Raw genomic sequence first — 113,981 nt, 5'->3', positions numbered from 1 at the left:
TGTTCTAACACAGTTTAGGGAAAAGTGGGTTTTCCACATTCTAGCAGATCAAATTAAAGCATCTCCAATGGCAAGATTCAAAGACCTTTAGTTATGTTAATCAGAATTGTAAGCCGTGTGTGAAACAAAGAGATAAAATAGAGATACTGGGGTTTTCCTGCTTTGCTTTCTGGTTTCTTAGACTCTGGAGTGCCTTTTTTATTTAACGTACTTAGCTTGCCTCCATTGTCAATCAAAAATGACCCAAATACATTTTCAAAAGTGAGGGTGAGAGCTGAATTTCTGATTCTAGCAGATGAGATTGTCAGAGAGGGGTAAGTTTCACAAAACCTCTGGTAAAAGCAGCGCAGCTAGCTGCGACCTTGGATGACAGGTGAGTGAGAGAGACAAAAGCAGCATCTGGGCTCAGGGGTGCTGCTCGTGCAGCCAGCGACGCACGTGCCCTTAGGGGATCACACAGAGTGAAATCCAGGTGGATAACTCCATCCTCCATCGGGACACGGGTTAGGCTTGTGTAAGGACGGTGCCCGTGCTCACTCTGCCCTCCCAGCCAGCGGATTCCCTGCCCAGCAGGAGACAGGGGGCTTCTCGGTTGTGCTGCCCTGGGGCTTCGTGCTCCCCGACTTCAGAGATGTGTGAGCTGCCTCCTGTCGCAGCCCCTCGCTGCCCTGGAAGGTCCCTCTTCAGCATCGCTCCCTGTGTGTCATTTGGTTGTGTTTATCAGGTTCTTCAGACAGACGATGCTGAAGCCAAAACCTCCAGCCTGGTCTCAGGAGGGGACTCGATCCTGGGATTAACCTACAGACTCAGGAATGAGTTACGAACCCCATCCCACGGATGGATTCTGCTTTGTAAGGTTTAGGCTTAAACCTAGAGCCAGGGCTAGCTGTCAGCTCCCCCCTGTGTTGCAGGCTGTCAGCTTGAGAGGACATCAGCATGGATTATTTTTATTGTTACTCGTCCCTTCTCTAGCTGTGCAGATTGCTTAAGAGAGTGGCACTCCGTGGAGTTTGACCCATGAGCGCTGATAGTGAAAATAATACACTTCCCACCAGAGCCACGGGAGACTGAAAGAGTAACTTCAGGCAATTAGTTTAACTTTGACTATAAATATTCCTTCTCATTCCTTGTGACACTGTTAACAGCTCCGCTGGCAAATCCCGATTCTCTGGCAATATTTAAGCTGCCTGTCAGTTGGCAGAGGCTCGGTGGTGCCCGGCGCAGGGGACAGAATGAGACCCGGCTGAGCGCAGTAAGTTCTCTTTCAGCTTCTACCTCGAGCCGGGAGCTCTGGCTGGGGCGTGGGTTGGGGCTGCATTTCGGCCCCGGCAAGCGGTGGTGTCTTTAGGAGGTGGAGGGACCTGGGGATGCTTTTAAAAAACCTGTTGAGGAGGCATTTAGAGCGATGTAGTCCGATGGGTTACTCGAGACCCACGTGGGCTGCATCTCTCCCAGCACCATTGATAAAGGGCTGGCTTCAGCGGCTTCATTTCAATGCCATGGATGTTCCTTCCTCACAATCTCTGGCGAGGAAAGTGCTGCCACCCGTGCCAGGAACCGAGGGAGACCGGGCTGTGAGCTGAATGCACAAAAGGGGCAAAATTTCCACTGGGCTGTGGCAGAGTTAGGATCTGAAATCTGAGCAACTGAATCTCCTGCATTTTTCCTAGTGCCCAGCCTCCCCGCCTGCTCAGGGAGTTGCAAGAGGAGCTTTAACCTGTGGTCACGTGTATTCAGCTCTGGGAATTTCCCCTGGAGTGTATCCCGTGTTTCCTTTTTTACTGATGGGCACGAGAAATGCCTGCGGAGCTCTGCCCCAGATCCGCGTGCGTTTTGGAGGGAGGGACACACGGTTCCCTCACACGTGTGGCTGCGTCCTGAGCGAGACCGAACGTAGGGAACTTATAGCCCTGGCTGTGCCGCCGCTGCTCACCACCCACCGCGGGCCCCGAGCTGGGAAATGTCTCGGGATGAAAAGAAACAGCAATATCGGAGCTGCGAGAGAGAAAGCAGGAGGTGTTTGAGCGGGTTTAGCAACTTCCCAAGGCTGGCATACCAAACCTTCTTTTTCTTTTCCTAGTTAGAGGTTAAGCATGCCAGTACAAACTTGGCAACGGCCAAGACATGTTGCCTCTTAAAAAGGTAAGATAGCACTGATCTTCTGATCACCAGTGCCTGCACCCTCACAAAGCAGAGGCTCCCAAGGAATTCAGTGGGATCCGGGGCTTGATAAAGCACGGAAAAGGCTCTGCCAAGGTGCTGCAAGTCTCTGCTCCCAGCCTGGTGCTGCCACTGCTGCCACTCAGCCAGGGCATGGCTCTGTACCATCTTTGGCTCTTGTCCTGGAGGCTGCTGGTGCCTCGGGATACACCCCCCAGCTGTGGAAGGCGGGTGATGGGTTGGTATCTGCCAGTGGAAAACTCCTTATTTATTGCCTGACCTTTTTGTAAATGCACGAGCCCAGCAGCCCCACTCCGGGCAGAGCTGCAGGACCGGGTGTAGCGGGGACACAAAGCAGGGCTCGCCCTCCTGAATCCCACCTGGCAGGAGAAACTGCTGCATCTCCACCACCACTGCACTTGCGGCTCCATTCCCTCCCTGCTTTGTTCACGCCCTGGGCATCAGGTGCCCGGCGATGCCACCGGTGCGGAGCAGCCGGCGGCACTTCAGGCCAGCCTTCGGGCCGTGGTGAGTTACGGTCAGGTTCCAGCCACAGTGCAACGCAGGGGCGAAGGGGCAAAGCTGGCAGGTTGTGAAACACGACCGAGGGACGGGGCGGCTGGTTTAGTCTGTGCTTTGCCGCACGCTGGGTGTTCAGAGGAAGAACTTGTTCGACTACTTGTTGTCTGACCATCCATGCCGGGAGCCCCGGGCTGGTGCAGGCCACCCTTCGCCCCACCTTCTTCAGCTTTTTGGCAGGGGGGGGCACTTATAAGTGTCGCCTTACAAGTACAAGAGAGGCCAAGGGACCTGGCCAGCCACATAGGCAGGAGGAAGACAAGGACCACAGACACCCGGTCCAGCCGTCCCAGCGACGCCGGGGCTGGGGCTGGAGCTGAGCCGGCTGCGAGGTGGCACCAAGGCTGGGGACTCCAGCTCTGCCCCTCGCCAGGGAGCCGTCTCCTGAGCTGTGTAGGGTAAGAGAAATAATCCCAAACTTGCTCTGTGGCTGGAGCGTGGCAGTGAGGTGCTGGGCCCAGGGGTCCCTGGTGATGGACTGCGGCCACTGCCGAGCCGGGGGCTGCCCAAGGTGAGCCTTGCCCCTGCCTTGGCCGCAGCAGGGCTGCCACTCGCCTCCTGCCTCGATCCCAGAGCGGAGCCAAGCCTGGGCGAGAGGAGGAAACGAGGAGGCACTGCATTAACACAAATACCCAACCAGCCTCCTGACGTGGACTTTATCCTGCCCCTCCTGCCAAAGGGCAGAAGCCCGGCACCACTCTGGAGGTGCTCTGGAGGGCTTCGGAGAGCCTTTTCAGGAGTCCCACAGTGGTGCCACATCTCCTCACCTGGCATTTCTGGAGAAGAAAAGGAGGTTTTATTCCTGTGGGAAGCACATCAAATGCCTCTGTGGGGCTGGAGTGCAGGAGAGAGCCCCGGCTCCAGCACCAGCTCTTCTGCTGCTTGGTGCTGGTCCCACGCTGCTGCAATCGCTACCGGCAGTGCTTGTGCCCATCCCTGCTGCCCCGGCATGCTCTGGCGTGGCAGAGGGTACACCCATCCCTGAGCTGGGAGACACGCTGCCAGCCTCCGCTCCCGGTAAGGGAGAGGGCTGTGCCTGCTCGCCGTGAGCTCAGCCTCACTCAGGAGGGGGCCCAAGCACCCTGCGCCCCGGCTCCAGCTCTTGCCGTGGCGAAGGAGGAAGGTGCCACGGCAGCTGGAGCCATTCACATGTCTTCACACCCCGCAGCTCGCCGCGGGCACATTTCTGGCAGCAACTTGTCATCAAGGCCAGTCCAGCAGTGCTGCTGCACTGGGACCAGCAGGCTGTCATCACCGGCAGTGCAGCGTCCCGGTCCTGTCCTCCGGCTATTTCAGCTCTTCACACCTTCTCTCTAATGTGCCCGTTTCTCTACCAGTTAGAAAATTACCCACTGCATAAGAAATCCAACCAAGCCGCGGCAGGCCTGCCTGCTGCCAGCATCTTCACATCACAGAAAGGGAGTCATGGATGAAGGAAAATGCCAGAGACAAGAGCCTTCTCCACAGCTCCACATGAGCAGCACCGCAACCAGAGCCACCCCTGAATTATTCAGGAAACAGTCAACACCAGCACGGTGCTGCCACATCCTCTCCCATCCATGTAATCCATTTTTTGACAGATATATGCATCAAGACAAAGAAGCACTCAGCCTGCATAAGGAACCATGGAGACCACGAGCAGCACGCCGTCCTCTGTCACCCCCCCGTGGGATGTGTTTCCCCAAAAGACGCTGGACGCCATAGACATCGCTGTTCTTGTGCTGTACTTCATCTTTGTCCTCATCGTTGGGCTATGGGTAAGCAGATGTGATTAAAAGCTTTTGTATGTGCCCTGTTACACTGAAAAATGTGGCTGATTTGGCCTCAGATTATTTTACTTTGGCTTGAATCGGGCTGCACTTCACTGGATTCAACTGAACAAGTGGGAAGATAAAGTTTACAGGTCCTTTTCCTCACTTCAGCCTGGGGAAGTGTCCTCACTGCTCCAGAGGAGAGCTCTTCAGCTCTAGTGTTTGCTAAGGTTTTGAGAACCCTAGTAAGGAAGAGGTCGTTTAAGTACAAAGTATTGCTAATAATAATGTTTTGTTCATCCAGGAAGGAACTGCTGTCCTATAAATCACCTGTGCTTGTCCGCAGTGGTCTCAACAGCAGATTCCATAAATTAAAAATACTGTTTATATATAATTAAGACAGAAGGACATCCTTTTGGCATAGCTTCTGTAATAGCAAAAGCACAATCGGGCTGTCATAAGGCAGAGATAAATAGTTGCTCTCTTCAAATGTGGTGCGTAACTCCCATGGCATTGCATGAAACTCTCCAAAATCTCTGAGGAACAGGAGTCAATGGGTAAATACATGCACTGCTAGCATTTCTCCTGGCTGCACCCAGTAGCTAGGGATGTCCACAGTTCTTGTCCAAAATTGCTTGCCTTCCTCGCTGATCTGGAAGGATTTAGTTTGCTTACCATAGAAAACATTTAATCAGGATGCAGAGATGATGATAGAGAAATTCGCGCGTGGCTTGTGGCACTGGCCAGTCCCCTCCCTCGTCTGCTGCTCTCCTGTCCCCCAGAATTTCCCAGCTGCAACTGCAGGTCCTTCAGGAAGCCCTTCGCTTTCATCTGATGACAGTACAGAATCTCCCACCGGGGAGATCGCTTGGCGATGCTCTGAGCAGCAGCTGAAATGATTGCTGAAATGGGTGTTCTGCTTTTCTGCTTTCCCAGTCCATGTGGAAGACGCAGCGCAGCACTGTCAAAGGCTACTTTCTAGCTGGAGGACAGATGGTTTGGTGGCCTGTAAGTATCTTTATTATTATGATGCTTGTGCCTCTAGGCTACAGCGAGACTGAAAAGCATTTCTGTCCAAGCAGAACTTATTTCTGCAAACAGGAAAAAAAATAATAAGATTACTTCCATGTTTTGCAAAGACCCAGTTACAATACTGGCTCTTTTTCCCACATTCGAGGCTGGGGAAGTGGAGCTGCTGCAGGGCTTCCACCACAACCCTGTGTCCCATGGGAGCCAGCCCACCAGCTTGCAAAGCCTGTCCAGCTCTGCGTGCCTTGATCTAGAGATGTCCAGAATTACCTGGGTGGTCCCCATCGCAGCCGCAGCCTTATATCGAGCCAGTCTGCTGGTGGGGTGTTCATTTGGGCTGGGCTGGTGGGTCAGCATGTGCTAACATAAGAACCTGATGACCTGATGTTTCTACTTGTTACCTCCACCTTCTGCCCTGCTTCCCCACAAGAAATTGGACACTGTTTTGGAAGCAGGATGGTCCTAAACATGCTCACAAATGAGCTATAGGCAGTGCATGATGAAAGAAGCTGGAGAGGAGTGCCAGAGCCACTGAACACACAGGCAAAAGAAGGTGGCAGAGAGTGATAAGGATTTCACATCCTCCGTAGTCATGAGTGGGAAAGAGCATCACTGTGTTCTCACTGCTGAGAACAGTGCCTGGTGCCAGGGCCAGGTCTGATTTTCTGTCTTTCTCCAGGTGGGCGCATCCCTGTTTGCCAGCAACGTTGGAAGTGGCCACTTCATCGGCCTGGCTGGGTCAGGAGCTGCCTCGGGAATTGCCGCAACAGCCTATGAGTGGAATGTGAGTGTGGCGTGGTGGCACTGTGGCTGTCTCTGTGCTGTACAGGGCAACTCCAACACCAAGGAGTCGCCACACAAGGGTACAGGTCTGGCAGCTGCAGAGGCACAGAGTCCTGCTGTGTGAGCTAGAAGACACCCCCAGCTGCTGGGGGCTTGAGCCTCTGAGTGCTGCCCCACCCCGTGTCCCCATTGATGCACCTGAGGGCAGCCTGGACCTGCATCTCTGACCTTCCTTCCCATTTGCTTTGCAGGGCATGTTTTGTGTTTTGGTGCTGGCCTGGCTATTCCTTCCAATTTACATAGCAGCAGGAGTAAGTAGAGGGGATGCTGCGTTGGTCAGTTATTTGCTGGTATCTAAATCACCTGTTCGGCTCATGGGCTTAACTGCCTCCTGCTGTGCTTGCGCTGCTCCCGGGAGGTGAGCCACGGTGTGTTCAGCTGCCCCAGCAGCCTGGGCTGAAGGGGGAGAGCTGCTGTTTGGGAACGGTGCTGAGGGCTGGGATGTGGGGGTAAGGCAGCTCTGCTACCCCTGGCAATGGAGGAGAGCTGCCCCATCTCCTGAGAAGATGGGCGGACACTCTCATGTCCCAGTTTATAGGGAGCCTTGTGCCAGACTTTACAGCAAAGTCGGTGCTTGCTAAGCTGTTGTGCTGGCCTCAGTAGGCAGCTGAGCCAAACAACAGCACAGCACAACTAGCAGGACCCTGCGGGTCTTCTGCTGGTGCAAACTGCCCACCCCGGTCCCATGGGCCGCGATTCACGGGAGCGACGGCACACCACTTTCTCTGACGGCGCGTCTCTCACGTAGGTTACAACCATGCCAGAGTACTTGCGGAAGCGTTTTGGAGGCAAAAGAATTCAGATGTTCCTGGCAATTCTCTACTTGTTCATCTATATCTTCACCAAAATATCAGTAAGTAGAAAAAAAGGGAAATGGACTGAGTTCGGTGCACTTTGGAAACATGTGCTTCTCAGCGAGGCTGAGAAATGCAGCTGCTGGCCCTTCCCTCTCTTAGCAGAAGAGGGTGTATTATCGAGTGCCTGAGGAAGAGAGACCATGGTAGTTCTGGGAACTGATGCAAAAAGAACAACTTTTTTTCCCATTAAGCATCTAAATGCTTGCTACAGTAGGAGGGAAAGCTAGGTATCCATGTCCTGAGCGATAGCTCGTGGAAAAGTTGTGTTGTGAGTGCATTTGTTAGATTTTGTACATCTAGCAGCTTACCCAGTTTCTTCCCTTTGCATATTTATTGCCTGCGCAGACACCAAACGCTGTTATGTGCAGGATGAATAAGAACGTAGGAGTTGGTACGTGTTTAGGAGAAAAGAGTTAGTGATTTATTGCACCTGTTTGATGTAGTGCCTTGAATAAATAACTGAATCAACCCTTGCGCAACAACTCACGAGCTGTTTATTAACCGTGCAGCAGCGCGTGGATCTGTGAGATCAGACAAGTCCCTGCTGGTGTTTTTCCTGTATGCGCAGGGCCAGAGTGGGACACACTGACACGTGCGTGCCTGCGGCCCCACTGGAACAGGTGCTCGTCACGGGGCTCGGGTGGCACCCAGGAGCTAGGCTCAGGTCCTCCTCTAGAAAAAACTAACCCCTTGATGGAAATCTCTGATAATGTGATTCCCGTGTTCAGGATGCTTTTCTATGTCTGTCATTCTGTGGTCTGCAGTTTGCCTATCCTAAAGCTCTCGTAAAACAGCATTTTCACGTAGCTGCGGAGCTGGCTGGTCAGGGCTGGGTCCCACCCCGAGGACACTCTTCCCTGTTGTCTGTCACCTTGTCAGCAGGAGGAATTTGCATTATGGCGAAGGGGTGCTGGGGCTGGCGGCAGGAGCACCTGGGGAGGTTTGCACCAGTACTCGCTCCTGGCCAGCAAGGTTCTCCCCAGCCAGCTCCCTGCTGCTCGGGGGAAGCGATAAGCTCACCCCACCCAAATGCCTTTTTCACAGAGGGCTGTGCATGCTCGCCCTCTCTCAGGACAGCTCCATCATCGCCCTCCCCGCCACCCCCGTGACCAATTATGAATAAAGTGAATACTGAATTGAGCCTGGTCCTAACGCACAGCAGGCAGGAGCTGGGGCTGCCGAGGGATGTGCTGTGTGGGAAAGGCGCTGCGGGGAGCCGGGGGGCACGAGCAGTTGCAAACCAGGCTGGTCCCACTAAAGGAGACAGCCTGGCCAGCTCTGTGGTCGTGCTCCCTGGCACCATCAGCTTCGAGCGGCTCGGTAATACCATCATCGCAACTGCGGTAACTCTCCTTTCTCTCTAGGTCGATATGTATGCTGGGGCCCTCTTCATTCAGCAAGCCTTACACTGGGACCTCTACATCGCTGTGGTAGGCTTGCTGGCCATCACAGCCGTTTACACCGTTGCAGGTATGTGGCTGAGTCGCAGATCACACCATGGATTGGGCACAGTGAGCTGAGCACGTTTGTGCCACGCACCATCCATCCTCGTGCGTGTGATAGGGGTCCTGCAGTTCCCACACAATCTGGTTTTGATATGACTGTGGATAATGGGGGGGGGGAGGACAGGGGATGGGGGACAGGGACAACTGACAGCCCACCTATTGAGAGAAAATTGCCAGGTAAGAGTAAATGAATACCCCTTACAAGGTCCTGCCAGATATGGATGCAGGTCAGTTCTGCTTTAAGGAGAAGCTATGCTCAGGGCATTTGCACAACGCATTTTTCCTCTGGGCTTTTTGGAGGTATGAGTGATTTACATAACAATGAGCCATGTAATGCGGAAAGCATTGTCAATCTTGGATGCCCTTTCAGGGCTTACCAGTGGCCAAATGGAAAAAAGCCATGCACAGAGTAAGCAGCAAATCCCAGACAAATAAAGGTTGCTTCTTTCCCAGTGCTAACCCCTAATGATGTTGCTCATAAAGATCCCCCCCTCTCTTCTTTTTTTTTTATTTCTTCTCCTTATTCAGCTTGGGCTTTGTTTTGGAGTTTTTCCATGTATTTCCCGTAGAAGTACTTATACTGGGCTTTGGCTTTTTAGTACCAAAATGATGACTCATTATGATTCAAAATGTGACATTTTAGCCCAAGTGACATGCACAGGAATTGGCCAAAGTGCCTCCCCCCCCGCCCCCCGATGTGGTCAGAACCCGCCAGCCTGCCGGGCACGGGGTTCAGCTTACACTGCTTGTCAAAAACATCTGCAAAGTGTGAGATGCTTTAAAAAAAAAAACGCAGTTTCCCACAGTCTGTTGCTTCTCTGCTCTCTTAGGTGGCCTGGCAGCTGTGATATACACAGACGCTCTGCAAACCCTCATCATGCTGATAGGGGCTGTGACTCTCATGGTCTTCAGTGAGTGTTTCCCTGGGGTTTTATTGCTGAAACTACGATAGAAGCTTTACCAAGCACTACAAACAAGCTGGATTGCCACAACTGATTACTTAATGGATGTTCTGGCAACTGCCTTCTAGATATTCTCCTGTTGGAATATACGCTTGTACAAATGATCTTACAGTAGTTCTTTGTGCGGTAAAAATGCTTGAGTGCTCCCTGAAAAATCTCTAGAGAAATACATTCTGAAGCAGTATTATGGGTGAACAAGCACCTTTGCTAGCCAGCAGGTTTAGTGTTATGCTATTGCCCAGCCCGATGTTAGTCAATAGCTGCTGATCTGTAAAGAATACTTGTGAAGCATCATGTGTAGCAAACTAGGGAGACTGAAAATCAGGGTACCAGCTCGGGAAGATGTGTGTGATAACTGCTTCTTGTGGTCTGTTTTAGGCTTTGTTGAAGTTGGTGGTCTTGAAGGTTTGCAGACAAAATACTTTGATGCCATTCCCAGCACCCGCAAGGAGAACAGCAGCTGTGGCTTGCCAAGAGAAGATGCTTTTCACATTTTCCGAGACCCTGTTAACTCTGACCTTCCCTGGCCAGGAGTTTTGGTGGGAATGACCATCCCATCCCTGTGGTACTGGTGTACAGATCAGGTGGGTTACTGCTCATCCCTTTGGTCGGTTTCAATAACATGCTATTGATTGTTTGAACCTGATTACATCCTAGCGTCTGCGACAGAGCCTGGGCTGGTTTAATGGCTGATGGGAATTTAGTAAAATCTGATTGTTTCAATCCTAAAGATCCAAAACTTGATATGCACAACAAAATTTTTGGGAACCATTTCAATGTAAAAAGGGGTAAGAATGTGTTTGAGAGTTAATCCCAGTCTATAAATGGGGTTTTTGTTTGTTTGTTTGAACTCAAGCCTTTCCCTTCTTGTGCACTACCTGTGAATTCACTCTTTCAGCTTCCCAGGGCTCTGCCTGCCCTTCCCACTAGTGACAACATCAGGACCAGCACGAATGAAGCCCTAAGCAACCTCCCGGTGTTCCTGTAGTGCTCGTTTATTTAACTCACTTTGCTCTTTTCAGACTCTGTCCTGCTTTGATAGGAGGGCTGCTGACCTGGCCAGGCTTAGCCATCAGGCCAGGGAAGCCTCCAACAAAAGAAGAAAAGAAAATCCTGAGCCTGAGTAGGATTAGTTAAGGAACAGATTATGCAGCACGGTATAGTGCAGAAGCAAGGCTCAGGTTTGATGTCACAAGGAGTGCCTTTCGGGTCTACATTTCTGTAAGGTATTCAGGATCTGAAACAAGAATTGTAAAGCCCCAGACAAGCTGTGTTCACCCTAAGATTTCAATAGTTTAGAGGAGAACAAAGTATACAGATGAATGCAATTGGTATCACAGCTGCACAGCTAGCTCCCCTCTGCTGACAGCGGACCAAACGTATTTCTTAATTTCTAGGTCATCGTTCAGAGGTCCCTTGCTGCTAAAAACCTCTCTCATGCCAAAGGAGGCTCCTTGATGACCTCCTACTTGAAAATTTTGCCCCTCTTTATGATGGTAATGCCAGGCATGATCAGCCGAATTCTCTTCCCGGGTAAGTGCTGAAGGAGAGATCTGTTCCCTCTGTCACTCCTGGTTGTGCCTACCCTATGGAGCTGGAACAGCCTTTACTGAATAAGTTCAGGTCACAGTGCATCAAATGCCTGAAGTATGAAGAGATTTTCTTCCAGTTATACGCTGGAGGATGCACATCCTCCTACAGCAGTCCCCAGCCACATATCGCACACAGCGCACTGCTCCGCGTGCTGGAGCCACTGCCTGTCGTCCTTTCTCGCTGCAGTTGTGCTGATCTGCTCTGAGCTTGCTGCCTGCAGCCACTCTGCATTTTGACCATGCCCTTGGGCCCCTCCTACACCCAGTGTCGCTCCTGCTGCAATTTGTTTGAAACATGCGGAGAAATCCTCATATGCCACCCTGAATCTCATGAATCTCATGCTGGCTGCGGGGGATGTGCTTGTCCGTGAGGAGCTGTGCCAGAGGGGCTGGGTAGTCGTAGTCCTCAAGTGAGCAACATTCCTAGAGAAGAATTAGACATGCAAGGGAGGTCAGCTACCTGCACTGATTCTGTCTTTTGCATGGAAGAAAAAACCAGAGAAAATGGGGAAGCCCAACGCTGCCCTTTCTCGCTGTGAGAGAGTCCTCTGTCATTTGCTGGAAGCTTTCCAGCATTTCGCTTAGAAAGCAGCTCACCGCATTCAGTAGGCTAACTTGTTTAGATACGTGGGTTTATTGTGGCTGCGGAGTACTGCCTCTCACTCCCCCTTGCTTTTTTTTTTAGATCTGGTGGCTTGTGCAGATGCGGAAATTTGCCGAAAAATCTGTGGCAATCCCTCTGGCTGTTCTGATATTGCTTACCCTAAGCTGGTCATAGAACTTCTGCCTGTAGGTAAGGAGCTTGGCAATGGTGCTGGCACTGATGGGTACGGTACACACCAGCCAAAAGGTGTCCATGAGAGAAGTTCAGAGAGGAAAATACCCTGCAGCTGTAATTGCAGTGGGGTTTATGTTTGGCTTGGTGAGACAGTGGCAAGGGACAGCATGCAACAGGAGAGATGGGTGATGATCCAGTGTCCAGATGTCTACTTCAAATTTGGATAAAAGCTAAAGTGCAGATGTTTAACAATGAGAATCAACTGTCAACACCTCTCCGTCACTGCCATTTTAAAACTGGGGCTAAAAACATTTTTAAAAGCCTCTTCTAGTTCAAAGAAGAATTTGAGGATATCCTACAGTGGGGTTATTGGGGATTCCTCAGGGCGGCTGTACTTCTCCCTCTGTTTCCAGGACTCAGGGGCCTGATGATGTCGGTGATGATAGCAGCTCTCATGTCCTCCCTGACTTCCATCTTCAACAGTGCCAGCACCATTTTCACCATGGACCTCTGGAAGCATTTCCGTCCTCGTTGCTCCGAGTGGGAACTCATGATCGTTGGCAGGTATGGAGGACTAGGACATGCATATTATATCAGAGCCTGAGCATTAGGGACTCATCTTGGCATGCCTCAGCCTGCTGCCCTTGTACAGGTGTAGCATCTTCATATTGTGCAGTTTGGTGGAGGACTACAGCAGAGGCCTTGTGGTTATGAGAGATCTCAAAGTCTTGCAGGATGAGCAATTGGAAAAGCATGGCCTGAGCTAGCAGTAATGGCACCTTTTTCTTGCACAGGGTGTTTGTGCTGCTGCTCACTGTGGTCTCCATCCTTTGGATCCCACTGGTACAGGCTGGCCAGGGAGGACAGCTCTTTATTTACATCCAGTCGATCAGCTCCTACCTGCAGCCCCCTGTGGCAATGGTGTTTATACTGGGTTGCTTCTGGAAAAGAGCAAATGAAAAGGTAACAAGCATGCTGTGCTCAGCACAGTTGCCTCTGCAGCCTCACTGCCCCGACAAGAGTCCTGTAGTTCAAGCCAGGGCCCAGGCTGCAGTTCTGCCGCCTCTTGTAGTGTTTGGGGGAACAAATGCACCGAGACCTCTGCACAAGACGAGCAACCATCAGCAATACAGGAGGGAGCAATTCCTGCTGGTTTCCAAAGACTGCTGGCATTTCAGCAGGACTGTGACGGCTGCATTGCTCCGTTGCAGGGTGTCCTTCACAAATCTTGAAGCCTGTTAGGGGCTTGTTGGCCATCAGCTTGTTTATTACACGAACTTGTGTTACCTGCATCAGGGGGCTACAGAAGGGACAGCAAGCCCAGACAGTGAAGGAGCCAGACCAAAAGTGTCAGGAGCCCTAAACCTCCAGTTTCTCCACAGAGACTGGTGCTAGGTAAAGGGTAAAATCTCCCCAAATGGGGCTTCAGTTAGGTGGAGAGCAGCTCTCAGCCCCGCAGGGTTAAGGCAACCATTAGGATACAAATGCCGCTCTTCAAAATATTCTGGCATAAGATGTTATCCTTCCCCTCCATACCAAAATTCATGACCCTCTTGCTCCCACAGAGGCAAGGTGCCAGGCTACTGTAACAGCACTGGCAGACTAGATAGGAAGAGCAGAAAAGGGAGGAACAGGAGCCTGCCAAAAAAACAGCAAGGAGAAAGCCTGGCCAGCTTGTAGCCTGTAAATGTATAGCCCTGGATCCTGGATACCCTTCTTGCTCCCATACCCTTCCTTGTCCAGGGCGCATTCTGGGGCTTGGTGATCGGGCTGCTGCTGGGCGTCATTCGGCTGGTGCTGGACTTCATCTACCCAGAGCCCCAGTGCGGCGAGACGGACCGCCGCCCAGGCGTGGTGAAGTACATGCACTATCTCTACTTCTCCATGGTCCTGGCCGCGATCTCCACGTTCACGGTGCTGGTCGTCAGCATGCTCACAGAACCCCCCTCGGAAGAAATGGTGCGTCACCCCTTCAGATTTCTTTTGTTATTTGTAAATGGTTTCCAGGATGCCCCACGCTACATCCGTGGAAATAATGTGGGGATACATAATCTGGAAATGGAATTTTCCATTCATTCTTTATTTATGATCACACTTGCAATAACCTGTAACAGCAGTCCCTCCTCTGCTCCAGCACCCTGCTGCCATGTAATATTTGGGTCCCATAAATCCAAAGTCCCACCCTGGAAACTGGTCAACATTAGATGCTACAAAAAGCTGTTATTAAGTTCAAACATGTGTGTTTAATCCATGACAAATTAGCTTTTTCCCTCTATTTTCCAAGAAATTCCAGCTTCTGGGTCATCTTTATCAACTCTCTTACTAATTTAGTGAGGAACCATTTTTACTCGCAGAAAAGAGAAATCAAGGGCAGAGAGCACACTTCCTCTGGAACAGGTTTGTGCCAGTTTGACTATTTTCAATAGATATACTGAGGCTACAGAAAAATGTTAATAGCAGAAAGGAGGGCCAGAGGGACCTTCAGAAATCACACAGCCAACGCATCCTCTTCCTTCAAGACAGGACTAACCCGACACATTTCTGAAAGACCTGGTGAACTTATTCTTAGAAATCCCCAGAGAAGGAGAATGCCCAGGGAGGTGTGCCGTCAATTCGAGAGCTCACCTGCCCTCCCAGTAGCAATTTTTCATCTCCAGCCTGAATCTTTCCAGCTTCATGTTGTGCTCATCCCTTTCTGTCCGCCCTATCGCTGATATTGAGAACAACCCTCTTTAATCAGTCTTTTACATATGTGAAGAAAATTATCATGTCTCCCACCTGTCTTCTCTCAACAATTCCAGTTCTCTGAATCATTCCTCCCTGGCCACAATTTCCATTCCTTTTGCTCCCTTCACTGACCCGCTCTCAGCCTGCATCCAGTGATGATCCTGTGCAGAAATGCCTCCTCCTCAGTAAAAGAGAATGAAGAACGCCATGCTTCAGAGAGCGTAGCTGTACAAACAGCTTAACTCAGCGCGCCGATGGTAGCCATCGCTTCTGTTGTTACCAGCTGAGCACTTGGCTGTTCACCTGCTCTAACAGAGCAGGAGAACAGATTTCGGCCCTTCTAAGTATTCTCTCTGCAGGCTGCTCTGCTGCTGAGGTAGTCCTTTGAACAACCACGAAAGCAGTTTTCTTTAACACCACTCTTCATGCCATCAGATAAGTCGGCTTACCTGGTTCACACGTGGGGATCTACCAGTCAAGCAAGACCTAGCAGTCAGCACTTCCCCTGATGCTGCAAAAGGAGTGTGTGAAGCTGAGCATCCCGCTCTCCAGATTGATATAAGCATTGCTTCTGAAAATAGTTCAAATGATAATAAATGTAAGTGCTCCAACATCGTATTCAGTAGTACCTACACCTAGGCATAACAACAGTAATAACAACACTAGGCATTATGTAAAGGCTTTGAAGACAAGAAACGTTAAAACTACTTCCTCTGGATTTCTGTAACTTCAGGGCATGCTAAAAGGTTTTTACCTGGCAGTTTTACCTTAAGCAGAAGCTTGGTGTCTTTTCCATCTCTTGATGGCATTACATATGCTTGAAATCAAGAAGGAGCTGGACGGGATACAGAGAGCCATGCCCATTATCCTGCACTAGCCACTGGTGCTGCTTGCACCTGCGGCAAGGAGAACTGGTTGAAAAAGGGGAGGGTGGAGGAAAACCACAATTATTTTCATGAAATTCCATTTCTGTTTTTCAGTGATGTTTTCTGATCGACTCTAGCAGCAGGGAGAACCCAGAGCCCTGGGCGGAGTTCTTGACAGATCAGTGAAGGAGGATTTACATTTTTTAAAACTTGTACTTGTCGGTATTAGGTACAAACATGCATAGCAACTCATTCTGCGTTTTCCAGCGATGATTATCATCACTTGTTTTTGCCAGGCTTGGGACACTGTTTATGTAACTTTGCAGCCTTTGCTGTGTATTCCTTTGATCTATAAACAGCTGTTGAAAAGATCTGTAAGCTAATGAGTTACGGTGCAGAGCTCCCAGCTGCTGGGAAGTCTCATGTTTGTTGGGCACAAGCACTGTCTTCCCAGCATTTAGTCACGTATGCCCGAACCCACACCAGAGCTGGGAAAATTCAATTCACACGTGTGTGGCATGGAATAACCCTAAATGGACTAGAGCATGCACGTGCAAGCTGAAGGGTAACGAGTAGCTACAGCTCAGCTTTTAGGTTTGGTCTACTGTTGCCGTTCCCTAAACCATTGGGAACAGCAGAACTCAGAGCTCCAGGGAAGAATGAAATCAGTACTGCAGCCCCAAAGGTGCTAATTGAAGGGCTTCCTACACCTCAGCGTAGCTAGTGTATTTGTTTAAAGAACACTGGTGCATTTTTTTGCATCAAAACCCTTTGCACAGGACCACACTGATACATTCCTGGGATTCGGTGGGATTTGTACCTCACTATTGACTGTCTTTTTAGGTACGGCTAAGACCAAAGGGAACTCAAGGCTGCTGACCGCCCTTCTGTGGCTCTGCGGGATGGAGCGCAAACAGGAAAACGCTGAGAATGCGGCACCGACTAAACCTGAGCTGCCTCCCGTGGCGTCCCTGGAGGAGAAACCGCTGGTGAAACACGTCCTGAACATCAACTTGCTCTTGTGTGTATGTGCTGGGCTCTTCCTCTGGGCCTACTTCGCGTAGCCGCTGGCTATTTGATTCCAGATGACATCAACTAACTCTTAATTGGTGTAAATAATAATAATTAGCAGAGGGTTAATGTAACTCTTAGTGCTTTCTAAATGTTATTTCTTTATTTAAGACAACAGACCTTCCTCCCCAATCCTTTCCTTATGTCTAAGGGGGGCCTGGCCGTGACAGGGGCTGAGTCCTCTGCACCGGCACCGTCAGACCCCAACTGTCAGCGAAATGATAAATGTAAAGAGCCAAGGAAGGTAGCTAGGCAGGAGAGCTTTGTTTGGTTAATTTAAATGTTTAGTTATGCTCTTCAGGGTTGGAGCACTGCCTGGAATTCAGGAAGTCTGGATTCTCTTCCTATTTGTGCCTCTACAACCAGCTACAACCCCTTGGTTCCCCTTTGCTTCGGCTCCTCTACCCTCGAGGCCGAGCGAACACCCCCCGTGCCCGGCGGAGGGCCAGGGCCTGCCGTCCATGCTGTTGGGTGGCGCGCCATGCCTCGCCAGCTCAGCCTCGCCGGCTCAGCTCCCTCCTCAGTGCAGGGGGGAGCGCGGCCAGTGCGGCCCCCGCACCCCAGCCTCTCAGTGCTGCCACGGTGGGGCCAGCCCGCCAGCTAATGCCAACCCACTGCCACCAGCACCCAGCGTGGAAAAAACGCCCCCAAACCTGTCATCAAGGCCAAGGCACTAAACCAGCCCAACCCCACCAGCACCCCTTCGGCTGGGACCACGGGCTGCCTTTCACCTCAGGCGCTGTTCCCAGGGCAGCCCGGGCGGGCTGGCGGTGGGGTCAGCCTGCCACCCCCCAGCTTTCCGTAGCTGCAGATACACTGGTTACAGAACGAGAGCTGCTCCGTGGGGGGGGCTGGGCTGGGGGCTGCCCCAGCGCGGCTGCTCACTGGCCCCACCAGCCATGGCGGAGGTGGCCCAGCGCCTCGGGGCTCCCTGGCAAGGCCAGGCGGTGCGAGCAGCCTCTCCTCGGGGCCAGTGCCCGCTCTGCAGTGGCGGCGGCCCTGCTGGGTGAGCGGAGGGCGGCAGAGGCGGCAGCCCCTTTACAAAGCCGTATCAGTGGCAAATCCCCCCGGCGAGGCCAGGGCTGCAGCTGCTTCCATGTATGACTGTGAAGAACCCCAGTGTCCACTTACCTGCCCGCTGGGGATCTGGGAACGCCGCCTTCCCTGCTCATACCTTGTGCTCACCTGTCACAAAATTTCTTAGAATATGTTAAATATTGCATGGGTGTAGCAAGTAGCACCTACAAAAGCTTATGGCGCTGCACATGCATAACGTAAAGGGTGGTGTAGAGCGGTGATACGTACAAGCCTTGTAGCAGCCCATAAAATAAGAAAATACTGTTTTGTTACACCATATAAGAAGAATTGTCATTTGGGAATCCTTCCTAAGCAAAGGAAACACAACTGTTAGAAACCCTGTGGGAAAGAGAGACTTTATTTATAAAGTCTTACATTGTTTTTGCAACTAACTTTATGTATGACTCCCAGGCAATTACTGTATACCAAATGTTTTGACGAGATACGTTAAGACAATTTTTTTTTAAACACCTGCCTAGTGCCAATGTCGAGCAGAGGAAAGGATTCCACTTCATATGCCAGACTTCCGAAGTGCTCTGCATCTGGGCCCTTCAGGTGATCTATCTACAGCATCAGCGATGTAACGATGTAACCGCATCTTTAGAGTAAACAAATGCTAATGGGAACATTAGACTTCAGCTACTGCAATATTGCAAGTTTTGGTGCAGTTTTAGGAGGTAACGTGAACCGCACCGATGCATATGTCAAGAAGAGCTTCCCACAGCAGCAATGCTTTCGTGTTTCTTCTGGATAATAAAAGCTCGATCTGCAAATCTGTTGTCTGTGGCAGCAGAGAGCACACACAACAGACCACACAACAGTAACTTGCTGGAGCTGTCGCTATAAACTCTTTTGACAAACTGCTGGTTTTTCTTTTGAAACAAGTTTATCACAGTGGATTGTGTGAAAACGCATTAGAAGATCACTCGAGAACAAGTCCCAGGTCTCCTACTTCTCTCTTCCAGCTGTATTTTTCATGTAGTAGAGACAAGTTACATAAATTCCTAGTGGGATCAAGTAACCTTGACCCATCTTTGCACAGATTTGGCTTCCAAGATCCAGCTAACTATAAATGTATAACTATCTCTTACTGCATACAGAGGTTTAAAGACCTGAATAAAGCTGTGGTGGGTTCAGTAGCTTACCTCTGGGATTTTCTCCACCCAATGCTTCAGGTAACTGCCCCAGAACAGTATTCTGACAGAATTGGATGACGTGCTCTGTCAGACATAATAGGAACAACACGAGTTGTCTTCAGTGCCCATGATTCAAAGGAGAAGCCATGTAGGGCAGCTGATGAATTATTTTTATGTTCACAAATTAGTTTGTAATATGTAATTCTGTAAAAATTCAACCCTTTGCTCTGCAGCCTTGCAGCAGCACAATCCATTTCAACACCCAAGATTTAGCTTCTCCTCAAACCCATGGTCATTGGCAAATGTTTCATACTACCTCAGGTGAACAAAACTTTAACAGCGGTGCTAGAATACTTCCTTAGGGTTAAACTGAGCATTAGCTATGATTACATCAAGCTTTTACTCTCCCACTGAATACCTGTTGACCACAGAGGAGCTGACATTTTCCAGTTACCGTGACCCATCTTTTCTGGACGCAGTCAGCAGCTGAGCAGCTGCCAGCAGGCCCTTGCCCAGCCCTCCACATCAGAACCCATCTTCCAAACACCAAGACTTCATCTGTCAATAGCCTCCACAGGCTTTGGAAAATAGGAAAACTCCCTCCTTACGAATCGGCTGTATGATTTCTGTACCCTGCTTTGTAAAGGTTTGCAGATGTAGGTACTGCTGTTCCAGAAATTATCTTCAGAGTATTAGTCACTGCCTTCCAGCCTGCTGTCTGCCCTCTCAGCACTACGAAAGCAGTCCCACAGAGTTCAGCCAACTACTGCCTTTAGCCTAACCTGAGTGTTTCTCTAGGGCCCCTTATTAAATCACTGAAATCCAGGTTCAGGAAAGCCGCAGTTTTCTTCACTGCGAATGGAATTCCTATCAAAGCAAGCCCCCATCACACTCTTGCATTTGTTTATTAAATTCCTACTGCTCGTTTCTTAGCCTCCATCTGACCAGTCCACTCGATACACTTATGCAGTACCTTAGAGTACAGTTACAAAAGGTTTCCACTGGCTGGGGTGGGAGGGGTGCACCATGCTGTACGCATGCAATCCTCTACCATAGCTCTGGGAATGCAAAAAATAACGCACTCAGTTTATGAAACCTGACCCTCTGATAAGAGCTCCTTGCTGTACTTTAGGATGGAATTCACTGTCTTTCCACACAGTGCTTTACTCAAGGAAATTAAAAGTTTTAGCCACAGCACATAATAACCCCACCAGACTGCTCCCAGAGTGGTGTGCAGCAATAGAGACATCTCCCATGACACATCCACAAAACTCAGCGCAATCACAGTCTACAGCAGAGGTGGCTGCAGAGTGCCCTACCGTCCCACTCAAACTGGCAGCCTGTATTCAAAGTTTTGAGGTAAACTTCAAGTAACTGGGCTGTAAGAAATTTACCTAGTGTACCCCCAAAAAAATTCCCCTAAACCACACAAGCAAGCAGCTGTGCTTGTCTTTCAGCCAGCCTTTGCAAGCACATACACCCGAGCAGATTCTCAAAGCAGTGCTAAAAGCATTACAAAACCTCATTATTGTATTCCAAGTTTCTTTTTAGACCTCTGTAGGGTTATTTTGTGCAGCCATTTGATTAACTAATCAATTGCAACAACATAGCTTAAAGCCACGAGAGTCACTCAAGAAGCTGATACCCCACATTGCCTCCCACCCCTGCCCAATTTTGGGGTGCATTCCTATGAACAGGGGATACAGTTGTGCTTGGTAAATAAGGGAGTAACTCCAGCCCTGGTGTTAAGAGATGTCTGAACAGGAAAAACTGGGCAGCCACTGGGATTTCAAACCAGGGCATGGAAAAGACAGCAACTACGATGTATGTGCAATGAGTCTTGTCAAGGCCGTAATGAAATGCAGTTTTCTCTTGTAGTTAAGCCTAGGGTCTAGTTTAAGAACATCAATAAAATGTATTATGGAGTATTAAGGAGTTTAAATGTTAAGTAAATCAATTCAACTAGTTATATGAATGTTACCTCAATTGACTAGTTTCCCTCTTTCTCATTCACAGAAACAGTGTGGCCTCTTCCCTCTCATTTCTTTGCATGATACAGGTTGTATCCAGCGTTCCTCTTTGCAGCTGAACTCCTTTGTGTTTAACTTGAATCTACGCCTTAAAGAACAGATGCACATTCATTCACAGTAGGCTTCCGCTGCAGCCTTTGAAAGAACAAACTGAGCAGCTGGCGGACTCACGAGCTACAAAGCCCCGGGAGTGACTCTGTAACCTTCAGTGCCCACTGGGAGCAATGTTACTCACAAACTCGAATAAAGATGCCTTAAGTTGACAAAAGACAATCTTTAATTTTATAAATGTTCACCCAACTGACGAATCCAAACAGCTGTTTCAAAGTTCTTTCAAAATTCAACCGTTTTCACTGAAAGCACAAAAAACACTTCCACAGTTTCATCCTGAAACAGTTGCCAGTTTCACATAAACAAAAGCAGGCTTGGTTAATACAAATAACTATGAAATAAGTATTAAGTACTGATCATTAAGTAGCAATGAAATGATTAAAGATGCAGTAAGTTTCCTTCTACAGTATGACAGTCCTTCAAGGCACTAGAATACATCCACAGTTTTGACAAGGTGACTGATAACCAGCAGTCACCACCAGCACTCTGGCATTTTTTGGTTCATGTTTTAAAAAGAATCTGCAGCAAATCAGTGAGGGAATGTCTCTTGCAAGGCATCTCCTTGTAATGTCTAAGAACTAGAAATAAAAGTCTAACCGTGACATTAAAAAGATTATTTCCGTTATACATGCACTTTAAATAACTAATGTTCTGCTTCTTATTCTTTTGGAATTTCTGCTAATACCATCCGTATTAGCAGCAATTATGCTTCCTATGCAAGCTTCTGCAGTAATTAATTCCTTCCATCCAAGATTCTGAAAACCATCGTTGAGACACAGATCATTAAACTTCTTCTGAATGGCTAAATCACTTTCTCCGTGATGCACAAGTCACAACTCTACACAGTTTTGCCATATCGTCAAAAGAAGCTTTTCACTGTTAGGTCTGTTAGTTTTCCTACCAGGAAAGGAACAGTAAAAAGTTTTGAGTTTTTCCATTACAGAGCAGTGCTTTCTGTATCATTGTCAATATCAAGCATGAGGTGGTTGTGCAGTTCTTTGCTTGCTGTCTCTGCAAGAAGCTCTGAAGAAGGGTTCTGAAGTGGTTCTGGAATACTGGAATCTGCACAAAAAACGCAATAGCCAGTTTAGAGTCTGGACAGTGACATCCCATTCGCTAGCGTATTTCTGGTGCATTTCCTTAGAAAGAAAAGGGAAAGGAAAGGTAAACAAAGGCTTTTCAAACAGAGGGCTGCCACATATGTGAATGTGCACGCATGAACACAAAAAGGCTAAGCCATACTGAAATGCTTATGAGTTGCTTCTCCAACATACCTTTTCTCAGTCTTCTACATGATAAAAGGAAACGTTTCTTTCTGAAGAATGGAGGACAGCAAGTAACGATTTAGTATTGGATTCCTCAATGCCCCTTAAGACTGGCATGTTACTGCAGACTTTCACGTCAAAACACAACGGTCACTCAGCAAAAAAAAAAACCCAACAAAAAGGCACCTAAATCATCAGCCAGGTAACCACCACCTATGACTTTTAGAAGCAGTAGGAACATGTATGGTGTCAAAAGGAGGCCCTGTCACAGGAAGAGGAAGAAATTACTTAAAGCAAATTCAGATTAACCCTCTTCCTTTGTATAACAGAACATTGTGTCCTTTGCCTCTTCTGAAAGGAGGAGAATTTTGTTCAAGCCCAGGTGCCCAAGGAGGACCTCAAAATGTTGCGTTTCTGGTGACTGACTGCCCTGGTAGGGAGAAGATCAGAAAAATCCTAACAGTTAAAAAAAAAAAAAAAAAAAGTGACTGGAAATATTAAGTCAGTATTTTGGAAAACTAATTTATAATATGCCACGACATCTCCTGCTGCAATCCAGCAGCTGTTCTAAATAGAAAGTAATTTAGACTGCTTAAATCAAATAAAGACTTCACATAAGCATCTGGCTTTTAAACATCGGTGGCATTGACAGGCATCCTCTAAAGACTGACTCCTATCTGAAATTGTAATTTCTGGGCTAAATTTAATTTATAAATGTTCACATTGAAAGTTTCTGAGCTAAATGACATGGAAGAGGTGAAAGCAGACACAGAACTGAAGTCTGAGCGCAGTCTCCCCTGCTTCTCTCTCAGACCGTTACTAGAGTGCCAGCCAGCCTTTCACAATGTGCAGTGATTTTGGACTCAGTGATACAGTTAATACAGCAGCTGGAACTCCATCATATTATGGCCTGACACAATTATGGTTAAGCGGTTAAGTGTTTGCAATGCAAATTGCTGCAATTTTCCCAAAAACATGATCCCAGGATTAATATTTTCTTGTGAGGTGTGAACTGTACATTTTCTCCCACCGTCTTGTATCAGAGTCTTGGGGAGTACCATGTTCTGCTAAGATGAAATCATCCAGAAGGCACAGAACAAGCCATCCATACTGTTACGACTTGTTAAACACCATCATCTGGGGGAAGCTGTTAAACAGCTCTCTCCTCAGCCCTCCATTCTCATCTTGATAGTCAGTGTCCAGGTTACTGAGCTATACCCAGAACAGTGCCTTGTGGCACCTACAAGACTATCACTGTTCAACAGATGTTTGGTAGCAATGAAGAAATAATTACTGGGGCTAGTTTAAAACCAAACCTTTTCACTTAGCCTCACATTCATGCGTTTACCAGGTCCCCGAAACAAGAAACCAAGTTTCATAACATCAGCAGCTCTCCTTCACCCCAACTCTACTCTGTAACTTGCTTCTACAATGAATGAAAAAGCACTTTTAAAGTCAGTTAATTTAAACTTTAGGGTTTTTTTAGTAATTTTTCCTACTGCTAACAGAAGCAGTACTACATAGAAGAATAAACAAACTGCAATCCTGTGAGTTCCCGAATTCTTCCTGCATCCTTCCCTTACTCAAAACATTCCACACTGAGCTCGACCTGACGAGACAAGCACAGAACCAAGTAGCAGAGGCACTGCGTTCTCCCCAGTACCTAATGCTACCCGCTGTTACCTCCGCACTGCCATTTAAAGTATGGTTCAAAAGGCGTACTTTGACTTTAGATGCAGGCACAGAAGTTTTCCCTACCATGACTGCATATTGAAGGATGAATTGGAAAAGGACGTAGCTGACAGTGTGAGGTGACACAGGAAAGAAGTATTTGTGACAAACGATGCTACAGCTACATCAAATACAGAATGAACCCCTGTATAAAACACATGGATTTCTAGATAGAATTTTCTGTACATAGGAAAAGTACAACATGAAACTGGCCAGTCAAAACATGAACAACTTTACATTCTAGTCTTCAATACTTTTAGTACGTTAATGTAAGAGCGAGCATCAAACAGCCATTCTTTTTGCATGCCACACTAACGATAATGCAAGCAAGCAGTGTTATTTGTGACAGGTTAGTAGTGGGCATTAGCACACACATGATTATGAATTAGCGACATTTTTGGCCAATCATATGCCTTTTCCTTACCATTGAACTTTCCAATACAGTTCCTACTGAATGCAGGTCAAACATCTAGATTATTTAATAAAATTTTTGATTAGAATATTCTTTTCTAGGGCTTATTGATTTAATACCATAAACAGAATTCGAGGCATTGCTAAAGTCCAGTACATGGACAAAGGAATTCAACAGTATCCTGAAAACAATTCAGAACTCCTGTTCTGATATTATGAAATTCACTGGAAACTTAATTTTGGCTTCCATTATTCCCATCTGTCTTCCCTTGCTCCACTAGTTAAGGTTAAAATTAAAACCAGCCATTTCACATTATGAAATTAGGTAAGTCAGTCTATAATAAGTGTTTATATGTGCACGTGTAAATGTTAGAGCAGATACTCTCATGTAATATGCAGTGGTGTTAATTCACAAAATATATTAATCCTTTAAAAAAAGACTGATCTGGAAAAAGTGGATGATCCTGTACTAAGTGTACTGCTGCAGGCAAGCCTGAGTATCACTTCAAGTATTCCCCAACGATGTTTTATTCCCCACCCCTCCCGAAACATACTAGATTGTCTATGTTCCTTTATTCCTTTATGGGTTTTGCTAGAGAATCTTTCATCATCAGCCCTCCTTTACTGGTTTTCCTGCATGACAGCTTTCATACTCTCATTTACTGTACACAACTTACATGGCCAATTTGCTATGGTTTGTGCTTGAAAGGAATGATATGAAGTCTCTCCAGTTTTAACACTGTTTCATTTCAACACTGTTGATTTCAATTTGTTTATTATTTATCCAGACTACAGGACAGCTGTGTACCTCTGTTCTGCCTCTAACTTAGCTGAAAAGGAGTCAGCACGAAGTTATAATTTGCTGTCCCTGTACAGCCTCAGCTGTGCCAATCACTCCCCTACAGCAGATGCTTGCCTTGTGTAACTTAAACTCCTCCACTAATACAGCAGGCCCCTGCGCACCAGCTGGATATTATTTAGAAGTCAAGTATTTCTCCAGTTACACTGGGGTGTAACAAGCCCTGCTTGTCTGCCATCATCAAAGCAATTTCCTCAGAAATAAAAAAATCCCAAAATGAGAACAAATATGGTCAACCTATCAAACACAACTTAAAAATTAAGGGTAAGTCTTTCCTTGAAGCTTGACTCATCAGCACAGTTCCCATTCTTATTTGTAAATGTTGTAAAGATCCAGACCTCAGCCTTATTTATGAATTCAGTCTGGAAATTTCACCCTTGTAATTTAAAGATACTGACAAAAAGAACAGAAGTACAATCAGGAAAAGTCTGTTATTTTAAAAAGCAAAGCTACTTTTTAGTTGCTTAAGCAGCTCATTTACTTCTCCGATTTTAAAAAAAAACAAACTACTTCCAACTTGACTTCTCAATCCATTACTAATTTCAGTTTTTTCCTCTAAGCAGTCAAATCTTGAGATGATTCAGGAATGCAGCCTCAACATTTTCAGCCTGTCATGCAGTTGTTACCTTAAGAAGGTAGCACCTCCAACCCATTACATACAAATAGTAAGATTATTAATGTGTCGTTTGGCAGCTGCGATTGAACAGACTAGTACTATTAGTGAGGCTGGAGCTGACAGAATGCAAATGCAAACATGCCAGAGTGCAGATGCTCCTGGGTGCTTTTCTGAAAAGCGGTTTAGTCACATGAACATGTATTTTGCCAAATAAATTCCAAGAAGTTAAAAATAACTGAAAATCTAAAGTGAAAGCTACATTAAAATGTAACCATAAAACACTCAATTGTAGGAAAACACATGAGCTTCAATATTGGCTGCACTGGTAAGAACAAACCTGTTTTAAATGGGTCACTGCTTCACACTTGACTTGTGGACTAGTAGTTCTGGTGACCGTGGTGAAGTGTTACTCACTTCATTGTAGATATTTTTACAATTTCTTTGAAGAAATAATGTAATGTTCACAGGACTATTAAAACTAAGCAGCATAGGTCTTAAAATCTCTTACAAACAGAATGATATGTAGTAATGAGGTAACACAGAGTCGACAGAGAGCACATATTCCAAAGCGCATATACAAAATAAAGCTACAAATAAAATATTGCTGTGCAGGAGCATTTTAGCTTATATTGCATGTTTCTGGTAAGTACAAACCTTATTCGCAGTAACCATCCCCACCTGTGAAGGCATCATGGGGTAAAGCTGTTAGGCAACAGAATTTATACTTTGCATTCCAATACATTAGTCTTACCCTAGAGAAGCTGCAGTGTCATTGGAAAGTTTTAACCATTATTAAATATAAGTAGATTTAAAAGTATTAGTCTCCTATATCCATTATGCTTTCCTTTAGAACTGCCTAAAATAAGCAGAGACGCAGCAGAACATTTCAAGATCTGCTAGTTTTGACTGTCCTCAGCAGTTACATTCCCCCCCCCCCCCCAAAATGTAAATTAACATTATCGTTATCAAACTAGTAACTACATGCTTCATGAAGCTCCTGTGAGAAGACAGGAAGCTTCTCTTTACTTCATGAATGTCTCAAAACAGAAGGTGGCTGCTGCATTTAAAATATGAAGAACTATCTAGAAACTGACCTAAGATATAGTTTAGTGTATGTGGGTCTTCAGTCTCTGGTTGTCCAACTTAAAAGCACATCAGAAGACTTTGTTCTCATAAGGCAGAACATTCACTGCGTTAGTACCTTGTCTATTAGAACATGTATCAGTGACCAGTTTTGCCATTTTCTTATCTTTCATATATGCCGAAATACACTATCCTTGGCTACATCTTCTCCCTCCTCCAAATATTTGCTTTTGGCAACAGATGTATAAGCATAACTGAGAATGCCATGACACTTGAGCCTGGAGAAAGCCCTAGAGAGCTGGTTGCTAAAATAGTGTTCAGCTTCCAAAACAGGGAAAAAAAATAAAGCAAGCTAATCTAAGTTCCCCCCAAACCCTTCTGCCTCAGGAATGAAAATCTTCACTGAGGAAGTGCCCCAAATCCTCGTGCACAGAAGAGGCAGGTGGGCGTTTTAACCAGATAAGAGCAATTTAGTATTTTAACTGTTACCTGCACTTTTCACTCCCTCTCCCCCCAAATTCATTTACAGCTACAGGTGTTTTTTTCTTCATTTCTGCTCCCTGAGGAGACACTGAATATGAAAGAATCCACTCACCTGTGACTATTTTGGAAGCTGTTTGCGTGGGATTTGCAATAACACCATCTCCAGCCAGCTGAGAAGGAGGATGAGGCGGAGGGGGAACACTAGGTCTGTTTCTGGGTTTTGGTACTGGCCGTGGCCGCGGCAGTGTACCACTCTGAGGTAGAGAGTGAGACTGGGAGGTTTCTTGAGCAGATGGCTGTGGCGATGGGGAGCTAGTATTATGTTTTCCTAGAGGGGGTGTATCAGGTGGTGTTGGAGTCTGCGGAGGAGTGTAACAGGGCTGCTCTGGTCCGTGCTCACTGCTGGGTGCAGCAGGAGGAGATGCTTGACTGTTTGATTTGGGCTGCGGTGGAGGAGTAGCCTGTGTTGGGGGCTGTGGTGGTGGGTGGCTGGGAGCTTGTATTGGGGAAAGGCTGCTGGAATATCTCCGAGGTGCAGAAACCTGGGAAGTGGAGGGCTGGGCTGCTCCTTGGTTTGCATGTTGAGCAGGAGGAGAAGAGCTTCTAGCAGGTGGTTTTGGAGAGACAGACGGTGGCTGAGCAGCTGGGGCAGAGCTTTGGCTCGCCGGCTGCCCCGGCGGTGGGTTGGCTGGCTTGGGAGGGGCTGGCGCAGGCTTTTTAACAGCTGTTAAGAGAAGAGGTGAGATTTCATGGTTGTGTACTGTGAAACCAAACTTCTGAAAGAAAGAAATTAGCAGCACAAAAGCATGCTCAGCTACGTTATCCAAGTAAAATAGCATGCTATCAAAAGCAATACCAATAGGAAGCTACAGAATTGTGTACACAGGTTTACTGATCAATAGCCTTTGAGTGATTTTGCTAAACAGCACTGCTACACATTACTGCCAGCATTCACGACAGAGTTCAAAAGTCAAAGATGCATTTATAACTAGGCCTTAGTGAAATGCAAGCGATTAAACCATTGTCTGTAATAAAGGAAGAGATACCAATAATAATAAAGAAAGAGATACCGTAAAGTTATTTTATTAAGCATTTTTGCAGTACATAAAGAATTGGAACTTAGTAGCTTGAAAACCAAATGACAAAACACACACCTCTCCTCATTGAATGGGGACTGGGACCTGCCGCATTCTGTGGCTGATTAACAGAAAGCTGATTAGTGCTACTTGTTGACTGGTTCTGGACAGTGCCCGCGTGCCCACCATTTCTCACGGGTGGAGGAGTAGCTGAAGATGTGTTGTCCTTTGATTTTGAGGTACTGAAAATTAAAAATCCTAAATTAGAAGGTGATTGTAAAATACCGTGCCCAGATCAGCTGCACCTGTTCAAGTTTACATTACAAATTGTGCTACAGTTCTGACCCTCAAATGCTTCAGAAAAACTTCTGCACTGGCTGCTGTTTACTCACAGACTGAATGCTGCTGCAGCTCTTCAAATAAGTGGCAAATAGGCTTTAGGCAAGCCTGTACAAAACATCAATTACCAAAATTGAATCCGGAATCCAAGTAGTTCTGCAGGGTCACAGTACCTGTCTGAATGCAATACTGATACATAGGAGTACAGTCTCCATGCTAATGAACCCTCAGTGCACTTGCAGATCCTTTAAAAACAGACCTTCTCAGATTTCCTCATGCAAATATACCTATCACCCCTATAACTGTTAGCCTTTTCAAAATATTCTGTCACAGCATCGCATCCAAATTGCTTGCAGTTATCTGGTAGACCTAGCTACTAAGCACTAAGTGATGGCACCGTGAAGTTCTGCCAGAAAAACCAAACTGCAAAGGACATGAGCCAACTTGCTAAGTATAGCATACAGGCGAGGCAGATTTAGCCCTCGTCGCTGAAGTCCCTGGAGCTTTTGGAAGCCCTCATGAGGGCCCAGGGATGGCAAAAGCTGGGTGTGGAGAGAGCAGTGGTCCTTTTCTCATCACTGGCTGGCTGAAGCCTTCTCTCTGCCCTACCTGGAATGAAGGTTTTACCTTGGTGGGACACCAAAACTTATCTTAAGGGAGCAATCCCTGTAAAACCTTTGTGATTCAGATGAGGAAACTCAGCTCTTCCTGACCTCTGGCTATGAAGACAACAGAATTGGAGGGAAATACAGCACTCTATTATGAACCAGCTGAGTTGGTCCAAGGCAGCATCCCCAGCCCCGCTTGCTGTGCACTTGCAGTCTTCACTTGTTTCTCTCTTTATAATTTCTTGCAGCATTTTACTGATCTCAAAAGGATTAACTTTCAAACACTTTTTCCAGCACACTGCAATCCTAATTTCTCCAAATGCTGTTAATAAATCGCAAGTACTTGAACACAGAGTCCGTGCAGATTTTAAATGCAGCTTTTAGACAGTATTCTCAAGGTTTTGTTTTAGCTGCCTCTGCCACAAAAAGATACCTGTGGAGGAAATACTAGTCTGCAGGGGATTTCCAAATGAGCTGTTTTTCTAAAAACATCAGCTGAGAACAAAAGCTATATGTAAGAGTCAGTGCTGCACCAAACTCCACGGTGGTGTTTTACTGCAAGATGCTGTGCAAGAGGTCAGTGTTTGGAGAGTGCTACAAGCCTTTACATGTGGTTTGTTCTCTCTCTCAGACCACAGACATACGGAATGCAAAGTGCTGCTTTCACCATACAGGACAGGAAGAGTCAAGGCTACTGCAATTAGTCTTGCAGCCCATGTAGACTAATACTGAGGACATGATTACAGTTTCCATAATAATTAAGTAGCAAAAAAGCCTGTATACATGCTTGTCCTAAAGAAACCAATACCAAAATACGATGTATCAACTTCCAATTTTCTAGCAAGCCAGTGTGGTCATCACTAACACTTGCTACAGACATTAAAAAAAAAAAAAAAAAAAAAAAAAAAAAGGGAGAGAGACACACACACAAGACATATCCAGATGACATGTACAAGAAATAACAAACCACCAACAGGTTTCTAGTACCGCCACTGGTAGGTTTTGTTCTTTCAGCAGCAGACTGATAGTTGTACTGCGTGGACACCTCTAGAGTATAACTTGGAAAGGTCAACATGGGTAAAGTACAGTATTTTTTAGTATTTTTTTATCATCATTTTTTTCCCTAAGAATTCTCTTATTTTAGAAGATCAATTCTGCAATATACAGAACAACGTATGTTATTTTAGAAGCTCAATTCTGAAAAAATACACATGACAAGAGAGCTCCTGCACAGTCCTTCTGCCCATGCCTGAACAGGCTTTACAGCTGACAACATGCATTCCTGTTAGAAGAGGTGCCTTGTGAAGCAGATACAGTCGACACATCAGTTTGCTGCTGAAGGAGCCTGCTAAGCCACTGCCAACAGAAGCCATGCCTCTTACCTGACATCGTCATTTCCTTGACTTTGTAACTGTTCTGCTGTGCCAGCAGAGAGAGCAAAACCAGCACCCACTGGGCTTGTTTCAGCCACAGAAGCTTGTGAGTGCTGCTCCGCTCCAGACTGAGCCAGCACGCCAGCCTCCGTGGGTGGAAGTGGTGGCTGGAAAGCTGGGGATGTGTGCTTTCTATTTATAGTGCCACATCTCCGAGGATTCGCTTGGAAGTCCATAACCTTGACACCAAAGCTACAGAAAGAAGAAAGAGTAAACACACCACGCCAGCCAACACCAGGTAACTAAAGCAACAGGACAACTGCATGTTATAACCCACAAAGACAAACGCAACCCCTGTTGCTTAGCATGCAAAGCAGCAACAAGGAAAGCTTCAACTTTCTGCGTATAACACCATTTATGTTAAGACATGCAACAGTATGTGGCTTATCCACACAGAGGGGTAAGCTAAACAGAAGTAGAACAAACTACTCAATTACATTTGAAGACAGACATTGATGACAATGAGGCCAAACAACTCTAATTTTACATGTAAATACATACATTTCCTTAGGTACCAGTGTATCTCCTCACTGAATATATTTTGCCACATAAATTTTGATTCTATTACATATGAAGTTAGAATACAGATTTTTAAGACAGTCAAAAAAAGCCACTGGATATACACTACAATTTGTCTTTAAATGAGAATTATGGATAAACAGACTAAAATTCTAACAGATTTTAGAATGTATATAGCACATTCGTTCTACAATTTAACTTTATTCTTGTTGTGTTAAAGACAGTGAATCTTGAACTGATTTTCTTCTTCCTCTGCCAGTGCTGATCTATTTGCATGTGGCTAGCTGTAGGTAACAGAGGTAACAATTTAACATTTGCATAAACAGCTGAAAACAAAACAGCATATCACTTGAATATTCATGATATGAGTGATAATAAATGAACGTTACACTACATGTTATATGGGAAAACAGCACGTTTTATTTTTATTTTTTAGCATTCTACTGCTTGCTGTGGTATACTGTACCATCATCAACTCAGAAGTCTTATCATGAAGGCACCAGGTAACACCACCTCAGCTTATGGGCTTTGAAAAAGAAGCCATGGAATATCAGAAGTTAGAAGTGTATATAGTAGCATCTATCAGTATCTGTTTCAGTGGATTTTAGACCCCCCCCAAATCTGTAATAGGAAAATGGTAACTGGAAGCAGTAATTATCTGCTTGGTTTTTTATCATGCATAGAGTATAACTGGAAGCAAATACCAATACGTTACCTTTGAACCTTCCTCAGGCTGCAACAACATGGGGGGGAAATAAATCACTATTGTTACCTATGGTATTTCCAGGAAATTCTCCTGAGACCAATAAAAGCGTGTCCAATTACAGCCTCCTCAGCAGTCCAGTTCTAAGAAATGGGCTAAGAATTGAAAACTAACTCGAGAATGAAACATACCTTTCCTTCTTCAACAAATCTCCTTCCATTACAGTCATACTAACAGGCCTCTTCCGTTCCAGTGTCCCAGATTCATACTCATTCCCAGTGTGTGACAAGTGATTTGAATTAACAGCAGGAATTGCAACAAATGCCCCAGATACATTGAAATCTTGATCTGAAAGAGAGACAGGCAGAACACATCTTAAGACATACATATACAAAATGGGGCCTCACTGCAAAAAGCTATTAGAGTTTTACCTGTCTAGGGTTATCAAATACAAAATTCTTGTAACTATGGCAAGAATTTACCTCCAGGGAAGAACCAGTCTGCATGCTGAATAATTGGCTCAATAACTGCTACCACATGGACCGAAGTTGCTGCTGCCATTTCAGCAAGGGATCTGCAGAACAAATTTGTAGAACACTTTACACAGAGTTCTATTGATTAAAAAAAAAAAATATCGTATTACCTAAATGACAAATTATGCTGACCATGATGTACTAAGACTCCTAAGTACCATATAAAAAGCAACTTCAAACTCTGATGAAGTCTAGACTATTCAGTAACATTCATAGCGTTTGAAAACACTCCTAAAAATTGCATGCCTAAAAGGACCTGGAGGCATAGGTTGAAAGAACATTTGAAATATTTATTAGGCAAATAGCCTATTGCTGTAAATAGTCTACATGATTTAAAACAAGCTGGTAAGAAATTTTACAGCTTCATGGAAGTTCTGTTTCCTAAAACAACTTACCCTTCATTCTTCGCCCATAACAAGTTGGGGCCCAAGACTATTGCAACATTGCTGGGCGTCATTTTGTTAACATCACTGTTTTGTGCAAGCTTTGCTAAAAATTTGATTAAATACCTACAAAAAGGAAAGAAATAATTAAACAGCAGAACTAAGAGCATGTCTTCTTGAAAGCAAGTAAGTTAAAGTTCAAGAACTCATAAACACAGCTTACAACAAAATGGAAATAAGACAAACAGCCTTCTTGCTGAGTAGCTGGCTACTAAGTTTCTACTCATGAATCACAGAAGTTGAACTAAGTAGAAAAGAAATTATCTCCCACTTAACAAAGTGGAACTACAGAACTATTACCTTTTCAGAAAAAACGTTTAGATTGCAAATGCCTACTCAACAGCTATTTTCATATCTTGTAATGGAATTTGCACACTTCAAAGAGTCACGAGAGCTGGTTTTGTTTCAATTCATTCCCAAAAGACAAAACCACAAGGAAAAATTACACATATAAGATACATTCAGGTGATTTCTAAGACTGCAAAAATACAATGAAGAGCATAGCTGGTAAAAAGTTAGGTACTATTACCAACAGCATGGCTCTTAAGTACAAGGGTTCTATGCATCGCTAATTACAGTCCACAGTAACTAACTTGACTGAAGAAGTCTACCACCACCAATGCACACCAACTACTTGATAAAACAGGATATCCTTTTATAAACCTAACTCAATTTGGTAAAAAAAAAAAAAAAAAAAGAAAGAAAAAGAACCTGAATTAAGAGTTTTGGTTAACCAGCTTTGAAATGTGGTACTCTAGCATGAAAGTGGCTGTGCTGCAGGTCAACAGATGTTCATACATACCTGAAATTAGCATGATAATGCTTAGGTAATCGGTTACAAATTCTCCATAACTCTTGTAGCTTTTTGTCCTGGTCCTGAATACTGGAAGGAAAATAATATTCCATTACATCTTACATTCAGATCAGAAAATTGTTGCTGCTGCAGTGAACAAAGAGATGACTGGATAACCTTCCATTTATGCCAGATAAATGCACTGTTTTGTATTCTATAACCTGCTAGTCAAATCCCTGAATTACCTCTACCTGCAACAAAAAAACCCTGCTTAAGCATCAATACTATGCAGCTAGTAGTCTGAAGCACCCCTTAGTTTAAATAGAAAATAGGTATTTCACCACAGTTCTGTGCAATTAGTATGAAGCTAAACCACAAAATTTAAAATAATTTGTTACACAAAATATTTACCTGTTAGAGCAAAACCAGAAAGTAACCTGTGTAAGCTTGGTCTTTCCTTTGAATTCATGTATGAAAAAACATGATTTGATAAAAGTATGTAGAATGTTTTCCTATACAACTATTTTTAGTACACTTACTTTGCAGCTTGTGTCCATTCTTCATATAGACTGTAGGTCATTAAAGGTTCTGGCAATTCTCGCAAATAGGATTTCAAGGCACCTGCAATGCAAAATAGAAACAGGCTAGCTTCTTAGCTAATGCTTTCAGCCTTCATCTAAAATTCTGTCCTCAGCTTTGTCATTTTATCTATGCAATAGGACCCAAGTTCCAGTGAAATAGCAAAAAAATCTGACACTACCACAGTATATCTGCTCAACACTTCACACTAAAGGGCTTCAGTAATCCCTGTAATTTGACAGAAACATGTACTATAAAACTATGAATCATCTCTTCAGAACAAAGACCTTAAAGGTCTACATATGGCTCTGATCTCCCTTGACCATATTAACACTTTTGTCATGAGAGGAAATTACTATGATCACCTGAATTTTAAACACTGCTCTTGTCATGCAGACATGAATACATCAAGTGGGAAGAGCATGTGCACCCTCTACTTATCTATGTTGTCATGCAATTAAGCGATCTTTCAATTTTAATTTAGTTTGCAGAGATCAACACCTTACACCGCAGCAAGTCAACAGTTAAATGTACAGTATAAACTTGCGTTGTATCAGTTTATACCTGGCTTTGATTCAGAACATTCACAATACCTGCAACAGCATGGGGATCGGAATAAAATTCATCAAGCTGGGAAGTTGAACAGTCCAAGGCAGCTTTTAGCTTTTTTAACTTGGAGGCTCCAGCAGCAATTCTGAATAAGCCCTGCATAATAAAAATAGTATATTTGACTGGTAACAACATGTTAATACAAGCATGAGACAGTACAAGTTTTATGACAGCCTCTTTCAGAACAGTTTCGAGTTTGGTGTCATCACCTTGCAGTGTTACAACCTGGCTGGCTCTCAATGTGTCACTGCCATCTGGCAATGTTTTAATTGCCCCTCACCCCTGGCCAATTCCTCATTTTTCATTCTAGGTGCATTCATCTCGAAGATACTTCACACAATGATGAAGGCTATTCTTTTGCAAAAGATTTATCATCTACATTAACAAATAAAATTACTTCAGCAACTTGTTAAAAAGTACAGACACCAGTCCAAGAGTTTGAGCTCTTTTTTTCTGTCCTTCATAGCACATGATATGTTATTACCTACCTCCTCTCTCATTCCCGTTTCCAAAAGCATCATTACACAGGCTTCAATAGGGACTGCAATTTCACGACCACTGCGCTTGAGATGCTCTTCTAATGGAGTTCCAAAAGCTGGTTTTTCAGTCCATTTGTCTAGTTGGAGAGTATCAAAACACTGAGCAAAATATCTAACACTTAAATTATGTCCCAGACAAGAAAAGAAAGCCTCCAGTACAGCAAAGACATTTTCAAGAGTACAGTAGGAGTTTTACAGCCCTTGATTGGTAAAGTCCCTTATATCATGAGTAAAGAGAAAGAGAAAATGAGCCTGCTGCTGTTCAAAAAAAAAAAAAAAATACTTCTGCATCTTTCTGGATGGAGTATCACAATCCTTTGTATAGCTGGAAGTGCATGTCCCACTAGGCCTCAACACAAATGCCACCACATGGTTGTAAGTCACATTAATTCCAATTTGCCAAGACACAAAGGCTTAAATTTGCAAGAATCTTTGAGAAAAAAATCTTGTCCAGATTGCATGACCAGGGCTGATCTTAGTTGTAACTATATTTAAGGTGCATAAAACCTGAGCTGTTAACACAAAATTTATTGCTGATTCTGATTTAAGGGATCAGCAACTTCAGATGGATGCTAACAGCCCCAGTGTCTTACATTAGACTAACCATGTCAACAGCCCGTCACTGTAACACTTGCTCAGATTTTCAATTCCATTTCTTGACTGTTGCTTAACTCTGAAAGTCGAAATTGGCACAAGTTTTTCCAAATTGAATGTGAATTTCTTGTTTCCTACAGTTTACTTTTTCCACCCATTTCTGCTGTCTTAATTGAAAAAATGCAGATATAAAAGGTTATTGTTAGTACAGATGCGTTTTCTTTTATGTGGAAAAGTTGTCAAGAGAGACAAAGACTTTGAAAGAGTCCTCTGAAGAGACAATATGTTTCTGCAAAGGATTTAATTTACCACATCAACTACATCCCTCATAAAGCTTTAGTTCCTCTCATTCATTAATACCCCACGAGAAGCACACGTTATTTTCCCCAGTTTTGCAAGCTACAGCAAACATTAGGAAGAGAAAACTTAGTAATTGTTCAAAGTCACACTAATTTACTGTGCTAATTTACACTACAGCTAGAAACACAACTGAAGTAATGCCCTACACTTAAGGTTTTAGACACTGGACCACTGGGACACCATGCCTCCCAGCCCACCTTCTAGGAAAGCTAATCTGTTCTGAAGCATTTGTCATAAGAAATGTTTTTACAAAGCAGCTAAGCAACAACAACATTTAAAGCAGTCACATCTGTAAACAGATAACCTTCCATACAGCCATAATGCAGCCTGGACACTGCGTAAGCAGCATTTGTTCGCATTATCTTGTCTCCCATCAGATCGACAGAATACAGATAGAATAGCTCATCTTTCAGCAAGATCCGCGTATTTATTTATATATTTAAATGGTTCATCTTTTACAACTTGCATATGGTCCACAACTGCTCAGCTCAGATTATAATTTTCCCAGACTTTGTTCAGCCTACTTAATCTTCTAATTGCTTCGAAGAAGACGAGACAGTATAGTCTGTATTTAGGATAGCAATTTCAACACACAGTGCGTCCTCATACCAAACCATTAGCAATACACCTTAACTCCCACTGACAATGGAAAGCTTAGGAGCATGGGGAAGAAATGAAGCTGTATACCTCTCTTTTCTTAATTGCTGACACTTAACACAATAATCTGAACACTCCATTAGCCAGCTGCAGTGCAGTGTGCACACTGAGAAAAAAGATTGCATAAAAGGAGGAAAAAAAAATCGAGCTCCTTCGAATAAGGGGAGTTTTTCTGATAATCACCTAGTAAACGGTCAAGCAGCAAGGACCCTAAGAATTTCCTAAACCACAACAAAACTTTCACTGGCCTAATAAGCCAGGTATGAATTAGTAAAAGGTCATGATATCACGGAAGAAGTGCAAGCAAATAGAAAAATCCTTCCTTTAGCCTCTTGGGTATCAGACCAAACCTGATTATTTTATTAGTGTGTTAAAATATGGCTGGAGAACTCCAGGAAACACAAAGATGGAATTATGCTTGGGAATGTAGAATTGTTAAGTAGATCAAAATGGCCTTATTAAATAAGTCTGCATGCAAGAGAATCAAGATAAAGGAGGAGAATATTGTGCATAGGTGGCATAGGCAAGGAGAAGCATCAGCCAGAGCACAGGTTACTTTACCTTGATGGGCTTGAATTTCGGGTAGGACCTTTTCTATGACTGCTAATGCTTTTCTATGGTAATCTGCTTGTGCTTCTAATAACTGAGAACAGAAGCCACATTTTAAAAACAAAAAGAGCATTAGCTTCTGATGATCACATAATATAAGACTAGAAGGTTTAGCACACAAAATGTTATCTTTGAGAACTGAGTGTCTATGCACATACGTGCTGCAATCTAAGTCGTACTGAAAAACATACTCACCATAACAAAACATCTGGCATATTCCCCTTCTTTAGACACAAAATTATACATGTCTGCTGCTAGTTGATCCTTTGAAAAAGAAAATAATGCAAAATAGCACGTCAAGTTTACAAGGGCATCTCAACTTATACAGAAAGGCAGAAGGACATGTTTATTTTGCTTGTGGTAAGTCTGAACCATTGATTCGGGCAGTACAGGAAGTCAGTAATCCATCTACTCTGCTACATGTATTCTTCCAAGCAAAATTCATTCAAAATGCCTCATGTTTTTTATATAGCACAGGTTTTATATAGCAAAGCGGTTGCCCACTTAAGTCAACAACTGGCATTACATTATTTACAGCCAGTCTGTGCATACAAAGACAAGCACCACTAAAAGGTTTTTGGTGCTCAGCTCTACTGTGGCGTAATGTAGTATTTGACAACTGAGAAGTGAAACTGAACGTAAACTCTCAGAGCCGTAATAGTCAGAATGTTCCTTCTATGTCAGCAGCTGGAATTTCAACCAGGTAGCTCACACTGCATGGCTACTCAGTGGCTTGAAGCCCAGATGCCCCGAACATTTCAGTAAAGACTAAGACACCGTTCCTTCTCATAACTTTCTCAGACTGAAACAGAAAATAATGTAAAATATCCATCTTAAAACAACAAAAAAGCTCCTCGTTAAATTAAAGCAATTAAGACAGCAATCAGCTAGCATTAACAAGCCTTTAAGACATACGGTTTGTTAACAGCCACATACAGCTGCAGTAATCTGACAGCCAGTTCCACATGCAAGGCCTACAGAAGCAGCCACATTCTGATTGCTATTGATGCTAATGAGAGGTATGTAAAGAAAAGAGACTCATCTTGTCATACCTTGCACTGTTCTACTTTATTTCCAGCTTCATCCATCTCTTCCTTAAGAGATTCTATTTTTGAAGGATGCACTTGAAAATTTGTTCCTGAAGTCTTGTGGGCTTGGTTATATCTATGGAAGAAAAGCGTCAGTTGTTTGGTGAAAATGAATATTGAACAAGAATCTCCATTTATGGCATCCTTTAAATTGGCTTCTTTTGACAGGAAACAAATCCAACAGTTTCAGACGTTTTGCAACAGAACTAAGGAAGGTGTTCAAAACACACCATTTATGACACACTGGCATAATTCACAAACAGCTGAACAACTACAAAAACCTACAAGAAATCCCACATTCTCCACAGTCTGTAACATGGATGTATAATATGTTAGAACTACCAATTCCAGCAAATGCTATATAAATTATCACCACAGTTTAAGACCATTTAAAGGGACTTATGGGTAAACTGAACAACGTAGGACCCTACCAATGAGATGGATCAATATAATACTACAATATCAATATAATGCTGTAAAAGCGCTTGGACAGTTACAAGCTGAGACTCCTATTCCTTAGTATTTACGTTGTCTTCTTAAGTGAACTGGAAGGAAGATGAGTTTTCAGCATTTTTCCAATTATATATAGGCACGTAAGAGCTCCAAAATCTTGATTCTGTTTGGATCTAGTAGTCATGAGTCCTTTTTTGAGTAACCTACATTTCAGTTTGGTATTTTCAGCAAAGTATTAACACGCATGCAGTAGCATTTCAGAAGCAAGAACCAGCATCAGATCGGATGTCAACAAGAAGTTAACATGAATAGGAAAGGATCTAGTAATAAAAAAAATTTCTTACCTTCCTCTTGCAGAATCCCAGTCCAACACCAGCTTTGCAAGCTGTTTCCTCTGCTTCTGAATGTTTGGGATCTCTGTCTAGAATGAGAATTCAAGACTTATATTTATTTTTAAATTGTTTATTGTAACAAACTTCATTTTGCAGATTTCATATCCGCTTTCCACCACTAACACATGACTCATTAGAACAGTTTATTAGCAATGAGATGAACCTTTTTTGTCCTGTTTATTCATAAATCTGGATTTATTTCTTCAGTCAGGCCAAAGTGACTTACCTCTGTTAGTAGACACAATGGATCTAAAACTTCTCTTTCAATCTGCACTTCATGCTGAGAGAGCTCCATTGCCAGTTTGTTCTCTGCATCGCCACATGTATCTAGCATTTTCCTTTAAGAATTATAGAAATGTGAGTTACTACTGACTAAAGAAGAAAAATACAAAACAAAACAGTGGTGGCCCTTTATAGTCTGCTACCTTTCGGAAAGCTCTGGGCTGTGTAACACAGGGCATAATGGCATAAACCCAAGATGCTCTACACCATTGTGGGCAAAGTTGGTATAGGCAAGGAGTGTTATTAAACCTTTGTCTTCTAAAATTCCTTAGCCATTACAACATTTTTGGAGGCTTTAAGTCATCTAGGTGACTTATACTGGCCCTAAGGGCAGAGAAGTCAGTATTTATTTCAAAGCCCATCCTTCCATCTCACCAGATGCAGAAAACATTGCTCAATGCAGTATTTAATTTTCTCCTGAGCCCCTTTAATATGAAAAGGTCTTAACACCACAATACTAAGCAATCACATATGCAGCAATCTCAGGTTCCAAAACCATGATTTGACCTTTGTTTTAAGCTTGTTTTAAGAAAAACCTTATTTTCTCTAAGATTTTTATCCATGTTTAAATCTCCTGCGACAGCTCACAAAAGTGCACACCAAGGTTTTTAAGGTCATTCTACACTGTTTCCATCAGAATTCCCATCAGCAATGAGGAAACACGTTTGCTCTAGGAATTCAGCATACTGACATTCATTTGTTTCAGCCACTTTCCTGTAAGTTGCAAATCATGCACTTCACCAGGATAAGGAAATTATTTTAAACTAGAACCCATTAACGCAAACTGCCATTATTTTAAGTCGTTAATGCAAACCTGCAGAATGCAAGTATTTACACTAAATTCTAAACTTTAAATGGAGGTAATAATTCTACTAATTCCAAAGGATAAGAGCCATTTTCAGAAGCTTTTAAGATAGCAGAGAACCAGAACCTTCTGGAATGCAATTCAGAGCAAGCCTAAAACTTGCTCCCAGAATCACTCAAGAAGAAATGCTTGCTCACTACTTCTCCCTTTGGATTAGAGACGGAATCTAGAAATAATTAGTTTCATTAGATTGAAAACAGCCTTTGTGTACCCAAAGCCTCTAATAAGAGCCCTGCAGGCAATAAAATGACAGACTGCAACTTATAAAGAAAACCACTCACCCCAACAGAGTTTCATCACTTAGCTGGACAGATCCTTCTTGCATATTTTGAGCAAGAGCTGTTAGAGGAAGTTTTTTCTATGGAACAGAAGAAACAGTGCTTAGCTTAGTCATCCTTTCCAGCTTTCCCAGTACATCCCCTCTAAGATTCTTCTCTTCTTCCATATGGTTTCTATTATACACATATGCAGCTCATTCTCTGACTTTAAGAAAATGCCAAGTCACAAAAAGTTTCAAGCCTCAAGACTCCCGTTCCCAAACACTTTGAAGAGCACTTTTTTCTCAGTCTTAGTTGGAAATGACTGGCCCAAAACATATCTCGAGTACTGTCAAAGACAAGTAAACAGCTTTAACTTGAGATCTAAGCAACCAGCTCGTCATCCGTCTCTGCAGGGGTTTGTTCTGTGTGCCCCTGTTTTCAGGAGCTCTCTGTTAGTCAATAAAAGGAGAAAACTTGAATATTAATTATTTCTAGTTCTAACACTTTAAAGAAAACCTACCTGTGGCTTTGCTAGAGAGGGGCTGAAATCAAATGGGCACAGAAAAACATTTAAAGTTAACTGGAGATGTCAGTGCACAAAGGTAATTCTAAATATGAGGAGCTTGATCAGAGTTGTAGAGTACCTTTTCTTAGTCAGGTCTCGTGAAAGCCGTAAGTACTCAACATACTGCAGCAAAAAGTGAGTGTTCTGACACTACTAAGGTACTCCAAAATTGTGTTGTTATATTTGGATGGGGAATTACAGGCAGTATTTTACCAAATAATGTCAACACATGAGATGATTTTACAGAGTTCTTCCTCCCTTGGACAATTTGAGGCATAGCAGCGGATTAGTATTTAGAAGGCTAGACCATATTCATACTAGTCTCAGTAGATAAGCCAAAGGGCAATCATACTTACATGTCTCTTATCGGGATCTGTACCATGCTGGCCCTGAAAACATGCAATTAATCGCTTCTGTGCAATGTGGCAAACAGATCTCACAGTGTCAAGACGTCTCTCAATCTAGTTGGCAGGAGGGGGAGAGAGGAGGAAGAGAAAACAAAAGAAAAAACAGAAGTTATTTCCCCGGCCTCAGCAGAAAATCTTCCCCCTGTACCACACTTAGTTCTGGGTTGCATATTTCCTCAACTTCTACAGCTTACAAGAAGTTCAGATGCTTAGCAGAAGTGCCTGACAGCAAAAATGCTTGGAAAGAGATTTAAATTGCTTTCCCCCCACCCCTGATTCAGTGGCACAGCAATTCAGTCAGAGTTTGCAATGCTCACAAGACTTGGAGTGGAAAAGGGAGAAAAAAAAATTGCTCCTATTTTTCATCTCAGCAAAAGATTCAGGTTGATACTTGCCATCTGAGATGAATGGCATGTGCAGATATCCAAGACACTAATTTAGTGACAAAACTGGGAAAACACTCACACTTTTTCATTGTGACCTTGTAAAGTAGAAGACTAAAGACATATCTGACTGCTCCTTTACACTGGGCCAAACCTAGGCACTGCAAGCATTCTGTTGCGTTTCCTTCTCTGACCCTTAAATACAAGGACAAAGTTCCTATATGCTAAGCAAAACACTATTTTCAGGGAGAGATTAATGGGATTCAAGAGAGATGTGGAATGAAAAAACAGGCATCAATACACAAACAAGCGTTCTGTTTATCATAGTATATTTGAAACATGGCTTAACACATGGACTGTGAATATGAAAAAGATACACATTAATAAACTGTTCTTTTAAGGGATTTTAAGTAAGGAATTTGGATTATTTTATTTCAGAAAACACCAAAAGCAAACAAAGTGATGAGTGCTGGGACAGAACTGCTTATGGCATTGAGCTCTCTATACACAGCACCAAAAGAATGTGGTTTATCTGCATTTTGATGACTCACCAAGAATAAAAGGAGGCCCTTTGGAATGGCTTCTATTTAAAAAGCAAGAAAAAACCCCAGCAGATTTCATCTGTAGAAATAATCTGAAGAGATGCCAGGTTTTGATACAGCTCTGAAAATCACTCATTACATTTTCAGGAGGGCACTGATTCTCCCCAGCTTTCCTATCAATCATAAATACAGATTAGCTCACAGAGTAGTAATTTCAGTGCTAAGCGATTATGCCCCATGTTAGCTCCATACCTGGATTTAAAGCAGGAGATATACCATTGTATTTTTCCAGAGAAGGCTGCTGTTGGAGGTGGGAGCCCTGTCCTGAACACAGGAGCAACCATGGGGCTGGCTTCCCAGTTTCCTTTCAGACAAGGGGAGCAGCAGCTCTGCGAAGCTGCCGGGGGGAGCACCCAAAGCTGGACTGTGCCACCCAGCAGCAGCCTTTGCATGTCCAAAGGGAAGGTGAAAAAGAACCAGTGTAGTAGGGCTGGCAAGTGAAGGCCCAGTGTAGACAGAAGTTTCACTGGCTACATAAGGTACTAAATGGACTAAAAGCTCTTGACAGCCACAAGATGAAGTGCTCAAAAAGCTTCAAGTCTGTTACGGTAGAGTAAGGTGCAGAGAAACTGCCCAAGGACTGCCCTGAAAGCACAAGGCATTGCTTTTTATTTACAGAGCATATATTATCGAGCTCAAAATTAAATCCACTTCAAAAAAGTCCATATAAAGATATATGAACAAGAAGGTACGGTTTGTGGTCTCCTGTTGCAGCTCAGACTATTCATTTCTGTTGTATTATCTTCAAAATTAAATACCACAAACACATTTTAAACTATCCATTGTGAAAGCGTTTATTTTTGCTTGGTCACATAATCAACACTTCTAAAAATACTGACTGCAGTTGTTTTGTTCCACACCTGAAACATGGTGACATCCTGTAACTGAAGCACCTTACAGATCCCAGCAGACGAACGCAGCCCCCACCAGCCATGCATCATGGTTACGTTTCTTAGGAAGACTCAGAGCACGTGTGGCCCCAATAGCCTCTTCCCAGGCAGTCTGAATGCCAGACTCAAAGGGCAGAAGACTGACAGGAGGAACATGACCCCAGAACTCCATGATAATATACTCTCCTCTCTAATCTGCTTTTTAGTTCAAAGATGTCAGGAAAGCCATGAAGGACATTTATCTGCCTTAAGTTACCTTTGAACTGAAAATGTGACCTACAGGCCACGCTGTCTGTACCCACAGGGCATCCTCGGTGTACAAAACATCACACAATTGCTTTATTATATGCTACAAGGGCATGCCAGAAAGTGGGTCTATTGTAGAAGTCTTTGCAGTACTGAATTATATTCCTTGTCTTTCAGACAGGAACACATTTCACAGAGATACTTGAAATGGAGTATTACGCTTCAGAAAACATAAAAAAGCTACAGCAGTCCTATGGCAAAGCTTGAGCTAAATATAAAAAAGAACTCTGTGAAACATGTTTATAAAGTGAACAGTACCACGCTTTTAAGCTCTTTAGTTAGATAAGAGCCCTCCCTCTCCCTCCACAAGCCCCCGAGAGCAAACAAACAAGTGAGTAAATTCTTCCACTTGGGTGTAGCCAGTCGCTCTGTGCATGGGAAAGCCTTGCTTGCAAAATTTTTTTTGGCAACAAGCAGCAGTACTTTTGGCTTTCACTTCTTGTTACTATGCTGCAGCTAACCAAGAAAACAGATGGGCCCTCGAAGGCTATCAAGGTGTTTTAACATCCTTACGCCATTTAAATTGTACACATTTCTTCAAACTTAAAAACAGCATTGTCAAACTGTTAAGACATTATGGTTCAAATAAAGCAGTCCCCTGAAAAGCAGGGTAAAATGTTTCAGTTCAGCTCATTTCACCATTACTTGAGATGATTTCACGTATTTGTGCTGAACTCAAGTTTTAAGGCTGATACAGTCTCTCATCTTCTACTTGAATCTGAACAGCTGGAGATCTGAAATAAAAGTGGCTTGCATCATGTGTTTGGCTTCCATGTTTCATATACAGGTCCTGAACTTAAGCACACTAAGATACTTTGTAATCGATTTGAAATAACCACTTCACTTGAGGTCCCATGGAGCAGCTAGCCTGACTTCCCTAGGCAATTTACTTTCTGCCTTTTTAAAAAAAAAGTCTTTCACAAAGTAGCCACTGGAGGAGAAATATGTAGAACAAGTCCGCAGTCAATTGTTCCGTGTAATCAGCGAACCTTGTTAATCTAACAGCTGTGACTAAAATTCCACCATGAAAGTAACATCTGATTAGATGGTATACTTTCAAAACGATGACAAGTCTGCAAACAAATCAAATGTCAATGTGACAAATTTGAGAACAAATATCACAAGCTAAACAACAAGTATTTGCACACTTATTTAGAGCAATTCCAGACTTTCCGAAAAAATTGACATTATCTATTAGCAAGTAATTGGCATATTTTTTGCCTCTTAAGGCCCAAGTTGACCTCTTCAAGAGAAAGAGAAATTAAGACAGAAACCAGCTGTGCCTAGTCATAGTTTCTTCCCAGCTCATGGTTCTCCATCAGATTGGCAAGTCATTAGCACTAATGGTTCATAAGCTTAACAAGATAGTTCATCTAATTAAAATGCTTCCTCCTTCACTTCATCAAGCCATATGATGAGATTCAGAAACAGAAGTACCCGAGTTTTTCCACTCAAAATTGTATCATATTTTTTCACATGCTGAGAAGCCAGACAGACATCCTCATTTTCATCTCTGTCACTTGCACTATTTTTTCCCCCCACACCTAGGTAATCCACAAAACTCATAAGGCTCAAATGTCACAAAGACCATTTAAAAAAACATGTATTAACTGTGTTACAATACCTGCAACAGGTCTTCACTGAGTACCTCTGTCTTCTCAGCCCTAAGGGAGGAAAAACACAGTTGTCAGACTAATAAGCATGTTCAGGGTCAAAAAATGCTACAGTGCTTTCCACAGAACCCATTCGGTTTCAAGCTATAATCCCATTACGACCATTGCTGCAAACACCACTGTGTTCACAGTCATACGTAGCACTGGCTGCCGGCCCCTGCCCAGTGAACACTGATGACTTGCCCAGCACAGGTTGCTTGGGAAAGCCTGACATTCCAGGAATCCTCAGCCCACAGCACAAATCCACTGCACCAAGCTCTAAATGATATTTCAGACTGCACATGGATTAACATAAAGCAAACTGGAATCCTGAGTAACTTCACTTGAATGCAAACATTTATTGAAGCAACTTGAATTTCACTCCACGTTGTTAAACCAGTAATGTTATCAATGCACCTGAAGGTAAAGGAATATAAAGACGTGAGAAAAGTAGGCCAGCCAACTTCATCTTTTTATGTGTTACCACTGCAGAGCTTTATCAATCAGCCATCAGTGGAAATGCTAGCCTGAATACTTTCCCTTAACCTTACACGCAGACAACCTTCACCAGAAATCTCCCATTACCTCATTTTGCTCACTTCCATAATACTAAAAGAAAAGATTTATTACTTAAAAAGATCATCAGAAGTTAATAGTCTTCCCAGTAATGGTCTATGCTCAACAGACAAATATCTGAATAATTACACATACTTCCAGTCAAAATATTAACAGTTGTTACAAACATACTCAAACCTTTACACATACAGTTCCACACCTTTTTCCAATCCCAGTTTATACATAAACTTTTAATTGTTTGATGTTGACACAGATTTGTTTTGTGTTGACTCACTTGCTATAACACTGCTTTATCCTATCTTTGCTAGGTCTATAAAATAAAGATAAATATAGTTCACCCGTGATCTCTTCTACTTGACTGCTCACCATTACTACACGTCTATTACTACAGAGGACTTGGAGGTACTCTAGTACTCCATTTTCCTGTTTTGGGTTTCCCCTGCTGCTGTCAAGAGTTCCTCATTTACTACACCAACTTCCTTCTGATCCTGCAATCTGTTTAATAACCTACTGCAAAACATGCACAGAAAGCTCATTTTCTTGATCAGGCTTTATCAGCTCAACGTGCAAAGTGCCTCCAGAGACAATATTCACCTGCTTTAAGTCTGGGGGGTGTGGGGGAGTGTTGTTTGTTTTTAAGGCATTTGACTTCAATTTCACAGCACATTATCTGCTTGAACTATTTGTGAACCATAAGGTGATTAATAATTAAATATCAGAATGCAGTAATGCTCAAAACCTCAACAAGACTAAGACAAAAGCTACTTAAATAACTTTTGACAGCAAAATAAACTGCAAGCACTGTAATATTTGTTTAGGAAGGCGCACACAAGACTAATAAACTTTTCTTCCACACAAATAGAAATACTGCATTTGATCGAAATTACATCCTGAGAGCTATTATTTGATTAGAATTTTAATTTTACTTTTAGTCTTGCAAAATCCCACCAGAAACTACATGGAAGAACTACAGTGTAAGAATACTCCAGTTATAACAGCACCTTCTTAAACAAATTTTATTCTAATCTTAAGTGGCAATTATTACACACATCAGCTGATTTGACAGAAGAATACAGAGCTACTATATATTTCTACAGAAGCATAGTGCTGTGCATGATAATGGTTTAACACAAAATTCTTGAGCAGTTTTCTGTCCTTCGACTGACTGCGTAAGAGATGAGCCACTTCTATTTCTAAACCCAAATTTCATAGTGTATGCGCCTTTCATGAGGAAGAAGCTGTATTTACCATGGCTAACATGGCTTTTGGTTTCAAACACCATTTTCTTCTCAGTCCTGTTTTCCACAGGTGAGCAGATGCTTTTCACCAACAGCTTTCACAAAGTTAAATTTTACTCACCTTTACAAAAGGCTGTATGGCACAGAGTCTATACAATGCTACCAAACTCATCGCCTTCGCTTTGTGCCTCACCTAGACACTTCTTAACAAACAGCTCACCTTAAATACCGAGTCAGCCTAAGCAATGCATATAAAGAGGCACCAATTCAAATACCTGTTGTGCAAAATCCCATCCTGACAGCACACTGCACACTAGGACCAACATAGCGAAGATGAAGGGGTGCAGCCCCGAGGAGGAAGCATGCTGAGCAGACTGTGTTTACCTGCCATAAGCTCGCTAAACAACACAGCTCTTCTGCAAAAACACAGACTTCTTTCAACAAGAGATGTAGTCATTTATAAATAAAATGGCCTGTTGGAAACGATTTAACTTTGATATTTAAGAATTGCTACTTGCAGTTCCAAGCATATTAAAATTTTCTAGTCAAAGCAATCAGCACTTAACAAAGATTAGTATGGCAGCTTACTAGAGCTCCAGCAGCTGGCCTGCTATGGGCTCAATCTTTCCAGGGTAACTTGGAAAAGCAGCAAGACAGCAGCAGTGCCACACACATGGTGTAGAGGGATTAATGTATAACAAGGGTACGGCAAAAATAATGGGCAAGCAGCTGCCTTCTCCATCTTCATGTATATCCAGGTCTCAGTTTCCTTCTTTTGCCTAGAAATCTGCTTAAGAAAAAAACACAACTGGCTTCTACATCTACATTACGCAACTGACTCCCCTGTATCTCTCTACAGTCCCTAATTTGGCTCAGTGTAAGAGAAAGTTAGATTAGACTAAGGCATTTCAGCAGTTCATTCACCCTGGATGCTGACACACTTACATACTGATGTGATATGAAACAGACACCACAGGAGCAAAGCTATGACATGCCAGAAGAGAACACACAACTTTAAACTAACTGGCAGTTTTAGGAAATAAAACAGCCACCTCAGGTGGCATAATACAAAACGACTAAGAACGTTTAGAGTACTTTTAACTGGATATGTACACATCATTAAAACCACTGAACTGCTGATAATCACCAGAATAGTGACTGACTGAGAATTCACAGAATTTTTCCCACCCATGCAGCAATAATCAAATTACTACAAGATTTCTTAAGCTCACTTTTAGCTTCTGGGAATCACAAAGTGCATTTTATAGAAATTATCTTTAGAGGAAACAACATCCCTTCCAACATTATCCTGTATTTGTGTTCAACAGAACCTTTCATTATACTACTATAAAGTTACTGGGTGCTTTTGAATGGCTGTTGCTACAAAATTAACTTAAAGCCACCAAAATAGTAGAATACAGCTTCCATACAACTCTAGACTGATTAAAAGTTTAATTTCTCCTTCCCTTCCTTCTTCCTAGGAAATTATATCTGTTGGAGTGAAAAGCAAAGATGACTCAGTAATAATGTTAGCAGAAGTTTGTTTCCATTTTAAATATGGTTACCCACAGATTATGTATCATTACGTGAAGTGCAAAACAATTTTCAAATATTTATCTTAAGCACTCTTTGTACACCTAACTGGTTTATCAAGGATTTAAAGTCACAGCTTGAAAATCCAGATCTCCTCCTGTGAAGCCAGGGATGTTTTCCCCAGCTGTCAGTGGCAGCAGGACAGCGTCACCAGGCCAGTGCTGATTTAGAAAAGCCACTGATGATGATGTCAGGTTCGGAAATGCAGAGAGGGAAGACCTCACCCTTCCTGCAGGCCCACATTCCACCTTTAATAAGCCAAGAAAGAGCCACTAAATGCTACCATTTTTCAGCAACCACAACCATGAAACAGAAAATGCAAGCTTGTGATAGCAGCACAGCCTACCTCCTTCTGGAGCAGGGAGAAAGCCACCAACCATCAAAGGTACCTCTGTCTCCCTCTGAATAACAGGTACTACTAGTTTAAAGTTTTAATCTAACTGCAGCTTTGTGGGACACTAATTTCTTCTGCCGGCTAATTAGACACTTAGCAAACTTACAAAAAATAACAGAACTTCTTTTTCACTGCTACTTAAAAGTTCCTGTCCTTGTTAGGTCTTGTTTGTATCTTATCTACTTGGTAGCACGAAGCAATGAAGAAATCCTTCTGGAATCACAAACTGATTAAGAATTGGAAGATTTAGTTGCAGAGAGGGTTCCCAAGGGCTTTATCAAGCCAGCAGCGTTGGAAGCTGTCCTCCAGCTTGGTGACCCTCCACTGCCAGCTTCCCCCACGAGACATCATGAACACAGCCTGTCCCAAACCGGGATCATGAAGCCCAGGCTACAGCAACTACGGCTGTTTACGTTCCCAGCAGCTAAACTCGACACAGTCCAGTTAACGCTCAGTTGCAAAATGAGGTCCCTCCAAGCCATTACTAATGGGGAAGGCATGCCCTGCCCTCCGAGCTCCTCCCGCATGCCGGGGGCCCCAAAAGTGCCGTTTGTGACCAAGCAGTTTGTGCAGGAGCCATCTCCGTGCTTCCAGATGGCAGGATCTGCAGGCATGCAGCAGGGAAACAGGAACGTGCCCAGCCCCGAGCCTCCCAACACCTCCGGTGACAGAGGTGACGTGAGGGGGGGAAGAGCACGGCACCGGCAGCATCCTGAGGGACACCGGGCTCTGTGCACAGGGCTTGGCATCACAGCCCACCGCAGCAGCCGTGTTCAGCTGCCTGAATAGAAAGCAGCTGCTAGTCCACTGGAAGCAGACACAGAGCTGGTTCCCCGGGAAAGGAAGCTTTCTGAGAACTGAAAATGAAGTTTTTCCTGCTATAACACTAAGCAGGCTACCTGTTAATGCCAGAACCTTTGCATGAATCAACTGGTACAAAGTTCTCCAATTAAAATTCAGAATGCATTTTAAAAGACTGATTTTGAAAAGAAAATTGATCATTTGTTACAGTTATAATCACCCCCTTAAAGAATAAAGTGGATAAAACCACCGAATTCCGTAAGAACAGTACTTTCACACAACGTCCTGCCCACTGCACAGGGCTCCGTGGGCTGCCCTCGGTGGGAACCAAAAGCAGCTCTTCGTTTCTTCCCTGCCCCTCTCCTGTACTGATTCAACAACTGGCTCAGCTGGGGTGCAAGCCAGGTCAGGCAGCCAAGCTGACTGAAAATAAGCTGAGCAAAACAGTTCCTTTTCGGCCAAATCAGCTCCCCAAATTCACCCTTCAGACAAATAACCTTGCTGATGCAGCTCCGGGGTGGGAACAGGCAGCAAAGAACAGGTCAAGCTCAAAGTAGAGCTCAGTAGGTGCTCCAAGACAGACAAAAAACCTGAGCAGAGCTAACTTCTCATTTTCTGATACCATAACACTGAGAAACTGTAATTCTCAACAAAATTTCTGTTGCCAAATTGATTTTTTGAACACTTTTTATTTTCTATTTAAGACAGAAGATAGTGCACTTAACATGAAATATGTCACGCCACATAAACGCTGGTGTCGCTTTCTATCTGGGGATGGCATGGCCAGAACTAACTGCCTTCACTCACTCCACGCAAAAAATCCAGGAGGTCTGAGAGTGAAAAGGCTGTATTTTTTATTCTAGACACGTTAATTACCTTAGCTTGCTGTAACACTTTAAAAATTTATTGCATGTGCCCCCAATTGGCCTCCTCTCTAAGTGTTTTATAGTATCATTCATTTTATTTCTTTCCTTCTTTCCAGAAAGGCCCAGCCCAGCCCACAGCATAGCTCAGGGTGCAGGGCTCTGCTGCAGCTTGCTGCCTGGCTCAGCTGTGAGCAGGATAAGCAGAACAGCTCTCACCCCACAGGCTTAAAACTGGTCCCTTCACTTTTTATTTTACAACTCCTTCACATTTTCAGGCCAGAAGTCTTCTCTGTGTATCTGGAAATGGCACATGAGAATTCCTGAGATAAAAGTGTATCTTCCATGGGGAAAGAATTTTCATTTCCATGCATAAAATGAAATGGCTCTATTAAGAGATTTAAAAAAAAAAAAAAAAGAAAGAAATAGCTTCCTTAACCAGTATTTGAGATCTCACTGGCTTCACAGCAGTGTCCTGCCTATGACCACATCAGTTCCAACCCAGGGGATGGTCTCCAGAGCAGGTCAAAGCTACAAAACCAGTAGAAATTTATACTCCTGAACAGCCAACAAGGATGCAACAAGAGCAAACTTGACACGAAGAGCCATAAAAACTTGGACATTCACAACAGAACAAGTGACTCAGTTGAAGTGTCGAAGTGGAAACAGAAACCTTGACTCACGCATGGCAGATGGGAGGTGGAGCTGGCAGGAGGTGATGCCACTGGAGGGCAGTTTGCTTCATGGAGAAACAACAAATCCGCGTTCCTAACTCCGGAAAGATTTCAGCAGAAGCAAGGAGACATCCACCCGAAACATGAGTCAAAATTAAAGCTAGCCTTCCCTGCTGTTTGATTTTCCTTAAACAAAGCATTTGTTTGTTACCACCAATAACCGAATGAGCTCTGATGGTGAGCGAATGCTTCAGAGCACCTTTGCCGGTGCTGTGCTGGCAGCACATCCTGCCCGCTCTGCACATACAATAGGCAGGATTTGCTGCCAGGAAAAATGAAAGAATCAGCAGCTCTGTTCCAAAACAAGGAATCCAGAATTAGATTGCAATTTCCCTTCTAAAAGCTTTGCTTTTTTAACGTTCACTAAGACAAACTTCATAGAAAATGTAACTTAAAGGTGTTTCAGGACTATCAGCTTGCTTCTCCCCATTTGACATTGTGGTAAATTTCTGGGAACGGGCTTCCCTTTTAAGCTGGGAGAACCTTTCTGCATTTTATAATCCACATCAAAGGAACCTAATTATTAAACACATAAAATAATTTTAAAACTAAATGAAAATTTCAATCTGGGCAAGAGATGAAACAGCTGAACATAACAGAGACAAACTCCGTGCTACCTTTTCAAGGACGCAGAAGCGACTGCTGGTATCAATTACCGTGCACTTAAAGCGACTGCTGCAGTCAGTACCCAAACGTGAGATAAATCATTGTCTAGGGCAGATTCTTCCTTAATTTTTACTTGGTTTTGACTTCAAGAAATCAAGGTGATGCAGGGAACCTCTTGTTTTCCAGCTCAGAAAAACATGACAAGGTTTGCCCGGCCCCTTCCTCCTCCCAGGCAGCCAGGCTCACACCAGCACTCCTTACCTGAAATAGAATTTAAAATACAGGTTGTAATACACCTATTTCTCACTCCCCAGATTCTGCATTTCTGTATGTTTTTCAGCAGTTGAGATCTTTAACACACTAAAGGATCTTTCTGCGCAACCGGAAAGCAAAAATCCTACAATTGTGGTCTTCATAAACATAATAAATTAAAGGTCACTTTTCAAAACCCCTTTATTACAAAGAATTTATTTTGCTTCCTTTGGCAGCCTGCAGCATATACTCAGCTTTGTGGATATACTGTAAGAGTTTGGTTTCACCTGTACAGCATTTTGAAGATGAGCCACAGCAGAAATGTTTGGCCAAGTACACCTCCCACCACAGAAACCAAGTTCATTAAGTCACACAAGCCCCAAATTAATCTCTTTTTGACTCTCTGCCATTAAAAAAAAAACCAAACAACAAAACCAGCATTCATACTGAAAGGTGACAAATTGTGATCATCAATGAGGTTGATTTTTTTCCAGAGAAACTAGCATAACCCCAGGTATCAATATTGCCCACATTCTTCTTAAACATTCTAAAATCACTGCAGAATGACTGTCAGATGACAGTCACCATTTTCAATATTACTTAGTATTTAGGCAACACCACTCACCACCAGTCACCAGTTACTTTGAGTTTGCCTAGTATCTGCATTTTTCACCCAAATTAACAGTAGAAACTTCTGCACAAGTATTACTTTCATCATAAATCTGGTGACTGCCAATGCTTTAGTGGCAGTAGCAGAAATCACACCAAAGGCTGCTGTTTCGGACAAGATAACCCTCCAGCTCACTTCCTACGGAAAGTCCTCAGTGCAGAAACAGTTCTCATACTAAAACTGGTGACACTCGAGTCACCAGTTTTAAGCCATCTAGTTACTGAAGCTTCTGCACTTCTAATCCTTTAGAAGTGCTTGGAAGAAAGGTGCATCACCACCAAGAAACTAAAATATTTAATTAATCATGTTCTGTATCTTTAGAAAGCCAAAACTACAATTCAGGCCTCACTAAACTGATAAAGATTTCTGCTCCTTTGTCTTCCTTCTTCATTTTCTCCGCTGAGTTCCTCCACCAAACGTTGCTTGGTCGCTCAATCTAAAAGCTGCAACTTTGATCTCTTCTATAATCTCAGCCATCCGATGCTGAAGGATGGAGCCTGCCTGCTCTAATTAAAGGCAGACCAGGCTTTAGGGAGATTATCATCTTGGAAAAAAAGCAGACTGTTCCTTTGCAGTTGCAGGGAAACCCACAACAGACTGTTCACATTAGGGGATCTGAAATTCCTTCGTAAGTGAAATGGATCCAAGGCTCCTCTCCCAAGTGAGGCAGTAAATTTAGCTATTTAGAACAACCACGGCTCAAGCCAAATCCTATTTTAGGGACACCCTTGGAGGTACTGTCGCTGCAGTGAGGCCCCGCACTGCCCTTCAGAACTCCAGTCCTTCCTTGTCAAAATATACATTTGGTTTTAATACTAGATATTGAGAATTAAACCAAATATGGTGCAGTGTGAAAAAACCCAAATGGTCAGTTAAGTCTATGCAACAAAGCTAGGTAGATAATTTTGAGCTACATGCACTGCAAATTGGAGATTAATGCAACCTGAGCTTTTGATATAGCAAAAATACAGTTGTGGTTCAAATGCAGAACCAGATTTAAAGCACTTTTCTTTGATGAAGTGATGTTTCAAATGAGCTTTGATGAATTGAGTCTGATAGCTTTTAAACTTCTGGACACAAACAAAAATTTACATTTAAGTGCTTCCAGTTGACTACTGTCCCAGCAAATCAAATACTTATTGCTAACCTACTATTTCATACCACAAACAGAAATTTAGCTAAAGCTCTCCTTGTATGCTTTTTAACTTCCAAAAAAACCCAAGCCTCCACTCACACTGTATGTTAGGCCAATATAAAAACACGTGGCTTGTTTTGAAAAAGTGCATTTGATTTGTGAAAGTACTAATACCTTCAGAAGGAAAAAGCAAAGTGCTGCTGAAGGGGCTTAAAATTCTAAATACTTAAATCCAGTCACGACGAAACTAGCGGTGGTCATATGTTTCTTTCCAAAGTAAGCACTCTTGTGTCAAGCTGTCACAAATTAGCGTGCAAAAAACCCCCAAGGAATCTGAGGCAAAGCTAAGCTACATAAGAAACTTTCTAAGCTTATCCTAAAGGGGAAAAAGCAAGGCATAAAAAAATAGTTGAGTATTATAATGTATATTTCTCATGCTAAGTACGCTCTACATGTACGCTCTACATAACATGTACTACAGAACCTGAACTTTCCAAACATGTCAGTTTATTAATATGATTTATTTTTAAAACAGTATACAAACACCCTTACATGATGTCTTGGTAAAAAACCTGGTTTTAGTATTTAACTTCCCGGTATTTATTTACGTTAAAAAGTTTATTTTCACACAAGGGCTTTCCCTCCTCCAAGCAAGAAAATCTTTTTGTTGAAATAACTTCATCTAGAATTAGCTGGGTACAATTTTGATATGAGACAGCAGCACAGAAAGCAACCTAAATCATTATTGAATTTGTTATTCCTTAATCTCAGGTATAATTTTACATTCCCTGTATGCCAACACAAATGTAGCCGCTGCCAAAATGGGAGCTCTCGCTGCTGCCTTTGTGCTCCAGCGGCACTCACAACCCAGCTGCAGCAGAGCCCCGAGTCTCGCTGAAAACGAACCTGGCTGAAGTCAGCCATGAACCAGCCTGCAGCCACCTCCTGCTCCGGGCTGGCCCTCCAGAGCTGCCCACCTCGGCCCCCCACAGCAGCTTGAACTTGCACCACCTTGAGCCATCACCAAATCAAACGCACGACAAGGAGCAAACGCTGGATTCCTCCATTGCACGATTACCTACAACTTTTCTCCTTTTAAGAGTCCTGTCTGAAGCATCCTCCCTCCCCTGAACTTCAGGTACCGCTCCTTAACATCCCTCCCCTGCATCAGCAGCAGTCAAAGGCAGCTCAGACTGGAATTACATCCAATAAACTACTGGTTTCCAGTTGTCTTGGCCCCCTCCCTAAGCCACCCCATGGCTGCAACACTCCCTGCCCCTGGGCAGGGGAGCTGGCACCAGTGCAAGCTGGGCAGGGAGAGGGGAAATCTGTCCCTTTTAGCAACAGCAGCTACTTAACATCAGCTTAAACTGCACCCTGAGGCCAACATTTCATGAACAGGGAGGTGACATCAGCTGGCAGAGCTGCTGAAAAAAGCTGTTGTGTCCTCCCTCCTACCATCCTCAGCTGCTTGCACAAGCATCTCCACTACTCAGCAGCTCAAAGGACTGACCTGGCTGATCAACTAACCTGGCTGGAAGAAAACCCATTTTCAGTCAGATTAACTTCACTGTGGAGATCAAAATGCACGCACAAAGAAAGGGTGGGAATAAATGGAAGGGCAGTGGGGAGTCAGGGCATGGCAGCAAGGGCACGGCTGCAAAGCAACATGCAGTTGTACACCCTGACCACATTTAAGGCAGCAGCTGATGTTTCTGGGTAAGAGAATGGCTCATGAATTTCCTACACGTGGGTTTGGCAGCTTTTAGTTTTAGACAAGGACCAGTCCCCTCGCCAAACCACCTGCTGACATGAGAACTCCCTCACGTTTAGAAGGGGAAAAAAACCCCAAAACCTCAACCAACAAACCACCAAAACCCCCTCAGACATATCCTGAACTTTCAAACAAGACATGGCTTTCCATTCTAGCCACAAAACAGGTGGATCGCCCACTAACTCAGGACACTTTTAAATTTTATTATTTCTTTTACCCGAAGTCCTGCATTCTCCAATCACTGGAAAAGACTCCAAGAGGCAGTAGTGCCTTTTGCAAAGACAAACTTTTTGCAGTGCAGGTACGTTTGAATAGGAAAAATACACAATACGGGAATGAGCAAAATACACCAAACTGCTAGAAAAATCCTGGGCATTTTTGGCATATTTATTTGCTTTTTTGCACTTTGGCAGGACATTTCAGCTACACATTACCTTGCGTAAGTGTCAAAAAATTCCAATCCAGAATGAACATTTCACCAAAGGTAAAGATGTTTTTAATTTTATATACTGTCCAGACAGGTCTATTTAAGTTCGGGAACTCACAAAACTGGCAAGAGAAAGCCTTAGAAAAGGAACTAAACCGAATCAACACAAGAAGTAAAACAAGGAAACATAGAAAAGGCAGAACAATGAAGTAGGAATAGAAAGTAAGAATGCAAAAAGGAATTGGAAGCTTTGAATCGACAGTAAAAAAAGTGTAAGGGAATCCAGGGACTTAAAGTTACACAAAATTGACTGAGGGTAGTAACAACACAGGGCTTACTCTTTATGCCTACTATTTCACAGTGAAGCCTTTGCACTGATTTTCTGATCAGTAGCCATGATTAACAATGAATGGTGAACCCTTTATTATGTTTCACCAACAGGAAAGAGAGTTTCTGAGCCAAGTCTGACAATTAGCCTGCAACTGAGACGACTCATCCAATTACTGGGTTTTACAGCACTGGATATAGATGTCTGTTTTTATGTTGCTTAGATACAGCATATACAAGACCATACTGATGTGTATAACATGCAGAATCATGCCATTACTGCCCTGCCATGTGTTGCACACGATGCTTTTTGCTGTTCCAGCATGAAACTGCAAGTTAACTCTACCACTAGATTTCCAAGAAGGAAATACAAGCCTTGGAGTAATAGTCTAATCAAGGTTTATTAACCTATACTGCACTTCCAACACACACTTGGACCTGCTGCTACAAAACCAGGATTATTTTATCCTACTGTTCAATTCGTACAAAAAACATCAGAACACTTAATCTCCATATTAGATCGGCTTACAGCAAAACAAACCAGTTAAATGTTCGACTGAAATAGAAGCTGCAACAGTTTAGTTCACACATTTCTTTTTCTGTATGAAAATACTAGCTTTCTATCTTCATTTTCAACAGAACATTTTAATCAGGTGGATTAATATCTTCTATAGGTTGCTTGATAATTAGTTCATAGATGCCAGAGAAGTTTGCATTTGAATACGCTGCTGTACTTCTCAAAGCCACATCACAGCCACAACTTTCCAATCTGCATGCAAGGCAATTCATCTCCTAAAAAAGGGCCAATCTTTTAACTTAATTTTCCTGTCACTAGCTAAAGTAGTTTTTTGTAGCCTTAACTGTGTCACCAAGGATGTGTGTACAAGTGCACAAGTGGCATGCTCTGACAGCATTAACAGCTCTCAACAATGACCTACCTGTTCTGTACAGGTTACCAGTCACCAGCTGTACAAGTTACCAATTTTCCTTTTATTAATTTTCACTCTGGAAGTGTCACTGCTATCTTGAGAAACATGCAATCTCGCCAATGAATATATTTATACAAAAACCTCAGTCCAGCAATTTCTGGCACAGGACAATTTGTAAGCCAGATGGGAAAAAACCTCCATTCCTGATCCTTCTCACCTAAAAGTGATTTGGGTATTTTGCATACTCAGGTTTTGCAGATCCCCTGGCTCTTTGATTCACTCTGCTGCAGTCCCCAGGATGTTCCTGTCATTTTGCAATGCAATTAACTTCACAAGAAAACAATCTGTGTCGAGTAAAAAAAAAAGGCTCCACCTCATGAGGAGAAGAACTTGTGACCTCACCCAGCTGGCGCGTATTTATGAAAGCTGTTTCCTGTTGAGACAGCAGGACTGTCCAAGCATAAGATGCACAACTATTCTGACGTGCTTTTATCAGCAATGGAAAAGCCATTGCAAACTCAAAGTTTTTAAGACTACTTAGTTCCTAAGGAATAAATCTTAACCAAAATGTTCAAATCCAGTCAACAAAGCAATGCTGCAGATAAAAAGGATACTCGCAAGTTCCCTTTTTTTTTTTTCTTGTCTAGACAGCAAGTGCTGCTTTGAGCATGACAGTTTCAGCGAGGATCAAATTCAGCCTTCCTTTCAAGACTGGTACCTATAACAATCAAACAGCCCTGACAAAATGAGGTAATCAAGCACAGTGATCTGTTAGAAATCACTTGATATGCCACCACCAACTGCTGTGAAGCTACTCTGTTCTGAATTACCAGAGATCAGCCATACCTCACCCAGTTTAATTGGCATTATTAAGCTCCCATTGGTTTCAGACCAGAGCTTTGCCATGGCAAACAGGGGCAGCTAATTCCTGCTTTATGTAAGACCTAACACTGGGTTGGAGGTTCTCCTAAAACACCAAAAAAACGGAGCTACTTCTTTTAAGCCATGAAACCTCTCTTTCTGGAAGCGGTGCATAATACTAGAAAACATCTCTAAGACACTAAGACACTTTTCATTTAACCACATCCTAAAAAGACCATATGTATTTGGCATTTCATCATTTGCTAATACAATGACCTCTAAAGAGCAGTTCTGGTCACAGATCCATTATCATAACCTAAAAATACCATGGCAAGTATCTAAGAAATACATTTGCTTTCATAAATTCCAAGTGTATCACATTACAGCATCAGGTTGAAAGAGCTTGTTAGATCACTTTAGCTATTTTGGCAGATTAAATCATTACTATTTTAGGATTTTGACTCTGAGCATAACCTTATATTAAAATTATTTGCTCTAAGTAACACCATCAGATCAAGTCAGAATCAAGGAATCACAACTTCACCCACAAAGAGGGTAATACCAAGATTATTTTGTTTATATGAATAAATATCAGAAGAGCTGGACTCCACCTCCAGAATGCAGTTGCACAGCTGACCATTATATTGCTGCCCTAGACCCTTCAAAACCTTGTGAAACCACCTGAGAAAAATCTGCACAGAAAAATGACGTTTTATTAATCATTTTAAGGCAACATAAGACACTGCTTTCCTGAGACAGATGCTCCCTTTACCCTTGCTGTGTAGTTCTGACCCCCCAGCAGAAGAGGAAGCCCAAGATGATCCAGTTACAACAGGTCCTATGCTGTATGTCTGTCTATTGTGACTATTTTATCAGTCCTCTTATCTATTTCATCAAGCAGCAGCATGATGAACAGAGCCGAAAGAGATGAGGGCACGCACACAAGAGGATAATTAATATTTCCTAAATCCCTGAGTACGGAATCCTTTTAATTTTTTTCTGCAGAAAAAATCTCAAGTATTTCACACACTGCCCACTCAGCACTTGACACACAAGTCTGCCACAAAGTTATTATATAACTTTCTTCTTCTAACCAACAGGCTGTAGCTAGTTCTCACCCGGAAAGCACAACATTTTATTAAGGTATCTTCAAGTCAACAAAATATAGCACAACAAAACCAAGTCATTCTTCACCACCAAATACCAGAGATTTTTACGTAAGTTTGAAAAGCATTTTCTGCATCTATTAAGGGGAAGCAAAATAACTGAAGCTGCATATGCCTTGGCAGCACCCACTGCTCAGAAAAATAAGGCAACACACTCAGGGTCTCATTCTCATATTGCAGGCATGGAAAAAACATGTTTCTTTCATACAAGATCCACTTAAGAAGATCAGTAGTTTAAACTATCAGAATTTGAACTTTCTGAGAAGCAGGGGAGCAGACCACAGCTTTAACACATTCTTCAGCTGTTCAGTAAGGTGGAGCTTTACGTTAGCAATGATGGGCAATCTCTGCGTGGACCACCACAAGCCTGGTGCTATCAGACACCAACTGCACCGAAGTCACCTCGGGCTCAGGAAGCTCCTGAGATAGACACAGCTGATGGCCGTGAGAACATGTGTGGGAAACACCACGGGATACTGGAGCCTTGCACCCTTCCCACGTCATCAGCTTCTGGACGCTGGGCAAGGCAGACGCAGCCCAGCTGAGGCACTCCTAGGTTTTCATGTGGTCTGGAACCGAATCACAAGTGATGAGGCTTTTTAAACAAAGGGCTGAGCAAATACTTACTCATTGATTTAAAACCTGTTGCTGCCCTTATAAGAGCACTCCAAATGCAACGTGAACTATCTAGAAAGTTTCATATGGTGGTTTTCTGGAAAACACCATATGCAATGCACTAAGCACAGCATTACACACAGCTAATTTCTGCCGAGAAGTAACTTTCTCCAAAACACAGCGTCATTTCTTAAACAGTTTCTAATCTTAAGGATTCTTAACAACCTAGATTCTTAACAACTTTAAAGCAATAGGAGGTCATCTTGGTCCTGGAGGAATTAAGAGATACTGGTAACTGACTGCCTTTACAAAACTTTGAGGGAACACCTAAAAGCAGGCCAGAGCACACTCCTTCGTTTTCTGGCCATCTGTTCACAGACAAAACCTCTCTTCTTACCAGGGGTTCCAGTACAAGTCAGCATCTCCCCAGCAGCAGCAGGCGTTCAGCCTCACAGACCTCACCAGCTCACAAGCTGTCTACCAAGACAGAACAATTGAAGAAAGTCTCTACAATGTCCTCAACTCGGGTAAATTCAGGTAATTTTTCCTTCAGCTTTAGCAATGTGCTTTGAAGGGTACATTAATCAACAGGATTAACAGGCATGCTCACAAAATTTAATCTAGATTACATCTTGGACACAATTTATATCCACAAACTACTCCATTTGTTGCTGCATTAATGGCAGTCACACACACACTGGCAAGTGCCAAGTCCTACCACAAGAAGCAGCCCCAAACTGAAAACATAATAGCTGCATGTTTTCCTATAATTGGAAGTTTGTACTGTTAGAAAAATCAGATTCCTGAGTTGCACAAGGCATTACATTGTGTCAGTTTTCCCCAAAGGGTGCAGGAAACAGATAAATATGCAGATACCAAGAGACTTTGTTGATACACTGCTGAGGCTGAGAAGCAGTGTTAAAGGGGTAGCGGCTGATACTTGGCTTGCTTACACCTCGGACAGACACACCACTTCATAAAGTTCTGCACTTCTGCACAGCCGTACCGTAGCCTAGAAGCAGCTAAGCGGTAATGCGCAGTTTATGCAGCTGGATACACCAGCTCCAGCGTTTCAGGCAATACAAAGCTTACTGCCTCCTTGCTCTGCCTGTTCAACAGCCAAACTACCAACACAGAGATGTTTAGATAATGCATTCCCTTTGCTGTCAGTATACAAGTGCTTTAGCATTCACACACATTTTATTTCAATCAGTCCTTGACAGTTACATGAAATCCAAAGGTCTGCACATGTTCAGCAAAACAGATCTTCCCTAATTTCATCTGCTTGGACTCTTTTAAACCCATCATCAAATTGCTCTGCCATCCAGAAAGATCTAAGTCAATTTTCTAATTAAAGAGACCTCAAGCTTCATTTGGAGATAAACAGGAAATGTCTAAGTTAACTATTATAAACACTGAACTGAGATTTTTCTTTTCATGAGTACTCCGACACAGAAAAATGTCAACCTAAAAGACCAAGTACAAAGCAGATCTCCCCCTGCCTGTAAATATGAATGTATTTCAGCGTTGTTTACCACTTTTTCAAATCTCTTTGCCAATGACAACACGCACTCCAAGTAAATAACATTTATCACATTTAACTTCTTTTAAAAGGATGTTTGCGTGAGCCTGACATTTTCAGATACCGGGGTCATACTCAATTTTTTTTTTTTTTTCTACACAAGAACTAGAAAAACATTAAAGAGATATTTCTCTGACATTAAATGGCATTGCAGGGTTCATGTTATATTGTCTGAAGTGTTATGGACTTAACAGAGGCAAGTGCATTCTTGTTTTACCACCCTGGATGCTTCAAAAAGCTAGTTTGTAAAGTGCTAGCAACAAAAGCCAAAGAAGCAGAAGAACTTCCTTAGGCAATAACTCACAGAACAATTCTGAAAAAAGACTAGAACCAACGGATAACACTTTAGCGGGAAGAAAAAAATTAGTAACTTGGATCACCCACTTTTCCCGTGAAGTATTACTAAAAATTACTGTTTTCCAGCTGGTCTTTCCCTATACAAATCAAATGTAAGTAGTTTCTTACTGTACAGAATCATTCAATAATATTACATTAAAGCAAGTTAAAAAGACTATGTTACAATAACATCGATTTAACTTACAGATTGCCAAGTGGCTTGAAGAAATACTAAATATAGTTTAGCATAGTAAATTTTATGCAGGGCATGAGCTATTAAAAGGTATGTTCTAATAATGCTGTTGAGTCACAGTAATGTCATGTGTACAGGGCCTGGAGAAACCTATCTGTACACAAGAAATTGTATTTGAACAGTGGCAGACTAGTAAAGAAGCTATAGTAACTTAGTTTCTTGCATAAAAAAAAAGGTCTTTCTAAGGCGGTTTGTGGTCTCTTCCAGATTTCTAATTAGTCAGATCTGCCTGTCCCTGGTTTAAATTACTGTTAAAGCGTAAGGGCAGATAGAGTATCTCTCCTAGTAAAGACAGTAAGTATATCCACCACCTATTTATCAGTCTTGATCTTAGATGACTTCACCAGACCTAAACTTTCCAGACCAGTTGGATAGAGTAAGTTTTAATCTGTATGGTACTCTGTTGATCACACCTAAAAGATTAAAATAGAAATCGATGGGAACAACATCAATAGTTGTGTCCCCAGAGGCAGGAAAGCCCAACTCATGTAAAATAGTAAGACAGTCTAACGAGTGTCATTAATTACCAACCTGTTTTTCTGTAAGCAAACAGCATGATACAAACACCTCTATGGACTCATTCCTCACATAAATTACTTCGCTATGTAGTTCAAATGCTTATTAGTGTATCATTTGAAAGCCTTTAATGACAATGCCTCTGAACATTTATTTTCATTAGAGATGATTGCAACTATAAAGTAGAATACTTCCCGAGCTTCTCATCAAGATCTGTCTCCCTTTGTAATTTATAAAAGGGTATGAAAGTTCTAAGACAAGCACTCACAGATATCTGAAGAATTACTTTGTTGATGTCATACATACTACACCCTTTTCACTTCTGAGCCTAACACATAGCTGATCTGCTAACATGAGTACCTGCTTACAAAGCATCCCAAGGAAAAGTACAACACACCAGGAAGTGGTACCTCACCCCTTCAAATCTGTAAAACAGCATGTGCTAAAACATATTCCGCAGCTTCCACTTCACAAGGCACTGTACCCAGATGAAGCACACACAAAATCTCTGTGTGAAACAAGGAACTTTTCTCAGTGCGTACAAGCCTCGGTCCTCAAAACAGATGAAAGCTTAGCAGAATTAACACAAATCCATTAAAATCAATCTCAGCACATAGCCTCTAAGGAATCAGAGGCCACCGGAAAACCACGACATTCAGAATGAAGGTTACTCTTTTTTTCTCCACCACCTTCCCACCCTTATTTTTTTAAGCCTAACGAAAAGTTTCAAGTTGTTTCCAGCTGCTTAGGCTGGAGTTGATACATAGCTCAAAATAAAGTTAGATTTTTGAGATAGTTGTTTTGTACGATTAGCTGTGTATCTGTCATGGTCAAGATGCCAGTTTATTCTGTTGCATTAATTCAGCTCATGTGGAACTAATTATTTCCTGGTAAGCCATGCCTCTGCTCCCCTTCATGCCCCAGCCCTGCTTCTTTAATTATCTCTGACTAGGTTCAAGATCCTTCATGATGACACAAGAATCACACACTGAGATTCGCAGTTTGTTACTCTAGCTAAGACTGCCCCAGGGAAGTTCTGAAGCCACCTCACCGTGAGAGGTGGTCACACAGTTGCCTGGCCTAAACTTGGACAGTCTCTGAAGCAGCCGACACTACCCGAAACCAGCCAACAAAACTCAAGGGACCAGTGCTTGAACTGTCAGTTTTCAATGAAAGGCAAAACATAGTTTCATTTCCCCCTTTCCTCCAGGTTTAGACAAGTAATTGATATTTCACCTTACAGGTTAACCAGCTTGGGTTGCTCCCCTCAGCAGAAACGCTTGCACACCTGCAGCACTTAAAACAAACCTGTCAAATACATAAAAAAATACTCAGTGACAGATTGAATACTTGTCTTAAGGCATCCAAAGACATCCACGAGATAATTGCTGCAAAATATTTAACACATCTATTAATTATTGTGGAATCCTGTTCCACTCAGCTAATCCCCTCTTTAATTAGTTTCCTACATATATTTCATAAATCTATATAATACTATCCACGCAGACTCATAGGCTTCCCATAAACACCATTCCTCTGCTTTAATGAAGCTCTTGCCCATCTTTTCTTATTTTTCCATGCTAAGGTATTACTTCTCTGATCCTCAGTCATGTATTTGTGGTACAAGGCCAAGGATGCCGACCTTGGGAAGCTGGGTGTAAGAAAGGCAGTACCATTCATACCTACAGCAAGCTGAACACGATAAATGTCTCTTTGATAAAGAGAAAAAAACCATGGTAAAGACATCACTGATGCACAGCCAAGGGTTGCTGACCTCACGATAACATGCTTGTTCTCCCCACCCCTCAACTATAGTGAAAAAAGCTTTGAATGAGTGAAAAGCAGAAGACTATACCCCTTCCGAATACACCACCATGAAAAGCAACAGCCAGTCGAAGGTCACCCTTTGGAGCAGCAGATTATACCAAAGAGCAAATGTGCCAGAAAAGGTAGCTGGGAGCAGGCAGTCCCTACAACATCCCCAAGCACCCCAGGAGAAACAGCAGAAACGTGACCCCTCAGCGCAGATGCCCAAACTCTTCCTCCAAATACTACTTCTCTTGAGGGGCGGCTTCTTGATGTCCCAGTGGCATATGGGGCCTTGAAAGACTGAACACTGCACCTCTTCAAGAAATTTACATAACCATTAAAGTCCTTTTGACATAGGATTTGTCTCCTCATTCTGTCCAAGCATAAACAGCTAAGGAACAAGTTACACCAACTCAATGTAAACCCGTCTCAGAAAGCAGCAAGCTGCAATAGCACCAGATGGGAAGCAAGTTTCAATTTCCCCCCCGTCCCTTTTTTCCTTCAACATTACAAAACTGAAATGGTTCAGTCCTGGTTTTGGTACCCAGTGCCAGAAACACTTCCCTCTGCTAATACTGCCTGCAAGATCCTACTGAACGATGACTGTCGCATCTCCCACATCTTCCAAGAGTTGTACAGTGCTTATCAAAACCAGAGAATGCAGCGCTGCCTGAAATCTGAAAACCTCAGCCCTGATATTTGCAAGTGAAGCCAATTACAAATCTGCCACTACTAAATGATTTTACTTTGGGAAATGAATTAAGACCCTGGTGACTACTGGAATGCTTGGCTAGTACATGAAATATAAGTATGCTAATAATATTAAATATTCACCAATTAACTTTAATAGCACATTTGATACACCTCTTGAAACAAAATGTTTTTCAAGTTAACTTTTATTAAAATGAAAGCGAACCATTTCTCCTTCTTTGTACACTGAGTGGTCTAATCATGCTCGATTTCCTGATGAGTGTTGCAGGGCTGAGACATCCCTCTCACCTCCTCAGCTGAAGGAGGACAGATGCACGAGCATTTCCAGAAATTATCTCTATCAAATCAAAGTCTTCACTAGACTGTGGGCTCTGACACCCCTTAAAAACAGTTACTATTTCAAATGCTGTTTGTATCTAAGAAAACATCTAATAAAAAATGTTAAACATCTTCAGACAACAAGATATCTCAAAAGTCACTGCAAAGAAAACATTAAAGAAAAACAGGTTTGGGGAAAAGCACTGCTCAGTTGTGCACAAGAATGCACTGCACAATGTAAGAGTATCTTCACTAAGTTTCCACCATTACAGCTCCTATACGTACAGGCGATCATACACTGCAAAAGCCAACACAAACCTCCCCAGTTTTGTTTCTTTCCCTCCCATGCCCAAATTGCATCCATAAACTAGGTTTCCTGAGTTTCATTAGAATTAATGTAGATTTACAGTGCTGCAAATCATTTTGATTACATAAGCATTTTTCTTCAACTTGGAAAGCCACAAATATTAAGGGCAGCAACGAGAGCAAGTATCACCTTGTGCTAACAAGACTATGCCAACAAAACCCTTGAAGGGTCAATTTGGCTCATTCAAAGCACTTACAAACATGAGGATATAATTTATACACGAAAAAGGCAACAAGCAGCAATCAAAACTTTATGATTGCACTCACTCTTCAGTCTTCTCACCTCTATTTAAATAAAAATTTGTATGTTCTTGGGTAAAGAATCCGTACAACTAACCAAAGATACTTTATTGTTAAAACACACCGTGTAAGTGAAGACAGAACCAATAAGGATGTGCTTGTATTTAATACTGACCAAAACAGGAAAGAGAGAAAGAGAGTCTAAATTTAATTTGAACTAGCTATTCATATTAAGCCTATAAAAACAAGCGAGTCAGTGTCATTTTAAATAGTTTTTAATGAAAAACAGTTACAGGTACTTGTCTGTATTTTAATGAAACTGAAAAACTTTGCTGCTCCAGACCCAGGCTGCCAAGGCACCAGTGGACTACCTGTGAAGTATGAGCAATGATCATGCACACAGACAACCACACCCCAAGAACCTCGTTGTGAAACAACCGATAGCTACAGCTTCCACTAGGCTTCAGCTGCATTTAGCCAAAGGTCATCACGAACCTCCCAACATGACTATAAACAGTTCTCCAGATTTAATTCTGATTTTCCCCTTGGAAACAGAAAGCAGCCCGAGATGTTTATCCTACTTGGTACGATGCAGATTACTTGAAATTCCACTTAAGATTTGGATCTGTGGGCCCAACACATGCAAAAAGAGGATGCTAATAAACACTCTCACAATGTAAAAAAAAAAATAATCCATTAATTTACATAAAATGAGAATGAAAGGGCACAAGATTGGTTTGGAAGTTATGCTCTTTTACAGCGGAACAAACACCCTATTACCAATCTGCTACTTAGCCATTATTAGCTGACACACTTGACCTGTTCTATAGGTATGTAGGCCCCAAATAATATAAACACTGTGTCAAATAAGTCATTGGAGTCGAGACCATGAAAATATAAACTCAGATAATATGAAAGTTTATATTTCCAGTGTAAGTACACCCTTTCAGATCAAGTTTTCACTGAAAATAGAGAGGAGCTGGGAGGTAGCAGGGAAATACAGAACTCTACTAGACCCGCTGTGAAGTTACATTTGTGTTTTTAGCACACAGAAGAGCTGCAGGACAATGCTCCTGTGACTCTGTGCAGGTTTCTTTCTACAGAATCAGGCTAAAGGCCTTCCAAGACTCCGACGTCTGGAAACTGGTGGCAATCATACCTACGAGCCTTCTGTTATTTTAGTTAAAATTAAGTGACAGAAGACACACTCTTTGAAGTCTTCTTAAATGTGAAAAAAAGAGCAAGAAACAGATCAAATAACCCAATATTCACAGAGTAACAAAGGAAACCAAAGTGGCGAACCCCCCGGCAGGAAGCGAAAGATGCAAACAGCGGCGGGGGCCAGGGCCACCCCCGAGGGGGCTCAGGTGGCCCCACGGGCCCCGCCACAGACCCGGGGCTGACACGTCCGAGCAGATCGGGCGAGGCCTCAGTGCCAGCGGAGACCGACCTGGAGCAGGCACTCGCCCAGGTCCCAGAACCAAGGACCGGAATCTTCATCTTGCGGCTCATTTTTGTATACTTTTCGAGCAATACTACGAAGAGAAGCGGCTCTTCCTCTCCTCCAGCCCGGTCCCGGGAGCCGGCCCCTGCTCCACCGCCTGCCCACTCGATGCTCCCAGAGCCTACAGAAGGTTCCCCCCCGCGGCCATGGCCAGTCCCCTCCCCGCCCCCAGACTGCGAATGGCCTCCGCCCGCTGCCCGTTGGCTTCGCACGGAGAATCGGAGCCGCCGCCCGAGCCCCGCCGGCGCCCCAGCCCGGCCCGGCGGGTCCGCCCACCGCCACGGGACCCTGGCCCCGCCGCTCACCTGCCGACGGTCTGGTTGGCCAGCTGCTTCATCCGGTTGAACTGTTTCTTCATGGCGGCAGCCGTTCCCCCGGCCTCCCGGCAAGCACCCACTGCTCCGCCGCAGCCACACCGCCCCGGCCTCCCGCCTCCTCCCTCCTCGCGGCGGCGCCACCGGCCCCGCCCCCACCGGAACGCACAACCACTTCCGGTCCCGCCCCCTCCCTCCCCTGCCCGTGGGGGAACGGGCGGGGCAGCCGGGAGCCCGGATGTCCCGCCCGGGGTAAGGATGTCAGTTCCTCCGCCAGACCGCTCACTTCGGAAGCGCGGAGCACTGCTGTTTCAGCGGAGCTGGGCTCTGTGCGCGAAGGCTACCCCTGCCGGTGCAGACAGCCCCGGGAGCCACTGCCGTAGCCTTACTGCCTAGCGTCCCCCAAGACTACTGCTCCCGGCTTCCCTTGCGGTACCACTGCCGTTTCCTGGGCGGGGCGGTGTAGCTCCCACTCTCTCATTGGACATTGTAGGGATGGACAAGTCTCCAGACCAATCGCTGTGGAACTACGGCGGACAGCCCTGTGGAGGCTGTCCAATGAAGGGCGGCGGGGGGCAGGCTGCAGGGGCGGTGGCGGCAGCGGCGGGCGGCCGATCCTCGCGCGTTCTATGGCGGCCGCTGCCCGCGACGCCCTCTCCGCCGCCGGCCTCGACGAGGCGGATGAGGCGGTCCGGGGCACGTGTGAGGACGCGTCCGTCTGCAAACGGTAGTGGTGCCTTGTTGGGGGGAAACGGTGGGGCGAAACGGTGGGGCGGGCCGGGCCGGGCTCCTCTGGCGTCCCCCCGCACCGGGCCGCGGCCCTGAGGCGGTGCTGGTGGGGGCCAGGACAGGCGTGGGCCGGCCCCCGGGGAGGAGCCCCTTCTGTCCCCGGGTGCCGCCATGCCCGCCCGTGCCGGTGTCCTTTGTCTCACCGGGGCCCAGGAGCTGCACCGGCCGGGGGGCGTACACGGAGGTGACTGGGAAGGTGTTTAACGCCGTCAGCGTTCCGCCTTTGGGGGGGCGGGGGGGTGCCCTGCACCTGGGTCAGCGGCTTTACTCCTCAGGTCTGCCACCAGCTTTCCAGCTCCTATTATTAAACACCTGCCCCGCTTAAGAGTTGGTTTATGAGACAGTGTACAGTGGTAGCTAGAATTGCACAGCCTGGCAGTGGGGATCAGCGATATCTCAGGAAAAAAAAAATCCTGATTTTTTTCAGAATTCTTTACTTCGCCTCCCCTGGAGAATAGTGCTGGGAGCGTGGAGTTTTGTTGCCCTGTTGTGCGCGGCCATGAATTTAACTTCTGTTATTGCTGCCTTTTTGTTCTTTGTTATTGCTGTAGCAGCAGATTGTTGGGTTGTTGAGTTTGGTTTTGAGAGTTCACCTTTTCCAATCAGTTGTAAAACTAGTGAGTTCTATTAGAATAAATAGTACTGTTGTGTATGTTACAGTGATACGTAGAAGCTCTGGAATAAGTGCAAGCAGCTTGTAGCATAAAGATGTGTAGAAGTAAAGCATGCTTTGTGTGTGCTCTGAGGAAGTGTAGACAGATAATTCCTCTGTTTGCTGGTTCCTCAAGGAGGAAATAACTGAAATTAGGGTCTTCATTTGCAGGAGTTCATCAAATAGTGCAGAGGCCATTAAAAAGATGCTTAATATGGCAACAGCTGAAACTTTTAACTAGACTTTAGATAACTTCTTAACTGAAATAGGTCCCCACATTCAACAGATTTTTTTAAACTGTGCCTGCGTGTACGCACCCAGGTCAGAGTGACCTGTCCAGCCTGTACATCTTTTAGAGTAAATCTTCGTGGCCTTATTTCGTAATTCTTTTTTTTTTTTTCTTTTTCCCTCTCCTCACAGGTTTGCTGTAAGTGTTGGCTACTGGAAGGACCCTTACATCCAGTATTTTGTGAGACAAGCCAAAGAAAGAAAAGCACCTGAAATCAATAGAGGTAAGTTGGCATGTGAATGTGGATGAAGACAGTGCAAACAGGTTCTTAACAGGTCTTGTAGAGCACCTGACAAATGCTTTCTATACTGGGTATTATGGAGTGTAGGAGATAAGTGAGACAAGTTTCCTTCACAGTAATAATTCCATACTGTATCTGCTCTTTTAAATATTATGCTTTAAATCAAAACTCTTTTTATCTTTTGCTTTTTGTATTCTGAGTGGAATGTCTCTGTTTCTCAGCAAGCAGTAATCTCTACAAAGCAATCAAAAAGATTGGTTTGACCCAGGGCAGCGGGGTACATCAGCTCTGGTCTCCACAAAAGTGTGCGCGCTAGGTAGAATTATTCTGCTTAGTTTGAGGTGAAACTTGACTAAAACTTTTATTTACCTAAGGCATCCTGTTTTATCAGTGCACCAGATCTTGTTAGTAATAAAAAAACCAACCCAAACCCCATTAGGTATCTTTAAAAGAGTGCGTTATTCTTCCTAAGAAACACCATTTTTTAAACAGACGCCTTAAAAATCTTAATGGGTGTTACACATCAAGTATTACATGAAAATAATAATGAAAAAACCCCTTTTTTTTAACAGGCTATTATGCTCGTGTTCATGGAGTCAGTTATCTGATTAAAGCTTTTCTAAAGAAGACAGAATGCAACTGTCAAATTGTTAATCTTGGTGCTGGCATGGATACCCTGTTCTGGCGATTAAAGGTAATGGTAGCCGAGAGTAATGAACTTGGCTGAAGACAAAGATTTGTGTGGACATTTGAAGCACTGTTCTGTGAGGGCTCATCGGTGCTGCATTCTGTAGTACAGCATAGAGGTGTGCAATGAGGCTGAGTGCTGCAGCAGACTGCCCTGGCTGCTCTGCCTCGGTTCTCACCTTGCTTATTAGCTTAGGTACCTTTAAGCCTCAGCCCCATGGGCTTTTACCAAAATGTGCGTGACACGAAGCTGACCTCTAGTGGACTTTCAGCTTGAAAGCCACAATTTGCTGTCCTCTAAGCCTTAAGATTTCACTTTTTTATCCTATACTAAGAGAGGAATAAAGTCCCGAAGTACAGGATTGTAAAGGCTCTATTTACATGTTTCTGAATTATTAATATAAATGTGAATTTGTATATGTAAATACACACACATTTACATATATATGTAATTGAAAATTTTTCAGATTATTCAGATACTGTATGATAGTATCATTCTGAGTGAACACACCTCTGAGTCATCTTGTCTTCTCGTTAGCATATTCATTTGTAAATTTGGTTTCTAGAAGAAAGCCCGAGGAGGCCAGTCACATTTTGCTTTGTTGCAATTCATTATATTTCAGTCAGTGGAAGGGAAAAAATAATTATTTTTTTCTGAAATGTGAAGCTCTTTTCTTACCTGCATTCTTATGAAAAATGTGTCAATACACGTTTTTATTAACTTTATTTGTTTTTTAAAAGCTAAAGTGGGTCCTGTAATTCCAATTCTTTCTCCTTGTAAAGAGCAGGTGTGGTGTAATTAACATACAGAAGGTGGGATTCGGTTAACTGAGCACTTCAGTGTCCTGACTACCTATTTAATCTACTGGTCAGAAATTCATGAGGTTGACGAGCTAGAACTAGCAGTACATATCCATCACAAAAGGATTGCTCCATAGGGAGAAACTGGTGCAGCTTATCTGTCTGAGTGTCAAATAGTGACATCGTGAAATGAAGAGGCTTTCCTCTTTTTTTGTAGTAGAGGAGTTGTGGTATGCTCGTAGTCTGGCTGTTGGTTTAAGAAGTGTGTGGTCACCACCTGTGTAAACCTGTGCAAAATGTTCTGACTCCTTTCTAAGGAATATGCTGAAGATCATGGTAAATGTCATAATAGTTTCCTGTTGCTGTGCTCTTCTAGATCCTGATAGTACATTGTTGGAATATATGTTTCAGTGATGTAGTGTCTAGGATTGCTGCGTTACATAAGATGATAAATAATTTCCTTAATGCTTAGAGGATGTTCAAATGTCTCTCAGCTGTTCTTGTTGTTTTGATGGCATTTTTTTAAGCTGTGGGACATTGTCCCACATTACTCTTAGAAACGCCAGTGTAAACTAAAAACTGTTTAGGGCTTAAGGTTATATCTTCCTGTCGTGTGCATGTGAAACTTGAATGTCCCTAATTCTAGAGTCTTGCTCCAATTCTCAGGATGAAAATCTTCTCCCTAGAAAATATTTTGAAGTGGATTTTCCAATGATAGTTGCAAGAAAAATACATAATATCAAGTAAGTATGATGCTGGATGAAACTGAATGTAATTCAGCAAAATGTCATGAATTGCAAGCTACAGTTATTTCATCTCTCTTCTGAGAAACTCTTCATGCTGTAGGATTTATAATAAAGGTTTCATTGTGCAGGCAAGTCATACATGTGACTGTATAGCCAGTGTTCCGAATTGGAGAAGTTGATATGTGGAAACTTCAGGGAAGCAAGCAGACTTTATTCTTAATTATGTAAAATATAATGGGCAGGGAAAGCCTTACGGTGATTAGAGGTGATTAAGTCATCATCTTTTACTGTTGCAGACAGCAGTAAATTCCCAGACTTGCATGTTCAGTTAGAGAGGTAGGATAGCTGGTACTGTACGTAACTATTCTGTTTGAATGAATACATTAAGGCTTATGGAGGATACTTGAAGAGAGTGTCTGGATTTCTCTTGAATGATTACCTCAAAACTTAAGAGTCATTGGGTATAAAACTCAACTGCAACGTAGTACAAAGTCTCTAACTTGCAAACGCTTTTCTTTCCGGTAGGGGGCAGAGGTATTCTCTTCTGTTTTTAACACACGCATACACGTGTGTATATATATCTATCTATCTATTAAAAAAAAAATTGTAAGCACACTGTTAATCAAGCTTAACTTCTAAGAGATGCTTCTTCCTTCTTCCCACAGATCAAAACCTCCCCTGTCAAAACCAATTATGGAATCCCATTCAGGGGACTCTTTTCTAATAGGTGAGTCATCTTAAAAATAAGTCAGCAATGTACTGTGGCACTTTTAAAACTTTTCTGATCATTTTGTTCTGCTATGTGGGCAGGCTTTTAATGTTTGAAATGCTGTTTGGACAGAAAATTGGGAGGGAAAAGAGGCTTTTTTCTTTTACAGACTCCTGCCCATTTGTTCTATGTCATATTAGAAATGTCTTCTCTTGAAGTGGTTTTATTCTGCCAGAAAGTTGTTTAGTTTTTTTTTTTCTCATAGCTTAAGTTTTCTTTTCTATCACAGAAAAGGAAAAATGCTACTGATAGCCATGTATACTGGATTAAAATATCTATTTTCCTCTATCTTTCTGTCTCATTAAGAGCACAAGTCTTTACATTTAGTGGAGTCTTCGCAGAGGAAATACAGTCTGCAAAGTCCGTTCTTGGAAGCCAGTGCTGTTTGTTACATTTCAGTATTAAGAGGATGTTAGATTCAGGTAGTGTCATGTGGTTGTACTGTCTTGCCTTAGAGCCTCATTATGTTTGTGTCAGAACTGTAATTCAAAAACCTTTTTACTTGTGGGGGAAAGAAAGGTCCGAGTACCACTGAATAATGTTTTCAGTGCCTGAATATCATAGTGCACTATAGTAGCTGCTTTGGACCCTTTAGGAGGAACAGTAATTATCTGCATCTGCAGTACCAACTAATTTGTGTTAGCAGATGAGCCAGCAGTGTTTTGTGTTCCCTGATACAATTACGAGTATAGTTGCTTTTAATAAGCACAATTCTAGCTAAGGGTCTGGAAGGCTTGAAAGGGCCCTCCAAAGCGTGAGGAAGGGCACAGGGTGTGAGGAGGTGTGCTCCTGCTGCCAGTGGCAAGGTGTCAGTGCTTTACCCCAAGGCTCTTTTAGTGCTTTAACTTGTGTCAGAGTACTGCCATGCACTAACTTGGTCGTGCATATTTATGCATATTATGCACATTTTATTGCTGTATATTAGAAGGTCTTAACTTACCAAGCATTTAGATGCCATTTGAAGGGCAGAATTCTCCGTTGTACATTCAGGTCTCAAAAGATGAAAGCCCAATGCCCCATCTTGGAAAAAGGGCTTCTAAGTACCACTGTTTCAGCTAGGAGACCTTCTGTAACATGTTTCTTATATACAATTAGATATGCTGCGTAAGCACTGTTAAAAAGACATTAATACAAGGTCGATCAGAAGGGTTTGATGGTATTTGTGTTACTGAACAGCTGTAGATATGTCTAGTACAGCAAAACAACTGCAAAGTTAACAAGTTGCAGCAGTGTATTGTGATCAAAAGCTACTAATAGCAAGTCACAGCAGTCAAGAGCAATTAATGCATCACTGAGTGTATTGGAGTGGTTTATTTCTCTAAAGCTGTTTCTCTTGTTCTTTCTCAGTGCTGGGTTTTAAATACTTTAGAGTAGCAATTTTACTGTAACCAGGCTGATGTAGGCTTTACTGCACTGAGATCTTTGGGATGTTGCGTTGTGTCCAGTTAACTTGGAGATGGTGGAATTCTGTTGTGGAATCCCAGTTTGAACTGGCACTCGATAACCACAGGGTCAGTTCAAGTGAAACCCATGTGGAAACTCCCATGTAAGGACAAATTAATGGAACTGCTTCATGTGCCACCAGAAGAGGCTGTAGAATAAGTAGACAAGTCAAACAGATTAATAGAGATTTCTTAAAGATCTAAAGGAACTTGACAATGAATTTGCTCAGCTACTAACTGGTATATACCCTCTCATTTTAAAACTGTCTTAGTACCTGAGAACTGGAAGGTGGCGGCTGTGACTCAAATGGGCTCCAGGAGAAATCCAGGGAACTACAAGCCAGTAGGACTGATGTCTCTACTGGACAAATTAGTAGAAACTGTAACAGACAGACTTAGTGGAACACAGGAATAATATAATGTGTTGAAAAAGAGTCAACCTGGCTTTTGTAAAGGTAAGTTATGCCTCACAAACCTACTGCAGTTCTCTGTAAGAGTCAACAGACACGTTGGAAAAGGACATCCAATTAATACAGTGCTTGCATTTAAAAAATGTGTTTTGACAGTGTCCCTTACCAAAGCGTGCCAAAGAAATTGCACGGTTTCTGGAGGAAGAAAGGTTCTCATATGGATAAAGAGCTGGGGATACAGGGTAGGCATATGTTGTTAATTTTCATTATGGAGGGAGATAGAGATCTGTGCTTAAGGATATGTTGTTGTTCAACACTTAAGAAATGATTGGGAAAATAGAGTGATTAGTAAGTGGCAGCTTGTTGGCAAGTCCAAACTCTTCAGAGTGGTAAAGAACTGTAGAAGAATCTTGTGAAATTAGTGACTTGGTGATAATTTCCATGTGGATTATTATAAAGTGATGCACATGGGTGGAAAAAGTAGTTTGTGTCTCACATGCAAATGATAGGCTGCTGGCTGATTATCGCTGCCTGCATACAAGAGCTGGGTATCGTAATAAGTAGATATATCAAAACATTGACTCAGTAATGGTCCAGAAATCCAAGTCAAATGGAAGGATTCTTAGAAAAAAGATAGATACCAACATAGATGCCAGTATTAGTAGTATGTGTTTGCCCTCTTTTTGTCCTTTCCCTAGGTAGCTGCTGTTGGCATCTGTGAGAGGCAGGATGCCATACTAGGGGGACCTTTGGTCTGACCTGATACAGGTGTTAGACTAAGTTCTGGGAATACCGCCTGTCACAGGGAGTATAGTGGGGCATAATGAAGCAGTGTTTCCAGGTAGGGGGGAAATGTTGCTCATTTTTGTGTGTTTTGGGGAGGGGATATGGACGAGGATATTAGAATCTTGGGGAGGGATGCTGTTCCATCCTGTCCTCACCCCTCTCAAATCAGTTTCTGTTGTCTCATGTATACCGGGAATAATTTGTTTAGATGCTTTGGAATTTGAGTTACTGTAATATCAATTAACATGACTCTTGCAGCTTTTCTTCACACACTAAACGTTTTCATTTCATGAAGCTAGTGCTAACAGACCACCATATTTGCTTCAGGGCAGCATCTGCTTTCTGCTTCCCCTTTAGACAAAGCAATGACAGCATGGCTTGCAATACCGGTATTGCAATATTTATATTTAATTCCAGTATTTGTGGCCTCTGCCCTTGAATGCAGCACGATGACTCTTCTCATTGAACAGCTTTGTCATTTCTAAGGGAATGTTAGATTTCCAGTAGTTTGACATTGCTGTGGCAATACCAGCTTAAATTGTTTTCAAAGTTCAGTAGCACTATCTTGTTTATGGCAGTTGGGAAGTTAGTACTTCACCTTTGCTATATTGCAAGTGCCAATTACACTTCAATGAACTATTACTTTTCAGTGCCACTCATACGCTTTCTGCCCCTGTGTAGTTCAGCTTTGGGAGTTGGTTTTTTCACCTTGCTTTTCCCTACATTTCCAAACTTGCTTGTGACCCAACGCAGAGAGTGTTGCTGTCTTGATGACTTGCATGCCTTGCGTTGGGGATGATCCTGCACTTGCCAGACAAACTAAATATCTTTGTGTTTTGACATGTACCCTGTTCTGATGTAGTTAACAAACAGCCTGAGTGAGACCAATACTGTATCGTGCCTGTGAGCCTGCAGAATAGGCTGTATGGGCTGGTTGTTTGTAAAGCTGCCAAGGATACCTTCAGATGAAAATCCTAATGAAATCAGTTTGAGTCAATAGTATCCTGCATGCTGTCTCTTGGAAAACCTCCAGGAAATTGTTTGACTAATCTGAGAAGAGAGTAAGGAAAGATAACTGTGAATTCTTGTAGCAGAAGAAACACTGCGCTCTGTGCACCTGACTCTATAATGCTGCTTCAGCAGACAGATTAAGGTAGTAGGTGAGTGCCAGAGGGCCACCATAAACCGAAGCATTTACTTGCTGGTGGCATGTTTCTGTGAAAAAAAAAAAAAAAAAAAAAAAATTATTGCAGTGAGGTCAAGAGGCAACTATAAGCAGCTGCTACTATTCGGTTACTGCAGTGATGTCTAAATTCAAACTACTTGTATTGTTACTTCTGTGCCAATGATCAGAGCGAAACATTCTCTGTTGCATTACGCATAGATAGCAGAAACATGTGCCTAGGCTGAGAGTCTGCGTTGAGTAAATGGGGTGGGCTGGAGTGGTGGGGCTCTTTCTCTCCTTCACTCCCCCCTCCCTTGCATTTCTCAAATGAAATCTGAATCTGGTATATCTCAAACCTTCACTGCAGACAAGTACAAGAGAGAAACTTTGAAAACCATAAGGTAGCTCCGTGCTCTTAAAAAGGAACGTCGTGAGCAAAGAACTCTGCTAAAAAGCAGCATGGATTATTGGTGCCTGGATAGGAATTAGTGCTTGGAATATGGGATTTTCAATGGATTAAGCCACCAAATGTTGCTGGCTATGCCAGCATTAGGGCAGTTGGCCTAAGCCACAACGAGGTGGCCCTATTTATTTGAAAATTGCTGCGGATTTGCATGTTAGTGCAGCGTGGGTGGTGTTCTCACCTGGCCAGGAGGGAAGGCAGTGGCTCCTGGCAGCCACAGAGTTCTGGTGGAGCATGTGGGGCTGGGGGAGGTCACGGTGGCAGACACCTTCCAGAAGAGTGAGATTACAGTAAGGAAAAAAAAAAAGTAGAGTTTTTTTCTTAACACCAAAAAAAACTGCTTAATTTAAAAGAAACTTCTTCACGGGAAGAAATCAATGGAGACCACGTGACTGTGCTAGCAAGCTGAAACTTGCTTTTTCAGCTCCTCTGTAGGTAGGCAGGTATCATGAAATACATTTGCACCAACGCTGCTCAGTCAAGGTGGAAGCATGTTTACAGATTTTCATGCTTGGAGTGTCGTACTCTGCAACGAAGTAGAAATTGGTGCCAGAGCATTAACTGAAGTATGTTATTTTCTGGGGTCTTTATGGCCATATTTCAACTTTTAGCATCCAGGCTGGGAACAACGGCAATTCCAGCGATCATCAGCTGCCATTGCCTTGCAGTAAATGAATGTCTGTTATCCAAGTGTGAGGTGATGGAGCCATTGTCAGTTTGATTTTAAAATGCTGAAGTTATTTGCCTAGTTTGACTTTTATATATAGAAGGGTTTTTTAATGCCATGTATAGGCCAAAGGTGGAAGCTAGCAAAAAAATCTTACAGGGAACATAGGAAGAGGCTTAGCTTAAATTAACTTTTTCTCTAGCTTTTTTTCCTTTTGCTTCTCTTTTTGCATTTTAAAATTGTCTAGTGTAAATTTCATATTTTTTCCTAAAATTTCCTTCAAGATAAAAGTTTTGATCATAAATGTTGAAATGTATGAATTATGGAGATATTTAATGAGGTGCTTTCAGATATGTTTAAAATGTACGATTTTTAGCAATTTTATCAGCTTGTATATAATGAATGTGTGTGCAGTTCTGCCTTGGTACTGTCTGTGGTTGTGTTTGCCAACAACCATCAGCAGAAAGTCGAGGGAAGTTGGCAGGAAAATGTGTGGAGGAACAAGTACATTCTGTTTGAATGGACTGAAGAAGGAGAACCAGGCAGCCCAGATACTGGAGATGGAAGTGGAGTGACAATCCATTCCTCATCAGCTTTCTTAACCTTTTAAAATTTTCAGCTGCAAGGAGTCTTGTATTAAGACATTAAGTATACTTGGTTTTAAGGTTTAAAGAATATTCCCACTGAATCAAATCACCCTTGAAGAATCCTGTTCTAGTTTGGTGTTTGGGTTTTTTTCCCGGTACTTAACTTTGAATAACCAGGCTATGGCTGTGTGGCTGTTTATTTTCGCTTATCCACAGCCTACATCTCCAAAAGCAACTGTCTGCTGGACCACGCAGCTCAGCACTGAGGATGTCACCATGACCTCCCACCATGTCAAGGCATAACAGGAATTCTGTGGGGTTTCTTCTTGCATATATAGGCTTGTTAAAAACAATGTTAATAATTTTGATTGTTGAAATTTGAACCATTTTGAAGGACAGTTTTCTAACCTAAAGTTTGAGAAGTTTTGCTCTTTCCAGTTCTTCAGTGATAAGAGTGTTTGAATCAACATGATGTGAGCAAGAGACATTCACTTCCACCTCTGAAGTGTTTGTACTACTTCTGTTACTGGAGCACTTAAAAAATTGTAGTTTATTTCTGGTTACAATTGACGTACTGGTATGTCCAAGTCAATGAAACTGGACAAGAACATCGCGTTAGTTTCAATACTTGTTGTGGTGACTGATGCTTATTGTATCTCTGGACAGCAAGCTGATCACTATATAAATACTTTCCTGTGTGTGGTGGGGATTTTTGTGTGGCGCGCTTTTGATGCCATTATCATGGCCTTGATATAATAACTTAAATAGAAGGGTGTGGGAAGTAGTAAAGCTATTACAGAACATGTACATGGAAAAAACCTTGACTCAAAATGTTGAATCATTTGCCACACAACTTTTTTTTTTCTTCCCCTGGAACAGTCTGGATGGACTGTTCTGGTTTCTGTATATGTTCAGATGTGTTGCTGGAAAGACAGCTATTGTCACTTGCTAATGCCATTTTCGAACAGTTGGTCACTTGGAAACTAAATGGAGGTACATCTTCCAGACTGTTTGAAGCACTGCTTAAGTTAATAAGTTGCCTTCCTGCACACATGTACAATTTTTTTTTTTCTTCTCCTGAAACGGAAAACCCCTTTCATCCTGTCTCTTCAGCCACTTGGCTTCTCTTTCTCTCTTCACTTAGCTTTTGACATCTGCTCCCACATTACCATGCAGGAACTGTGTCGGTCTGCAGCAGGATCCCAACTGGAGCTGTGCCAGAGCTTGCTGCTGCAGATGGGTATTGACTGGCCATTACAACACCACTTTAAACTCTCACTTTTGAGGTGTTTTTTCCACTGTTTAGCTTACTTATTTTACTGTTTGCTCTGTCACACTTATATGGTAAGAGGGTAAAATTATGTACTATTCAGTCCTAATGACTTTACTCTAGTAAAGCTAAAGCGTGAAAGAGCAATCTGGTATATTCCCTCAGAACTTTTATGTCTAAGTGGGTTTGATGCTGCATGTGTAAAATGCTTGCTATGGGGACTGGGCTCATCTAGTTGAATTGATTGCAGCTGGTTGTCAGAATTATTGATAGCAAGATGCTCATGTTGCTGCTGGCTTCCTTACAGTTTTGCTAGTATGGCAGAGTATCTTTTGACTTTACGACTAGTTCCTCCTTCGTGTTGGAAAGCATTTACAGGAGCTTGCTGCCAGTTGTATCCCAGGATGAATATTCGTTTCTCAGAATATCTTTTCTGACTTGACTCTACATTTAAATACCATCACTAGATCATACAAAATGGCTAAATGATAACTTCTTTTGGCCCCCAAATCTGTCTGACACCTCTATATATTTATATATGTATATAAAAAAATATAGCTATATGTATTGTTAATTTATGTAGCTATATCTATTATTAATATTTGGAACATTGTTCCTCTAGACTCTACAAACAAAATGAAAAACCCTGCCTTTAATCTTCATATTTTTCTTCTCTCTGCATTCCTTGAAACCATGGTAACGGGTGGTATAACTTATCTGCATTAGAGTGGCTGCAGAGTGAAAGAGTAGGCTTGCTGCAGAGTGTGGTGCTCATATACCACCATCTTGTAAACCACAACAATCAGGTATAAGGGAAATTAATGCCTTAAAAAGACGAGTTTGCTGTTAATTGTTAGGTGTAACGTATTAAACTCTTGACTTCAAATTCATATGTTCCTGCGGTGTTTTTTTTTAATTTCTAATTTTAACATTCCTCTTATTTGTAACCATTAGTCTCTCAAAATTTTAAACTTGTAGATTCTCACAGCCTAGACTCCAGTCGATATTCCATAGTAGGAGCAGATCTCCGTTTCTCATCAGATTTGGAGGAAAAGCTAAAGAAACATAACCTGGATATACAGTAAGATTTATTTTTATTTGTTCTTTAAGGAGGGCTTGTGGAAGCGTACTGGTGAGAGTCAAGTCTTGCTTGGACATACAGTATCTGCATCCAGTGCTCGTTATGCTATTTCCATGGTTACCTTTTCCTGAGCCCTTGAGCAGAAGGAATTGTTCAGACACCTCATGCAGCCTCACTGAGCTGAGCAGGCTGGCATTGCTGTGACTGCTTGGTAGTTCCAAGTCTCAAGCAAGGTTGTTCCTTGCATAGCTATTCTGCAAACTGTGTTTTTGTCCTTCCTGAGAAGATGAAATGTTACAGAACTATTTGCTTTTTGCTCTTAACACACTGTGGGGAATGGAGCATGGCTTTCTGTGAATGTGTTTCTGGTGGTTGGTTCCCTTTGGGGTATATGATCCTTTCACACAAGTCAAAGCTCTCGTTGCAGGGCAGGCACCTGTAATTCCTTCTTGCTTTCCCCCATCCCTTGCCTTGGAGGGGATGAGCTCCCACAGCAGCCATTTGCTGCCTCTGAGCTGATAGGAATTTCCTTTCTCTACTTCAGGATTGAATTTGGTTGAAATTTAGTTGGTAGAATCATGTTATTCAAGGGGAACCTCTAAACTAGAGATGTATCAAAATGTCATAAACTGCATTTTTTAAGAGTTGGTTCAGTTGCATTTAGTTTTAATGCTGACTGATGGGTAGTACTTAGATCAGTAAACATCTTCTACCCTTGTAAGAGCTATATGAATCAAGATTTCTGGGAGCTTAGCTGGCAAAATGAAGAATAATTCTGTCAGTGTTAAATTATTTTGTTGTTTTATCTTTGTAATTATTTTCTGTTGCCACCACTTAAAACCCCTATTGTTCCCTAGACCTTTCGGTAAAGTGATTACCATGGAGTCCTTTGAGAACTTAACTCCAGAAGCTAATATCTGGGGTTTTATTGTTCAAGCGTTAGGCTTTGGGAGGTGCGGGAGGGGCAGGATTTAATTTTTTGGAGTGGATGATGGACATACCTTTCAAATACAAGATATATAAATAGTAGCTATCTGGCTGGGTGGGAGAGAGCATATGGGTAAGCAGAATGCATGAAATTGCCATTTAAATCTTTACACTTCATCTTCTGAAATCTTGCCTTGCTTGCCTACATTGCTGCTCCTTGTGGATTTCTCCTGCTTGTAGTGACTTTTCTTTTTCCTGTTCATACTAGCAATTAAAAGAAAACTCCGTAATTCTAAGGAACACTACTCCTGTAGATGTATATTTTGGGGTTTTGTGGATGGAGGAGGAAGAGGCATGTGCAAATGATAGATTGCATTTTGTTAGATAATATGCAAAGCTTATTTTACAGATATTGAACAGATTTGTCTAATTAAAATTCTTCTTAGAACTTTTTTAAAGAGAAAACTTTTTAAATTTGTATTTTATTCCTAATTTTACTAAAAAGTGCAGATTGTGTATACAGGGTACAATTCTTCAGCAAAATGAATTTTAATATGCACTTCATTCAGTTCATGCTATCACAGTTCAGAGAAGACTTAGAGAATATGCATTCTTCAACGTTCATAGTCCGGCTGACTTAGGGGAGATTTTTTCCTAATATCTCTGGTCTGTAACTATGGGAGTCCCCTGCAGTTAAGTCGTCGATTGCCAGAAAACCCAGTTCTAGTCAACTTGATGAAGTGATTTCATTCAGTCTTAAATGTCTAGTTTGTAAAAAGGGTAGCTCTTTAGCTCTTTTAAGAAATGTGGGGACGTGAAATTACTTGTTTGCTAATAATTCTTTATAGATTTTTCTTGTTCTTTTGCTAGAAATTGTTCTCTTGTTTGTTTGTATTTTTTTTTTTTGTTTTAAAGTTTGCCAACGCTTCTGGTAGCAGAGTGTGTGCTGGTTTACATGACACCACAGCAATCTGCAAATCTTTTAAAGTGGGCAGCAAGCACTTTTCCAGTGGCGATGTTTATAAATTATGAGCAGGTAAAACAAAAATGGCATTTTTAGGCCTGGGTTATTGTCATAAAAATAGCTCTCAAAAGTGGGAGTTCTGCTTGTAAAATAAGAGTTGGGCCATACCCTTTTGTGTAGACAGCAGTTTCTGCGGAATTACTTAAGTAATGTGTTTTACCTTGTAGATTGAGGAGCTTATTGTAAAGAATGTACGGCTGTTCTGAAAGACAATTTCTGGGCTATGTTGAACCAAAGTAACTGAGACTTAATCCATATGTGGAGAAAATCATAGAATATTGGTTTTAGATAAGACAGAGGGAAAAGAAATGATGTTGAATGTTGGGTATGAGTGTATAACATTACATAATTACCTCTCTGTGTTCTTTGGCAAAGTGCAGCAAAAATCACATCAGCATGAACTCAGCTTCTCTGTGTGAAAGTAAAATGCTGCCTCGGGGGAACTAGGTGGCTCCAGGAATTAGTAACAGGATCTTCCAAGCTGTAAATCACTCCTAGAGAGCTGAACCAAGTTGCCAGCAGCTTAAAGCAGAGTCAGTTTTCAGTGCCCCGTCCCTCTGTAAAGGCAGTAGCATTGTCACCATTAAATTGGCACTCAACTTGTAAACGTGAGGTAGCTAAGGAGATTGTGGCAGTGGGAAAAGAGACTTGGTATAAAAATGTGAAACTTACTTTAATGTTATCCTGTACGTTTTATGACACAGACAACTCAAGAGTTTAACCAAGTTACTGCTTTTCAGTGCGGTTACATTCTTTTCGGAAGGGGGAACACTTTTGTCTCATTCTCTACCTGAGGTGAATATGACAGACCGGTTTGGACAGATCATGATTGAGAACTTGCAGAGACGACAGTGTAACCTGGCTGGAGTGGAAGTCTGCAGATCCTTAGACTCTCAGGTAAAAGGGGCACAGAGCTCTGGGTGTGTTTGAAATTAAACCAGATTAATCTGTCTGCAGGTTCTACCTCGTGCACTGTAAGGCTCAGAGCAATGACCAAAGCAGGTCTGGAGTGGGGCAGCAGCTACCTACTGAAACGCTTTGCCATCCGTGTTACGATGGTTCCCTCTTGTCAGTGCCATGGTTGCTTGATATCACTTAGATTTGGCAGCTGTACAACAGCAGCAGTAGGTCAGAGCCCAGCTCCATCTATCCAGCTGTCCTCTCTGTGCAGAGGTTAGCAGCAGATGCTTAGAAAAGAGTATAAAAGCTCTTCAAAGAACAGGTCAAGCATATGGCCTACAAAATCCTTAAAGGGGAAAAACTCTTCTCTGGTATTTTTCTTCGAGTCCTCTGAAAACTGTGCTGCTTGTTTATTTTACAGAAGGAGCGATTGCTGTTAAATGGCTGGGAAACCGCACGTGCCATTGATATGATGAAAGTATACAGCTTTTTGCCACAGGCTGATGTCAAAAGGTATTACTGATAGCTTGCTTTGTAGTCAAAAGTCATCTTCAGATGCCAGTTCTGAGGTAGTTCACCTCAATAATGCAGTATGGGATCCCTTAGTATAACAGAGAGGAGGCTGCCTGCGGATGCTGGCTAGGTAGACGGAACGTGTCTGAGTCTGAAGCTCTGCAGAGCTTTAAGGATAATACCTAGAGCAACGTTAATGATCCAGAGGGTTATTTCTGCCAGGAGCAGACTGGCAGCAGTGATATTTTATTTGGGTGCAATATAAAGCATCTCATAATAGAAATTTGCAGGTAAAAGGTGCTGCAGAAATGTTGTATTGAGTTTTTACAGTACCCAAGATGTTACTTGTGAGCATCCAGTCTCCACAACACTAGATGGGTGGAGTGGAGTTCTAAAATACACTCAGAAAAAGCAGCTGCTTTTCATGTCCTCAGGGCAGATAACATCCAGGTGTTTGCTCCAGGCTTATAGGCCTAGGTAAGATTATTTACCAGTTTGTTTTTTTACTACAAGTGGATGGAAAATGACCAGTCCTGATCTTCCCTCCTGTCCTGGTTTTAGCTGGGATAGAGTTAATTTTCTTCTTAGTAGCTGGTACAGTGCTGTGTTTTGGATTTAGTATGAAAATAACACTGGTAACACACTGATGTTTCAGCTGTTGCTAAGTCGTGCTTACTCTAAATCAAGGACTTTCCAAGTTTCCCATGCTCTGCCAGTGAGCAGGTGCATCACAAGCTGGGAGGGGGCAGAGCCAGGACAGCTGACCCGCACTAGCCAAAGGGGTATTCCCTACCACAGAACATCACGCTGAGTACAGAAACTGGGGGGAGTTGGCTGGGGCGGGTGAATTGCTGCTCAGGGACTAGCTGGATATAGGTCAGCAGGTGGTGAGCAATTGTATTGCGCATCACTAGGTTTTGTGTTGGTTTTTTTCTCCCTTGGGTTTTATTCCTCTCTCTCTCTCTCTCGCTTCCCTTTTTCATTACAACTGTTACTATTATATTTTATTTCAGTTACTAATTGTTCTTATCTCAACCCATGAGCATTACCTTTTTCCTGATTCTCCTCCCCATCCTGCTGGGGGGGTGGGCAGGGGGAGTGACCCAAGTACTGCATGGTACTTGGGTGCCAGCTGTGGTTAAACTGTGACAGCTCCCTTCTTCCTTGACAGCATATTTAGGTAATGAGCCAAGGCAGGGCAGTAATTAAGTGCTATGACCTATTGTACTATGCAAGCAAAGAGGGAGAGGGAGGAGAGGTGTGCCCAACAGTGTGGCGTGACTCTCCCTCAACAGATGGATGCATCTTCATTCATATCATCATTATGAGCTAGACTGCTGGGTCTGTAGACAGAGCTTAGTACACAGAGGGTATAACTAAAGGCTGTTCTAACGGTCGGTAATCTGCATGGATCTTGTTAAACGTTTTGCATTAAAGAAAAGCTGAAAAGGGGGAAACTGGTTTTAATGAATAACTTCTTAAGTACATATAATATGAAGCGTGAATTGCTATGAGTCATTTATTAACTATAGTTTGAATTAGCCAAACAAGTTACTTTGGTCAAAATAAGTATTCACATATGGGGATTTCTCAAGCCATGGAACTGAACAGGTGAGACTGAAAACCTTAGGGTATTTAAATAGGTACGATGACTGTGTGATTGTGCCATATGGCACTTGTGGAGAGACGTAGCTTGTACTTTTTTTGCAGAATTTTTGACTATCTTAGATCTGTTCAGCTCCTTCCACTTTTTCCAAATGCCAAGAAATAGGTTATGTAAACTCTGTCCCTCAGTGTTAATGAGGCAAATAATGCTTTCTATTTATAAAAGTCTTCACAAAAGTGTTCTTCTGCAGCACTTGCACATCTGTGAATGTATTTAGGAACTTTTGCCTCTCAGCCTCTTTTGATCCCCAGTAGCAGCCCTTCCAAATATTTAGCATGGAAAATAAACACTCTGATATTCAAGTAATCTAGAGCAAGAGAGGAATGTGGCAGGTCAAACTTTTTAAAGCAAGCACAGCTTGGGAGAAGTTCTCCCATTTGTTCAGTGGAAGGCATTCAAAGATCTTACTTTAAAAATCCTAGGTAGGAACCATTTTAGGGAAAAAATCCTCAGATCTTATGTATACCATTTGGTTTGTGCTTCATCATGAGCTCATGTGGGAGAGTTGTTAGAAACTGCACTGGTGTACCCATCACTCTTCCAAGACATAATATGGACTTGATTGTCTGGAGAAAATACCATCTTCAACTGTTCACTGTAAATCTTTGATGAAGATAAATCTTCCGTTAGGCTGTACTGTTGTGTCTCCTTAAACCCAGCAAGACCAGATACATGCAGTTAAAGGGGTTAGAAGAGAAATACTGATATTTGTGAGAAGTTATACAGATTAGTCCCGGAACAGGAAATTCCAGGGATGAGAAGTAGGGAACATCTTGTGGGTCACTTGTTTCATACATTGACAACAAAAACTAGCTGTAGTGCTGGTATACCTGTATTAATTTACTGGAAAGGTAACTGCCTTATTGGCCATAGTTCTAGCTTCTATAGAATGAAGATGAATACTTTAAAAACTGTGTTGAGACTCCAGCTTGAATCACAATTTTTATCTTATTCCTACAGAATAGAAGGACTTGAATTCCTAGATGAAAAGGAGCTGTTTGAACAACTAATGCAGCACTACTGCATCTGCTGGGCTTCAAAGGACAGCAGTAATCTGGGTAATGATCTCCAACATCTGGGAGGTGACCCTCCACATTGAAATCATTATGTGGAAAGACTGGGGCTATATACAACAGCTGTATGGTAGAAGTATCCTGGCACAGGAATGGGGTCTGCTTCTCTGTCATTGTTGGGGCTGTGAACACCTTCCAGGTGGTGTCTCGTGACTGTTTCTCCACAGCCTTTGGGGGGTTTGTATGGGCATCTGAGTTGCCCAACAGGAAGCCTGTTGAGTAAAGGGGAGTTAGAATTTGTACACTGAAAGATGCCGTATGGGTTACTTTAAATAACTGCCTGTTTCATACTATCAGTGCTAATTGAAGGTTTACAAATCTTATGCATGTAAAGTGCCATATGGGCACATGGTATATAGAATCACAGTGTCCTGACAATATAAAAATAAATTTGTATTACTTAGCCCAGTCTTCTTCAGTACTGTCCCCATTTATATCTATCTGAGACTGAAGTTTTACATGTTACTTTCTCTGGGGGAAAAAATTCCCTCTGAACTTAACCCTTCTGTTCTTAAAATTCTGTCTCTCCTTAGACTGGAATTTGTTTGAAACAGAGAGACTTGCTGTATGCCTTCTGTAGCACCGTATATGTTGCTGCTGCTTAAGAAATAATAGAGTCAAAAGAATTGTGGTTCAGGTGAAGCACTGATATCTACAGCCATTACATGTCCAAATTGGAAAGACAACTCTGTTGCAGACACAGTTTATCTCTACTTCTGTCTGCTATTTCAGGACCAGAAAACTTCTCTGCCTGCCAGTTCCATCTATTTTTTCCTCGCCTTCTCCTTCTCTGCCCTTCCCTTGCTCCTGACAAAGCAGTACTCAAGAATAATTTTTATTGACTGTTCCTTAGTGAATGTGAATAGATGTAATCTCTGCTGAAGTTGTGCAGCCAGACTGAGTAGCAAAGCATCTGATCCAGCTGGTAAAACTAGACCTTCAGTACCCTGTTGCTGCTGCTGTAACAGATGCTGGCTTGTGGCATCTGCTGACCTGAACCCTACAACTTCGACAGCTTTGAGCTGCAGAAATGCACATTTTCCATTTAATTTCTTAGGGCTAATAAGTGATGACTGTAATAGAGAACTTATTTCTAGAGGAGATGAGGCCAAAATGTTCACCTGTTCATGGTAGCCAGTATTCCTGGGATTTCCAGTATTATCCTTTGCTGTCATTAGAGAAATATTTTAGAAAATTTTGGGTACTGAGGTTAAACAATGTAGCATATCTTAGAAGTCAAAAAAGGCAAATCTCAAAGGACACAAATATCTAATGCATGGATGTGTTGTAATCTAAAGCAGGTTTTCTTTATCCAGTGTGAATTTGCTGCCCTGATTCATGGTACTTTTCCCCAGCTTTCTCTTTCTAATTTCATGGGCAGATCCTTCGGTTCAGCAGCAGCCTGTCTTATTTCTTCTGTCATTAATAACTTCAGTACTCCTTCAGATTGGCTTATTCAAATTAATTGCTGCATCACAATAAAAAAAGGGTTTAAAAAGTACAGACCAACCTGTTCCCTAACTTCCTTTCCTCCCACCAAATCCTTTACATTTAACTTCCTTTTTTTTAAGAAAAAGTAATTCTCTAAGTGTCCTTCCTGTGTCTTAACTCCTAATAGTAGTGAAGTACAGGTAGTATAAGACTAAACACTTGTTTCTCCCCCTTCCCCATTCCCCTTTTCTTTTCAAATAGGTCTTGCAAACATCACATTCTAATGTATTTGCTGGAGGGAGGCTGTGGACCCAGAAGCTGCAGCACCTGCCTTCTGCTTGAGGCAAGATCACAGAAATGATGGGACTTTGCATGTGCCGACTTCGGTCTGCGCGTCTATGTAGGCGTCGCCAGGACAGAAAGCGATGGGTGCTGCTGATGTTGACTGTCCTGTTGGCTTTTGGTAGTTCTAATGAATCTTTTTTGCCCATTGTGAGCAATTGTTATGAGGCCAGACTTGCCTCCCATTCACAGACATATGATGGACTTGTGTAAGATGTCAGTAATTCCTGTTTAAAAGCTTGCCTTCCTTAGTTTAAAACCAAAAGTAAAGTGTTCTTGGATTATATGATTTTCCTTTTTGTCTTTCTGTAGATGTGTAAAATGTATTTGTGACAGGAAGCTGGAAAAACAATTCTGGTGAACTGCATTACTGGATATCTCTGCACTGTGCATGGCTGATCATGAGGGTTAAATTTTCTTAATTTCCTTTCTGTTCAGGTTTAATTTTTATGAAGTGTCACCATGTTGGCTTTCTCCAGGCTTTACTGTTGCTGTAAGGCTGTCGCTATACTAGGTATGTTCTTGTAGGGGAAGACTGAAAGAAGGGGAGCTGTGATTCTTGTTCAGTGCTGTACAAGAAACTGGATGATGTTAAACTTAGACTTTATTCAGCTGGGAAGGGCTTAGCTTGGCAGTTGAGCACTGGGACAGTGTAGGTAAGAAAAAGATTAATCTAAATTTGCACTGCTTCTGGTAGTATCTTTACACCAGTTTCTCATTCTTCTTTCTTTCCCCTTAAAAGAAACAAAACAAAATCCTAACGGCAATGAAAGACCTTGCCCTGTTGTTTGAAATGGAGTCTTGCAACCTTCAAATAATAAATGTTTAGTATTTATAATTTGCCTAGTGTCTTACTTACTAGAAATTACCTATTTATATCTGGTTTAGTGACTACATTTTTACTCTCTCACCAAGAGTAGGTTTTTTAAAGCAATTGCAAGCATAAGTAACCATTTTTTGTGCTGTATGTGACACTGTAGTGTAAGAATACAGAACCTGGCTTTGGAAATAGTTGGCATGGGTTTGGACTGGAGACATAGGGAAAGAGTATTGAGATACCAGAAAAGGTGAACAATTCTTAGACATGGTCATAACTTCAGAGGAACAGAAGTAGTAAAAAGAAATGCCCTTCCCTTCGCTGCCCTCCTCTCTGTCACTGATAGTAGTCCCTGGTAGCTACAGGCCACACACAAACATTGTGTCAAGCTGATTTTTTAAATGACATGGCACAGAAATACGGTATTTGGTTAATGCTGTGCTTGGTCTTTGCAGAGTGTTCACATAAAATCTCTGCCCCCAAAGGGAAAGGGTGGACTGTGCAATTATAAAAGGAGCTTATAACCTTTGCTTCCTAGATAACAGTATCAATGGTATGCTTATGCCTGCACATTTTAGATGTTTGGGCTTATCTGTACCCTTCTCTCCCCTCTTCTATTAAGAGGCATGTGCAAGCTGTGTCTGCGTTAGTGTTGACCCTTTCTCTCTGCAGCTGCAAGAGACCAGAAGGGCATGTCTCATTTTTGCACCTTACCATCAAAGTTCCTTCTTGAGCACAGTAGCTGTAACCAGGGACTACAGTGTTTGCCACGGGGTGGTTTCCCACAGCAGTTGCCTGCTGTCTAGATTGGGAAGTAAACTTGCTGACAAACCTTTCTGCTTCTTGGAAGCAGGGGCAGTTAGCCTGCTGCCATTAATGGCCTGCAGCACTCTGGGGCTTGCCTTCTGTTTTCACACTGTTGTTACTTTAAGAGTTTTTGAATATTTTTCATTCCCACTATACAGTTGCTCTGTCTTGCCCTCACATGAACCCAAGTTGCTAAATTCAGAAAGGACCTGTGAAATCTCTCTTAGACCTCCAAGTCCTCCACACGTACTGCCTAGTTAAACACAGCATTTATGCCAGAGACCTGGAAGAAGATAAAAGTCATGCTTCCTTGCCTGTCTTCAGTGGACAGTATCACCTGAGTTAACCTGTGTAGCTGTGTAAAGAGGAGATATTCAGTTGGCATAAGGAGGAATACCAGTATGCAACTGCTTCCTTGGTGTCTGCCCCTTCAGAAGGTCAGTGCAAGAAACTCACCTCTATAGATCTAGAACCTTAGATTTGAGTAGAGAGGACTCAATTGGAACAGCAGTTTCTTGTTTTTATGGCTGTGCTGTCCACAAAATCAACCTGCGTTTTGATGGAAAGATGGGTCTGATTGTGCTGACTTGAGTCACAGTCTAGTATTACTTCTCAGTTCTGCTAACATGCTGCCCAGTCGCTTGGTTATTGATACCTAAAGCAAGGTTACTCTGAAAATGTACTTGGCCTTAGCTCTGGTCTTTTTAACTTCTTTACTAGTCCAGGCCTTGAGCTGTCTGAAATTATGATAGCTTTATAATACACCTGTTCACTGACAGTTTGTTTGGACTGCGTTGTTGTTGCATTTGGGTGGGCTGGGTTTTTTGTTGTTGTTCTACATTTGAGGAGAAATTAAATAACTTTTTAAAAGAACTGTTATACTACAGGTGAGTATTTAGGTTGGGCTTCTGCGGTGCTTGCCTTGCCTTCGTGCCCCTTTGCCCCCACCCAGCTCTTTTTTCCTTTATCCAAAGGCTATTTTCCCAAGTCTAAATTCTGGGAAGTCTTATATTTTGATGCGGCCATCTTCAAACTTTTTTGGACTTCATCAGTAGTGCATCTTGGATCATGCTGTGGACCATTAAGTTGCTTTTCTTGCTTTTAATGAGCATATAGCATACGAGGGCCTCCCACCTACAGATGCTCTGACTCACACAAGAGCTTTGCTCCTGTGGGGTATGTGCTGTCTTGCAGACTCATTTGCTAGATCAAAGATGTGATGTTATGAAAGCATGGCTAGGGGTTGGGTACTTCAGTGGTTCATTTCCACTCTGAAGAAGCAGTAAGATGCTCCTAAGATGGACAACATTAGATGTTTTGCTTCTTCCACCTTCAGAGTGGACTGTAGCCCCTGGGGAATGTGGTTGAGCTAGGACCTGTTGTTCTACTAGTTGGTGCTGGTTTTGAGATTCCTTTTGATTCAGGTGAACTAGGATCATGGAATTTGATGGGTTTTTTTGAATCAGAATCAGTGGGGTTTGGGAGCAGGCTTACACCTGCTCTGTCCTCACAGTGTGCATTAACCCTATTGTAGAGATGTTTCCATCATTTGGAAATGAGCCATGTTAATTCTGCATCCCTGCGGATGGCTGGCAGGCAAGCCTGTTGGACAAGGTGTGGTGACTGCTGTGCCATTGCTCTCCGGCCACTGGGAGTCAGATCTTGCCTCCTTTACAGCCTTATTGCATACCTAACCGTCCTTGAATATCTCTGTTGAGCTCCTTGAATATCTCTGTTGAGCTCTCGGAATCCTTGTTCTAGTGTATAAAAAAAGCTGGTTCCTACTTTCTTGCGTATTTATATGGATGCAGTTTTCTTCCTTGCAATGTGTGGAGTAAGAACTTATTAATGGATGACTAACCTCTCAATATTGGACACTCCTCGGTACGGCTTTGACAAGATACCTGATTCTGCCTGCAGTACTCTTTGATGTTTTGCTCCTTGATCTCTGTCCACAAACAGCTCTGATCTGACTTGCTGGCATAAGCATTACCTGTGTTGGGTGCTGCACAAGCACCTGGTGAGAGATAGTGTCTATCCTGAAAAACCTCTTGATTTGAATCAACCCACAAAAAGTATCTGAAATAGCTGAGTCAAAGGTGTTTAAATATGAAGGTGGGCAAAACTAGACAATCTGTAGTGTCACAGATCTGCTCATAGCTAAAATTGTCAGGTTACCTGACAGTTAATATCTGTTAGTAAGAATCGGGGATTAAAAAAACCCAAAACAAACACCATCAAAAAACCAAAATCCCTCTAACACCCTCTGCACTGCAGGAGTCTTTGTGTGCAGTGACTCACGCTTGCTCTGTGGCAACAGGACTGTCCTGCTGATTTCTTTTGAATAAAGTAAATGAATGCATAGCAGCATAAAAGCCCCATCTCTTCTATCAATTTAATTTTGGCAAGACCTGCTTTCAGAGCATATTCCTTGAGCCTCTTGTAACATACCTTTAAGAGTGGGAGCCAAGCTGAAGTCTTGCCTGCTCTGGAACAAACAAATCTGTTCCCTTTGAACTGGTCAATATCTAAGGTGCAACCACTGAGCTGTAGCATTTTTCATATGAAAAGGCTTTGGCTGCAGCTCACTACAGGAGATGGTCCTGTGCTCTGTCAGTCAGTCTTTTTTGTCATCTTTTTTGTCAATTTAATCCTCTCTGTGTGGAAGTTATGTCTCTGCTAGCATGAGGCAGATATTGGTGGAATTTCTGCTCATCAATTCCTATTTTAAGTCCTTGTATAATTTGTTCATCTGAGGGAAACACTGAAGAATGTGGCATCGGAGAGCAGGTGCCGTGGGATGGAAGGCACGATGGTGCCCTGTTTGCTCTTCATCTAGATGATTCTGACATTCCATCTTGCAGCTGTTCAGCTGAACAGTTCTGCATCCTGCTAGGAGAGGAGAAATGATTCCTGCCAGAACTCTCCAAGAGTCTCTTCTGGCTCGGTTGCCAACAGTGGTGAAGGAAGTAGGTCACCTTGTGCTTCAGGGTTACAACAGGATCAAAGGAATTTGTGGTACCTTGGGAGCCCGTGGGGGGAGGATGGGTGTGGGCAGTCTAGCTCTCATTACGCTAACTAATATAAATAAGTCTTTCACCTCTCCAGGGAATATTTGGGTTTGGAGAGTGCCTGGTGCTGCTGAAACAATGCTACTTTGCTGGAAAGACACTAGCTGGAAAAAGGCTGAGCAATGTTTTCTAGCCAGGAGAGATGGCCTTTGCCTCCTCCCGCTGCTTGCTGTGGTTTGTGTGACTGCTTGCCAGCAGTGGCTCCCCTGAGCTGCGCGGTGAAATCCCTGGCCTTTGACTGGGTTATTGGTACTGACAGTACAGCAAAATCCATCTCTGCAAACAGTTTGTTTAAAGGAGGGGAACATCATTTAAGCTTGAGTGAACAGCAAGGTGTAAGTCAGCTGCATTGCCCCAGCCAGCCAACTATGGCACAAGAGCTCCATCATCCCGTGTCACCCTCCTGCCCGCTGGCGGCTTCCCCTGGGGCTTGAAGGGCTTTGCCTGGCCCTGCCTGCAGGAGCTCGCCTGCTGGTGTCTGTGCGGGGCTGTAGCAAGGTGGCTCTCGGTCTCTTCTCCCACCTAACAAGTGATAGGGCAAGAGGGAACGGCCGCACATTGTGCCAGCAGAGGTTGAGATGGGATATTGGGAAAAAATTCCCCCCCGAAAGGGTTGTGCAGCCCTGGAACAGGCTGCCCAGGGAGATGGTGGAGTCACCGTCCCTGGCAGGTAATTAAAAGGTGTTTAGATGTGGTGCTCAGGGGCAGGGTTGGTGGTGGTCTTGGCAGCGCTGAGTTAACAGTTGGACTTGATGATCTTAAAGGTCTTTCCCAACCAGATGATTCTGTGATTCTATTCTTGGTGCTGGCTGAAGAGGCTGGAACCAGGCCTGGCTGGCACACACCCCTAGGTAAGGGCACAATGCTGTCATCTTTGCCACTGGGATATCTCCTGTCAGCCCTGAATTTAGCTCTGGTCTCCATGTCATAGCCACCACACCTGGGTCATTCTCTTGAAGATCACTTCAAAGTACTTCAACTAGTTTTCTCTTTCTTCCTGGATGTAGTTTCTGTGCTGTACATGTAGTAACAGCAGGAGATTTGATGGCATCAACAGGAAGAGTTCTCCGGTGAGTCTCAGCGGTGGGGAGCCTGTGGTGGTGTTCCTCACTGTGCTGCTGATGGGTTGTGGAACACCTGAAAAGGTGCATCTCCCCCTCCCCCCTGTCCCACTCTGTTTCAGCGGCAGGGTGGTTAGTAGGGCTGTCCCTCGCACATGCCATTTGTTTGGAGAGCGTGGGTGACATGGGACCTCCAGTCAGGCTGGCAGCCAGGCTGGCTGTGGCCCCCGTGGGGCTCTGGGAGAAGGCTGACCTGGCAGCCCAGGCGTCTGGGCTGCGGCGTGTGAGGTGGGGGAGGAGGGTCCTGCTGAAGGAGCTCTGCCAGGGAGTGTGGGCAGCAGGAAGGGGCAGAGTGTCTGGTCATACCTGCTATTCTTGAAGCAAGATGCTGTTAATCCTCTTTGCTTCTCCCAGTGGCTGTGAAGCATTTGCACAACGAGGATGCTGAGGCCAGTTGCCATGGCAAACTGAGGGAGTTGAAGCACGTGGTCCCTGCCTGCCTTTGAGATGCCTGTCACAAATTGTTCCTGACAGGTGCAAGAAAATCCTCATATCTGCTCCGTGCTGACTCCTGGATGTTGATCCTCGTTCTGTTCGAGTTTCAACCACAGTTCAGGTGATTATGCTTTGCTGTGCCTGTGTTTCATCCGTGTTACCCATGCCTGAGCATTGCCTACTCGCTCCTAAAAGATGGATAAAAGAAGTCCCCTTCGAGAAAATTAAATTACTTCGTTCTCACAGGGATTATCCAGCTCTAGGAACTGAATGAAAAGCAGTTGTTAGCTTAGTGTGTAGCATTTAAAGCTTCTCTGCAGAGTTACCAGTTCCTTATTTCGTACTTAGAAGATTTTTTAGGTCTGTGTTGCTGGGGCACAGGGAAATGCAGTTGCTGGGGACAGAAGGCTCCGTTGTAGTGCCTGGCATGGTAGTCACAGGGAGCCCAGTGTTAGGTAACTGCAGGGAAGATGCGCACGTGTAAACGCTGCACAGGACTAGGAGCATCCATCCCTTCTTTGAGAGCTTGTTGGATTTTGATGTTAAATGCCAGCGTTAAGGTTGCAATGTAGCTTCGTCCTTCTGGTTATTTTCCCTTCTCAAAAACCAGTCTGCTCTGTGTGTGCAGAACTGACCCCAATCTGTCCCTGTTTTTCAACAGACAATGGTAAGTCTGTGTGAGGAACCCTTGGAAATTTCCATCTGCACTCAAGCATTACGGTAGCATTTTGAAGTAAAACTATTATGCAATATAGGATCTATAAACGGGCAGAGGTCAGCTAACCTGTGTCACTGCTAGGAGCTGCAAATAATTCTGCAAGTTCTCATTCAGTAACAGTTGTGTAATCATTAAGATTATCAGCCTCCAAGATAAATACTGTAAAGATAAGGCAGTGTCAAATGAGTTGCCTTTGCCTTCTTTATCGCTTTTTAAAAGAGCTGACCATGGATGCTGGTTATGCTGGGGTCTTTCCTTGCAGCAACACCACCGTGCAGCACCAAAATATTTTGTTGATAACTTTTTTTATAGACATCTAGTCAGAAGCTTGTCCTATAAAATGTACTGGCACTGATTCAACAGAGACTCCACTATGCTCTAGTCCTGCACTTAAGCATTGTTAAATGTTAATGGCACTTGAGCATCTTCGTAAGTGTCTGCTTAAGGGCTTGTTTGAGTTTGGGTGGTTTGGCTTTGGGTGCTATTGTTTGTTAGAAAAGCAAATGAAAGGTTGCTGATCTGCACGCTGAAGCAAGGAGAAACAGAATGAAACATTGAGGCAGGGCTGAATGAAATAGGGCTATTCTGACTCTCCTGTCCAGGTAGATGGACATGGGAAATGTTCTCTGCAGTTCCTAAAAAGGATTTTTCAAAGCTCTTGCTTGTTTCGTACCACCGTTTCCTGGACTAATTGACAGAGTTGCTGTTGTCACTTATTTAACAAATCAGTGCAAGCACAAACAAGGACAAAAATAAGTGTCTGCTAATATGAACAGATTTATCTGTCCTCATCCCCACGCCTTTTCCCACGAGCATAATTTCTACGTAGCTTACTGAGCAAACCTTAGTGCCAAGTATTTAATCTTATCCGTGAGGGGCAAAGGGTGCTAAGAGCAGGGTTGTTTTCTTTGCACGTTAGTGGCGTCTCTAAAGAAGAGACAGATGCTGGTGCAGCCTCTTCTCAGAATGGCATAGGAGGAATGTTGGGTTGAGATGTAGCTTAAACTGAGGTTATTAATAAATTACTCATTATGTGTTAAGGAAAACATGCTGAAGAGTTGTAAGTGCAGGAAAGTCACAGTTCAGGATAAGCATAAGAGAAATCCAACACGACCTCTGCCAATTCATGATGATAGATACAGATCATGTATATTGCTGCTGTAAACCTTTGACTGCATGGGAGAGTCCAGGCAGCCCTGAGCCTGCCGAGATGCTGCTGCTTCCTTCGAGCCTCAGTGGACTCCTCAGTTGGGAGTTCCTTGCTTTGCTCAGGCTTGTCTTGATGGTCTTGACTTCTGACCATGCTGAACGACCCTGTGTCCCTTTGTCTTGCACGCTCTTCTGGCACCTCTCTGTGTAGCACAACTGAAAACTTTAGACAATTCCTGTGTGGCCAGTTCATGTTTTGCCGCCTGCCCTCCCCTGCTGCCCCGTTGTGTGCTGTGGGTTGGTGATGAGCCAAGCGATCAAGTGGTGTTTGTCCATCAGGAGGTCCAGGCAGGATTTATGTGCTCCAGAGGGCTTTTGGAGCCACAGCTGACAGGTGCTGAAAATACCAGCATTATTTTATTGGTTTTGTTTAGTCCTGGCTTTTGAGGTTAACTAGAACTACACGTGGGGAGTGTTACTCCCCTGGTGACTGCCCTTGCACTGAGGCGGTGGTTAGAGAGCAGCAGCGATCCCTGGGCTCCAGGAAAGAATGCAAGGAGCTGCCAACCTAACTGTTCGCTTAGTGGCACATCAGCCATAGCCCTGCAAAAAACGTTTCACTCTCCCTAATCTTCCAAAACCAATCAGTTGGTGTTTTGTACAGTGCTGGAATTTGCTGAGCTGGTTTCCTCCAGCAATTTTTCCGTCACATGGAATGCCCGGGCAGTGCTGGCTGGCACTTGGTGCACAGACACTTGGCTGGAGCTCCTGCCGACAGGGAACACGTTCCCTCAAGGTTGTGCTTTTGTTTTGTTCCGTTTCAGTCCCGTGCTTAGTAATAATTAATTCCTTTGTTGCCTGAATGTGGAGCATTTCCTCTAGAAGGCTCAGGCAAACATCCCTGCTCCCAAATAATAATGGTAAATGTTTAAAAGCCAAGGACAGGACGCCAGGTTAATCTTCACTTTTGGATTGTGACCCTCCAGTGTTCCGAAGCTGTCACTCTGCTGGGAGACATCTGCAGCAGCTTGTGTGGCCACAGTCCAGGCGTGATGGCATGGCCATTGGCAGCATTCCCACACTGTGTATGCGGCAGCAGCACCTGGAAGCTGCCTTTGCTGCCTCTGCCCTGGCCCAAGAGGGGCAGAGCTCTTGGCTGGCTCTGGGGCTTGCCCGTGCTGCCCAGCGCTGCTGCTGGTAATCAAGGGCAGCTCAGCTGCCTCCTGGTGCGCTGAGGTGATGCCAGCTTCACTTGTTCAACACTTTGAGAGCTGCTGATACAAAGCACCAGATGAAATCTGGATGTCTGTTACATTATGTTTCAAATACCTCAAAAAATAAATGAAATCTGAATTCCTTTTGCCACGAAGGAAAAGGAAAAACCCTTCCCAATGACAACCCTGGTCTGGTTGTGCTGGGAGGTGTGGTGGTGGATGGATTCAATGTACTTCTTGGAAGCTGGCTCCAGGTGACAGCGCTCTGTGAGCTGAGATTGAATCCAGTGTTTTCCTGTTCCATGGGTCTGTGCAGGGGCTTCAAAGAGGAGCCCCAAAGACACCCAACCCCAGCGCTCACTCCCTGTATTCCAGTGGTTTCTATAACCTAATGCTGAGACCTTTTGGCTGTAGGAAACAAGCTCCCAGGAAGAGAACTGAGTGACTGAGGCTCACTTAGAGGTGCCTGAACTGAGGTTCCCTTGTCGCTCCGGCCTGACCCTTGTCAGCAGTGTGGCCAGCAGCAGCCCTCCCTGGGACAGGCAAGTGGAAATTTCCTTCCCATCCCCAGTGTCTTGTGAAAACATCATAAAACATCCGTGGCGTTCTTTACCCTTGCTTACGAGAGGGGAAAAAAAAAAATATCTATAAACCCCAATCCTTAATTACCCATTACAAACATGAAATGCTGCAGGCGATTGCTCAAGGAGGTGAAATGCCGCAGTGCTCAGCGGGATGGGTTGCATCCCTGCATGGATGGCAGGCGCGTTCCTGCTGCTCGCTGCAGAGACCCTCACGCTTGCGTGGCCGGGGCAGTTTGCCGTGCCCATGGCTTGCAGGGGCGGTGGTGCCCGCATCCCCGGCCAGGCTGCGGCCTCCCAGCCGTCCCTGCCTCGCCGGAGCCTCTGCTATGGCCTCAACCTGGTTTTCTGGGTGATGATCCCTTACGGGGTGCCGTGGGGGTTTGGGGATGTTTTAAATATTTGATCATCAGCTTTCAAAGCTGCCGGTAGATCTCTTGGCACCCTCACCAGCAATCTTTTTGTATTTGAGCGCGCTGGAAGGAGGATACGGGCCCCCTCTTCCGCAGCTCTGGGTAGGACGTAGGCTGAGGTTTAGGGGAGCCGGCTTTGAATGTGGTTCCAGCAGGCTCCTTCGGTAACTCAAGACAAATCAGAAATCAGTCACTTTGCTGGCTCTCTGGGGTCTGTAGGAAGAGGTTTGGTGATAGGTGTCTCCACACTGATGCTGTCTTTTAAGGTTTTAAAGCCCCTTAAGCATTACTGGTGTAGCACAAGTTACATTGCATGCGTTTGTCATGCCCAGAAGTACCGATCTCTGTCAGTTTTTGAAGGAGGCATATACTCTCCATGCCTACCCCTGGACACTGCTCCGAGTCCTGGGCTGGCTCCAAGGGGCTGCAGTTTGCTTCCCCTCATCAAAGCAGTGCCCCTGGTCACCCTTTCCCGGGGTGCAGCCTTCCTGCTTGCTCCTGGTGCATCCCCTTCCGCACACGTTTCAGGGCTCTCAGTTGCACCGTGCTGGGAATGGCTCTCATCCCTTGTGTTACGCCTGGGCTTAGGCTGAATTATAGCGAGCTAAGCCTCGGATGGGAGTGATGTTTTCAGAGTGTTTTTTCCCTCCCTAGAGCTACATCGACCGTTTCCCAGGGCGCTGTGGCTCCGTGCGTGCCCCATGCACACAGTGCTCTGGTCCTTCTGGCACGTGCTACCTCTTGGCAGCACCAGCAGGTAAGAGCCGCCCAGTGAAGTGGGCCAGCTGGGCTTCGCACAGGTGCCAGCCCTCCAGTTATCTACACGAAAGAAATCACGTCCTGAGTCTTGGCAGTAACCCTACAACAACAACAACAAAAAACCAACCACAGGGAACAAAAAAACCCAAAGCCTTGAACCAAGGAACGGGCGGTGATAAAGAGCTTTTATATTCCTGGGGGCTGGCCTATCAGCTTTTATTGCCCCCTTTCTTTTTTTTTTTTCTTTAAGCAATGCAAATCCAATCTGTTTTCTAGAGCCTCCCATCTACTACCTCTTCATATAGGTCAAGGGGAGCCTGCCAGCCTTTCAGCAGGACAAGCAGGGTGCTCCTGGAGGGTCCTCATCCCTGCACCAGGACCCCTCGGAGACCTGAGCCTGCATCTCCAGTTTCTCAAGCCCTCTGCTCTGCAGCATCCTTCAGTTGTACCCGCAGGGCCAGCTGCCACCAGGACTCTACCTGCTTTGTTCCAGCCCTGCTCATGGCCGCTGCCAAGTTTGATCACCCTGCACTGAAGGAGACGATGGACATCGACATCGAGCCCAAGCCCCTGCGGCCCCACTGGTATGAGCGTTACATCCAGCCCTGCGTGGCCGAGCTGCTGGGCAGCACACTGTTCATCTTCATCGGCTGCCTCTCCGTGGTCGAGGACGCGACGGACACTGGGAGGCTGCAGCCTGCCCTGGCGCATGGGCTGGCCCTGGGGCTCACCATCGCTATCCTGGGGAACATCAGGTAAGGGGGGCTGGCACTTGGGGTGGCACGTGCTCCCCCTGCCACCTCCTCTGCACCCCCTTGCCAGGGTGGCACGGTCCCTGCTGCATGTGCGGTTTCCATGCGTGGCAGGAAGACATGCTCCTGTCTCCCCACATGCTGCCTTTAGGATTTTTCCTGCCAAATATTGGTGACTGCTGCAACGCTGCACTGCCCTTGAGCCTCTCGGTTAGCAGCATGGCTGCTTAGGTGGTGGTTGTCCATAACGCCTTGGGTTTGGGGAGTTTACTTTGCTTTTGATTGCAACGTTTGGTTCTCATGCCCCTCCGGTCAGCTCAGCACAGCCCACGGATGGGGTGGCTCTGGGCTGGGACACAAAACTCCCCCGGCCAGGGAGGGTGGCTCCGCCGGGCTCACGAGCAAGCCCCAGAGTCCAGAGCAAACTGATAATTTATCAGCACCTGATTAGGAGGGATAATGCCATGGGGTGAGGTTTGTGCAGCTGGGCCTCAGTGACCTGGGGGGTGTGCTGGCAGAGCTGAGCTGGATGCCTGCTGCACCCCAAGCCCTTGGCACAGTGAAGCCAGGGGAGCAGCACAGAGGGGCTGTGATGAGGGACTGTGATGAGGGGCTGCAGAGGCATCCTGGGGGTCCCCTGTTAGCTCTGAAGCCAGGAGGAGACAGCTCAGAGTCCTGTGCAGGGAGATTTTAGCCTAAAATCAGGTTTTAGAGATTTGTGTCCAGAGAGGCTGGAGGGGAGCCTGGCTCAGGATACGTGCTCGCTGGCCAGGCTGCTGTCCGTGCCGCAGGCAGGTGGGTGCTGTGGCCGGGGTTTATTGCAGACAGGTCCTCCTTTAGCTCCTGGGCTCCCACCCATCCTGGGCGTATGTGCAGCCAGAGCACTGTCCAGCCAAGATGTTTGCTACCCTTAACAACATAACTTCTTGCTCTCGTATGATGGGTCTTTAATTACAGCTGAAGAATAAGATGTGATTATAATTCCTAGACACTCTGACTCATCGGTTTAACCAGCAATTATTATTAGGGCTGATTGGTTATGAAACTTGTTCATTAATGCGTGTCTCATGGTGATCTGTTTTAATTAGAAGATATCTGAGTTTGTCTTGCATGTGGTCTTTGAGATGAATGATTTAGCTCTTGTAACGAGGTGAGCGCCAGCCTCTGCCAGCCCTTCCCAGGGCCGTGGCGGGCAGTGCACAGGGATGCAGAGCGCCCTGTGCACCTTTGCATTTACACTGAGCAGAGGCAAATAAACCCTGAAAATCCGACTAGGGTCCAGCAGCGCTGGTGTGGCTGGGAGGTGGCCTCAGCTCTGTCTTACAGCACTTGCCCTGTTCCCTGCTTCCTCGGGGATGTGTGGGTACAAGCTCCATCAGTGCCTCCCCTCCTTCCCCTGAGCAGCACAGATGGCTGCCATCAGGATGCAAAGGGGAATGACTGTCCTCCCTGAGTCCTTGTCCTCGGAGGAGCCGCTCCACAGAGTGCTGGTGGTTGGGCTGTGCTGCTCCCACAAGCAGAGCTTTTGCTGGGGTGGGGGGCAGCAGTGAAACCCCCACTGCACCAGGGTCTTGGGCAGGGCTTTGGTGCCTTCCCCAGCCTGCAGCACCCTGCAACACCGGGAGAGACCCCTTCTCCCCGCACCTGCCCTGGCAGGGCTGTGGCAGCTCCTGGAAGCATCTGGGGTCTCTGGACACGCAGCCCCAAACCCTGTCACGCAGACTGCACCATGGCAGCTCCTGCCCCTGCTGGCACTGTAGGAAGGGTTGGGTATCTGGGGTGAAGATGTTGCTGCTTTGAAGCAGTAACTGCAGAGAAAGAAAAGCCTGGGTTCTGCTCTTCTGCGATGCGTAGCACTTTCTCACGGGATGGACTGCAAAAGCATTTGCGGCTCCCGACCGTGGCGAGCGTAGGGCTCCAGCCCCAGGAGTGAACCCACTGCTGGGGGTGAACCCCATGCTGATGCTCTTCTCTCCTTTGCAGCGGAGGCCACTTCAACCCCGCCGTGTCCTTGGGTGCGTGGCTGGTTGGTGGGCTGAACATCACGATGCTCATTCCTTACTGGGTCTCCCAGCTGTGCGGAGGGGTGATAGGAGCTGGCCTGACAAAGGTAGGGTCACGCAGGGAGTCTCTTTAGGCAGCGCTGACACTGGGGCTGACTGCAGGGGCTCCCACTGCTCCGCCAGGGCTGGGCTGGCCGGCCCCAAACTGCTGCCCAGCCCTGGGGTCCCCAGCAGCAGCGCGCGGGGTGGGGAGGACAAGGGGCACTGGGTGCATCGGTTCTGCCTGGCGCTGAGAGTGCTGGTTTCTCACAGGGTGACAAGCTTGTAGGTTTGCTGCGTGGGCCTGGGGCTTCTCTGGCGCCGGGGGCCAGGGCACCCAGTGCCTCCTCCCAGTTCTTCCACAGTCTGGCTGCAGGACTCGGGCAGCTTGTCCCCTGCTGCCAGCTTGGGTCTGGCAGTGCCGCTGTGGGGGCACGGCTAATTAATCCTCAGTGCCAGCTGTTCTCCAGAGGTTTGCTGTGGCGCACTAATTAGCACAGAACGATGCATGGTACCTCTGCAGCTCTAGCCATTTCCTTTGCCTGTGCTTCTCCTTACGGTGCTGCCCTGTAACGTTAATTCACCTTTGGCGTGGCCCGTTCCCAGTGTCCGGGCAGCCCGGCCTGGCCACCGCACACCCCTGGTGTCTGGGTGAGCCTCATCCCAGGGCCGGGAGAGCAGTGGCTGGCTCATTATCCTTCACTAATGAGTTTATATTTGCCAGGCGCTTAGGGCTGGCTTTCAGGAGGAAAGTGATGAGATTAGCTCCTCTTTAACCTGATGCTCCACCCGCCCACGCTGTCCTGACAGTGAGCACATATGCCCATTAAAGCCCACAATATGGAGCGTGGAGGGCACAGACAGGGCTCCCCCCGCGCAGGTTGTGGCGGAAAGCAACCAGTATGTGTATGCCCATGGAGGAGCCTTCAGCAGCATCATGGCCGACGAGCAGATCTCCTCCGTCCTTGTGGGCGAGATCATCATGACCACCTTCCTGGTCCTGGCGGTCTGCATGGGCGCCATCAATGGGAAGACCAAGACCCCGCTGGCACCCTTCTGCATCGGCCTCGTGGTCACGGTTGACATCCTGGCAGGGTGAGCTTGTGGGTCCTCTCCCTCTGCGTGTTCCCGCTGGCCTGCCGGTGCCATCCACTCCAGCAGCTGCTGGCACCGGGCAGGGTGCCTCCAGCGCGGGGTCAGGGTGGGACTGTGGCTGTGGGGACAGAGCTGCTGCTCGGAGCTCCCTGCTGTGCCGGCTGAGCAGAGCCTGCGGGCAGCTCCAAGCACCCAGCGTCAGGGCTCCCCCGCTCCCTCCCTGGCCAGCACCACGGCTGCTGCATCCTGCACCAGGGAAGAGAGGGTGCCTGGGGTGGGGGGCATGTGCCCCTCGCAGCACAGCACAGCACCTGCTGGCTGGGGAAACTGAGGAAAGCTGAGCACACCACGGGGTTGGCAAACGAGCCCAGTGGCCCCTCTGGTATTTTTGGGGAGAGTTCCTAGGCGCAGCCAGGCTGGGTGCAGGAAAGGCCATCGGCTCGAGCCTGGCACGTGGCACTGGAGCCAAAGCAGCCTTTACAAGTGCCTGTCAGGGGCTGATAAACCCAAGGGCTGCAGGGGCGGTGTTTGTCGTAGGAAGCCCTGAGCAAACAGCAGAGGGTTCATCTGGAGCCGTTTCTCGCTGCGTGTCCTCAAGGCTGCTGGAAGCGCTGCCAAGCTCGGCCTTGGCGCAGTCAGGTGTTGCGGGCGAGCAGCCTGGGTCTTGTGCCACTGCAATCAGATAACGAACTGCACAATTATGAATGTTAATGGCTTGTTTAGTTAAGGCAGTGCCCCCTCTAGTGGGATCCAGAGCTGTTATTTAAACACTGCACAAACCTCGAGTGCAAATATTTATCTGTTGCAGTTTTGTTTAATCTGTAAAACACTGTTGTCTCTCCTGACCCACTCCACAAGCCATGTGTGGCACAGAGCTTTCCCTGTTTAAAAGCCTGGCTCCCAGTAAGCCCCCAGATAGACTCAGCACTGGTGCTTCAACCCTGCACTGGGTTTACCCCAGGAGCTTGCAAACAGAAGCGAAGGCTGGTGCCTGCTGGCACCGAGCAGCCGCTCAAGTCTGGGCTTCCTTACACCGCCAGGGCAAACTGTCCTCGGGCACCGAGCAGACCCCGCAGCAGGGGGGACATGGGTGCTGGTCTCATGTCCCGCAGGGCTGATGCAAATGCTTTGTTCATCTTTCAGAGGTGGCGTGTCCGGAGCCTGCATGAATCCTGCCCGAGCCTTTGGGCCAGCTGTGGTAGCAAACTACTGGGATTATCACTGGGTTTACTGGGTAGGGCCCATGGTTGCTGCTCTCCTCGTCAGCACACTGGTGAGGTACGTGATGCCCACAGCAGTAAGGAGAGAAGAGCCATGCAGGCTGACACCCCCTGCTCCGGTTTCCCACCCGGCTGCCTCCCCGGGGGCTCTGCCTCGCATGCTGCCCGAGCTGCTTCCCTGCTCCCTGGGTCAAGGCTGCCAGCAGCCGCTTTTCCAGAGAGGTGTCTGAGGGCTGGGGACTCCCTCCCCTTCTCCTTCCCATGAGGACAGGGTGACAGTGAAGAGCCAACCTGTGCCCAAACCCACCTGTTTGCTCCATCCATGTAGTCTTGTGGGTGAATCCAGGCTCAGGCTGGTGCTGGGCTGGTGCTGTTGCTGTTTCTGTTCCACGCTTGCAATGGCAAAAACCGCTGACCCCCAGTTTCTCTCTCTCTGACCTCCCCAAAGGCTCCTGCTTGGTGACCGGACCACCCGCCTGCTCCTGAAGTGATGCTGGGTGCGGAGCCACATGCGTCTGCTGCGGGCAGCCGGTGCAGCTCAGCATGGCCAGCGTCAAGCCCCCTGCTCCTGCTTCTCACCATCCCACCTCCCCTCTGCGCCCCCCAGGCAGCCTGCGCTCAGGAGATGGTTCGGTTGATGCTGCAGGGACGATGGAAAGCAGCCCAGCTGAACCAGGCAGCCCTGTGCTGGCAGCAGGGCCAGGCAGCACTGCTCCCATCCTGGTCCCCGGGGCTTTGCCAGCCGCTGCTGCGGCAGCAGGACTGGCTCACCAGGAGCATCCTCTGACCCACACCAGTGCCCATGGGGTCCCAGCATCGGCCATGCACAGCATCCATCCCACCGGGGCCATGCCAGGGTGTCTGCAGTGCCAGGGAGCCCTGTGCCCTCTAGGGTGGGCACCACTGTCCCATGCTCAGGTGGCCGAGGGTGCATGGCTGTAGCCAGCAGCCTGGTGCTGGCCTCCTCTCCAGGAGCATCTCCAGCTCCCTGGGGCAGGGGGTGAGAGCTGCCCGTTCCCAGCTGCCCTGCGAGGAACCTGCTCTAATCCTGCTGAGGTAGCAAGAATCTGAGTCAAGCAGCCCTGCCTGGTGACCATGCGGCATCGCTCACCAGCGCTGACGCTAACTGGTTTCTAACTTCTTGGTGACAATACGAATTCTAAGGCCTGATGTGGCTAGCTGCTCTGCCTTGGCATGCCCCCGGGGGTCCCCCGGCCCCCACTGCTGCGGTGGGTGCTGCGGGGCTCCATGCCCTGCCCCATGCTGGCTCCTGCATTTGTCTCTCACTCAGGCATCTCTGCTCCCTCCCCGCTCACACCCAGCGCGCGGGGAGCCCACGCTCCAGCATGGCAGGGTCTCCCTCCACAGGAGCCCATTCCCCAGCTGTGCTGTGGGTCAGCTGCTCTCCCTCATGCAGGTGCGGGATGAGGCCGAGCGGCTCTTGCTGGGGGGCGAGGGGAGGGGGCTGCCTGAGCAGAGGGAGCTGCTGCCATAAGCAGGAGGAGTCAGCAGACAGAATTGTGATGGAGCTGTGTGGGCAGCGGGAGAGGAGCCAGCGCAGCAGCTTTACGTCAGCTGGGTATCCGTCCCCTACGGCAGCTCTGCCCTGATTCATCCTGTGGCCTTCCCGGCCTTCCCTGTGCTGGGGGGATTCATAGGGACCCCATCCCCACCCCTCAGAGGGCCTGTTGGGGGGTGAACCGCTGCAGCAGGGTCATTGCAAGTACTCCCAGTAAGGAGCCCCTCACCTTACCTGGCTTTAGTCACTCCTAATTTCGTAAACTTTTAACTTGGGAAAGGGCTGTTGCTTTCCCAGCCCCGACATGTGTGGCTCTGAGGAGCCCCTGGGCTGGCCCTGGGGCAGGGGCTGTGCTGGGACAGCTGTGCCCCCCCAGCACGGGGCTGACCACCCAGCCCAGCACTTGGGGCACCCATCCAGAAACAAGGCTGGAGGGCAGGTGGGAAAGGGCTGGGCTGCCACAAGCAGGAGCGATGGCATCTTCCCAGGGCCAGGGCCTGTGTGCTGGGCTCCGGCTGTTCCCCCTCTCCTGCTGCCAGCAGGTCTGGAGGGAAACCCTGGGCAAAGCCGGTGCTTCCTCCCTCCCTCCGCAGGCTGCTCCACGCAGAGGCAGAGGAGCTGATGCTGTGGCAGCGAGGACGTTCCCAGCTTTCTGATGTCCCCGTGGGGCTGGCAGAGCCTTGCACAATGTCACCTCGCTATTTTCAGCTTGTTTTCTAATTTCCCAGTGCAGGAGGTGACCCACACGCACACAAACACACACAAAGCTGTATTCTTTTTTAGAAAAGGACAAGGTTGTGGAGATGCTGAAGTGAGGAAATGGCAGAACTACAGCATCCCTGGCTTGGGGGTGGGGGTGTGATTGCCTGCATCCCTCCCCGCTGGTGGCATGTGCAGGGCTGGGCAGCGTGGCCCCAGGTGAGCCAGGGCACGGGCAGCTGCACACTCAGGAGGGAAAATGATGCAACTCACAGAAGCAGACAAATAGCATGAAGATGTCACTGGGACGGTTGTCATGGCAACGCCACAAAAAAAATGCCATACCAAACAAGGAGCAAAGTCGCAGTTTCCTCCCCAAAGGGACTTGGGGCGGGGGGTGGGGGCAGGGGAGTGGGAGCTGGGGGCCCTGGGGAGCAGCAGTGGGGGTGCAGGCAGCTGCCACTCTTAGGCGATGGGTGCCCACCTTCCCCTTTCAAGAGGAAGCAAGGCCTGGCGGTGCTGCAGGAAACACGCTTTGGCTGCAGCTGCCACTGCACCCTGCACCCCGGCTGCACCCGGCCGCTCCCTGCACCCCAGCTCCAGGCACTTCTCCTGGCGGGTGCAGGCACGGGGGGCTTGGGTCTGTGGTCCCTTGGCGGGGGGGGGTGCTGCTGACCACTGCTCACAATGGCCAGGGGCAGGAGATGGGGGGTGGCCTGTGCGTGGCCCCTTGCACCATCCCTGTTTTGCTGTTCATGTGTTCAGTGCATTCATTTTTAATTCGTCAGGGTGACTTTTAATAAAGTATCTGTAATACTGCGTTGTTTTTCCCTGAGTATTATTAAAGTACTTAATTTATGCTAATTAAATACCAATTAACTTCCAAGCACTTAATGTTCTTTAAGGACATAAAATACATCTCAGTCCCATTCAATTAAATTTGCATCAGGCCTGGCCATGGGTCTGCACCATGTTTTTATCAGCACATGGATCTGCTGTGGTGCTGGGACATTGCCTGTTGTTTTCCAGGTTCTTCATGCCCATGGGGATGGAGATGCTGCTTGGGACCAAGGCAGCCGTGGGGCAGGGATGTTGTGGGCACCTGTGCCTCACAAGGTGGTAATTGCTGGGGTTTGGGGCTGGTGGGGACACCAACCCTCAGCATGATGAAAACCCTTGGGGGAACCCAGGGGGGAGCCTGGGGCACCGCCTGATCCACACGAGCTGCCGAAGGCTCTGCAGAGGTCGTGCACGTGCTCGCCCAGGCGCTGTTGGCTGTGGCTGGTGCCAGGGCTTTGGGGACACAGGGAGAAAAAATCAGGCTGTGCTCTGGGAACAGCATCAGAAGGGTGTCTGTCTGTCTGTCCCTGTGTCCGCCCGAGCCCCTCCTGCCCTCACACTGCAGCTCTTTCACTCTGGATAAATAACCTGGTTAAACATTGGCGGGGAAGCAAGCCATACTGCTGCCTGTGGCCAGGTCCCTGGTGCCAGCCCACCCGTGGGGACAGCCATGGGTTTGTCCATGGCAGAGGCTCCTGCTGAAGACACAAGTGCCACAGCATGGCCACCGTGCCAGGCTGCTCGCCCACAGCTCGCCTCCAGCAGCAGATGAACCCAACCCTGGCTTGTGGCTCCGGTTCAAGTGGGGCCCCTGCCCAGGCTACACGACACCCCAGCACACCGGAGCTCTTGCTGTGTTTCATGCCCTGCCCTGTGCCCTGGGCTGCAGCCGATGCCCTGGTCCCTGGCAGGGGTGGCTCTGCCCGCCCTGACTGGTGGCTGCGTGGGATGCAGCCGCTGGCAACAGCATCACGCTGGAAATAGCTGATACGCAGCGTGCAAACGTGAGAATTAATGAGTCGGTTAATTTGGCTGAGTCTCTCTCCTTCCCCGGCTCGCAGACCTGCCCAGCTCCACCGTGCTGCAGCCCCCTCGGGGACAGGGAACTTGCAGCCGGGCAGGCAGCCACTGTGCTGTGATGGGGGGCAGGGGTGGCAGCGAGGTGCTCGGCCCACATCGCCCACACACTGCCCATGCACAGAGCAGCACAGCTCAGCCCTGAGCTCAGCGACGTGGGGCCACGGCCCATCTGGGGGGGGTCCCTGCCCCCCTGCTGTTATGCAGCACTGGGGTGGGATGCAGCCCCATACCCCCGTGGGGATGCCCACGGCCGTGGCGGTAAGTGCCGCCCAGCCTTGGCTGCCTGGTCCCTGCTGAGGGGTGGCAGCTCATCCCCGCTGCCCGCGGGGGGCCGGCATGGCTCCCCCCCGGTGGCCAAGGGATGAACCAGCCAGGAGGGAGCTCTGCTCTCTCGGGCTGCTCTCTGGGAGCCCGGACACCGACACTGCAGGACCGAGTCCCTTATCACAGGACACCTGGCTCCATCACCGTGCCGATGCCTGAGCACCCTCAGCTTGCCTCCAGGACAGCCCAGGTGACAGGGAAAAAGTGAAGAAGCAACAACCCAGCATGTTAACGATAAACAGACAACAGTGCTCATAACACGAAGAAATCACCGGGGCCCCGAGCTCGGCAAGGCATGCAGTGCCAGCCCCATGGTGGTTATTTGCTCGGCGGTGGAGCCTCACGGGGCGGCCTCTCTGCCTGCACCGCCACGCAGGGCTCACAAAGGGCTTTTCATTCCCAGGCAGAACAACGCCTCGCTGTTCCGCGCTGCCCACTTGCCCGCAGCCCCAGTCCCCGCCGTCCAGGAGAGGAGGAGCACCCAGATTTTTTTCCTTCAAATTCTCCCCTCAAAAGGATTAGGGGTGTCTGGCAGCGTGTTCCCCCAAAGCCTCCTCTTCAAACAGCAGCATCCCTGAGCAGAGGCAGCACAGCAGGATGCCAGGAGTGTGGCTGCAGCAGGGTATGACGGATGAATGCTTTTTAGAACATGCCCCATGAGAGCATCTGGGAATTCTCACTTTGCTCTGCTGTAAAGGTTTTCTTTGCCAGTCTACAGCTGGAAAAATCACAGACTTAAAAATAAGAGGTGACTGAATTATTTTAGCTCGTTTTGTCCATTGGGCAGAGCCGCAGTGGCTGTGGAAGGCAGATGCAGACAGCTGCCGGGTGGGCGGCTGGGGGGCAGGGGGATGCTCTGCCCCTTGCCAGCACCTACCAGTCAAGGCTGGACCTGCTTCCACAGCGGGGACCTGCTCCCAGGCTCCCCAGCACCTCCCGGCATCTCCCAGCTCCCTCCTGCCTGCGGGGGCAAGCCAGGGGACTCTGGCACCAGCTTGTGTAAAAAAAAACCTTCAAAAACCACGAGTTGCACTAAAATCTGGACACAGGCAGAGCAGCGGTGACACCAGCACGGGGACAGGGAGGCGCTTTAGGCTTTTCATGAAGAAGCCAAGGGATGTGCAGCCCCCAGGCTCCTCCCGTGCTGCAGGGGAGAGGGCACCCCAGGGGACACCTGCAGCAATGGCCCTGCACGAGGGGGCCTGCAGCTCCTGCAGCTCCTGCAACTCCTGCAGCTCCTGCAGCCCCTGCAGCCCCTGCAGCCCTTGGCCAGTGGCAGCCCCGAGGGAACAAGCAGGGCGGCTGCCAAGGCAGCTCATGATCTGGCTGGCACGTCTCTTGCCTCCTACCCCACGCCCTTCTCTCAGTGTCTGTGAGCCCTCGGAGCACCCTGCTCGCCACCCTGGGTGCTGGTGCCATGGGGAGCTCCCATGGGTGCTCGCTGCAGGGTTGGGGTGTGCTGGGTGGCTGTGTGGGCACCGGCACGGGGACGCGGGGGACAGCGGAGGTGGGCGATGACATGCGGAGCTGGTACGGCGCGTGAGCTGGCATCTGTATGTAGGAGACGGGGAGCGAGGCGATGGTAAAGGGAGTGGGAGTCTGAATGTATTCTGGGGAAGCTTTAAAGCTGTGCCATTAGTGGGGTCCAGGCGGCGCAGGCAGGGGACGGGCTCATGCCCTCCTGTGCTTGGACGGTGCCCATGGGGTTGGGGGATGCGCCCCAAGGCTGGGCAGCATCCCTCGTTGCTGTGCCACATGCCTCACTGCCGTGCCACATCCCTTGCTGCTGTGCCACATCCCTCGCTGCCGTGCCACATCCCCTGCCACCGTGCCACATCCCTCACTGCTGTGCCACATCCCTTGCTGCCGTGCCACATCCCTTGCTGCTGCGCCACATCCCTCGCTGCCGTGCCACATCCCCTGCCACCGTGCCACATCCCTCGCTGCCGTGCTACATCCCCTGCCACCGTGCCACGTTCCTCACTGCTGTGCCACATCCCTTGCTGCCGTGCCACATCCCTCACTGCTGTGCCACATCCCTCGCTGCTGTGCCACATCCCCTGCCACCGTGCCACTCACTGCTGTGCCACATCCCTCGCTCCTGTGTGCCATATCCCCTGCCACCATGCAGCCCCGGAGAGCTCCACTGCTATATTTACTCCGCAGCCCAAGAACAAGGCGCAAATGCCAGAGCAGCTTCCCCGCTGATTAGCATATATGCAAAGAGCACTAACGAACCTCACCACCACACACAAAGCTCCAGAGGCTTCTGCGAACAATGGCAGCCAGAGACCTGGGGGTGTTTGGTGGGCGGCAGGTGGGGACATCCCCAGCTTGGCTCTGGGGCCCGACTGAGCAGTGCCAGAGCTGGCGGCAGAGCGGGAAAGGCCCTGGAGCAAGGCTGGTGGAAGGGAAATGGGGGGGAAAGGGGGCTATCCCTCCAATTCCCACCCCTTGCTTCTGCTTCTACTCCTTGGGGTTTTGATCTTTAATTTCTTTTTGCTGTTATCAGCAGCCCACTCAGGCTCCCTGTAGAGGAGCAGGCACAGAAGTGTGGAGGGATCCCAGGGGATGGGGTGCTGGGGGGGCCTGGGACCCCCGCAGCCCCTCTTCCCCCTGGCTGGCGAGGGAGCTGCACTGCTCCTGGGCAGTGGGGGCTCCAGCTCCTCTCCGCACACCCAGTGACATTCAGCCTCACTTCCCCCGGCACCAAAGTGTTTCTTTACCTGGCATCACTCAGGCTGGAGGGATTTACATTTTAAAGGATTTTTTTAAATGGATTTGGATAGATTTTTTTTTTTTTTTTTTTTAGCTTTTGTCACTTTGAATGTTTGTGGAGAGGAAATAATAAACGGAAACCACACAAGGCAAAGCTTCATGTAACTAATTTGTGTTCATGCAAATGTGTTGGGGATGGAAGTCCAGGTTCAGACACGCAACACCTGACCCTCGCCGTAAGGCTTGGGGTGAGTGCTGGTGGTGGAGGTGCATGAGCACCCTGCAGTCCCACTGCCCGGGCCCTGGGCCCCTCTCCCACCCCCAGCATGTCCCCACCTCTCTGGTCCATGGTGGCACAGCCACTCTGCTCCTGGGCAGCACTGCCGTCTGCCCTCCACCTCGACCCGGTGCTGGCGATGGCACAGGCTCCTGGTCACCATGGAGACCCGGGAGGAGGATTTTGAACCATCTTAGAGAATTTCTGCTCCCCCCCAGCCATGCACAGCCTGTTTTATTGCTGGACTGCAGCTTCGTGCTGCCCGACCCCACGCAGGGGCTGCAGAGCCGACTGCATGACCCCACATGTGGCCGTGTGCCCATCCCTGTCCCCAGCCTCCTCCAAGGTCAGCCCTGATGGAGGTCACTGGGAACTCTGCTGCGGGCGGCAGCGTGGAGCCCACCACAGCCACAGGCAGCCTGGGGATGGCAGCCCCTTGCTGAGACGCAGGTGTGGGCTCTGGAAATGGGCTAAACCCACTGCCCAGCCCCACAGCGGGGCTGCAAGCCCACCCAACAGGGCAGATCCCTGCGGGCTTTGTCACTCCTCCCCTGGGGACACTGCAGTCCCTTACCAGGACTTCTGTCTGGGTGTGTGCCCGTCCCCCATGCCGGCGGTGGTGGGGTGGGTTGGGGGGC

General features: G+C 45.3%; 5 protein-coding genes across 15 annotated transcripts; 4 read left to right on the top strand and 1 right to left on the bottom strand.

Moving 5' to 3' along the window:
• Positions 1 to 959: 959 nt before the first annotated feature.
• SLC5A11 (solute carrier family 5 member 11) lies at positions 960 to 21,226 on the top strand. 6 transcript variants are annotated; one of them, XM_037383278.1, is made up of 17 exons: positions 960 to 1,252; positions 4,320 to 4,496; positions 5,427 to 5,498; positions 6,199 to 6,303; positions 6,554 to 6,613; positions 7,111 to 7,215; positions 8,584 to 8,689; positions 9,555 to 9,635; positions 10,065 to 10,270; positions 11,084 to 11,219; positions 11,964 to 12,071; positions 12,470 to 12,620; positions 12,851 to 13,019; positions 13,800 to 14,015; positions 15,219 to 15,381; positions 16,493 to 16,674; positions 20,950 to 21,226. In XM_037383278.1, exons 2-17 carry the CDS (start codon positions 4,365 to 4,367, stop codon positions 21,082 to 21,084), a joined length of 2,127 nt encoding a protein of 708 aa, XP_037239175.1. In that variant the 5' UTR covers positions 960 to 1,252; positions 4,320 to 4,364; the 3' UTR covers positions 21,085 to 21,226. The 6 variants fall into 6 exon arrangements, 5 of the variants coding, with proteins under 5 accessions (XP_037239175.1, XP_037239178.1, XP_037239180.1 ...); XM_037383280.1 differs by lacking the exon at positions 960 to 1,252 and adding an exon at positions 2,986 to 3,137; XR_005103644.1 differs by lacking the exons at positions 16,493 to 16,674; positions 20,950 to 21,226 and adding an exon at positions 14,341 to 14,453 and having other exon boundaries at positions 15,219 to 15,302.
• LOC119146124 (testis-expressed protein 47-like) lies at positions 16,711 to 20,930 on the top strand. The gene is given in 5 exon segments (XM_037383284.1): positions 16,711 to 18,719; positions 18,721 to 18,785; positions 19,168 to 19,231; positions 20,066 to 20,111; positions 20,113 to 20,930. Coding segments are annotated over 5 exon segments (597 nt in total). The 5' UTR covers positions 16,711 to 18,492; the 3' UTR covers positions 20,308 to 20,930.
• ARHGAP17 (Rho GTPase activating protein 17) lies at positions 21,218 to 69,118 on the bottom strand. Of its 6 annotated transcripts, XM_037383274.1 has the most exons (22): positions 68,963 to 69,118; positions 46,034 to 46,073; positions 42,178 to 42,282; positions 41,278 to 41,354; positions 40,076 to 40,187; positions 39,802 to 39,878; positions 38,969 to 39,080; positions 38,112 to 38,180; positions 37,869 to 37,950; positions 35,646 to 35,773; positions 35,142 to 35,253; positions 34,509 to 34,590; positions 33,979 to 34,059; positions 33,129 to 33,242; positions 32,683 to 32,774; positions 32,392 to 32,548; positions 30,928 to 31,170; positions 28,677 to 28,840; positions 27,635 to 28,246; positions 26,611 to 26,634; positions 24,495 to 24,539; positions 22,023 to 22,136 (listed from the first exon to the last, which is right to left on the bottom strand). In XM_037383274.1, the coding sequence occupies exons 1-20, from the start codon at positions 69,013 to 69,015 to the stop codon at positions 26,612 to 26,614; spliced, it is 2,535 nt and encodes an 844-aa protein (XP_037239171.1). In that variant the 5' UTR covers positions 69,016 to 69,118; the 3' UTR covers positions 22,023 to 22,136; positions 24,495 to 24,539; position 26,611. The 6 variants fall into 6 exon arrangements, with proteins under 6 accessions (XP_037239173.1, XP_037239169.1, XP_037239174.1 ...); XM_037383276.1 differs by lacking the exons at positions 24,495 to 24,539; positions 26,611 to 26,634 and adding an exon at positions 64,946 to 65,017 and having other exon boundaries at positions 21,218 to 22,136; positions 68,963 to 69,084; XM_037383275.1 differs by lacking the exon at positions 26,611 to 26,634.
• Positions 69,119 to 69,539: 421 nt separating this feature from the next.
• On the top strand, positions 69,540 to 90,530 carry LCMT1 (leucine carboxyl methyltransferase 1). Its single transcript, XM_037385048.1, has 11 exons — positions 69,540 to 69,698; positions 70,833 to 70,924; positions 71,515 to 71,636; positions 73,097 to 73,173; positions 73,842 to 73,903; positions 81,714 to 81,816; positions 83,659 to 83,779; positions 84,563 to 84,664; positions 85,089 to 85,180; positions 87,807 to 87,904; positions 89,612 to 90,530. The coding sequence occupies exons 1-11, from the start codon at positions 69,601 to 69,603 to the stop codon at positions 89,632 to 89,634; spliced, it is 990 nt and encodes a 329-aa protein (XP_037240945.1). The 5' UTR covers positions 69,540 to 69,600; the 3' UTR covers positions 89,635 to 90,530.
• Positions 90,531 to 101,091: 10,561 nt separating this feature from the next.
• On the top strand, positions 101,092 to 106,377 carry AQP8 (aquaporin 8). The gene is made up of 5 exons (XM_037385967.1): positions 101,092 to 101,532; positions 103,513 to 103,639; positions 104,452 to 104,666; positions 105,810 to 105,944; positions 106,335 to 106,377. Exons 1-5 carry the CDS (start codon positions 101,279 to 101,281, stop codon positions 106,375 to 106,377), a joined length of 774 nt encoding a protein of 257 aa, XP_037241864.1. The 5' UTR covers positions 101,092 to 101,278.
• Positions 106,378 to 113,981: the final 7,604 nt, after the last annotated feature.

This window comes from Falco rusticolus, chromosome 4 (genome assembly GCF_015220075.1).
Source record: "Falco rusticolus isolate bFalRus1 chromosome 4, bFalRus1.pri, whole genome shotgun sequence".
Classification (NCBI taxonomy): Eukaryota; Metazoa; Chordata; class Aves; order Falconiformes; family Falconidae; genus Falco; species Falco rusticolus.
Note: the sequence above shows the minus strand (reverse complement) of the source record. Positions and strands in the feature narration are given on the sequence as shown.

Coding starts and splice junctions, on each gene's coding strand:
- SLC5A11 (XM_037383278.1), top strand. CDS start 4,365: ATGGAGACCACGAGCAGCACGCCGTCCTCTGTCACCCCCCCGTGGGAT. Junction 15,382..16,492: donor TAGTTCAAATGATAATAAAT/GTAAGTGCTCCA, acceptor CTGTCTTTTTAG/GTACGGCTAAGACCAAAGGG. Junction 16,675..20,949: donor ACATCAACTTGCTCTTGTGT/GTATGTGCTGGG, acceptor TCTCATTCACAG/AAACAGTGTGGCCTCTTCCC.
- ARHGAP17 (XM_037383272.1), bottom strand. CDS start 69,015: ATGAAGAAACAGTTCAACCGGATGAAGCAGCTGGCCAACCAGACCGTC. Junction 42,283..46,033: donor TCAGTGAAGACCTGTTGCAG/GTATTGTAACAC, acceptor CCTGCCAACTAG/ATTGAGAGACGTCTTGACAC. Junction 31,171..32,391: donor GATTTGTTGAAGAAGGAAAG/GTATGTTTCATT, acceptor TTCTTTCTGTAG/CTTTGGTGTCAAGGTTATGG.
- LCMT1 (XM_037385048.1), top strand. CDS start 69,601: ATGGCGGCCGCTGCCCGCGACGCCCTCTCCGCCGCCGGCCTCGACGAG. Junction 73,174..73,841: donor AGAAAAATACATAATATCAA/GTAAGTATGATG, acceptor TTCTTCCCACAG/ATCAAAACCTCCCCTGTCAA. Junction 85,181..87,806: donor CCACAGGCTGATGTCAAAAG/GTATTACTGATA, acceptor TTATTCCTACAG/AATAGAAGGACTTGAATTCC.
- AQP8 (XM_037385967.1), top strand. CDS start 101,279: ATGGCCGCTGCCAAGTTTGATCACCCTGCACTGAAGGAGACGATGGAC. Junction 101,533..103,512: donor GCTATCCTGGGGAACATCAG/GTAAGGGGGGCT, acceptor TCTCCTTTGCAG/CGGAGGCCACTTCAACCCCG. Junction 104,667..105,809: donor ACGGTTGACATCCTGGCAGG/GTGAGCTTGTGG, acceptor TTCATCTTTCAG/AGGTGGCGTGTCCGGAGCCT.